The sequence below is a fragment of the Haliotis rubra genome, unplaced genomic scaffold (genome assembly GCF_003918875.1).
Source record: "Haliotis rubra isolate DU_JTF1 unplaced genomic scaffold, ASM391887v1 Scf503, whole genome shotgun sequence".
In the NCBI taxonomy this organism is placed as follows: Eukaryota; Metazoa; Mollusca; class Gastropoda; order Lepetellida; family Haliotidae; genus Haliotis; species Haliotis rubra.
Window position 1 is genome coordinate 557,176 of NW_025767195.1, and position 104,296 is coordinate 661,471.

At 40.1% G+C, this 104,296-nt stretch overlaps 3 protein-coding genes and 1 long non-coding RNA gene across 4 annotated transcripts; 2 read left to right on the top strand and 2 right to left on the bottom strand.

The window, feature by feature from the left end:
* Positions 1-9,280: 9,280 nt before the first annotated feature.
* On the top strand, positions 9,281-25,287 carry LOC124291965 (neurofilament heavy polypeptide-like). The gene is made up of 5 exons (XM_046729049.1): positions 9,281-9,329; positions 10,432-10,522; positions 23,541-23,829; positions 24,528-25,115; positions 25,219-25,287. Exons 1-5 carry the CDS (start codon positions 9,281-9,283, stop codon positions 25,285-25,287), a joined length of 1,086 nt encoding a protein of 361 aa, XP_046585005.1.
* Positions 25,288-25,291: 4 nt separating this feature from the next.
* On the bottom strand, positions 25,292-26,091 carry LOC124291960. Its single transcript, XR_006902330.1, has 3 exons — positions 26,076-26,091; positions 25,610-25,910; positions 25,292-25,538 (listed from the first exon to the last, which is right to left on the bottom strand). It is a non-coding gene; the product is annotated as an uncharacterized LOC124291960 (long non-coding RNA).
* Positions 26,092-26,505: 414 nt separating this feature from the next.
* LOC124291966 (apoptotic chromatin condensation inducer in the nucleus-like) lies at positions 26,506-46,341 on the top strand (the record flags this gene model as incomplete). Its single annotated transcript, XM_046729050.1, has 12 exons — positions 26,506-27,581; positions 29,177-29,225; positions 32,122-32,206; positions 32,784-32,926; positions 33,670-33,792; positions 34,184-34,283; positions 35,603-35,838; positions 36,638-36,745; positions 37,214-37,487; positions 38,035-38,138; positions 44,550-44,663; positions 45,095-46,341. Coding segments are annotated over 12 exons (2,607 nt in total), but the record flags the coding sequence as incomplete, so codon positions are not given.
* Positions 46,342-51,839: 5,498 nt separating this feature from the next.
* LOC124291973 (centrosomal protein of 89 kDa-like) lies at positions 51,840-102,628 on the bottom strand. The gene is given in 24 exon segments (XM_046729054.1): positions 51,840-52,811; positions 54,479-54,556; positions 55,015-55,061; positions 55,724-55,813; positions 58,426-58,467; positions 58,759-58,858; positions 61,838-61,941; positions 62,728-62,791; positions 63,948-64,077; positions 64,080-64,127; positions 64,780-64,895; positions 68,509-68,612; positions 70,318-70,401; positions 72,996-73,046; positions 74,580-74,728; positions 74,912-75,061; positions 84,087-84,281; positions 86,346-86,427; positions 86,783-86,938; positions 90,786-90,877; positions 92,048-92,196; positions 93,800-94,023; positions 101,389-101,400; positions 102,571-102,628. Coding segments are annotated over 24 exon segments (2,541 nt in total). The 5' UTR covers positions 102,622-102,628; the 3' UTR covers positions 51,840-52,588.
* Positions 102,629-104,296: the final 1,668 nt, after the last annotated feature.

The following is a 104,296-nucleotide window of genomic DNA, read 5'->3' on the forward strand; positions in this document are numbered from 1 at the left end:
ACCCATTTATTGATAAATTCTTACAGTATTGATACAAAGTTATGAATATCAATGTTAAATTGATAATTCACTGCAAGAGAAACATTTTAATATGCTGAGATTACTTTGGTTCAGTTAAACAATGCAGGGCTCCAGATAATTTTTCAACATATTTTTTCAATACAGGAGTACGGAAAAAACTTAGAGTACATTTAGAGTACTAAATGGAATTTAATGGAGTATCAGTAATCTTGTGTTTCGTTTCATGTATGCACAACATTGCTAGTCTTGTGTAAACAGGTCAATAAACAATAAATAATACTTTTTCAGATAAATACGTCTGTAAATGATTCTAAGACCGTACACCATTGTCGTGGTGCGTATCTGCTACGCGTTCTAAATTATTTCCTACCGTATCCTGCATATTTTGTATCCGTACATGCGCCGATACGGCCCTTATCTGGAGCCCTGCAATGAGAAGGATCAGCCTAGTTCATATTCTGCATTAAATCGATTAGGTGCAGATCTTCATAGGGTACATTTTAGTTTTATCTACACATATCAAGAATAAATAATTTAAATTATTGATCAATATTGGTATATCATATACTTTGGAGTCGATATATTGATACTAAAGTTTCCAATAAATGACACCTTCCTGCAAGAGTCTTCATTATTGCTTTTACTAGATCTAGTTATTTGAAGAACCTGTACAAGTCTATGGGTTGGCCTGTATGGACATCATGAAATCATAGTGTTTTGATATTACTTTGGTCTTGTGTACAAGAAACATGTTATATTGTAAACTATCATACACTCAGCTACCTCATATTTCTGTTGACTTGCAGGGAAGTGAAACACTTAACGTCACATGTTCAGACTGGACATGGTTGTGACAGTTGATTGACCTAATAACAAGCAGTAAAGTTTTATGATGATTGTTTGTATTTACAAGTGTTTGCACATATTCCATAATATGCTGTTCCCCTGACAGAAGATTTAATGCACATACATGCATATATTGTTAAACAAGTTCTTGACAACTGGTAAGCCTATTCAACCAGGGCAGGAAAGTCTAAGGGTTTTCATCTGATAGGTATGACTGAAAACTGAAGTGAAGTGTATATAAAAAATAAAATAAAAAACTTTTGCCAAAATGTTGCCTGTTTTTACATCTACAGTGTTATCCATGCTGACCACTTTCCTAATGGTCCCATGTCAGAGTTACAGCAGTAAGTTTGTTTATTATTTTGATTTGGTTCCAAGTTGGATGGAAAAAAATATGTGTTCAGTGTATTCCATGTAATGTCTTAAACAGATTAAGCATGGAAAATGGTACAAGAGAAGTGAAAAAAATCATCAGTAGTTTTCCCCTAAAAGCTATCAATGCTATTAACAGAAAAACTAATTTAACAATTTAATTTTTGAAGATCACTTATGGGTGAACGAGATAATTTTGAACATTGTCTTCAGTACGGTATAGAGTAAACTATATCTGTCTATTGATAAATATAAAACATCTGTCTACTTGTCAGGAAAGAATGAATATTGTATTTTGGCTGAACATCTGCTTCTGTCCCAGGTGGTATCCTACTTATCCTCTCACCTTGATTATTGGAGAGGTAAAGTGTTTTCAAATACATCGTTTACACAGATCACCAGTAGTTTGAACAACTGAACAACATCGGTTGATGTGGAAGAGTACAAAAGAAGACTCTCAGTTCCAGTATGTTTGAGTTACTTCACAAAGGATATTTAGGAAACCAGATATACATTACGTTATCTACTGGTCTTGAGGAATACATTGGTTTATTTACAACCCAGAGGTCTCATGAACATGTCACCTGAGGGACCAGAGGACAATGTATTATCTCGCGAAAAACACCTAATTATATTGGCTCATGCATGCTTTGTCTGAATAAGTAAGAATACCACAGATACTGAAAGGCATTTATCTGTCTTTTGTCAACATTATCAAAATCAACAACTAAACAAACCTTCAATGTAAACAGACCTGGATCCACCCAGAAATGCTGAAGGGATGTTTTCTTGAAGAAGATGAGATACAAATAATTCAGACTCTCCAGGAAATAGACGTCTGTTTCGTAGATCACAGTCACACAGCTGTTGGGTAACAATTAAACGCACATGCTGAGTCATAACGGCTGGTAAAATGAACCAAACGATGGAATGACACCAGAGAATGGCTGAGGTGCTGCCTAAAGTAATAACATTCAGACGTGCAGACGTAAAAGTAAGAATTGAAATCACAGTTTAAAAAGGGACCAATGTCACAGATGGAAACAATTTTTTTTACCTCTTTTCAAATTTAGAACAGCACACATGCCAGCATTAGTCGCTAGTGTCAGGGGAATTAGTATTCAGGGGATATATTTCGGATTTTGAACTGAGTGCTCTTGACAATCAAATTGATAAAGGACTATTTTATTGAAACATTTATTTTTTAGAGTTAATATTTTCATCATTTAATAGCTATTTAAACAGTGCATTTAATGTGGTAATCTAAAACTAAGCATTGAAGCCTCTATATCTCCTTATCTCTGAGCAGATGAACTCGAGTGTACGTAACCTTAATGATTATATACAGCAATATCAGCAGAGCTGAGAGGGATGAGCCTTGTCAAATGTTTTACTGATTTCATTTCCGGACATTAAGGAATTGTTTTCAACACATTTTTACAATTTTGTCAGTTTTGTGCCCTGAAAATATTTTGTCAAAATGCCAAACCCCAAAGTACAGTCCATACAATTTTGTCCATTTTGTGACAGACAAACCCCACAGTACTGTCCATAGGATTTCAGTTTCTTTTTCACACTCTTGGAGCCTCCATCAATATTCTCTTAACTTAACAGTCAGTGCCCAAAACATTTGAAAGGAGACTCCAAATTTGGTGATCAGGATCATTTTTAGTAGAATCTTATGTGGACTGTTTATCAGCTGAGAATATTACTAGACTTTGGCTTCAGACTTGTGGCTAAAGTCATCTAAGTGATTAGGAAATCTACATGCTCAGAACACAAATGTTCATTCATGTCTCGACAGTCTGGAAGATTACTCATTACTAGTGTATCATGTTCCTGGAAGTTGCTGTTTAGGAATGGTGATCAGTAGCAAATGAACGGTTCTGTCTAAGCTGCAGTTAAATCCACTGACTGAAGAAAACTGAGTGTCTTGTAAAACACTGGAATCAATAGCATATCAATGGCAGCCAGGCCAGGATAATGTAACACTCTTTATTGTCAAAGGCTTACTGAAAGAATCATCACAAGGGTCTGAACCTTATTTTATTTAAGAAGCGTGGTGAGTTTTTGTCAGCTGCTGGAAGCCTGAATGAAGAAGGAATTTTTACTGCAGTACCATATTTGCCACATGAAGCACCATGCTCCAATGAACAAACTCTGTCCTTGCTGTTAAAACCAGTCTGTAATATATATGAGCACTGCTACAAAGACTGAAAATCTACATATGCAAGTCAATATTTCCATGTTTTTGTTGTTTTTAAAAAATCTATTTTATGGAATACAGTGTGTTTGGGGTGATTGATTACCATGTAACTATTGTTGAATAATTTTTGTTTCAATGTTATTTTATATAAGTCAATTCACTACTGCTTATATAAATATGAGTTTGAAAAGGTGCAGTAATTGAGTGTTTGATTGAAACAATGCACCATGTGAACTTTTATGTTAATGTATTACACACATGCAAAGATTTGTCAGTGAACCCAAATAGCTTTCTAGGTTATTTCACTGGTGCATGAAAAACATGTGCATCATTTAATATTAATTACTTGAATTCATTAATATGTCTGTTATTCTTGGAATGCATTTTTGTGAAATTGGTACATGCATTAGTGCAAAAGGGCTTAATAATAAAGCCTAAGATGGCTCTTGATAGTGCTGCATGTGTGGACCTCAAGCAGAATTTCCATACCTTTCCTATCCAGATCTTAATGTACAAAATGTTTTATATTTTCCTGATTCATGAAATCTATATGCCAATTCTTCGGAATTTCGGTTTAAAACAGTATTATAAAAATTATTCATTCCTTAACGAAACAGGAAGGGTATTGAATTGTGTGAACAGTTGAGAACCTATTGCCACTTCTGTGTAGCCCTAATCTTGAAGAAGTCAGATTTAATTTGATCATATATCACATGTCTTTTGCTTATTCATTATGTGTTGCTTTCAACAGACACTGTCACATATTACACGAATCAAAGAACACTACTTCAGCACATGGTTAGATTGCAGAGCCTCTTTAAACATGAGTATTGAAACCTTAATTCCATGGTCTGTAAAGATCTCCACAAATTGATTTCTTTCCGTCAATTTGAATAAAAAATACATGAACCGGTTCTGTACCTCCTGCAGTGTAAATGTCAGATGTAACACTATCCTGTTTATTTGAGGAGGGAAAAATTATTGATTTTCCTGATTTAGCAGCGTGAGTTTACAGTGTCCCAATGTTCCAAACTCTCTCATGGCTATTCGAATAGCTCCCTAAAGCAATTCTTGTCATAAATAGATGAACTGTAGTATTCCTTAGTGGGTCACATCAACAGTTAACAACACACAGATCATAGCTGTGTATTTGAGATCCTGTTATACTGAGATACGTTAAATGATATCGTGTGACCTCCGTTGGATAACAAGATTAAATGGTTGGATATTCTGTCTAAAGTTAAAAAGGTCCACCATGACACTTCCCTGTGTTAGGTCTTTTGTGTTTTACAGTAGCGATCTTGTTTGGTCATGCTTAAATGATTTGTTTCTTGATCCAAGTAACTTACACAGCTGGAAGTGTTACACCTCATGGGAAAAAATATATATTCCAGAACAATTTTATATTTCATCTGTCAAAACTTAACCGTTTTGGTGACGGAAGAGTGATATATGTGTATAAAAATATGGTAAATCTTAAAAAAAAAATTATGATTGTGAGTGTAAAGAATTGTAAGAACTGTGCAAGCATTTTGTATCATACACACAGCGAGAAACATCAAAACCATACAACAGACCTGAGAATCAAACGATGAATGCCACACATGTAGGTACATGTGACAAAACATTATTTTGTAGACCAATGATCACTCTGATTAACTGACAGATTACAACCTTGAGTAAACACATAAGCTTGTTATACAACACTACAGAGCACCTGCTATGTGATATGGACAATAGTTACTTACCAGGCTTCAAAACTTGCACAGATTGCTGCCAGGAATGAAAGTTTATGATGGAAAGGGTAGCAGCCCGACTGTTGAAAGTGGGATTTGCTTATGGCGAGCCGCCCACCTGTAATACGACACCCCGATCTTTTACACAGCTGCATTGCACATTGATGTCGCTTAAAGGTCAACCCAGCTTGTTCTACAGCCGCATCATTCATGTATTGAAAGCATTACCTGACAACAGAAGGTCCTTGTCTATGTTGGATAAATATTGGATGCATTGTGTTCACGTGTTTTGTGTAGAAACATGATGGGCAGGTTTGTGGAAATAGTCATATCCATTCACAACATAAAATGCCAAGTACATAGTGAATATTTATTTCCATCATTTGTTCCTTTGAAACGGAAGACCACATATGCGATGTAAATGGTTAGGTTTTTGAATACGCTGCTTTTAGATATTAACAGGGATGAGAATTTCTTTTTTTTATAACGTAACCTGGGGGTGGATCGAGTGGTCTACATGATGTTTGCATTTATTGTAATACCTTGTTCCACAAAGGCCACCCTTTGTTACGAAATCTGTTGACATGTGGAAAAATGTCATCTTTGAATTGAGTTAAGTTTTCTTTTAAATTCTAAGGCAGAATAGGGTGCTTAATGTTTGACCTTGATAAATTATGTAGAATTGCTCTTGCTGTCAAACTTCTGGATTGCTTTGCAAGGATTTTACCCGAGGCGGTGGGATAGCCTAGAGGTTAAAGCGTTCGCACGTCACGTCAAGGACCCGGGTTCAATACCTCACATGGGTAAAACGTGTGAAGCCCATTTCTGGTGTCCCCCACCATGATATTGCTGGAATATTGCTAAAGCGGCGTAAAACTAAATTCACTCACTGGATTTTACACATTGCAGGATTCGCTCACTTTTAGAGTAATATCAAATATTTTGCTTTTGTTCAGTGATATGTGCTACAATTGTGCAGGTATTATTGTTTTTATTCATGGCTTATAATTCATAAGTTGGTGAAAAACATTGTCTGGAAACCCTATGATGCCAAAGTAATTTGTGTGAGGTCTGTATGCAATCCTTAAACAATCAGTTTCAGAGTGTGACCATCTTGAAGGCAAGGGATGTTGTGTTAAAGTTTGATTTGGTGTAGGTTTTCAGAGTCTATGCATACAGAATGTCTAAAGTATATCCTGCCAAACAGGATGAACTGTCACATGTAAATGTTGGTGACAAGTTGCTGCAGTAATCTTAATGTAGGGTACTGTTGTCTTAACCTACAAGGAACCATGAAACTGACTCTGTACAATAGGTGCTTTATTTTTGCATAATAATGTTTTGAAGAAATTTGACAGGTTTGTGATATTCCAAGGTAGTACTGGCATTATGACAATTTTGTAAATTCTTCATAGAACATATACTCTGTAATATTACCAATTCAGAAAGGAAATTTTAGACAAGAGTGAATCAGTATTATAATATGAACTGATCTGAACCAATGCTTCATTGTAAGCCTTTTTTTACAGAATCATCAAGGCAATTTGGTGTATTAACACACTGTGGATTCACATACACTATCAGTGTATGCTGTACACCCACATTTTTTCTTGGTTTTAATGTAAATTGTTGTGTATTTATTTGGTTTTGTCTCCTTCCACTTTCTACAATTCGAAATACAATTGTTGTGCTGGACACCCACATATAGGCACTTTTTAGTAAGGATGAAGCATGTGAGAAATTGAGGTGTAAATGTAGGGCCACAAAACAGTGATATAATTTTCTTCCAATTTTCACAGAGGTGAGCTGGAAGGCATTTTATCTTTGGTGTGTAGGAGAGGGTATTGTGTTTGGAGGGTGGGGGTGGGGTGGGGGTTTGTCTACCATATGTTACTGTAGATAAGCTGATCTCATAGATAAGCCGACCCCCTAACTTGACCCTTAAAATCAGTGTCAAAATAAGTGTTCAAGGCATCTGTGAATGTTACTTTGTTGACAGGTGTGATTCACATAAATCTTGTGAGATGAGGGCCGCTATGGTTTGTCAAGTAACGAAAATAAGAGACATGAATAGCAATTTTCTTTGAAGGTGTTTGGGGACAGGTACATTTTCTTCAGTTTCTTTACACAAGACTTTTAGATTCTTAATTGTTTTAGGATTAGGATGTATTGTTCCAGCAACAAACGAAAGTATGGTTAAACAAAAAAAACACCCACACCCCCAGTTTCACGGAACCAAAGTCTTTAATGTAGGTTGGGAAAAGTACTGGAATGAAACCATTTTCATTGCCTTAGTTTTGAATTAATACAGTTCCTGCCTTCCAGTGGAAAGTACTGTCAATAATTGTTTTTGATCTCTGCTGTAGATAATAATCAGCCTTGTTTGACTCCTCACGTTGAGAATTGAGGAAGAGAAAGAGCATTGTCGAGTGGTAATTAGGAGCTTCATACTCAGGCACAGTGAGCACCCAGCCTTACACCACTGCCACAGGCTAATTTGCAGATCCGATGACCAGACCTTTCTCTTGTTTGCAGACATATGCACTGAACCTGGAATCATTGTGGCCTATTTCAAGCTTTTCTGTGCACTAAGTGCATTATTTTTTACATAAATAGATATTTAAATACAACAGCAGTAGTAAATAGCAAACATTCTTGCATCAAAGTGACCATAAAGCTAGCTCTTCAATGACAGCACTGGACCTGTTCAACCCATGTTAAACAAAGGAAAATTATGGAAATAGTTTAGATACATTTATCTTCAGTGAACTGTGTAAGATGACCTGTGACAGAGGTACTAGTTTGACTGCAGGAACTCTGTGTTGGGCGATCAGCTGAGGTGTTATGATGTTCCTATTGTTAGGGACCTGCTAAATATTTACGTTATACCAAAATACTTACTTAGGTCCTCCGCTCCCATGGGAGCATAGGCCATCGAACACGACTCAGGGCACTTGACATTAAGTTTTTAGTGCACAGAAATAAAACATTTATGATAACTGTAAAATCAAATGTGATGAAGTAACTGAGCAATGTGTATATATTTCAATGCTTATCAATTTACATTTTCATATCAGTTAATAGACTTCAATTGCGATAAATTAAATTAAGATGGCTATTGAATGTCAGTCAGTTACTATTAATTCCATTCCTTATTCTTGGAATAATAATTGCAGTTAACAGTAGTTTTGGTACATCAGAACTCATAATGAAAAGCTGGCAGTACTTGTATTCCAGAAATGTAAGTGACTGCTCAAAATTAGTTCTACACTTCTTCTTCGTCCCACTAAGCCCTAAACTGGAATACGTTTACAGGATACTTTAATGAGCTAGCAAATAAAAAAATTATAATATATTGTCATGCAATCTACATTTACATAATGCATATTTTAGTTACGTAAACAGTCCTACAAGCTCAGATCTAGTATGAGACATTGGGCTCGGAAAAGAATCATTTAAAAATATTTTCAGACTTTACATAGTTTCTAAAAAATATTAAAACCAATATCATTAATGTTAACTGAAAACCCGAAACTGACAAAGCAGTACCTATTTCGGTATTTTGACATGCTCTGAGCTCTCTCAGACTCAGTCTCTGACCGGATTGTTTTTCTTTCATCGAACCAGTTCGTGTGCCGTTTGTAGATCATTGGCAAGCTTTGGCAGTGAAAATATCAATCACCAGTTTGTCACTTTTCTACATTTAACTAGTTGTATTTATCGGTGGATGTTTCATTTCAGAAGAAAAGAAACACCGTGAAGAAAGTACGACAGCCGACGAATCTTCAGCAGACGAAACGCATTTGGCAGGTAAACCGGAAGTAGTCCCTCCGGATGTGACGTCGAAAGAGGTCAAGGCCGTTGGGAACGCACCTGCCGCGTCTGAGACAGCCATGGGCAGAAAGCGGGGTATATCAAAATCTTCAGACAAAAGTAAGCATATTACACTTGAAGTACATTTGACTGTCTAGCAACAAGTAGCAATAGCATGTACGTGCTGTATCTTCCTTCTTTGAAGTGGTCGGTTTGTGCCTGTGTTTGACTTGCTTGTGTCACGTGTTTATGTGCTAGACAATAACTGGAGCCCCCTTCGTGCATAATGGCCGATCGCTATTTGCTCGTCAAAGTTGTCAGTCATGACCGTGACAGTAAGCACTCTTCCAGGGACCTATTTATGAAGTTATTAAATTTGAGGACCAAGTACTGGTTGTTCTTAGGTCTATTAAAGTTGATGGTCGGTGTATAATTTTCACATATATGCCTTTGTGAAATAGTGCGAACGTTGCATGTCTGAGAATTTGGAAGAATGTTCGTCATCCATTCCAACATGACAAACCCGTACATTCAAATTTGGCATCTGATATTTAATAGGTGCCTTTGTTGGCAAAACTGAATTACTTTAAATATTACTTTAGTAATAATTTCGCGATTTAGTCGTCGTGACGTGAACTAATGTTCGTCATGTTATCGGCTAGAAATGTGCAACCAATTGGCCATTTTATTTTCTTAACTGAGACCGTTAAAGTGGACATGGAAAATAATTATTGTCTGATCTTGCTCATTTTAAATTAGCTTCAATCTTTTTTCCTCCGGACACTTCATATTGCACAAAATGAAATAAATGAAAATAATAAGCATGCAAATAAATACCCATCTTCTAGTTTGAGATAGTCGTCAGTTTCACATTACTTGAACAGGGAAAGAAAAGTCTTGAAATATTCAAGTCATAATCATTCAGGGATTTATCTGACACATACATTTTTGTATATGTATATAATGTATAGAAGTGATGTAAAAAAAACCCACCCCATTGAGTCCCAAGAGACAGTGATGTTCATTGTACTGAATTCTTGAAAAGAAATATAACATAATTTCTGTCATTCTTACAGTACAGTGCATTACACTATTTCACAGGAATGTTGCTTTTCCTGTAAGGACCCTTGAAGTTTGCAATTTGGGGAAATTGGAAATGGAATTTTTCAAAGTACATATTTAGTCTTGTGATGCTGTACTGTTTTTTTCTAGCCTATTAATGCTTTTTTATACAAGGAGTGAAACAGCAGTACAAACAGTAAAGTTGTTACATATTTAGGTTTTTGTCTTCATGTTCTTGCAACTTTTAATGCCAATCAAAGACTTGAAGTTAATATCTGGAAGTAAGTACTGCCCTCTTAGCAGTAATAGAAGAAATACATATAATTTACTAAATTGGTAGAATGTCAAACAGTAAATTTACAACTTGTTTTGCAGATGAAAAGGCTCTTAAAGTACAGAAAGATGCAGATTCCAATGGGAAGAATGCTGAAGCGAAAAAGGTGCGAAAGTCTCGATCAACATCCAGGTCAGGATCTGAAGAAAGATCCAGATCGCGATCAAGATCATTATCTTCTAGGTAAAATGCTTTGACAACACATTCTCTGGAATCACTTATGTACTGAAAGCATGCTACAAATCATTAAGTAAAGGATTCATCCAATATGTTCACAAAATGTAAAACTTGAGTTCCGACATCTGATTTGCCCTGTATCTAATATGCTTTAGACATTGGTGCCTTTTACTGTATATTTTAACCAGAATTTTTTTTAAAGACATTTTACAATCAACCACTTTTTTTCATTGATAATCACCATGAAAACCTAACTTGTCACCGTCAGGCTAATATGTGCAAGGACCAAAGTTGCTCTTTGGATTTTGAATGTTCAGAGGAAAGAAAGGCCTTGATTTATGATTTGTATCATGCATTTATATGACGGTAAACCTGTCAAAGCCATGGAGATTTTCACTTTGTTAACAACCTGGTGCATTTTATTTTTGTATTTCAAGCTCTGGATAGAATGTGTAGCATAACCATTGGAAAATCCAGTTGGATGGTGTATTTTTTGGGCAGACATTTTCTCTTGTGGATGGGATATGTGGATCTTTGGGTTAACTAGTGAAAAAAAGAAGCTAAATTTATTTCCTGTTTTATTTTAGTGCCTCCACATTCTATAATGATTTGCATCTGTATTGCTGGCAAAAGATGGTCGAGGAATGAATCAAATTAAATTGGATTAAGACTCAGCCTATAGATGCCCTTGACCCTGAGTAAACATAAAACTTTGGTCACATATAACAATTATTTGAAATATTAGTTCAGAAAACAACTTTCAGAAATCTGTTTTCACATAGTGCTTCTGCTTTTAAGTTGGTTATGCTGTCTTCTATTTTGAGCTACAATTAGAGATAGCATAAGTGGCTTATGGGTGCTGAATGGTTTGGATTCAACTTACTGCTCATGACAACAAACAACAGTTTGATATCTAACCCATATAGGTCAGTTTGGTTTCTTCTAAACATGTGCTTAAAGTTAAGTTTACTGTTACTGCTCCATTTACATATTTTGCCAAAAACATTTTGGATTATAACTGGTATAAAGTTGCAATAATTGGTAGCTATTTCACTTGTTTAAACAAGCAGAATGCTTCTTTTGTGTTGTAATTGTGAATTTCAAAGTGAACTGATTTTCATTGCATGTGACATTTTGCATATGCCCTGATTTAAACTGGCTTGAATATTTAATCACACAAAACTGAAGCAATTTTGTAGTTTTCAAGTGACATAAATTGTTTTTACGAGCATCAGGGCTGGCTATCAATATAGCCCATAGGGATGGATAATCGTCAACTAAATATTTATCGATTGTCTGTAAATATTGAAGTAACTTTGAGCAAAAATTCCTCAAAAGTCACTGGTGCAGGGGCTACCGGCAAAGCAGCCCATGATGAAGACCTAACTTTGTATATTTTTCTTTGAAGGGCATTTAGAAGTGGAATGCATAAGAAAAGCAAGATTTATGGATGGTCAACTTCTTTATTATGAATAACAATAAAGAAGTTGACATCTACAAATCATGCTTTTCTTTTGAAAATATTTTACGAAATTAAAACTTTCATCATAATGGTTCATGTAAGATTTTATTGACCACATATTTCATATCAATAAACATTGATAATTCTTCCCAATATTTCTGACTATCAATCTTCTTCGCCAGCCCTAACATGCACATTCATATATATTTTTTGTTGCTTCTATTAAACATGCTTGTGGGAAAAAAATAACTTTCATATTCAAGCATAGACTTCCGTTAATCTTAATGCTACAATTAGTTTCTTGAACATGTCCCGGGGAAAAACGTGTTACAAAAAAAGAAATGCCAAATCCAAGTATATTTTGATTACATTTACTAGATGCTTCCATTTGTGTGTTACCATGTTACCATTTCACTTGTGTTTACTAGTCTGTTATTGATGTTTTTGTCATTTAACGGTTCCAAATGTTCAAGATGCTTTGATGTTTGGTAAGAACTTAGTTTGGTTCTAAGCGTGTTGCACAATCTTATTTGATTATTGTTCTTAGAGGTAGTTCTTACTGCAGTTAAGAAGCATTTGTTGTTTAATAATGATTTAGAAAACAGTTCCCTTGAAAGTGTGCCAATGTCCTATTCCATTGACTTATCTATATATTTTTAGGCCAGTGTTTTCTTTAATCGAGACAGTCCATTTTGTTCCACAGGTCTGTTTAGATCCTTTTTAAATATACATGGAGAAGAACATTGGCTTATGATAATCTGTCGATTTCATTATCTTAGTTGTATTAATCTGACAGGACTCTGTTGTGCATTGCAGTTTTGTTTACATCTTGTGAATATTGTCATTTGGTCAGAAATAGTTGGTTTGACTAATTAGCAGTGTTTCATTGGTTTATGAATGATACAAGAACAAGAGAAAGACTGCCGGGTGTTCCCGACAAGATTCAGTCCTGTATGTGTTTCTCCAATTTTCCATGAATGGCTCATTAGTCACACTGACTATCTTTGACAAACCAAATCATTGATATAAATATTTGATCATGCATTGTGTAAAATATTCATCCTTGAAAACTGGACTCAGTTGCTTGAAATCAGCAGTCATTGTACATGGCCCATTTTGCTTTCTAGCATCACTTGTAGCTGACTTTGTAATCTTCACTTTCACCTGAAGGCATTTCGCTGTTTGTCCTCATGTACTAGATATGTAGTCAGCCATCTTAGTATCATCATTGTCATAAATTTGGAATTCACAGAATAAATTTATTCAATGCTATATTTGGACTGTTTGTTTTCCTTTCATTGTTGGAAGTGAATCCAATCGGCACAACTTTCTCTTGTTCTTGTCGGTGTACTGGTGTTCTTGATAGTTGGTTAAAGTTAAACTTGTCTCATAATGGGGTTAAATTCTGGTTTAACATGTCCCAATCTAAATCATGTGAAAACAAACTGAATGAATCTAGATGTCGCGGGTATTGCCGGTAAGTTGTTTCCTTTTGTTCTGAAAAGCACTACAGTACTATATTTGCTTCTTTTTGGGGATTGTTGCTAACAAGCGTTTTACCCACTGAGAACACTCCATTCACAAACTGAATGATGTTCCCTGAAGATATACTTTGTGATTAGATTTGGCTGAGGCATTTGTCAAGTTTGTTACACCTCCAGTGTAAGTGATGGCATCTCCATGGGTTGGCAGCCAAGCTGACAGAAGTTGTCATCACCCTTGGCACCATGGCATCCAGCCAGAACATTTCCATTGGGTTGAAGAAGTTCCTTTGTGGATATTATCATGCAGACACAACCAGTAATTCTTTGTCCATGGAGCCTCAGAGTGTTGTGCTTGGGACAGTTGTCCCTTGTCTACGCTGCAGAGGTATAAATTTGGACATTTGCTGGACAACAGGGTTCTGTAAAATGACGGATAGATTTGGTTCATAGCATTGGCATACCATCCGCCTTCACCAGAAACACAGCTGAAGCAAATGTACAACACATGACATAATGACCGGTTTACATTTCACGAGTTGACGGGAACAAAGAAGTCATTAGTAATTTATAAAATGGTGATTTCAGCCTGAAAGATTTTTCTCTGTTTTGCTATTTCTATAATCTGTGGACCACATAATAGATAAATATTTATCCTGTTGTGATAGTGAAGATAACCTCCCATTCAGGTCGCGTTGTTCTAGCACAAATCTCTTCTTTGAAACAGGTGGTGATTGGATAAGTATAGTGATACGTCATTAATTCACCCAGTCACTGAAAGGGAAGGAATGACACGCTCCGGCTTGAAACCACTGGAAATGTTTGTCAAACTAACTGCACTGACCAGCCCTTGTATTGTGTACCCCTACCATGCCTTCCCAACTAGTTATACTCATGAAACATACACACACCTCATCAATAGTCAAAATTTGGTAAAAAGATATCCACACCTAGAGAATTAACTTCAGCCTAAACATTGCAGGATATATTTTGTGTTAATCATTATTAAATACTAGCTGGTGTGTGGTCAGTTTGGTTTCAGACACTGGTCTGAAGCCAGAGTCAAGTAAAATTTCACCTGGTCTAGAAGATCAAGTGTACTACATGCACTAACACTATTAAGATCTAGAAGATCAAGTGTACTACATGCACTAACACTATTAAGATCTACTGAAATAATGCCAGAATACAATTTCAGGTAGTAGACTGAACAAGTTTGGCTTACTGTGTGCTTTGTTTCTGGAAGTCCGTGCACATTTGTCTTTTCGAGCAGAACTCTAAAACCGTTCAATAACCAACTGCATACATGGATTGGTTGTTGTTGATTGGAATCACCCTCCTTATTTGGTAGGTTTATGATGGCAGCCAGTCAACAGGCAAGGGATATTGACAACAGCAGCGATCCATCCTGACCAAGTAATCAAGGCACTGGTGCCTTTTTAGTTTGGAATTCTGAATAAAATATTTTTGGCATTTCCATGGCAACAAGTTTGACTGAAATTGGTGATAGTGCTGCTTTCTGGAGCAGAACTTTAAAATCAATACTCTCCTTCCCTTTTCTATATGACTAAATATTTCTATATACACACCTAAATATTTGACCAGACATAATGATGGAGTATTTTGCCATTGCGGGGGATATTGATGACTTTGTCTTCTTGTTATTAATAAACTGGTTTTTGCACAAGTCATGATATAACCACTGTAAGGGACAATAAGTACTTGTTGACTCAAGATCCTAGTTACACTGCCAATAGGGGGATGTAGGGTAGGCGAGTGGTTAACATTCGCTCGTCACGCTGAAGACCCAGGTTCAATTCCCCATATGTGTACAATGAGTGAAGCCCATTTCCGGTGTCCCCTGGCCGTGATATTGCTGGAATATTGCTGGAATATTGCTAAAAGCGGAGTAAAACACTCTCACTCACAATAGCCCTTACAATAGTAGTATGCTCTGGGGTATACTGGTGTGGAGAGAACATATGTCTGTATACCAAATCTCTAGAACACCTCGGATCAGATCTCATGTTAATGCCCACATCACTGAATTGTTGAATATTTCTCTATTTTGACTGCATTGTGCATCTTGTCATCCAAGAAACCAGATTTTCTTCGTCAAGCATATGGACAGATTTTTCAGTGATGATTTATCAACACCATTGTTTGTGATGCACCGAAAAACATGGCACTTGAACGTGTGGATGGCTGTGATCAGCATGGTCACCAAGTCACCTTGGTCTCTAGTCTCTTTAGCCTTTTCCGTCTCTGCCAAACCCAGTCCTTAGTGTGGTCTGAAAAAAAATTATTTTTATTTTTTTCAAGTGTCTGGTGCAGTGGCACAATGCCCATATGGGAATCTGTTTTTTAAAACCATGAAGCCTTGATACCACTGAAAAGAAATAATTTACCTGTGCATCTAACATTGGTTAGGTAACTGATTATTTGTTCTGTTTTTCTTCACAATTTGTTAGTTTCCAATCAGTGCTATCATGAAACAGACAGCATGTAAACAAAGGGGTATAATTTAGAGTTTCCAGTGCATTAACTGGCCCATAGGGGTTGGCCACAAAAAAAATATACCTATGCAAAGTGGTCCAATAAAAAGTGTAGGATATATCATTAATCAATAGTGAATAACTTCACTGGCAGCCATCTTTTGATGACATTTGTCCCCCATTAGTGTAGAGGATAGAAATGCTATTGGATCAGTGTAAATAGCTCTATTTGATCTGTTTAAATCGAGTTTACACACCCTGAAAGTGTTCTTACACAAACAACTTTTTTGTTTAAATGGCTTGACCTATTATCAGAATCGAGGATAAAATCATCTTCTATATGAAAATATATGTTACGTTGTCCTGTATGCATTTTAAGATCCTTAAAAGTGTCAGTTTATTAACATAATGGCGTAGCCTAGTGAAGGAAACGTTCGCTCTTCACGGAATCCCTGTATGTTATTCTCCACAAGACGAGATACAGTAATTATATGAGAGCAGGGCTCCAGATAAGGACCATATCGGCGTAGGTACTGATAAGAAATATGCATGATACAGGAGATACGCACCACAGCAATGGTGTACAGTCTTAGAGTCATTTACAGATGTATTTATATAAAACATATCAATCTGATGTCAAGCAGTGTCCCATATTTAATTTACATGAGCGACACATTGGGGTTTCCCTTGTCATGTTTTGGGAATCCCCGTTGCTAAGGAAACCGTGTACCGCAGCGAATCATCTCGGTTAAATTTGATTGGTCAGTATTGTGCATGTGTATGTAAACATGGTGGCACAGAAACAAATTACAAGTTTCTTTCAGAAAATTTAAACAAGACTGTTCCTCGATGACTTGTAAACGGTCAAGTAACCAAATTGCTGTACGCATAATGAACAAACTGCTTATTATTATTATCACTCATTCGTCTTGTAGTCTCAGTCTATTAAATTCCATTCTGTACTCGAAATGTACTCTTAAGTTTTTCCAGTACTCCTGTATTGAAAAAATAAGGAGTACATACTCCTGATGTTGAAAAATTATCTGGAGCCCTGTGAGTTGTGCCCAAAATGTTAAGTGTGATACAAAGTTTGGTCATCTACCCATGCTCCAGACTGACCATTTTAAATAATGAAAATGATTGCTTTCGATGTGATAGTGAACTGATTTTGGTGAGTTTGTTTGGGTGATATATTGCAATGCAGATAATGATATATAGTGTTTCTGTCTTGACCATCTCGATTATGTACAAACCTCTGCCATATAACTGGAATATTGCTGAGTGCTAAACTAACTCATCCATTGTACTTGTGTGAGACAAACTCATGGTGTCCTGTCGTGATGGAATATTGCTGAAGTGGCAGAGACCATACACACTTCGTAGTTATGTGCTGAGTATTGAGTCCGTATGACGCAACCGCTCTACACTGATCGTTCAACCTAATCATGTACACATTTTTGTCAGTTGAATTATTCATCTGCTTAGGTGTGGGGCTTGCCTATGATATAACACGCATGACTGTGCACAGCCATATTGGCATTCATTAGCTGTTCTCAGTTTCTGAGCCTATGGAGCATTGGATTTACATTAAATTACTAATTTTTGTACCTGTTTTGCAAAATTGCATATCAGCATGTTGGCTGAACCTCTAAACCTTGAATATTTCTTGTTGAAGTTTACTGTACAGATGAGTTTAGTGGTAAATTGGTGCCTTCTGATGATTTAGGTGTTTTACAATACCGAAGAGCTTTAGTTTTGTGGTCACTTACAGGTACAGAATGTCAGTGAACCGAGAGTCAGTTGTAAGTAGTTCTGGCTATTGATATAGAACTGTAATGGTGAACTATATGTCAAACGTTTATTGATAAATATCTGAGAAGTAACTTTAAGCAGAAAGGTCTGAAAGGAATCATCATATTTCACATTTATGCATGGACTAGGAAGAAAACTGTCCAGAACATAATTTAGAAGCAGTCCAGCTTTGTTTATTGTTCGAGTAAATTCACACAATTTTTCATAGTTTATATATAATAATATCGACAATTTCTTTTCGAAAATGGTAGATAATTCTTCCCATGGTCAATATTTTCGATTATCAATCTTTTTAGCCAACCCTACTTATAAGTAGCCAAACTCCAGGAACTTTTAAAACTAGTGAACAGCATATGAATGTTTTGTCTTCACTGAACTGAAGGTATCTAATGGCAATGAGGGGCAGTGGGGTAGCCTAGTGGTTAAAGCATTCGCTCGTCATGCCAAAGACCTGGGTTTGATTCCCCTAATGGTTACAATATGTGAAGCCCATTTCAGGGGTCCCTGTCAGAATATTGCTAAAATCGACATAAAACTTAAGTTCACTCACACACTCACTCACTCACTCACTCACTCAGTGACAATGAGTGAAGAGACAGTTATGAGTCATGGGGGTATGTCATCTTATGATGACATTTGTTCAAGTTGTTAGTTTGTGAACAGATTTGAATTTTGGTGGAATATTGCTAAAAGGGGAGTAAAACTAAACTAACACACTCACTCACTTAGTATTTGTGCCGACTCATGGAAAATATTTTCATAAAACTGCATTGTCACTCTTCGGTCATTTATTCTTCCAGCTTGAATATTTCCAACTTATTGTCTGTTTTAGATACTATCCATTTTTAACACGTGTAACAAGATTAGCAAGATGAAGGTACTTTGTTCGGGTGAATGTATGTGTAGTAATATAAAGTAGGTCCTCAGAGGGCATGGTGTTCATCTCTTTGTAGCCGCTCTCACACTTTACTCAGGCGTGGGCATAAAAACACACATGACCCAGTTATAGACTGGTAAGTTCACTGGCAATGTTAACTGCTGAATGGTGACTGGAGATATTTCCATGCAGTGACTGCTGTTCTATCAGTAAACATGTTCAGCCAGCCGAACATATGTGTGTACACCTGCTGTGAGGGAAACAGGAACAATCTTTTATGTTGAAAGTGAAAGAAATTTACATTTAGTAATGACATCGTTTGTATTCTTGTAATGGATTTGAATTTGGCAGCCCATTGCTTATGATATTAAAAGAACCAAGTTACCAGCTTGAGAGGAAAAATGCTGGAATGGAGTGCACCCTGTTTGCTTGGACTAGTTACGCTGTTCTGTGAGTATGTTCACCAATGAATAGACAAGGGGTGTGCAGAGTATGACATGTATTGTATGTGATTCTGTGTCAAGACACATGTCAGTTTCCTGTTTCAATTCTAAAGTGCAAAACATGCAACCACATGCACACACACCTATGTTAAATAGCGGTAATGTTGATATAATAATATGAGCGGAAACAAAGTTTGATTATTATTTTTTATGCATAACTTGACACAAATACATGCTTATTCCACCAAACACATTCATACAGCTGCACAATGGTAACAGATTTGGTGGTACCCTCCTCTGAGCAATTTATGCTGGAGACATTGCTGTTTTTAATTTCAAAAATTGAATGATGCATCATCCATTTTTTCATGAAATCTGAAACAAAAGTTTAGTTGTTTTTCTTCGCCATGTGAACTGCTACAAATCTGTATTTTCTTTTCTCCTTAAATAAACTAAATCTAAATCACCAATCATGTCTGATACTATTTCCCTTCCCTTCAGATGATTAACATGTAAATAATTTAGTGTATCCTTTTGAGGAACAAGGTTCCAAACACCTGCTGGTATATTAGATCATTATTGAAGTTCTTATTTTCTGGGACTTAAATGAATTTAGTATCATACATGTTTGGGCCGTAAAGATTTGCCAATGTTATTTATTGACCAAATATTGATATGTATAATCATTAGATTACCATTATTATCACGAAATATTTATGACTTTGTATTCAAAGTTATTAGTTGTCAATGTTACTACTCACCTTGAATTAACTCTATAAATATAACTGCTAAAAATGCATTCAAACCCCCATTCTGCATGGCTGTAATTTCTTTCTTTTTTCCCCAAGAAAATGTGTATCCTGTAACATATAAAGACAAAATGTCTTTTAATGTAGAAAATTGCACATCCCTACATTGTTTTAAGGATCATTTAAAGGCCAAGTATTCATAGACCCATTACTTATTTTGCCATCAGTCGTTTCTTATTATCAAAAGATTTGTAAGAAGATGAATACCAGTATGTCAGCAAGCATAGGTAAACACTGTAACTGTTCTATGCATCAGCACAACTTTGTGAATATTTGTTGCCATTGCACACTTTCTCACCCATATTCACAACTAGGAGGTGACACAACACTAAAAATACAAAAGATAGCAAGAAGAACATCCGGCTGGGTAATCCATCTCGGTTTCAAGGTTACCTGATAATACAGAAGAGAAATTCCACCAGCTTTGTTGAATTCTAAACAGAAAAAACCCAACCAGTTTTAACATATCAACCAGGTCCAGTTATACATACCGGTATATAGCTATAGGGGTGATGGGGGTAGCCTAGTGGTTGAAGCGTTCGCTTGTCATGCCGAAGACCCGGGTTTGATTCACCACATGGGTACAATGTGTGAAGCCCATTTCTGGTGCCCCTGCCTTCATATTGCTGTAATGTTGCTAACAGTGGTGTATAACCACACTCACTCACTATATATATAGCTATATCAGTGTATGTCTAGATTTCTGACGGACGGTCTAAATTTACAGCTAGCCAGCCCAATGGTCTGGTAACAATTTTAAATGTTCCATACATCTGAGTAAATTCACCATATTTGGTCTGGTTAAATCCAATTTGTCTGGCTGGATATTTGGCTTCTTTCATACACTGGCTCATTCTCTTCCCACAGAGGTTACTTGTCATATCTTCCTACGAACCTCTGTTCTAATATGGCCCTTTCATGGTGCGAGTGTTCATGATTCGTGATTGGTTGCAATCAGATTTAGTTGTGCAATCAGCGACGTTGTTTCAAAAGTGATCATTCGCAAGGCCTCGGTAATTTCCGTATGTCTCCAGAAAACTAAACCTCTTCCCCAGCGAGATGTGCAAACGTTTCTTCTAGACAGAACTCAGTCATGTTATGGCGGCTCAATGGCGTCTCCATCGCCCTCGTTGACAACGGACATGCTAGCCATTAAACGTCTTGTGTGTAACATCAACACCAGTCCCTGGCAGAGGAGGGATATATGTGGCCCCACATTTGCTTGTGTTAGTCAAGTTGAATCTAAGTCAATGTAACACGTGTTCTGATTGGATAGAAAGAAGGGAGATCATTCGTGTTGCGATCTTTTACCGCTAGGGGATTTTACGAGAACCGGGAAATATGGCCGTATTACAACAGGTTACGTAGGAAGATATGACAAGTAACCTCTGTGGGAAGAGAATGACACTGGCTATATATATATTATATCATTCTGATAAAGAGACAGCTATGAGATATGAATTACTTGTGAATTTGTAAGGAAAAAATATAGATCAACCTGATGGGACTGATAGTTCGTAAATAGTTCTTGCTGATACTATACCTGGCACTTCCAGGTATACATACAATCACATGATCAGAGACTTGTTAAATAAATGATACATGACACTTTAACTAGTTTCATGCATTAGAAATATTTCAAGTTCACAACACAAAAAGAATGCATCAAAGTTTACCTTAGAATCGAATAAAATAACAAATATGCCAACTATATATAAAAGATCATGTAAAGAGCACAAATTTATGTATATCCACTTGATCTTAAACATTTGTTACTTCATTTTTGACACAAAATAGACAAGGGAAGAATAGAACATTTATTTTCACACAAAACACTCCATAAGAAACCAGAGCTGTAGTCCCATAGATCTAGCCTAGATATGTAGCCTGGGTTTCGTGTGTAGCCACCATACAGGCTGAATGAGTCGAGATTCATTCCCATGGTTTTAAGTCTTGTCCCTGAGTTTTCAAAACCGCTGTGATTTTCACTGCTTTGGTAGAAAATACTTGTCACGAACTTGTGAATAACGTTGGTTCAATGCCACTGAACACAATTTCAGTTTTATCACAACCTTTCTGCCTGATTTGGGAGAATAGCTAAAGGTTTCGTGGATTTTAAGAATCCCATGAGCATAGGTATATGGTGTTCACAAACCACAATTATGTTTTACCCTGCCCTACAACAAGGCTACAGATGACACCAAATACTATTTTCATGGCTGGGGTGTAGCTAGCATTATGTTGCATCAGGGACCAAGGTTTTACCTTGCTACAACAAGGCTACAGATGACACCAAATACTATTTTCATGGCTGGGGTGTAGCTAGCATTATGTTTCATCAGGGACCAAGGTTTTACCCTGCCCTACAACAAGGCTACAGATGACACCAAATGCTATTTTCATGGCTGGGGCGTAGCTAGCATTATGTTTCTTCAGGGACCAAGGTTTTACCCTGCCCTACAACAAGGCTACAGATGACACCAAATACTATTTTCATGGCTGGGGCGTAGCTAGCATTATGTTTCTTCAGGGACCAAGGTTTTACCTTGCCCTACAACAAGGCTACAGATGACACCAAATACTATTTTCATGGCTGGGGCGTAGCTAGCATTATGTTTCTTCAGGGACCAAGGTTTTACCTGTCCTATAACAAGGCTACAGATGACACCAAATACTATTTTCATGGCTGGGGCGTAGCTAGCATTATGAAAAAAGCCTGGGCTTACACTTGAATGTTGCTCAAAAAGTTGGACAAGCACTCAATACTATCTAAATATAAGGCTTGGCAACCTGTCTGGCCTACATGAAAAAATTGGCTATCAAAACTTTTATCATTCTTGTCAAGAGTGTGGTGCTGTAAATATGATTTGATAATTTCTTGGGAAACTCTTTGTAATATGTTTGCATCCATTTTGTATGTTAGGGCGCACTGGATGCACATTTCTGCAGCACAATAAAACCCTTATCTTGGACCACTTGATCCGAGAACCATTGTGATATAACCTCTGTAATTGAAATGTTAGAAACAGGCATTAACCCATTTCCACTGTCACAATATCTAACTTGAGTTATTGTGAAAAGTTAGTTTACCTGACATAATTCAGTGTAATGTTACTTTATGGTATCTAGTCATTCCCTTTGATGATGAATGAAGGCCCTTCACTGATGACTGTCAGCTCTGTCAAGTGATCTCTTGTGCAAAGAAGTATGCACTCACTTACCCTGGAATTAATTACTGAAACTCTATTATCTAATTGAAATACCAGTAACTACTGGTAGTAATGGTTTACCATGTTATAAAACTTCATATCCACTGATGCATACTTTTCATTTCAAAGAAATAGTTTGGATAATCTTAGTTTCATTCATTTCTGTGTACCGTATAGTTATGTATATAAATACATCAAGGCAACCTTGACGCAAGTCTGAGACATCAAGGCAATCAAGTCTGAGACATCAAAGCAACCCTGACTCAAGTCTGAGACATCAACCTTGACCCTAGTCTGAGACATCAAAGCAACCCTGACCCAAGTCTGAGACATCAAGGCAACCTTGATGCAAGTCTAAGATTAATGTTGTTGTTGTTTCTTGCAGTCCTCCAAGAAAACGTGGAGGTCGTAAACGTCAAACAAAGAAGGCAGACTCACCACCTTCCAAGTCCCTGACCAGGTCATCCCTGCGTCGCGCTCATAAGAAATCTCCCACCCCATCGCCATCACCATCAGCATCATCAGCTTCAGAAGAGTCCTCACCAGAGGAGACTCCAGTCAGAAGCAGCAGAGGCAAAGGTCGTGGAAGGGGAAGAGGTAAAGGTCGTACAAGCAAGAGAGGAAGGACAAGGACAGTCTCAGGTTCAAGGTCACCATCTCCTTCCCCTTCAAAGGTAATGAGCACCAGTATATCTAAAGTATCAAATGTTATTTTTTAGGTTTTGTCATGTGAAGTGATCCGTTCAGAGACAGATGGAGAAATCAAATTTTGAGCTACAAAGAAATTAAATCAAAACAATTCAGAGTTAATGAATAAGGGGCAGATAATGTTTAATTCCTATATGTAAGTTGGTCAGTGGAAGATCTTCCTTAAAGGTGTTTTCTTTACTGAAGAGCATGAGAATCGCTGCACTTGTACTTAAAGTGTGATAGAATGTTTTTGTTTTATACAGTAAGTAAATGTGTGAGCACTGTCAGCAGGGCAGAACATGCCCAGCCATTTTGTGACCAAATGGTGTCATCTCTAATTCAATTGATCTATTCATATAATTTTCAATGGCTTTTCGCCATACATGCCCCACACACTCTGTTGGTTAATTGAGACTGGGTGATCTCTGTCATTGGCATTCTTTGTTATGCTACATGCTTTGATCTTTGTCGTCAAGATCGCATAAAATGTATGTTAAGAATAAGTAACACCATGTTAAATCAAGACTGATAATGACTTACATGACTTTTCAATGCCAAGGGCCACTACCCCAATGAGAGAAATGAAAAATATACCTGAATCAGAATGAACCAAAAAAAATTAACAAACTGTAATATTTTGACATTCTTGCCAATATTGTCATTGCTAGATTTTTTATTGCAGGAGAAAGCTGAAGTGGTAGCTGAAAAGGAAACGCCCCTTGAGACAGAAACTAAGAGACCTCGTAGAGGCAGTAGTCGCAAGGCTGCTGTGGCAGCAGCAGTAGCTGTTGCTGCGATAGCAGTTGAGGAACCAGCCAGGGAAGAGCCCATACCTCCCCCGGAAAAGTCTGATAAACCAGTCCCCAAAGCAAAAGAAGATCCCCAGGAAAAGACCCCTGACAAGAAAACTGTGAAAGACAAAAAAGATGCAGAAACTGTGGAGTCCAAGAGAGAGAAAAAATCTGATCCAGTGGAAGAAAAGAGACCAATGTCTCGAAAGGACTATATCAAACGCTCCATTGCAGAACCACCTCCTCCTGAGCCAGTAAAAGTGAGTGTCACTGCCGAGTTGAAACCAGAATCTAAACCCGAGCCAAAAGCTGTGCCCCAGGATAAGAAGGAGACCGAAAATAAGGCACCTGCACCATCAGCAAAAACCAAGAAACCTGTAGATGTTGAAGCTACTACTGAAAGTAAAGGAAGTTCCGCAGATCATGAAAGAAAGGAGGAGGAGAAAGAGAAACCAAAAGAGGATGCTGCTGAGAAAGAGGTACCACAAAAGCGGAGTAGGAGATGGGGGAGGTCTTCCCAAGAATCTTCTAAGCCTGAAGTAATAGAATCCCCCAAACCATCAGAGCAAATATCTTCTGCAGAAAAAGAACAGCAGCCTGAAAAAGATGCTAGCTCTAAATCCAATACTGGACATGGTTCAAAAGGAGTAGAACATGAAACTAAAGCTCAAGAAATAAAAAGTGATGAGAAAGAGAAGGCAGGAAGGAAAAGTAGATGGGGGCAACAGAAAGATTCTCAGGCAAAGCCAGATGTAATAGACACTCCAAAGTCTGAAGAGACTCAACTCAAAGCAGAAAGTGATAAAAGGACTGACTCAAGAGGCAAAGATTCTAGTTCCACGTCTGAGAAAGATTCCAATTCAAAATCAGAGAAAGACCCAAGCTCCAAATCAGAGAAAGACCTCAGTTCCAAATCAGAAAGAGACCCTAGCTCCAAATCCGAGAAACCCCTAGCTCCAAATCAGAGAAAGACCAAAGTTCCATATTGAAGAAAGATTCCCGTTCTAAATCAGGGAAAGAGAACATTTCTATATCAGAGAAAGTGCCTAGCATTGAATCACAGGAAGAAACCACTTCTGAATCAGGCAAAGAGCCTAGTTCTACCTCTGAGAAAGAGCCCAGTTCTAAATCTGAGAAAGAACCCAGCTCTAAATCTGAGAAAGAGCCCAGCTCTAAATCTGAGAAAGAGACCAGTTCTAAATCTGAGAAAGAGCCCAGCTCTAAATCTGAGAAAGAGACCAGTTCTAAATCTGAGAAAGAGCCCAGTTCTAAATCTGAGGAGCCCAGCTCTAAATCTGAGAAAGAGACCAGTTCTAAATCTGAGAAAGAGACCAGCTCTAAATCTGAGAAAGAGACCAGCTCTAAATCTGAGAAAGAGCCTAGTTCTACCTCTGAGAAAGAGCCCAGTTCTAAATCTGAGAAAGAGACCAGCTCTAAACCTGAGAAAGAGCCTAGCTCTAAATCTGAGAAAGAAACCAGTTCTAAATCTGAGAAAGAGACCAGCTCTAAATCTGAGAAAGAGACCAGCTCTAAATCTGAGAAAGAACCCCGTTCTAAACCAGGCAATGAGCCAAGTTCTATAGCAGAGAAAGAATCAATTTCAAAAGTTGGAAACGAGCCCAGTTCTAAAACGGAGAAAGAGAGTACTTCAAAACCAGAAACAGAGCCCAATTCTAAATCAGATAAAGACCCAATCTCTAAGTCAAAAGAAGAGCCTGACTCCAAATTGGAGAAAGAATACAGTTCCAAGTCTGAGCAAGATCATACCTCCAAAGAAAAGGCAGAATCTCAAGGCAGTGACAAGCCAGAAAGGAGAAATCGCTGGGGTCGTAAATCTTCCAAAGACACAGATTCTGTGGAAGCTGAGGCTGTCTCAAAACCAGGAACACTGCAGATATCAAGACAGATGAACATGCTAAAGGTGACAAAGAACTTGAAAAGTCTTCAGGCACCACTAAGCCTGGTATTAAGGCACCTGAAGAAGAAGAGGGGAAGGAAGAAGTTGAGAAATCTTCAAAGAGAAATCGTTGGGGAGCCCAAAATCCTACAGGTGACACATCTTCAAAACCTGAACCAGTAGAAAGTGACACATCATCTAAACCTAAAAAATCAGATGTAAAGGACACTATTTCTGGTGCAGAGCCTCAAAAACCAGACTCAGAAAGTACTGAAAAACTTCCAATCCCAGAACCAAGGGACTTGCAAGAAAGCAAGACTGTGAAAAGTGAGGAAGTGTCATTAAGTAGGCGATTTGGTGCCAGGAAGTCATCAGATGATTCCAAATCTCAGGAGAGTAAAACCAGGGATCAAGAAGACACAGAAAGACCCGCAACTAAAACCAGACGATGGGGATCAAAATCCTCTAAAGACTCCAGTTCAAAGTCAGAAGACACAGTTGCTGAAGCCGATTCATCAAAAACTGAAGAGAAAACCCAAGAATCAGAAAAGACTGAACCCAAAGCTGCAGAACTGATACCTGAAGACAAACCAGCCGATTCCACTTCACCAAAGAGAGCCGATTCCCCACCCAGGAGGGGTAGGAGATGGGGTGCCAAGAAAAACGACACACCAAAAGAAAAGGATGCAGATGATTCCAAGAAGGAAAAGGTGGAAGAACCTGAAGCCAGATCAGACAAGCCAGATTCAACAGAAGATTTAGACAGGAGCCAACAGAAAGTTGTTTCTGAGGCTGAAGAAGAGAAAGAAGCAGAGGCAAAGGACAACAAGCAGACGCCAGTTAAGAAGGTCCCTATGTCTGTACAGAGTAGTATCAACAGACGCCTGTCAACATCATCGGAAGAGTCGTCGTCTGAGGATGAAGAGCAGAAGGAGAGGGATGGGGAATCCAGTTCAGCGAAGTCCTCATCCGAGTCATCATCTGAGAGTGAGGAGTCTGATGCTGATGATAATAATGAGGATGATGATGATGATCGTAGTAAAGCCATGTGAGTGTTTACTATTTAGTGGATGTTGTATAGTTTGCTATATCACCAGATGGCACAGATAAATGTAAACAATGCATTATATAATATTTTCAAGTGAACATATTAGGGGTTTTATCTTTAACTGAGTGAAACATTAATTTGGCAATAATTTAAAGGTCACATGCAACGTAAAACACAACTTTGCAGATTCTGATACCTTTCGGTATGGACATACCGAAACAAATCGTCAAAAATGCAAATTCAACTTATAAACTTGAAAAATAACGCGATGAAAAAAACCACGCGAAATCGGAGTTCAAACGTTTCACTAATTTTCCCCAGACTTTTCTGGGAAAAGCGGGTTTCAACAGCTGGGCTGCGCTCATATGCACGCGCGCAAGTAAATAGGTTCAAGCGCAGCTTGGAAGCGGGTTGTCGGGTGAATACTCGGTGAAGGCTTTGGTGTAAGCTATTTTTCTAATGTTTTGTTGATATCACACAGGCGAGCTTTTATATGTTATGACAGTAAATTAACTGTTTATATAATTTCATTTGTCTATTTCACCACACGTTCTTCTTACGAGACACTTTCTCAGTTCGATACTTAAAAGCAATGTCATTATTTAGCGTTGACAGAATTTCTAACTGTGATATAGATATGTCGTTGTCACAGACAAAACTCAATGTCTTGTTTTATTGACACCTGTGTGTCTGCCTGCCTGTCTGCTAATGACAATATTCAATACACAGCTGCTATCACTGACCACATGCAATTTGAACTTAACACCAATCAGGCTATACACCCTAAACAAAATGCATTGATTTATGGCCCGAGTTCGGTCTCTGTCACGTTATGTAATTACACAGACAGGCAGGTGTGATACTTGGTACACATGACATGTTATGATGTCTGTTGATTGTAAAATGTTATACACAAATAATGAGCATGTATTTACAAAACCCAACATCTCTATATATACACACACAATGACCCGTGAAGTCATCTGCAAATGAACCAGCCGTTACACTTGAGTGCACACCCACCCGCTCTGACTGGATTCGGTATCCCGGCTGCTTCGTTTCTTGGGAAGTAAACCGAAGTACACAATATTGCACTTTTGATTTGCGATTGTACGCTTATAATTTTGTTTTTATGTTTTTTCATAACCAGCAATGTTTATTATATGTCATGAATAAGTGATAATTGTGTTTTAATTATGTTTGATTTTTTGGTTGCATGTGACCTTTAAGTAAGTATCTTGTCCTGACCTGACTATTGAGAGAAAGATTCTGTCCCAGCCATTATTTCTTTATATGTATAGGGCAGTGGGGTAGTCTAGTGGTTAAGGCGTTGGCTCGTCACGCCGAAGACCCGGGTTCGAATCCCCACATGGGTACAATGAGTGAAGCCCATTTCTGGTGTCCCCCGCCGTGGTATTGCTGGAATATTGCTAAAAGCGGCGAAAAACCAAACTCAGTCAGTCAGTCAGCTATATATGTATAGTATCCAAACCTAAGCATCAGGATATGTATGATATCCGATCTTGTTATCAAAATATTTGTCACATTGTAACACTGTATAACAACAACTGTATTTTAAACCTGATGTTTTAAAGGGATGCCGAGGAGACTGAAGATTCTGAGAGTAAACGCGAAGCTGACAAGGTAAGAGGAAGGGGTACAAAATGGGGTAAAGAAATGGGAGTAAATCAAGTGGGAGGGAGAGGCAAATCTGCTGTCAGAACTGTCATGGTGTTTTTAGTTGCTCAGACACAATGCCCACTTGTTTGTAAGTTCTCACCTGAAACCTTTCACCTGAACTGCATTATTCTTCATGGCTGTATATCACTGAAATGTTTTTAAGGAAAGGCAATATCTTGAGGTGTTACTCGGATGTGAAATATGAGGATTTCACTCCCAATGCGAGCAACTGCTGTCCATTCTGTATTTGCCAGATGCAGTTGCTGGAAGAAGCTGTTTATAATCTTAAAATGTTTTGGCATGTTTTGAATTCCATCTGTGATTCAGTGCATGCCTAGGAATACTTTGAGTAACTTTTTACCATCTATCTGTATAATTCTAACATTTTCTCTGAAGTTATGTTGCTTGGGCATTGTGTAATGGACTTGAGTTGCTTGTAAGTTGTTATTGTCAAACTTAAAGTTATTAGGCCTCTCCCATGATTTAATGACATACTATTACCTCTGCTGTCTCACGTGTACGTTAGAAAAGGGAGGTAACTACGTCCAACTGGGAGACACGGGGAATGATGCAGCTTGCCAAACATACATTGCGCCCGGATGCCAGACTCCCATATCTCTTTGGCCTCGTCCCTGACCTTTACCGCCTAATAGTTGCCATGGTTACCTGAAGCCGTCACCGGTTGTTGTTATGCTGAACTTTGTGACTGAAATAGCTTGAATGGTCGGTGTTACAAGACCATAGACTGTGGATGTGGTGTGAAAAGTGACAGTCCAGTTCGTCTTCCTGACAAAAGCCCATGATCTTATATTGAAGTTGCAGCTGAGGATTCTGAAATCCTTGTGCTTGAAAGCTGACATTACTTTGCCAAACATGCATACTGAACAATATTTTAAGCTTTTAACTGAAAGACTGTTTGTAGCAGGTCTTGTGAAAAGAAAACTGGAAAACATATACAGTTTTCAAAGATTAATACTGTGTCTTCAAGCGTGCTGAAGGTGTGGTTGTATCTTTGAGCTGATTGAAGGACTGTTGACAGTGGGCAAAGATCATTCATACATGTAGGATTATGGCACTACAAGACAGGACTCTTTCTGAAGTATTCCTTGAGTCTTCAGGCATGTACATCCAAATGTCAGAAGAATTGTCGAGGGTGAAATTCAGTCGTGTCCTCAATTGCCACAAGAATTTTGTGATACACAAGATGAGCAATATTGGAAAAGCCAGTAGCAGACTGTGCCAAGTGACTGAAAACTGTGGAAGAAAAAGATTCACTTTCTAAAGACAGTGATCTAGCAAGATTGTGAAGGTGTTGAACTGGATCTAATGTGTCTTGAAAGAGTTGAAAGTGGTGTCTCTACTGAATCGTTATAGCTGGACCAATCGCCTGAGATATGCAGCTGTTGGAGGACATTGAGTAAAAGACTTTGACAAGCCACACAGTACAGATACTACCATACATACATCTGCAGACCCACAACATATGATGAGAGTGTGAACACACAGCAATTACTGTGAACCGACTACAGATTGCTTGTGATGTCCTTCAGTGTGTGAAAGACTGTTTCTGACCAAGGTGACTGTGTAGACATATGTAGAGGTGGATATTTCACATGGTGTGTGCTTTATAACAGGCCAGAACTAGGGCCTTGGTGTCAAAGAGAACAGCTGATACAATGTGTGACACGTCATTGCCTATCTGTTGTGGACATAAAGCTTAATACTGCTTCACAAGTCTAGGACATAAAGAATAGTGCCTCACCTATCGAAATATTGCTTCATCTGTGAGAGAGGTGGAAAGAATATTCACCTGCGGAGAGTGATGCTTCGTCTCACAGAAAAGTGAAAAGAAAACTGGTTTAATGAAACTGATAAACTGAAACTTTCAAATTGTTCCTGAACATTTCTGTGAAAAAGAAGATCCTGATGTTAAACAATGGACTATATAATACTTGTCATACTTCATGACAATACTTGAACTTTATCGAAAGATTCCATTGTTGAAACCAATATGGCAGAAGAGCTGTTGCAGCTAATTGATGTCTTAACCTACAAGGCGAGAAAAACGTGGCGCAGAAAACGAGTCTGGCAACCAACATTTGCCCCTAACCCCTTGATGTTTTGTGTGTAGCTTGAGATCACTCAGTATATATGTGGGCAAGAACACAGCCATCACAAGTGACCACTGGTATTTGAACGTTCAGATATTACGTACAGTCCAGCTCTTTCAACTGTCATACTTACATGGTGGAAGCATACAACTTTGACCATATTGCTACGCTCAAAATATTTGGCAACAGTTTTGAGTAATGAAAAGCTTTTAATTCACAAAGCTCCCCAAATTTTTTGTAATTTCAGAAACGTAATTTCCTGCCATGTAATATGAAATGTAATCAGAGTTCTTCTTTCAGAGCTGCCGTATGGAAATTCCTTTTTTCAGTCTAATATTGTTTAAAAAGTGATACCTACAGTTGTAAGATGAAGTCAGATAATGATAGAAACAGTTCCCAAAGAAAAGTAGAATGTTACTGGGCATATATGTTCAGAATGAAAGCTGTGAGACCTGATAAGGAATTCAAGCTGCTTCACAGAGATGTTGCAAGGTGTTTTTATGTTTAATAAAAGGAAAAATCCCTTAAAATAATATCTTACATTTAGAATGGCAATCATTTTTCGACAGAGATCTGACAAAAATCACAAGAGACAGAAAGACGTCTTATTAACTAATCATTTGGTAAGTGTAGTACATCAGCGGTTTCTGTCAACTCCTTGCATTGTCTGAAGCGTATAGTGTATAGAACAGACGAAGGTTTGACGCCAGTAACGGGCCAGTGATTCAACATTTGGCTGGATATTACAGGCCGAGGAGGCAAGGAAGGCAGCAGCCGTAGCAGAAGTGGTGGTACCCCCTCGACGAAGAAATCTACTCTCCAGCTCTAATAAAGGTTCTTACTAGCCCCTTAGTGCATCTTCTTACTTTAAATCAGTCATTCACTGTTAGTGTTGAGTGGACCAATTCTCTAAGATGCTGCAACTCATGGTGCCAAGTTCCTTCCCTGAGTCACTGCAGGATGCAATCTAAGATTTGTGCTGATTACAGTTCTTGGTTATCAGCATCTTACAGGACTAGGGTGGTGGGGTAGCCCAGTGGTTAAAGCGTTGGCTCATCACGCCGAAGACCCGGGTTCGATTCCCCACATAGGTACAAAGTGTGAAGCCCATTTCTGGTGTCCTCCGCTGTTATATTGCTAAAAGCGGCGTAAAACTAAACTCACTTACTCACTCCTCACTCTTTCATGAATTATAGGGTTTCATTTTACATATCTGTAAAATATGAATTTATAACAAATTGAATTACAAAATTCCCAATGCATCAAAGTCCATTTTATTTAAATATTTCAATTTGCCTTTCCAGTATTGGTATATAATGACAGGTTTCCCATGATATTGTGGCTGGTTCAGACAGCATGACAATAACGTGGTTGTGCCTGGTGTTGGTGTAATGATGGTGTTCTGTTACAGGCAAGGAGGACGAGTCGGAGGAGAAGGAGAACATGGCAGGGGACAAGAAGGACCGCCCGGTCAAGAAGAGGAAGTGGGGATCATCGAGTGCAAAGTATGCCAAGAAGTCAACCAGTGTTGAGATCTCAACAGATTCACTCAAGGTAACTTGAAGTTTTACTGTTGAAGAATGTTGAGTTTATTTTTGTGAGATGGTGCATGTAGGTGTCCTTTTCAGGGATACTGTTTGTTCATTTTATTAGGAATATTCCTTCTTGTTTTGTGTGCCAGTGTGTACCAGTGATCAAGTAGACTGTGAAGGTGGACCTTAAACTTTAAATCTACTCATCAATAGTGACAATCAGTGTGTGAAAAAGCCACTGGCCTGCTAGCCTGTGGCTAGTAAAACTCCAGTTGGGCCAGTAAATCTCCACAATAACTGGTCAGACTGGCTAATGAATTTTCATGGGGTCATTTTGTAAATATATCACTCTCTCCAACTCGTTAAGTTATAATAGAATTTTAAATCATGCAAGATTATGGCCTCGTAAAAATGTTCATCATATTAGCAGCTTAATGATGAAACCTGGGTCAACATTCAAATTTTGGGCCAGTGAATTGTTTTGTGGGCTAGTAACTTTCAGGCATATCTAGCCTGACCTAGCAAAAATTAGAAACTATTTCACACACTGGTGACAATCCTTAGTTTGAACTATCACATTTGACAGATTTCACAAGTTGGCAAGCATCCATGACCTATTTTTTCCAGTTGGAAATTACGGTTTGAATTGGTCCCCACTAACTGAGGCTGGTCATAGATGGGTATGGATCAAGTGGTCAGCTGATTTGTTTGATCACATCAAAAACATGTTCCACCCTTGATTATTTACCTGTCCTTTTTTTTCAGGGTCTGATTGATGACGTGAAGCCGCTGAATGAGCCGGTGTTGGAGCTGGAAGCAGAGGGGGAGTATGGGTCTGAGCCAGAGGAGGACAAGCGTGACATCAAGATCAGGAGAACAGTTGTACAGGTAGCTCATGCAGCAGGGTTCTTGAATAGACCAATCAATGTTCATTTAGAGCAATGTTAGTTTGTTGTAAGAAGTGACTGAAATGGGGATCTGTTGGTGAAGGTTAGTTTAGAGAATCATTTTGACACAAATGAACAATATTGGAGAAATGCTTTTTCATTTTCACGTTTCACTATTGTACCAAGAGGAAGTTGTGACAAATTGCAATAGTTTGAAGCATTTGATCTGCATTGTCTAATGATTCAATCATATTCTATTGTCAGATCAGACTGAGATATAATAATGACTATTGATGCACATCTGTCTGTGTCAGGAATTCATAGGTCTCTGTTTTTTTAAAGGAAAAGTGTGGTGATATTTTGATTAACTCTGGTTTTGGTTGGTGTTGCAGGTCGTGAAGGATGAGGATGGTAAAGGGGAAGACACACGGCACACCCTCCTGGAGACGGACAACAACAGGACAGAGGAGGAGAAAGAGAAGGTGAAAGCAGGTAAGATGGCGTGCTGCTACCTGCACTCACACATGCCACACCCACAGACTGCCCTAGGGAACTTATTTCACTAAGTCCTGTTAGATAATGTTTTGCCCTTGAAGTAATGTCTGTCAGCGTTCTCTTTTCCTCCTGATTTGTATTTCTAATTTTAAACGGAAGATTTTTACAAGGATATACACCAATTAAACAGAAGTTGTTGTTCTTAACCTTTTATGTATTTTTATTTACGTATTGTAAACATATTTTCTGAGTGTATGATTATATGTTTTCGGACAGCAGTGTTTACTGACGGTATAACAAGGTTGCGTCACGGACATTGTGACCACTCTGCTGATTAAAATAGTTTATAAGTGTGACAAGAACCTGTATCATGAGGATACTATCTTCTAGAATGACAGTCGAAGAGATCATGCTATGTTTGTGAATGTTACAAATATTAATCACGATTATGACTCGCATTAAATTCCATATTTTTCCCCCGCCGTGCGTTTAGCGCGATGCGGGGGATATAGTATTAGGCTCCGTCCATCCATACGTATGAATTAGAATATCTTAAGAACCGTTGGCTAGATTCTTTTCATATTTGGTACCTAGGTTTATCACAGTATAAGAAAGGTCCCAGTCAGATTTAGTGACCTTGACCTTCATTTCAAGGTTTGCAAGGGGACTTAACGTTTTACTCTTGTCAGCGAGATATCTCGAGAACCACTCACTAGATGTTCTTGATATTCAACACCAAGCTTTATCTAGGGAAGGTGCAGGGCCCAGTCGAATTTGGTGACCTTCACTTAATTTTCAAGCTCACAGCGACACTTTGAAGATTTCAGTATGTTAACCTGCATGTTAAGATGGTCATCGAGATATCTCAAGAACCATTCACTGGGCTTTCTTCATATTTGACACCAACCTTTATCTAATGAAGGCGCAGGGCTCAGTCAATTTTGGTGACCTTCACATAAGTTTCAAGGTCACTGAGACACTTTGAAGATTTCAGCATGTTAACCTGAATTCACTGGATTTTCTTCATAGACTTTCAAGACTTTCCTTGAATGTTTTTCAATAAGCAATTTCTGTATTACCATTTTTACATATTTCATACACTATGACATTCATGTCAAGGTCAAAGTCAAAGTCAGTCTTGGAAATATTTGTGTGTTTGAACAACTAAAGAGAAGATATCAAGAGAGGTTGACTGGTCATGTTTTTGTTGAGATTTAACTTCATCTTAAACTTTCATTACTTTTTAAGTTTGATTTGATAATTTGTGGCGGGGGATTATGTCACCTTAGTAACAATGCTTGTTTTGTTTGGTTTAGAGCCGAAGATTATTCGTCGAATAAACCAGGCCTCACTCCAGGAGCCCGACGAACCCCAAGCTGCCCGCCGCTCACCATCCCCAGCAAGGAATCCAGTCTGCAACATCATCCACATCCGCAACCTCGTACGCCCCTTCACACTGGGACAACTGAAAGAACTGCTCAAGAGGACTGGCAGCATCCTGGATGGGAATGGTTTCTGGATTGACAAGATCAAGTCTCATTGTTATGTGACGGTGAGTCAGATAATAAAAGATCCAGTGATAGTTTTAGGATTGTCGTTTATGAGATTGCTTGGAGAGTCTGTTATAGGATGTTGGTGTCTTAAAGTATTTGGTATGGCACCCATCACCTGAATGGTCTATAGATATTTATAGATAAAAGCCCTTGATTTGGATTCATTTGACTTGTTTTGACATAGTATTGACCAAAATTTGAACTCAGTTTTAACTGAGGTTGATAATAGAGAGGCTTGTTTTGACAGATTTCACAGAAAGTATATTTGTCTTTAGTTTTCATCATGATTGGTTGGTTTGTTGTTTAACGTGGCACTCAGCAATGGTCCAGCTATATGGCATTGGTGTGTAAATAATCAAGTCTGGATCCAACAATCCAGTGATCAACATCATGAGCATCGATCTATGCACTTGGGATACGATGACACATGTCAAACAAGTCAGCAAGCCTGACACCTGATCCCATTAGTTGCCTTTTATGGTTGCTGAAGGCCAATTCTAACCCGGATCTTCTCGGGGTCAATCACATAAAAGCACATACATATAAGAACACATCCCTATATAAGCAATAACCTCGAATATTTCCATTAAACCCCATTTACCCCATCAGATTGAATAGTGTGTCGAGTGAGTGAGTGTTTTCATGGGGTCTTGGCAATATTCCAACAATATTACAGCTGTTGACTTAAGAAATGGACATGGTTATGATGAGCAAACACTTCCACCATAAGTCTACTCCATCACCAGATTCCTTGATCTCAGTGATAACACAAATAGTAATACTGTCATGTCCTTCCAGTACGAGGATGACGAACAGGCTGTAGCCACACGCAAAGCACTTCATGGAACTCGATGGCCCGGCTCCAACCCCAAGGTGCTCAGAGTTGAGTACGCCTCACAGGATGAGGTAGGTGTGAACAATAGCTTCAGCTTCAACAAGGCTTGTACATTCATATGCTTATAATGTGACACTACCTTCAGCATTATCTGTGACTTTTATGTTGCAAATGTTTTTGAGGAAGCTGAATTTAATGCATACCTCTATTGTCCCACATCAATAGTTTGTGGATCCACATCGGAATTAATGCAACATATGTGACATAAAACATTGACAATCGTTCTGTCATTTCTAAGAAAACTGTTAGTAAAACCATTTAGTGGCGGGATAAAGGGAAGTAACTCTGTCTCTTTTCATTCTCTTCAAGCAGCTGTCAGGTTGTATTTCTGGCAACCTTCAAGAGATCACTGAGAAAAGTAGATTTTCGCAAATGTATTCTATTTAACCATCTTAATATTTATAACTGAGGGACCCATATTTTGTATTTCTTATTCAAGTTGTCAAATTCGTCAAGCCTTTGATTCACTGCTTCTCCAGATTGAGTTTCACCGAGCCCAGGAGGAGAGCCAGGTCGCGTCTGCCAAGCCCAAAAAAGCTGAGAAAGAGAAGAAGGAGAAGGACAAGAAGGATGGAACGAGGGAAGTGAGGAGGAAGGAAGAACCCAAGCCTGTCCGAGAATGGGACAGGGACAAGGTGAGGGACAGGTCACCACCAGAACGGGAGAGGCGGAAGTCAACTAGGTCCCGATCAAGAGACCGGGAGAGGAGAAGGAAGGAAGAAGAGCGGCCTCGGGAGAGGAAGAAGGGTCCAGGTAAGCCATATATTGGTCCCATCCATCTTGCAGGGCACACAATAAGTAAAACTGGTATTCTGTTTCAGATGATTAGGAATTTCATGACGGGGTTTGCTCAGATTTGAAAGTGCTTGAATTTAACTACGTTCGATGAAAATTACTTGAATTTGAAAATCTACTGCAAAAGTACTTAAAAGTGCTGGATTTTTTTAACGTGTCCTTAAGAAGTGCTTGAAATTTCATTAAAATATTTGTTGTGGTTCCATCGATCTTTTGATTAAATTGCGTCTATTTCATGGTTCCTTACGTCATAAAGAAACAAAGAAATCGGGCGTTTGTGCTGCGTTCTGATAGATCGTTGTTAATGCTGGAAGCAGCAATGTCGAAACCGAAAGTGAAACTTCTGCGATACTTCTGGGAAAAAGAGTGGTGCTTGAAAACACATCATATGTCCATGAAAAGTGCTTGAAAAGCCCTTGAATCTCATGGGCTCATGGCTGTATGAACCCTGCATGAAAGAATGTTTTTCATTATCTTCTATTTGTTTTGTTTTTCTGCTCCACAGAGAAGAAAGTTGAGGAAGAAGCACCAGCTAAATTGTTGGATGATCTGTTCCGCAAAACCAAAGCCACACCTTGTATATACTGGCTGCCCCTTACAGAAGAACAGGTAGGTACCCATGGTACCGCACTGCATAATGAACAATGGGAGGGGAAAACATTCAAATTGAAATATAATCTGAAATGGTTCACGCTTTCCACAATTCCTTAGTTATGACTGTCCTACTGTAAGTTTCTTTGAACTGCTGTATGTAATTGTCAACTCTTAACAAATGTATTCTACATAGTGGAACAAAGAAGTAAAATACCACTCCTTTGTTCCTTAGTTGAGCCAGATGTGGCAGGTGATCTTTACCTTAGGTTTTGAGTCATATAGATTTATGTTACTGTATTTTCGCTGCAGATAGATCACGCAAACAGGGGCAAAACATGGCAGAGAGTCCAGATATTCCTTCCAGTCAGCTGCTAGCGACATCGATCTCTCTCCGTCTGGTGTTCTGCTAGAGACCCCTGCGGCAGAGGAACGTGGGACGCAGTCCGTTACCTCAAGAAACGACCGGCCTCCCCAGACATCCGCCATTGCAGACTAAGTCTAAGAGGGCCTCATCGCCGTCTCAACGCAGATTGAGGATTACCCAGGGCAGCGCAGACTTCCAAAGGGAAATCTACGAAGACAGCAAGAACTTTCTCAGCCGAGATCGTTCCAGCAGCAGAGTTGGGCCTCTACGATGATCAGCCGATAATCATCCCCGACTTACGCAGAAGAAGCCGACCGGTGTCAGCGACTGTGACTTCTGCAGAGATCTCCATGCAGCCTGATGCCTCTACACCATCGCCAGACGCCATTGATGTGAACCCCATCGCAGAAAAAGACGTAATTTTAACTTCGTCACAGATCATCCCAGAAGACATGATGCGCAGGATTATGAACATCATGGAGGACCACTACACAACTGGCGCAAGCAGGGTCCGAAAGTTTCGCCGAAGGCTCCAAACGTAGACAGCACCCCAGAGGCACCCCGTCAACGTAGCAGCTAAGACGATGTCACCTTCGCGAAGGAAGTCCCGCGACCACCTTGACGAAGGACCTAGATGTACAGCCTTCGCGAAAGGCCTTCGCTAAGGCGCTGGAGAGATCATCACCATCTTCGATTTCATCTCTAGATATGGACTCAGACCATCAGACATCAACGGAAGCCTTAGCGAAGGTCATATCATCGATCCCCTCGACCGACGCAAATGAAGCCAAGCGAAGGCATTCGCGAAAAGACATATGATTCCAGATCTTCATCGTCTAGAAGAACATCGAGGGACTGCCGAAGAGCTTAGCGGGCTATCAACATTCACCTCACAAGTCTCCCGAAGATCATCCCATAGGCGATCTCCACTCCGTTCATCACCAGGTCGATCACCCATCAGATCTCCACATAGAAAGCGGCGACAAGTCAACTAGATCGCATACAAACCTCATCAGATATTCAGACAGCTACACGCGCAGTCGAAGAGCATCTACAATTTATTAATGATGATGATTTTGAGGATGATGGAGGAATCATATTTTCTGATGCAGAGATCACGGTATTGGATGGTCAATAACCTAGATCTCACATCACCATCTAAAAGTGGCAATACAGCTCAGGCGTATTTGATGAAGGAAGATGATCCAGATGCAATCACTCTACCCCGATCGACCCGATTGCGGCAGTGCCACAGAATCTAGATGCAGCTTTCCAGAAAGCTACGAAAGTTCAGATACCACATCTACCCAACTTTCAAGCCAAGAAGTTCTCCACATAACATGGACTCCTTCTACAAGGCCCAGGACATCGATGAGAACTATAAGATCATCAGCGATGTAAAGAACAAGATTTACAAGATGGATGATCGCAGTTGGCTCATATAGAAACCATGGCCGAGAGACGGTATGTTCTTTGGGTTAAATAGATCTAGGACGATCAATGAGACTCTTATTACTAGATTCGAGGGATTCCACTGACGGAAGATGATAGAATGATTTATTCTGCCTTACTTATGCAAAAGAAAGATCAGCAGTTTTAGCGGATCATCTTACATCTGTTTCAGCAGCACTGACCTTAGCTCGTCGTCAAGGCCTCCTGCGCCTCCTGTAATTGGGGGAGAACTTTACAGCCCCACTTTATACAGCCCGTGGTCGACAACATCCATCTTTTGACGGAGAAATCGACAAGATTAAGCCAAGGAAGTCTCTAAGGATTCCAGGGAAGTCCTTATGATTAGATCGATGGACACACTAGCCAGCGTCATTCGGCCAGACTTCACAAAGATACTCAGGCAGATCTAAGTTCACGGGCCTACAAAGAGCAAGAGACAGGAAGATAGCCAGCTCTAGAGGTAAAGATTCTTTTAATTAGCCCATATGGCAACTATAGAGGAGGATCAGGAAGAGGCAGGACACCCAGAGGTTCCGCAATTATAGGCAGCTGAAACACAGGTTGGAACGACTGGAGTCTTCCACCCCCAGCCGTTCCAGTACAACCAACTCAAGTGGGTGGGCCTCCAACTACACTGGGAAAACTGGGGAATACTGCAAGATCCTTCACGTCTCCAACATTATTCAACACGCAGTTTATTATCCCTCTACAGGACAAGCCTCCGCTGACAATCAAACCCCCAAGTTCGATTTACAAAGCAACAACTACCAAAGATAAAAGAGGCTGTCTCATCCTCCTATCCAAACAGGCCATAGAAGTAATAGATCAAGCAAGCGTCTTAACCAGGTTTCTACTCCCCAGTTTTCCTAGTTCCCAGAGAAAACTCCACGGAGAAATACAGACTCATCTACAACATGAGCTTTTCAACAAGAACTATCTCGCAAACCACGAGAGTTTCGCATGATACATTTACCTCAGTTCGCCAGAGATGATTAGATCCTATGGACTACATGGGCAGCATAGATCTACAGGATGCCTACTTGCACATCCCCATTCATCCCGATTCCAGGAAATACCTACGATTTACTCTAGAAGGGCTACATTACCAGTGGAAAGTACTCCCATTGAATATCATCAGCCCCCTGGCTATTCCACGAGGATAACTTGAAACCGATTATCAAATTTCTACATCGTCAAGGGCTACGCCAGTGCGTTTTACCTCGACTGACGGGATACAAGTAGATCAAGATCCACTGCGTCTCAAACTACAGTTAAATTACATCATAAAGCTACTAACACAACTAGGTTGGTTAGTAAACTTACATAAGTCGGACCTAGTACCATCGCCAAGACCTACAGTTCCTAGGTATTCGATTCATCACAAATGCATAACCGTATTATGGTACCAAAGACCGTTGGCTCAAGATACAACAGACCATTCCACCAGCTCTACTCTCTCCGTTACCACTCTGCGACAATGGCAGAGCCTACTAGGTCTTCTCACATCAGCCCAAGACATGACTGTCACAGGCAGATTACAGTTCACGTCCCTACAGGTCCTCATCAGCGCACATCTCAGCGATGTACAACCATTCAGTCTACCGAAACATCTCAGACCACATCTACTATGGTGGACCAAGAATCGAATGTCTGCGAAGGGATTTGTTTAGCAGAGCAGGAATACAAAACCCATCTGTATGTAGACGCGTCACTCCAAGGTTGGGGAGCTCATCTCACCAACCACACGATATCAGGGTTATGGAATCAGCAAGAATGCAAACTCCATATAAACAGTCTAGAAATGAAAGCTGTAATCAGCGCCATTCTACATTTGGAGCACATTTCTACAAAATGCGGCGCCTAATGATCCATACAGACAATTCGACAGTGGCGTTCTACATAAACAAGCAAGGCTCAGCGAGATCGATGAACCTTTTGAACCTAAGCTTTCAACTGTTCGGGATTTAATACAAGATCTAAATCTACATGTCAAAGCAGTGCACATTCCGGAGCCAGAAATATACTAGCAGGCGCTCTCTCGGCCTCATCTACCATCACCGACAGAGTGGATGATCAACCGAGAGGGAAATTTTTGCACAGATAATCAAGCAAATTAGGGCCGCTAATAGACCTATTCGCCCGCGATTCAACAATCAGCTACCGACATTCGTGTGTCACCAGTCCCAGACCCCCCAAGCGCGGGCAGCGGGCTCTCTAAGTCTATCATGGGAAGGCCTCAATGCGTCGCTGCGTTTCCGCCGCCAGCAATAATACCTCAAGTATTACAGAAAATCAGACAAACACAGAGCCTACAACTCACTTTGGTGGCCCTACTGGCGGCCAGAGCGTGGTTTCCCATACTAATTCAAGAAATCGGGTCAACCAACACTGGAGCTACCCAAAGCTGGCGCCAAACCTGTTAATTCATCCTCACACCAGAACAAGTGCACGGAAACCCAGCAATGTTCCAACTACTGCGTATGGACTGTATACAAATGTGTTTAAACAAGAGAGGATATTCTGCCAGGGCGGCAAAAGCAGTCACGCTTTGCCTTTACGTTACTCAACTTCGTGGCAATGCGGCGACAAGTGGCACAGTTTGAAAATTATGCAACAAAGAAAGGGTTTACAGCAAGAGAGGCTTCACAACCCTCAAGTGGCAGACTATTTGTGTTACCTCGCCAAAACAAACATTTAAAAGGTTCAACGATATCAGCATATCTTGCGGCGCTTAGCTCTGTAATCACCATGAGAACGGGTGTCAAATTGACAAGATCTCCAGAGTTACTGGCCTTACTACGAGCTTTCGATTGGAGGACCAAAAGCGGAAGTTCCACGCCCCAGCTTGGGATCTGAATGTAGTGTTACAACACCTCCGCAGTGAGGTCTATGAACCCTTGAATCGACAAACTTTGAATTTCTCTCACAGAAAACATTGTTTCTGCTATCAGCTAGCCACAGCAGCAAGAATGTCTGAAATTCACGCTCTGGATTACTTAGAGGATACAGTTTGATGACAATCATAACACAGGCGCACCTCGGATTAAGATGGGATTTCATTGCAAAGAATCAACTGCCAGGTCAACCAGACAGATTATTCCACATCCCGGCTATCCTCTATTCTCGGATCACAAGATACACAAGACCTATCACTGTGTCGGTAAGAAGCTCAAAGTTTATTTTCACGACGATCAAAACAAGGAGAAGATTTCTCAAGCGTTTATTCATCCCATTATAAGCCTACGAATCAAACAGAAGTGTCACGGACCACAATATCTATTTGGATAAGGACTGTCATTCTCTCCGTGCCTACAAGGCAGCAGGCTTGGACCCACCAACAGCATCAAATCCACATGAGATCAGGGCACTGGCCTCTACCCTGCCGCCCTACACGGTAACTGTTCCTTGAACACGATTATGGAAGGATGCTATTGGAAATCTAACATGGTATTTGCTAATCACTACCTAAGAGACATCACTACAGAAGATGTCTCTGGCATTCACCATTGGGACCACTGGTCCCGCTCAGCAACTGACAGTCCCCTCGTAGGCGTTAAAATATTAGCCTCACAAGATTAATATGTATTTTTATACATACTCATCTAGCTTATAACTCTAACGGAGTTTTAGGGCTATGTATATATGTTCAGCTTAAGTATTCTACCTTAAGCATATACTTGGATATAGTCAATTTCAGTGCCTCTATCAGAGTCACCTATATATATATATATATAATTTATATGTATTGTTCAATATATTCATAATGTAATTCCCCTTTAATGGCTTTATATAACCTATGGTTTTCTTTATACAGGAAACATCCTAAATCTAAGACTTCATGAAGTTCCGTAGGGGATATTACAGTATATCTATACAAAATCACTAATTATAAATCCAAAGTATTCTGTTACCCACCTCCGTTCCAGTAGGATGCTACAAACAAAAGAGCATGAGTCAGGATAAGGGAAAATATGTAATTTTTAGAGTAAAATTGATATTTTATAATATCAATTTTACTCTAAAAAATTTTTTATAATTCTCAAAGGAAATACCAACATGCTGACTTTATTATGTATATGTTCCTGAGTAATTCTGTGCTATGTTCAGTGCTTACTTAAAAAAGACAAGAGAATTTTCTGCAGATCTGCATATTTCCGGGATTTTTGTTTCATTTTGAATGTTTTTGAGATTAATGTAAATCTGCATTAAAAGACCCCCAATACCCCCGGTTAAATTTTCAGTGTTTTTTTTGTGCTTTGCCGTTCTCATGTCTGTTAAAGCAGTGCCAGAGATGTATAAGAGATGCATCATCTCTAGTGCATTTTAAATTTCAAGGGGTCATTGCCTTTTGTTTAATTGACATATCTTTGAACTTATGTTATACTTTGATAATATTTTGTACCCGTGAAGATGCGGGTAAGAATTGATCTTCAGTAACCCAGCTTGTTGTAAGAGACGACTGAGTGGATTTTTGGGTCCAGACTTGATTAGTTACAGACTGCTGCCATATAGCTGGAATATTGCTGAGTGAAGAGTAAAACTACACTCATTTACTGATAATGTTTTGTTACACAGTATGAATTTATGCATATAACACGTTTGTTCGTCAGATTGAACTGCGTCAGCGTGAGAAGAAACAGCGACTGGATGACAGACTGAAACGCCGGAAGGAGGAAGAAGAACAGGGACACAGAGCAGGCCGAGAGGCAGATATTAAACGGAAGGTAGCCACTTACTTAATGTACCATCTGTAGTCACCTGTGTTATCAAGATGTGATCAGGGGTTTTGTCAGCATTCTGTTCCCTGAACTTTTAACATCTACACAACATGCTTTCTTATACAAACTGCCAGTCCTAGTCTTTTTTACTCCGGGAGGATATTCTACTCATATGAACATAAAGAACATGCACACACTTTTTATGTGTCATGTTTGCAGTAGACCTTTCTGTGCAAGTAAAATTTGTTACTCTTTCACATTCATTGTACAACTTTCGCTCATTTCCATAAAAAGAGACATTCCAAAAACACTGACAAAACATGTTGCAATCAAACATTCTGTATTTTTACTTCTGGAATAAGAGTTATCTCCCTTCTGTCATTCCACCCTTCTTGTTTATTCCACGTTTTCACAAAATGTTGCACATTTTCTCTCAGGAACCTATGGAAGTTGTTGGAAGAGATCGAGATATGAACAGGGATAGAGACAGAAATAGGGACCGTGACCGGGAACGTATGAGGCAACGAGAGCGCCAACCACCCCCGCGGCGCAGTGACAGTCGCAGCAGATCTCGTCCAGTCAGGGGCAGGAGTAGAAGCACCAGTGTCGGCAGGAATAGAAGGCGGCGATGAGTTATGTGTTTTAGTATAATGTACATTTTGTATGGTCATCCCTACAAGAAGCATTGTTTTAGTTGGGTATGCAACTGTTCACACACCACAATCATGTTTTATAGTTTTATTATTTAAGTCATGTAATTATGTACAGTCAATCTTCAGTTTTAAAACCCATGTGAATAGAGATGTTTTGCATTCATTATGTGCAGCTATTTGTGAAAATTGATGCAACGGATTCTTTGTAAATTGCCCGGGAAATTCACCTTGCCATCTTGAGATGTACAATATTCGATGGTTCTAGTCGCTGTTGGAACACCTGTTGAACAACTCCTCCATACTTGTTTAACACCTCATTCCTGAGGGTTCGTCCCATCATTATCATTATCATGGCACCATTGTTTTAAAAACTTGTGACTGGCATATCATTAAAAACATAAGTAGAATCAACTATTTTAATTAGTTTATAACCTCACGAGTCATTTTGAAATATGTTTTCAGACAGGTGTAACTGCATTCATTTAAACTGTTCAAGTTTATTCAGTCGTGATCATAATATTCCCAGAAATTTCAGATAATTTGTGCTCATGGATCCTTTCCTTCGCAGTAATTTATTTGGTTTCTGTCCTTAATCAGTGGTGAGTGTTTCATGTGATCTGACACAGCATCCACAGCATTTGTTGATTTTCTCATATTTTAATACATGAAGCATAAGACTCTCACTGTTGTCCTAAGGACGGACAACCGGTGCAGAGATCGTAGCATGGCAGCATGGAGAAACAGCTTATTCTTTCATCTTTGTGTTTTCTGTGTGCCTGAACGCTTGCTTCTGTAATCTAGAAAATAATGCCACACGAGCTGTGATGTTGATTTTGGCTGTATCAGGAGAACTAAATTGATTATCTGTGAAAGATTTTGTTTTTCGACTTACTCCACTGTGTGTGTGTGCGTGCGTGTGTGATGTTCCCATGTCTTTTATACACATGCTCTGTATTTCATAGGCTTTCTCTATGCTGTCATATTGTTGTATAGTTTTATGCAAAGCTCTGAAATAAAAAATTTCATTAACACAGGATTTCTGTTTTATTCTGTAGTTTTGGGGGTGAGGTCATGTCAGTGTCAGCTGTTTAAAAAACAAAGATAAGATCAGTTGACTTAAGTTTCTGCTTGGCAAATTATTATCAAGGCAGCCATGTGATGATATGCACCTGATCTGCACCAAACTGACCACTGTTGTCTAAAGTGTCCAGAAGTACAGATGAACTGCGTATCTGCATAAATTACGCAAATATTTATGTCAAAATCTCACTTCCTATTAAGCCTATTGCATACAAGTACGCCTAAATGTTTGTAAATACTCAATACATTTTATCTTACATGCGTATATACATAGAACTAAGGTATATTGAGAGGTCCTATTTCAGCACATGAACTTGGCAACTTGCAGTCATTTCTCATATTACAGATCAAATATAAATAACAAACATATAAACAAAAGTTTATACTATATTATATTTGACAATTAATGGAAAATGGCAAAATACCCAATAGAGTTTTTAGTGAGGTGGGTACAATTTATTTGGTTACTCAAAGGAAAATTAGGATACCCAATTGAGATGAATACCAGCAAGTACATAACTCCATGACCCATAAAGTTATCTGTAGCTCTGAGTGTTAATTTGTGTTCCATCCCTTGGGTGTGCCAGAAACACCCATCTGTGAATATCTGAATATGCATTACTTCAGGCTTTCCGAATACAAGTTGACACTCTGGAATTTCTATAAACGCTGCTCAACACAGGGTCAAACCAAACCAGGACATCAGAAGTCTCTACAGTGCCTGCCCTTAGAGATGTTCCTGTTGCCTTGACAACACACAGGATGTCGTGACATGGAATACTGCAGCAGTTGTCAGTGAACCAGAGGATTGTGCTCACTGGAAAATCCTTTATTTTTCCACCAAATTAAGGTGTTAATCTATTTAACATAACAATACACCATGATAAAATAAACTCTCTGGCAAGAATCTTTCCAATCCTTAAAACACAAACGACTAAGTCATGTTACATAGAATCTTTATTTCAAATTGATTTAAAAAATATAACAAACATATAATAACATAAAGTTTCAACTTGAATATCACAGTACACATAGACTTTAGATGACACACAACTTCATAAATATGGTCCTAATGTCATGAGAAATACTATTTTAGGAAGAACAGCTGGTTGTAGATACTTCTTGTTTAACACCATTCTTTACAAGAATCCTAATAATTTTCTGAAAGATATTGCTCCTGAATTATCACAATCGAAATATTCCTGATTTTGTGAAACAAGAAAACAACTTACAGATACAACAAGCAACTATATACATGTTTGTTTTCTGATAATTGTTTCCAAAACATGCACGACAAGTAGATATGAACCACAGGTTGAGATCATCAGTATATCTACATCAGCACCTAAGGAGGAGAGTTTGGCAGTAGGAGGATGTCTACTCTGCTGAAGTCATGAATGAACTAGGTCAAGCCAAATTACAAGAGTCCTATCCCATTATATCCTAAAACATGATTACAGGAAGTGCTGTAGATGATGACATTAGATGATATCATTTTCTGTCATATATCTTTTGAAATATATTTGAAACATGCAGTAGAAGGGTTTTTGTTGCTGTCCCTGAGGTAAACACAGTACAGGACAGTTCCTGAACCTTCCTATTACTAAACGAAGTCATGAACTTGGAGAAGTATGATATGTATATACAGCTGCTTCTAATCTTCATTTTGTTTGATGTTAAAATAAAAATGATAACATTTCTTGTAAGACCACGACAAACTACACATCGTGAGCTGCTGACCAGAGTCAACACAGGTGGCACACAGCCGTGCACAACCTTTTTGGACTAACTATTCTATGTGTTGTGGGGAGTCACACCCTATTGTCTTGACTCGTATAGCCTTACAGTTTCTGTTGTAGTGAGTGAGTGAGTTTAACGCCACACTCAGCAATATTCCAGCTATATGGCGGTGGTCTGTAAATAATCGAGCCTGGACCAGACAATCTAGGAATCAACAGCATGAGCATCGATCTACGCAATTGGGATACAATGACATGTGACCACACGATCCCATTAGTTGCCTCTTATGACAAGCATGGGTTACTGAAGACCAATTCTAACCCGGATCTTCATGTGTATTTAGTGTATTATTCATTCTAATTAAAAACAACAGCTCAAGGCAACCTGTCATCACACTGTTCTATGTAGACATTTCCAACCCTGTACGAACAAGCATCTGTTGACGGTTCCCTATGCAGTTACATTCTGTCTCCAGATGATGAATTGCAACAAAAATTGTAAAAGTCAATACAGTACACAGCAATGAAGACCCTGTACCCAACAATCTGCTGTTTGTTTATAAGACGAGCATATGGATGGCAACTTCTTGTTTATTGTATAACACAACGTGACTGCTTATATTGCATTAATGAATCGCAAAAAGGCCATTCAAAGCGAGGCGGTGGAATCAGCTGATCGTTTTCAGGTCATTTTGTCATTTTGTTGACGTTTTGCAATCGGTAATTCAAATCTGGCACTAGATGTCTGAATATCACACTTTTAAGCCTGCAGTGTATTTTTGCATTTGTACTGATGGTGCGTGTACTTTAATATTACATTACACATGCATGACTTTATTCATCTGTTAAATTTGTAAAATAAATAAATAATGCATACACATATCTACATGGAATTTATGTCATCAAAAACATATTTGATTTTAAACACATTTTCTATGTTAATTCCTAACAAACAGACATAACACTAAAGTTTTCTTCAGAACCGTTGAATGTAAATCAGAATATAAAGCTATAGCTAGATAGTGTATGGTCTGTCACGTGAAATGTTTTGTCAACATAATGTTACTAAAACAAGATACGTATGTCATTCTATACACACATAATTCTATCATACACATCCTCTTGGGTCATTTTCTGTCAACAGCTTGAAAAGAAAATGGCAAACTGCTTCTTTTTTTTTTTTGGGGGGGGGCTTTTTTTTCGCCCGCCCGCCCCTCATCAGCACCAGTTTGGAGATGAGAAACATAAAAAATGTGGATGGCCTTCGTTATACCTGTCACTGGAAACAGTTCTTAAGAAACTATCATGTAGTTATTTGTACAAGTTGACATCTTTAACAGAGGGGGCACAGCAGTAGGAGGAACAGCACATGCTACATAGTATACATCATTGTTGACAGACTTAGTGAAGTACAGGTGAAGCAGGACAACACAAGTTGTGTCAGTATGTGGTGAAGGCAGTACATGGTTCATGGACAGGGATGCAGTGAGAACCAGACTCATGTTTTCAAGACTTTTCCCATATTTCTCCATCATGTCAATATGTCATCAGTCGACTCTACTTCTAAATACACACCTGGACTGAGTCAGATATAATCATAAAAAAAACAATACAATTTTACTAATATAGCGGCAATAAGGCGACATGATATGGACAATTGTATTCACGGACGGAATTTACACCTCAGGATATATTCAGCAAATATAGTTCAGTAATGTATAAGCATAAATATGTAATATCACAAGCATATATTGCAATGTAGTCTTCACAAGACCTCTAATATCTCCATATGGAACTGCTGCCCCTGCTATAAACAGATAAAATCTAACTACAGTAGCTATGGTAACAACAGACTCACAGATCACTGTTTGTAGTTTATAACATGCTTTTTGACAAGCACATACAGCAAGCAATCAGGACCAGTTAATTACATGGAACTCAACCTAACAAAAGTACCAGGATCTGTACTTTATTGAGAAAGTGTCATCCCAAATATAACATATACTACCCATCAAAAGTTTAGACTCACTTAAAGCACTCACTATATGTTATGTATATGTATGTGGTTACATCGAAGATGAATTTCTCCACCAACTTGGGGGAACCAACTGAAAACCTTATGCAGATGAATTGCACAAGGATGATGCTTCAAATTGCGAAAGGCATGAGCAAATGTCGTGCATGTGAACAGATTCGTTTTGGTGTAAAGTTTTGTTAAGAATTAGCCAATTTTCACAGATTTTAATCATTTACTGAACTCATGACAATAATCTTTTCAATGTTACGAATATGTTTTACAATACACCAGTTCATAACTAAACAGTACCTTTAAACAGTATGGAATATTTTGCAAAAAGCTAGTTTAGAACAGTGGACAAGTAAGTGGCTACATTTACACTAGTGAGTCTAAATTGTTGATGGGTAGTATATGTTACATCTGACGACTTTCTAAATGGTATTGTGTATTCTTAGTCAGGACCAGTTCATCAATTTGTTATAACCGTGTTTGTTATATATATAGTTTACTGTATTTCATTCACTCTATGAGATGCCAGGCCTCAAATATACATTGGATTATACAGGTCATTATTTCCAGTAACTAGAAGCCAAGATCCATTTAACTACAATCATCGTGACTCCTATACCATAATATAGACTCACGACCATCGTAGAGTTATGATCCCTTTGTAATGAGTCCCTGGCCAGTATTAGACGCTCATTCCCTGATACTGGGACATGTTAGTGATTTACAATAACCAAGTCCTGCAACTGTTCCTTGTTTACCACTGTAGAATGTGGGACTCCTCAAGGTAGTGAGTTTTCACAATGTCCACAATAAACAGAACAGACACAATACTTTTAATAGACCAGGGCCCTTTCACAAAGCTCACAAAGCTCTCGTAACTTTTCTCGTAGCACTAATACCTCATATGTTACAGTATAGGAGGCACGAATGCTACGAGAAAAGTTACGAGATCTTAGGCTTATGAGAGCTTTGTGAAACGGGGCCCTGGCTTTCTAATAAATGAAATACTATCATAATTCTTGTACACACATTCTATGCATAGTCTAATTCTAATAACAATAAGTGAGTGAGTTAATATTTAACATCACATCGGCAATATCGCAGCCATGTCGTGACATAGTAACAATAAGCTAAAATGAGATGATAACAGTTCCTTAAGCATGTAAACAGAAATATGCAGCATAAATAGAAAATTTGAAGCACCTTTTCCTAAATTGTGCTTTTCTCCAGTCTGTACTTTTGACAAGCTCCTTGGCCTTTAAATCAACATTAAACTCTGCCAATAACATAATCAAACATCCAGCTTCGTAATGCTGTCATGGAGTGGTTCAGGAAATCTTGTTACTATAGAAGGTGTGATTCTCCAGACAGCATGTGAAATAGTAACTCTGACATTCTTATATTTGTGACCGCCTCCGTGGTGTAGTGGTTAGAGCATCCGCCCAGAGACGGAAGGTCGTGGGTTTGATCCCTGACCATGTCATACCAAAAGACGTTAAAATATGGTACTTGTTGGTCCCTGCCTGGCGCGCCTCATTAATGGGTACAACAAGGACTGGTCGGCTCGGAGTCAGTATAATGTGTCTGAGTGGGGTATTCATGCTTCACTGCGGCATGATATCTCAGTGGGCTAGCACTATAAAACCAGCTTCAGTCTGGGCTAGTACAAGCAGCCGCACATACACATACACACGCATGCACGTCGTCATATGAGCGAAATATTCTCAAGTAAGACGTAAAACCCAATTTCACCTCACCTCACCTCTTATATTGGTTTGTTGTGTACTGTCACACAGGGCAATATTCTACCTACATGTCAGAGGTCTGAAAATGATTGAATCTGGACCAGACAATCCAGTGATTGAAATCATGATCATTAATCTATACAATTGGTATATATGATATGCATAAATCAAGTCAGTGAGTCTGACCATCCTGTTGGTCACCTCTTACAACAAGCATGGATTGGTCAAGTCCAATTCCAACAGGATCTTCAAAATTCCAATTGGATCTTCAAAGTGACATAATACAGACACTGTCAACAATGGATAACAGAAGATTCTCAATATTTGACATATTCATAAATACCTACTAAAACATTTAATCATGAAACTTAATCTGAAACGCGAGTCTTGTTTCAAACAATGAACAAACTACTACTCATCCTAAAATGCCATTTGAAAAAACACATAAAATAACATAAAGCCACTTTTTCCTAAAATGTATAAAAATGTATGTGAATATTTGAATATTATCTTTAACAAATCTAATCGTGTTTCAATAATTTCCGAGATTTATGGGGTTGTTTCTCATAGCAAGGGCTTCAGGAACAAAGAGTCATGGCTGAAAGAATCACACGTCTGCTTCTTGTGAGTTGGTAGAAACTGGCCTCCCTGAAGTTCGGGGCAGACTGGCAAGGTACTGGTAAGGCACTCAGTGGTCCTCATCACTGGACAAGTTTAACAGTTCCTGATTATCTACATCTTCTACAACATCTCTCAGACCAGAATGTTCTCGGAGCTTGCGGAAACTTTTCTTCATGGTATCCTTCATGCGTAGGTTTTCTGAGTTGGCAGCCTGCCACACATGCTCAAGGTCCCTCTCCACTTCTCTGTAACAGGAGCAGAGATTCATGAAATCATGGTGGAAGGAAGGACTCTAATTCAACAGTCTCCTGATTCACTATAGCCAAGTTTCTTCCTCCAGTGGCCAGATAAAGCTGGACATTATGAAACCTGGTTATGCAGCAACCTCCCCCACCAACCTTTAGATCACACACCTGGTTGTACAGCAACCTACACTGCCCATCTCTTCTCATAAACCTGGATAATGTTGGCCATCAACCTACGCTACCCACCTCTTGTCATACACCAGGTTGTGCAGCACCCTATTTTACCCACCTCTTGTCATACACCAGGTTGTGCAGCACCCTATTTTAGCCACCTCTTGTCATCCACCAGGTTGTGCAGCACCCTATATTACCCACCTCTTGTCATTACACCAGGTTGTGCAGCACCCTATATTACCCACCTCTTGTCATGCACCAGGTTGTGCAGCACCCTATATTACCCACCTCTTGTCATGCACCAGGTTGTGCAGCACCCTATATTACCCACCTCTTGTCATACACCAGGTTGTGCAGCACCTATATTACCCCCTCTAGTCATCAGGTTGTGCAGCACCCTATATGCACCAGGCACCCTATATTACCCATCTCTTGTCATACACCAGGTTGTGCAGCACCCTATATTACCCACCTCTTGTCATGCACCAGGTTGTGCAGCACACCTATATTACCCACCTCTGCAGTCATGTACCAGGTTGTGCAGCACCCTATATTACCCACCTCTTGTCATGCACCAGGTTGTGCAGCAGGTTGTGCAGCCCTATATTACCCACCTCTTGTCATACTCCACCAGGTTGTGCAGGTTGTGCAGCACCCTATATTACCCACCTCTTGTCATAGGTTGTGCAGCACCCTATATTACCCACCTCTTGTCATGCACCAGGTTGTGCAGCACCCTATATTACCCACCTCTAGTCATGCACCAGGTTGTGCAGCACCCTATATTACCCACCTCTAGTCATGCACCAGGTTGTGCAGCACCCTATATTACCCACCTCTAGTCATGCACCAGGTTGTGCAGCACACCTATATTTTACCCACCTCTTGTCATGCACCAGGTTGTGCAGCACCCTATATTACCCACCTCTTGTCATGCACCAGGTTGTGCAGCACCCTATATTACCCACCTCTTGTCATACACCAGGTTGTGCAGCACCCTATATTACCCACCTCTTGTCATGCACCAGGTTGTGCAGCACCCTATATTACCCACTCTAGTCATCTTGTCAGTCATGCACCAGGTTGTGCAGCACCCTATATTACCCACCTCTAGTCATACACCAGGTTGTGCAGCACCCTATATTACCCACCTCTAGTCATACACCAGGTTGTGCAGCACCCTATATTACCCACCTCTTGTCATGCACCAGGTTGTGCAGCACCCTATATTACCCACCTCTTGTCATACCCACCACCAGGTTGTGCAGCACCCTATATTACCCACCTCTTGTCAGGTTGTGCAGCACCCTATGCACCAGGTTGTGCAGCACCCTATATTACCCACCTCTTGTCATGCACCCTATATTACCCACCTCTTGTCATGCACCAGGTTGTCCTATATTACCCACCTCTTGTCATGCACCAGGTTGTGCAGCACCCTATATTACCCACCTCTTGTCATGCACCAGGTTGTGCAGCACCCTATATTACCCACCTCTTGTCATGAACCAGGTTGTGCAGCACCCCATCCTTGTCGCAGAACAAGACGCAGGTGCTTGATCTCGAGCTCATACTCTTGTTTCTGGCTGTTGAAGGATTCATCTTGTTCCTTCAACCTGCAATACAGAGCAGAAATACAAACATCAGCTAAACGTGAGAGAAAAGTACAGAGTGATGCAAGTCTATGGAAATAACTGAAACAATTTGAGGGAACAGGAATTCTGATCGTACTTTTCAGGAGTGACTCAACTCTGCATAAAAAACTGCAGCACCTTAGGTGATGGGACTGCCCATACCTTCCAGCGTCAGAAGATACAAGTATAATAATATATCTGAATTCAACAGAAGGCTGATGTCACTGACCGTGATACTTAAGTTATGTATGTAGGTCATGATCAAATGCACAATGTCTGACAAATTAAGTATCATAACACTTCACAGCAAATGTGTGGTGCCTTTATCAAATGGACACTAATGAAAGTTTCATACAAGCAGGATGTGGGTTGAGTCTAACAGATTACAGAAGTTTGTTTGTCTGGTGAATCACCAACCAGTGCTGGAGTCTAGAACCCACCTGTCAGCTGCAGTAGAGAGCTTAGCTGCTGCTTTCATCTTGTGCAGCTGAAAAAAATGGAGTGGAAAATAATTTATCACTTATAAATCATTTATTTCTCAAATGCAGTTACAGCAACCTATGCTGTTTCAAATGGACAGGAAAGATCTTGAGGGATACCCACTGCAACAGACATCTATTTGACAAGAGAACCACTGAAAGCATTAAATACTGCTCTGTGCTTCAACTCAAATCTGCAAAACGGGCTTTAATCCAGCTGAACTTCAAACTTGTAAACATCACTATAGACAAACTGTGTGGATAACAACTTCTTTATTTCTCTATATTGTACTTCCCAACTTTTAAAATGCCACCCAAAGAAGTTATCAACATCATGCTTTTGCATAAATTAAAGTGATTTGTTATAGTACCTCAGATCAGCTGAACCCTGAATTCATGTGACTGCTCAGTGCAGGCACAGTCGGTTTTCAGTCAATCAAATGTCAGTCTTCTAGACTAACACAACACAATCACACTGGAGGTCTAAGACAGTAGAAACCTCCATTTTGATTGGATGATTAAAACAATGACCTGATCTGATCTAACACCCCATACAGATATATAGGAGAGAAGTGAATCATGAGAAATAGATACAATCACAGTGAGAGTGTTCACACACATGTGAAGCCAGTAGACAGAGACAAAATGGGGACATATTCCTGAGTGGTACCTTCAGCTTCTCCTCCAGCTTGCCGACTGTGACAGTCCTGGACAATACCTTGTTCATGGCTCGCTTACTCTCACTCTGTTGCTCCTTAGCCTGGGGACATAAACATCCTCTCTCTAATAAGTTGTCACTAAAGTACTTTCGGAAATGCTAGAAAAATGCTTTTTAGCCTTGATATCTTTAGAATGGTGATAAATGTACTATGTTGTCAATATATCAACTCACCTATAGTGTACCTAATTTTTATTTCAATTGATTTAACATTCCCATGCATTTGAAGGGCAGTTTACAGGAGAAAATTTGAGTTCAACAACAGAAATCTGAAATAGTCTTTACACTTATGCTAATAATACAGGTGGTGTAAAAATATGAATTAACATTTTTCTTAAACAAATAAATGTTGAATGTTTGTGTTACTTTACTTAATTATCGTTTCTTTATTGAAGAAATATTATTTATAAATGTTAAGGCTTGATAAATAAGTTTCCCGTCATGCATGCACATCTTTATCACAGCGTCCACTATGGCCAACTATTTGCAGTAGATTTTTGCAAATGTTTATCAGTTATTGTGTGCTTGAAAAGACAGAGGTAAACCTTTCATTAGTTTAGAAAGGGTTTATTACAGAACTTGTAGAGCTGTTGGTATGTCTTACCAACAAGTTTACAATACTGTAAACAAATCAGACAAGACAGGGACCGTCTCAAAAGCAAAACCGGGACGTAAAACCATTCTTGACAACTTTGACAAGGGAGTACTTAGACACCAGTGACTTCGTTAAATCTTTGGCCAATGTTCACAACTAGATTAAACTGACCGAATTACATCCATATTTTTGCAATGAAATATACTGTTGACATGCAAAACATTTATTAAAACGTTGCACATTTCTACAATCAATGGATAAGATAACACAAGTGACAGGATTCTTTCAAAATGTTCATCAATTCGTATGTTTATTTCAAAACAAACACACATACACAAATGATCCCTTACATAACCAATACATATACAATACGTACACATATTCAACATTTTGAAGAAAACATCTATTGAGATAACCCCTCGCCCGAGCGTGTGTGCTCAGGTGTCAATTTTACCTGTCGATACCGTGCATGCTGATGACGTAACACAGGCAGTTAATGTTTGTATCAAATAACGTCCCCCTACCCCTTTAGTTTTCTAAGTTTTTGGTATTTTCATCAGTAAAAACACATTTTAGGGCATGTCTCAAAATTTATTTCCTCGGTCTACATTAGGTAGATGTTTCTTAAAGTGATATTTGTTATTTAAGTAACTGTAGTACCTCTGAATTTTAAATATAAGTCAAAACATTTTTCTAGCATTTCCGACAGTACTTTAACTGGTGTCATCATAACTCACTAAGTGGGACATTCAAGAGCTCCGTTTAGAGTCATGAATTAATTGTTAGTCGACAGGATATAATAACAATAAGATCAGAACAATCTGCTGACAAAGAATGTAACAATTAAAACAAGTGTTTGTCACCGATATGGCAATGTCCCCCGCCGCTAAAGAATGGAATATTTGTAACACATTTACTACTTTTTATTGTTTGGTCACATACAAGATGCCTGAAATGACTGGTGTCTGCATAATCACCCAATGTAGGCTGTCGACATAATTTGAAGACATTGGGTACAACAGTTCATGAGACATCGCATTAACAAGAGTTCCAAATGTGGTCAAAGTGTCGTGGCGACCTTGAAAATAAGGTCAAGGTCACCAAAATCGTCTGGTGTCTGGGTAATCCCCCAATGTAGGCTTGTCACCAAATATGGAGACATTGGGTACAACAGTTCGTGAGATATCGTGTTAACAAGAATCAGGACGTACGGATGCCGCTGAATACATAGTCCCCTGTTCTGCGTTGTGGTGGGGGACAAAAAAAAAAGAAATATTACAGCCTCTTCTGTTTTTGTGGGACCTTGCCTTGACTCACAAAAATATGTTGTGTCTAACACAACTCATTGGAAATATGTTTAGAAATATTATTGATGAAATTAGCATCAAATAGGCAGGGTTCCTGTGTCTTAATAATGTACAATACACTCAAGAACATTTGAGTTTTAAGACAAACACAAAGTTTCTGTAAGTTTGAATTCCATCATCAAAGCAGGTCTTCAGCAGCCTTCACACGACAAACTAAAGTTTGACAACACATTTTATAAGCTGTCAAACTTGCATTTTCACACATCAAACACATGTTGTCAAACTTTGGTGTCATTTGAGCACCATGTCTCTATCGGACCGGTCACGTGACAATTTCATTGACTGCGATTGGTTGTTTATGAACAACATGAGTTTGACAACACTTCACACGTCAAACTCAAGTTTGACAACACCGAAAGTTTGATGGAAAATATATATAGAGGCTGATGCTATTTCTCGACCACAGTTTAACAACTCTGAAATTGGTGTTGGTGGTGAGATGTTGGAGTGTTCACACTCTCAAACTTGTGTCATCAAACTTTAGTTTGCCGTGTGAAGGCCGTTTTAAACATTCCTAATGCCATACATGACATATCTAGCTGTTTCATATTTCAAATTAGATATTGCATAAGATTAAAATACTCTAGGGCCCTTGGTAAGTGCAGGGTCAAGCTGAATTACATATTGTTACAACCTGGTTTTGACGTAGGTACTATGAAAATACTTATGAAAATACTGATAAAAATACTTACAACTTTTGCGTAGGTATCCCGTTCTGCTGCAGTTTTTTCAGCCTGCAAAGCAATATAATCCATGAATTAGTGATCCTCATACACACATTTTCATGAATGATACAACCCTCTGTACATCTAGTTTGTTGTGTAACTAGACATCAATGATCAAGTCAGAGCCAGTGGTTGATAAGAGCATTCCATACCATAGAGATACAATCGTAAGTATAATATTTAGTAGAACTTCTGCAAACAGTTCTACATAGCAGTCAGAACTTTGATTAGACTTGGCATGTGTGTACCACAGAATCTGTAGATGTTATTAGTTTGAAGAAGATGTAAACCAACACTGACCAGCTTGATGACAGTTGCAAGGTATTCCTGGGTGGACTGCTCCTTGTCCTCGGACTGTTCTATGGCAGACTGGAACACCATCAGCTTCTGTTGCGCCCGCCTGGAATACATACAGTACACTCACAACTCTACACAACCGCAGTAACACCATCAGGTTCTGATCTGCCCATCTGGAATACATACAGTACACTCACAGCCCTACACAACCGTAACACCATCACCTTCTGCTGTGTCTGACTGGAACACATACAGTGTTTTCATAACACTACACAACCATAAAAACACCATCAACTTCTGTTGAGCCCGCCTGGAATACATACAGTACACTCACAGCCCTACACAACCGGTAACACCATCACCTTCTGCTGCGTCTGATTGGAACACATACAGTGTTTTCATAACACTACACAACCATAAAAACACCATCAACTTCTGTTGCGCACGCCTGGAATACATACAGTACACTCACAGCCCTACACAACCGTAACAACACCATCAACTTCTGTTGCATCCGCCTGGAATACATACAGTACACTCACAGCCCTACACAACCGTAACAACACCATCAACTTCTGTTGCACCCGCCTGGAAAACATACAGTACACTCACAGCCCTACACAACCGTAACAACACCATCAGTTTCTGTTGCACCCGCCTGGAATACATACAGTACACTCACAGCCCTACACAACCGTAACAACACCATCAGTTTCTGTTGCACCCGCCTGGAATACATACAGTACACTCACAGCCCTACACAACCGTAACAACACCATCAGTTTCTGTTGCACCCGCCTGGAATACATACAGTACACTCACAGCCCTACACAACCGTAACAACACCATCAGTTTCTGTTGCACCCGCCTGGAATACATACAGGTACACTCACAGCCCTACACAACCGTAACAACACCATCAGTTTCTGTTGCACCCCATACGCCTGGAATACATACAGTACACTCACAGCCCTACATACAACACCAACCCTACACAACCGTAACAACACCATCAGCTTCTGTTGCACCCACCTGGAATACATACAGTACACTCACAGCCCTACACAACCGTAACAACACCATCAGCTTCTGTTGCACCCACCTGGAATACATACAGTACACTCACAGCCCTACACAACCGTAACAACACCATCAACTTCTGTTGCACCCGCCTGGAATACATACAGTACACTCACAACCCTACACAACCGTAACAACACCATCAACTTCTGCTGCCCCTGCCTGGAATACATACAGTACACTCACAGCCCTACACAACCATAAACAACACCATCAGTTTCTGTTGCACCCGCCTGGAATACATACAGTACACTCACAGCCCTACACAGCCGTAACAACACCATCAGTTTCTGTTGCACTCCCTGGAATACATACAGTACACTCACAGCCCTACACAACCGTAACAACACCATCAGTTTCTGTTGCAACCCCTGGAATACATACAGTACACTCACAGCCCTACACAACCGTAATAACACCATCAGCTTCTGTTGCACCCACCTGGAATACATACAGTACACTCACAGCCCTACACCGTAACAACCATCAGTTTCTGTTGCTGCCCACCTGGAATACATACAGTACACTCACGGCCCTACACAACCCACAACAACACCATCAGCTTCTGTTGCAGCCCGCCTGGAATACATACAGTACACTCACAGCCCTACACAACCATAACAACACCATCAGTTTCTGTTGCGCCCGCCTGGAATACATACAGTACACTCACAGCCCTACACAACCATAACAACACCATCAGTTTCTGTTGCACCCGCCTGGAATACATACAGTACACTCACAGCCCTACACAACCGTAACAACACCATCAGCTTCTGTTGCACCCGCCTGGAATACATACAGTACACTCACAGCCCTACACAACCGTAACAACACCATCAGTTTCTGTTGCACCCACCTGGAATACATACAGTACACTCACAGCCCTACACAACCGTAATAACACCATCAGCTTCTGTTGCACCTGCCTGGAATACATACAGTACACTCACAGCCCTACACAACCGTAACAACACCATCAGCTTCTGTTGCACCCGCCTGGAATACATACAGTACACTCACAGCCCTACACAGCCGGAACAACACCATCAGGCTTCTGTTTGCCGCCTGGAATACATACAGTACACTCACAGCCCTACACAACCGTCAACTTCTGTTGCACACCATCAGCTTCTGTTGCGCCACCTGGAATACATATACAGTACACTCACAGCCCTACACAACCGTAACAACACCATCAGTTTCTGTTCTGCCGCCTGGAATACATACAGTACACTCACAGCCCTACACAACCGTAACAACACCATCAGCTTCTGTTGCACCCGCCTGGAATACATACAGTACACTCACAGCCCTACACAACCATAACAACACCATCAGCTTTGCTGTTGCGCCCACCTGGAATACATACAGTACACTCACAGCCCTACACACCATAACAACACCATCAGCTTCTGTTGCACCCGCCTGGAATACATACAGTACACTCACAGCCCTACACAACCGTAACAACACCATCAGCTTCTGTTGCATCCGCCTGGAATACATACAGTACACTCACAGCCCTACACAACCGTAACAACACCATCAGCTTCTGTTGCACCCGCCTGGAATACATACAGTACACTCACAGCCCTACACAACCACAGAATAATACCATCAGCTTCTGTTGCATCCGCCTGGAATACATACAGTACATTCACAGCCCTACACAACCCGTCACACCATCTGCTTCTGCTGCGGCCCACCTACACATACAGGTGTTTTCATAACACTACACAACCGTAACAACACCATCAGTTTCTGTTGCACCTGCCTGGAATACATACAGTACACTCACAGCCCTACACACAACGTAGTAACAACACCATCAGCTTCTGTTTGATCCATCTGGAATATATACAGTCCTTCCACAACACTACACAACCTGACACAACACCGTCAGCTTCTGCCGGACCAGGAACACACAATACATAACCCCACAGAGCGCAGTTGTAATACTCCCAATGATTACCCAACTCTCCTCCTCTCCTATGTTTACCTGACTGCCTTGTGAAGGGACTTGATCTCTGCGTGGAGTCTCTTGTTCTCGGCCAAGAAATCAGTGTTCTTCACGGCCAGGTTTCTTCTCTCCTCCTCCAAGGCCTGACAACATCACACGTACAGTATTTCAGACAGTTAAATAACATCTAACGTGTTACAGTGACTTACAACTCTCCGAAATGTTTTTGCTATATGACAGCAGTCTGTAAATAATCCAGTTGGGGAATGGCAATGCCTTACAAACTAGTGTACTGAAATCCTACAAAGTTTCATAATTCATACATATAATCCCTGTATTACTACATCTACAATACACAATTTGTTCAACAAAACAAGAACAATGTTCCTAACTCCAATAAATCTCTAAATCTCCAATACCATGTAAGCTATCTATGAGGTGCTAGAAAGTTAACAGTCACATTACAATCTCACACTACCGGTACCCATTTATTGCTGGGTTAACATAGGTTGGTTGTTGTTTGGTTGGTTGTTTAACACCGCACTCAGCAATATTCCAGCTATATGGCACGGGTCTGTAAATAATCAAGTCTGGACCAGACAATCTAGTGATCAAGGTTAACATAGGTATTATGAAATTAAGTCACTTGCCTAAAAAGACAACACACATGTACAGTTACTTCACCATGTCCTTACATCACTCAAGGTACAATTGTCTTAGGCATATCAATGTGCAGTGAAGGGCACTGATTTTACCCCATTTGGATATCTGACATGTCAGCACTATACCCGAGTTTGCCGAAGTGAGATTAGTCTTCTACCTGCTTCACCTTGGGGCTCATCTCCCATTCAGTACTCTACATCTTCCAGGATACACACAGGAGGCAAGGGCTGTCGTATATAAAGTCCTCCCTGGTATAAAGTATTTACCTTTATCCTATTGCGGAAGGTCTCTGTCTCTTGCAAATGCTGTTCTTTCTCCTCCGTCAATGACCTGTGTTATGTCAAATATGTAAAGGTTACTGGTGATTAAGTCACTACTGACATACAATATTGTAAAGGTACTACTTGACTGACAACAAATAGTTGTAAATGCCGTCTCTACTGTTAAATCACGTTCCGACACACAATATTGTAAAGGTACTACTTGACTGACAACAAATAGTTGTAAATGCCGTCTCTACTGTTACATCATATTTGTACGGTCCGACACAATATACTGTAAAGGTACTACTTGACTGACAACAAATAGTTGTAAATGTCTCTACTGTTAAATGCCGTCTCTTACTGTTACACTGTTAAATCCGTTCCGCCATATTCATCACAACAATATTGTAAAGGTACTACTTGACTGACAACAAATAGTTGTAAATGCCGTCTCTACTGTTACATCATGTTCCGACACACAATATTGTAAAGGTACTACTTGACTGACAACAAATAGTTGTAAATGTCCGTCTCTACTGTTACATCATGCTCTGACACACAATATTGTAAAGGTACTACTTGACTGACAACAAAATAGTTGTAAATGCCACAATATTGTAAAGGCCTCTACTGTTACATCATGTTAAATCACGTTCCGACACACAATATTGTAAAGGTACTACTTGACTGACAACAAATAGTTGTAAATGCCGTCTCTACTGTTACATCATGTTCGACACACAATATTGTAAAGGTACTACTTGACTGACAACAAATAGTTGTAAATGCTGTCTCTACTGTTACATCATGTAAAGGTACTACTTGACTGACAACAAATAGTTGTAAATTCCATCTCTACTGTTACATCATGCGCCGACACACAATACTGTAAAGGTACTACTTGACTGACAACAAATAGTTGTAAATTCCATCTCTACTGTTACATCACGTTCCTTAGACATGAACCCATCCTACCAAACGTGGCAGTGAAGAGACAATTTGAGACCTTTTCACAAACAGTTGTACTGATAAAAAGAAATGGGTCAGTAATCCACAAGGAACTGTGTCCAGATCCACATCGTAATGTTTGACCTGTCGTAACTGTTTATCACAGGCTTACGAATGTCGTGGCGCTACGAACGTTTTGTGGATCAGGAGCCAAAACATTAAATCTGCTGCTCCTTTGGAAAGGTGTTACCCCTGTTGAGTGGGATAGTACTGACCTCTTGATGTCGGCGATGGTGTTGATGTGGTCCTGCACAGTCACCTGGCCTCCAGTGGTGAGGAGAAGAGCGTCATGTTTGTGTCGTAGCTCCGAGAACTTCAGTCTAGTAGCCTCCAGGTCTCGTTCAACTCCAACTTTTCCGACTCAGATGCACTCAGCTTCTTTGTCAGCCTGGACACTAGTGATGCAAAATCAGTCAAATTGTTAACCACTTGCTCCACCCACATGTGGGTCAGATCAATTATTATGGGATGGGGGTCAGGGTCAGGGACGGTGTGATTGGTCTTAGGACTGTATCACATTTATGCAACATTTTTTCATGCCTCATTTCCATAAACCGAAATGTCACCCACCCCTACCAAACCCTTCCCAATCATATTTTTCATATATGAAACTAAACTTCAAAAGCATTTTGTTACAATATAAGTTTGTCTGCAGGAAACAAAACTTGAAAGTGTCCTCATTACACCAGTACAGGATCAGGTGATCAGGGTTGCTGACTTGGTTGACACATGTCACCGCATCCTAATTGCGTAGATTGATGCTCATGCTGTTGATCACTGGACTGTCTGGTCCAGACTCGATTATTTACAGACCGCCGCCACATAGCTGGAGTATTGCTGAGTGCGGCATAAAACTAAACTCACTCACTCACTCATTTCAACAGAAAGTCCATTTCTAAACACCAGACAGCCCTTGACCCAATTTGATTTTGAACTGCTGATGAAAGTTTCATTTTGGGTTGTTTCTCTAACAAAACCAGCTTCTTATGTGTGTTTTAGGCAAGAATTTAATTCTATTTCTAGACAACTTTGAGAGCAATGTCCTACCTTCCTGCAAGTGGGCGTTGAACATCTCCTTGGACTTGAGTTGATTGACCTCGATCTGTTCCATAAGAACCTGATTCTCCTCCAGGACAAGCTTGGCCTGCTCCTGCAGCTGCCGCCTGTAACAGACCCAGACGATGGAGTCTAGTGCAGCTTGGAACAGTATTTCCATTTATTACCCATATGGTGAAACATATGGTGAAACCAGTGTCATATATACATGTATAGTATATACATATATGTATCACATGTGCACATGTGCACAAATCACATTTGCCTATTGTTTCTGTATTAAACAATTCAACGTGACGTCAAAATTAAGCTGGTCGTCACACTTGCTTACAGTGTTTTACTGCACAAATGTACATGAATAAAATAGATAATAAAGAAATTATTAAAAGAAATATTAGCAAGTGTGTCATGACTTACATGAAACTCGTGTGAAATTATGCATTGCCCTCGCTCTCGTTTCGTATAAGTCGTATGACACACCTGCTCATGTAATAATCTCTATATATTACCACATACTGGACAATACATGAGAAGTGAACAGAAAAGACTTTGACATTCTCTGGTGTGTTTCAAATCATCAGTTGGTTGTACTCTTCTAACTGCTACTTAGACGATCCACACAAACTTAGCATGAATCACATAGTTTCAAATCTAACTGCAAAATTATATTTCACACCACCTGTCGCTGAAACAATTTTTATTTGATCTCACCAATTATGAAACAGTCCTGAAATTACTAATCTGTTGGCTACATCTGATCAACAACATCAGTTTTCAATTGTCACATCATAAAGAATTATTGCCCCTCTTACAAACTGGCAGTGTTTCTATTATTGACTAAATATTATAACTTAAGTATACTGAATGCAGTCATGGCTTTTCTGTGAAGAAGCTTAAGGTTTCAACAGTTAGTAAATAATTCAATGCTTCACTAAAGGATTCGTCACGATATGGCTGAGATATTGCCGATGTGACGTTAAATATTAACTCACTCACTCACTCACTCACTAAAGGAGAGGACATTTTGAGAAATGAATGTGAAGTCTTATGTCCTATCAGCTTCCATCGCTCATGTTTCATACACATGAATATTATAGACAACATTTCATACTCAACATTGCATTGTGGTGCAAGATGTAAATTTAGTCCTACTGCTGTGGTTTGAACCCAGTTGTCCAACTTCCATTTTTGTGGAACCCACGGTGGCTGAGCGGTCTAGGCATCTGACTTTGTGTGCTGGCGTTTAGGTGCCTGACTCTGAGGGTGTGGGTTCGAATCCCGGATGGGACTCAACCCAACAAAAGTACTAGAATCTGTACTTTACAAAGAAAGTGTAATCCCAAATATAACATATGTTACAATTGACCACTTTCTAAATGGCATTGTGTATTTCATTGAAACAAGCAGTTGAACATCTGGGTAATAGTATCAAGATGATTTCCCTGTAGCATGAAGCCCTTGACGGAGCAGCCATGCTGCTGCAGGGTAACGACAGACACACGTACCACTGACTTTCACGAGCTTCACTTGCATAACTTAAAATATTGACATACCTCGTAGATCAGCAATAACAGTGTGGCCTGTCTACACATCAACAAATCTACATCCACTCTTCAATGCTCATCATCTATATTGACATTCTCGTGATCAATTTGAACCAGCACCTTTTCTAAAACACACAACACTGCTATAAATCCAAAACAGTAATTTGAAAGATGATCTAATTAATCCAACTTGTTACACTGCTGCAGAAATCTTACCTCTTTCTTGTTAAAACGGACAACACAAAACCAGGGAATGTCTAGACAATGAGGACAGGTTGTGATCAAGCTAGCTTTTCTTCAGCACAGAGCCTTGCAATTAATTATTCACAACTCCAATTGCAACAACATCAACCTATCTTACCAAACTGATAAAATATTAACGAGTTACAATATTAATTTCCCTTCCAAGACTAATTAAATATTCCTGGGAAAAATCACTGACAGGTGCAGGGTAATCAGTGATGGATGCTGCCGCTCCCCCCATGCTCAGGGTCTCGCTATCAACTGTTAGATTCGGGTTGGCCATGCCGAACATCCTCCATGGACTCAAAGCTATTTTTACTGCCCACCACTACTCTGTCAGACCGAGTTATCTCCTGGCATGCTATGACCATCTAATTGTTCATGGCTGGTATCATCAATAATAGATGGAAAAATCATCTAAAGCAAATTTGTATTCCTCCACACTCTACAATCATTCTCCATGCTACACCATCTCTATTGTAATCTGGTGGGTGCACCTACCACTCTGTCATGCCGAGCCCTCCTCCATGCTACACTATCTCTATTGTAATCTGGTGGGTGCACCTACCACTCTGTCATGCCGAGAGCCCCCCTCCTCCATGTTACACCATCTCTATTGTAATATGGTGGGTGCACCTACCACTCTGTCATGCCGAGAGCCCCTCCTCCATGCTACACCATCTCTATTGTAATATGGTGGCTGCACCTACCACTCTGTCATGCCGAGAGCCCCTCCTCCATGCTACACCATCTCTATTGTAATATAGTGGGTGCACCTACCACTCTGTCATGCCGAGAGCCCCTCCTCCATGCTACACCATCTCTATTGTAATCTGGTGGGTGCACCTACCACTCTGTCATGCCGAGAGCCCCTCCTCCATGCTACACCATCTCTATTGTAATATGGTGGGTGCACCTACCACTCTGTCATGCCGAGAGCCCCTCCTCCATGCTACACCATCTCTATTGTAATATGGTGGGTGCACCTACCACTCTGTCATGCCGAGAGCCCCTCCTCCATGTTACACCATCTCTATTGTAATATGGTGGGTGCACCTACCACTCTGTCATGCCGAGAGCCCCTCCTCCATGCTACACCATCTCTATTGTAATATGGTGGCTGCACCTACCACTCTGTCATGCCGAGCCCCTCCTCCATGCTACACCATCTCTATTGTAATATGGTGGCTGCACCTACCACTCTGTCATGCCGAGAGCCCCTCCTCCATGCTACACCATCTCTATTGTAATATAGTGGGTGCTACCTCTGTCATGCCGAGGCCCTCCTCCATGCTACACCTCTCTGTCATGCCGAGCCCCTCCTCCATGCTACACCATCTCTATTGTAATATGGTGGCTGCACCTACCACTCTGTCATGCCGAGAGCCCCACCTCCATGTTACCCCATCTCTATTGTAATATGTTGGGTGCACCTACCACTCTGTCATGCCGAGAGCCCCTCCTCCATGCTACACTATCTCTATTGTAACCTGGTGGCTGCACCTACCACTCTGTCATGCCGAGAGCCCCTCCTCCATGCTACACCATCTCTATTGTAATATGGTGGCTGCACCTACCACTCTGTCATGCCGAGAGCCCCACCTCCATGCTACACCATCTCTATTGTAATATGGTGGGTGCACCTACCACTCTGTCATGCCGAGAGCCCCTCCTCCATGCTACACCATCTCTATTGTAATCTGGTGGTGGGTGCACCTACTACTCTGTCATTGCCGAGAGCCCCACCTCCATGCTCCACACCATCTCTATTGTAATATGGTGGGTGCACCTACCACTCTGTCATGCCGACAGCCCCTCCTCCATGCTACACCATCTCTATTGTAATATGGTGGCTGCACCTACCACTCCGTCATGCCGACAGCCCCTCCTCCATGCTACACCATCTCTATTGTAATATGGTGGCTGCACCTACCACTCTGTCATGCCGAGAGCCCCTCCTCCAGACTGCCCCATGTGTAGTTTCTGGTTCTCCTTCACGATGTCCTCAGCACGACGCTTCAGACTCTGCAGCTCCTCCTATACCATGAGTGAGTGAGTAGTTTAGTTTTACGGCACTCTTAGCAATCTATACAATATGACAGTCAGTAAGTGATTATGTTGATAAATATGTTGATATGCTGATCATGTTGGTCAAATACTGGTTTCATGGTTCACTCTTGGGACAAAGGGCTCCAGATATTTTTTCATGGACAGGAGTACGTACTACTTCTTTATTCAATATAGGTGAGGTGAAGTGAAAGTGGGTTTAACGTCGTGCTTGAGAATATTTCGCTCATATGACGACGTGCATGCGCGTGTATGTGTATGTGCTGCTGCTTGTACTAGTCCAGACTTAAGCTAGTTTTATAGTGCTAGCCCACTGAGATACCATGCCGCAGTGAAACATGAATACCCCACTCAGACACATTATACTGACTCCGAGCCGACCAGTCCTTGTTGTACCCATTAATGCCAAGCGCCAGGCAGGGACCAACAAGTACCATATTTTAACGTCTTTTGGTATGACGCGGTCGGGGATCTAACCCGCAAACTTCCGCTCTCCAGGCGGACGCTCTAACCACTACACCACGGAGGCGGTTATATTCAATATCGGAGTACTGGAAAACCATAGGAGTATAGTAAGAGTACTGAATGGAATTTAATGGACCATCAGTAATCTTGTGTTTCGTTTCATATATGCACCACCACATTGCTACTCTTATGTAAACAGGCCAATAAACAATAAAACAATACTTTCGGATAAATACGTCTGTAAATGATTCTAAGACCGTACATCATTGCTGTGGTGCGTATCTGCTACCTTTTCTAAATTATTTCCTACCATATCGTGCTTATTTTATATCCATACATACAGCCCTTACCTGGAGCCCTGAGACATATGGTAATTTTTGGGGACAAAAGCAATATTTCCGGATCTGACAGAATAGGCATGTTTAAGTACATATGTGTGTTCTTTTTTAGGAGATAATTAGTACTTTTCAGAATTACCTAACATGTTTCCTTGATCCTGATATTTGATATGGTAAGTATTGTTGGGAGACATGTAAATATAAAACTTTATACCTGTAGAGGTAGGCATTCCTTAGAAACAGACACTGATATGACAAGGATTTACTACAACTCAAAACTTGTAACTGGCAACATTTTTGTGCTATTTTTTTTATCTTGTGACCTTGACCTTCTTCATACAAGGTAAACATCTAAGACTTAATGGTGTCAAATCTAAACCCCAAACTCACTAAATATACTAGTTTTGTCAAACAAAAAGCATGAGTTATGTTTCAGATTTAGGGACCATTCATAATTTATGGCTAGGGAGGTGATGGTGATTTTAAGGGGGGTCACCCATTTTGTTCTGGGAGGTAGGGGTCATTAATTTTGTACACATGTTTCAGGGGTGGGGTGGGGTGAAATCAATTTTGTACATAAAAATATTTAAAAATTATGCTTAAAAATATTGGAAGGGGGGTCATTGATCTTGTGCATAACATGCAGGGGGGTCACTTACTTTGTACATAAATGTTAGGGGGGGTCATTCACATTGTACATGCTTCTCATCACCCCCCGGCCATAAATCATGAATGGTCCCTTATAACAGTAGCCTGAAGGATGACCTAATCTGGAGCATCCAAACCAGTGGTTGACAGTCTGAGCACTGAACATGATCCATGTATAGTTCCCCACAAACCATGATACATGACAGATGGGCCTGAAGCATTACCTGATACTGAATGATGACATCATCCTTGTCTTTCAGTCTGGCATCATAGGCAATGAACAGGGGGGCAAGGTACTTCTTGTTGATCTGAAACAACACACCATTATCAGACATCTTGGAAGAAACTGATAAAATCCACTGACTACTAAATGGTAATTGTTTTGACTGCTTGTGTTGGTGATAGGATGTAAGTTTCACATTTGAGCCTGCTGTCAACTTTTAGATATATACTTATCGTTCAATGGATGGTCACAATTTTGGTCCAGTAAAGTACAATTATATGCTGTTAAGTACTGTAAAGTATAAGCTAACAAGAAGACAAAGTCATCAATATCCCCCGCAATGGCAAAATACTCTTCATGATTATGTCTACGAGTTATGATTATGTCAAATATTTAGGTGTGTATATAGAAAAGTGGAAGGAGAGTATTGAAAGATTTTTAAAGTTCTGCTCCAGAAAATAGCACTATCACCAATTTCAGTCAAAGTGAAACTTGTTGCCATGAAATGCAAAAAATATATTATTCAGAAATACAAAACTACCAAAAGGCACCAGTACACCACCAGATCTATCTATGTGCCAAGGTTGGTGAAGAAATAGTGAACGGTTTTAGGGTTCTGCTCCGGAAAAGAGCACTACCACCAATTTCAGTCTAAGTGAACCTTGTAGCCATGGAAACGCCAAAATATTTTATTCAGAATTCCAAAACTACCAAAAGGCACCAGTACACCACCAGATATATGTATGTGCCAAGTTTGGTAAAGAAACATTGAATGGTTTTAGAGTTCTGCTCCGGAAAAGAGCACTACCACTAATTTCAGTTTTAGTCAAGCTTGTTGCCATGAAATGCAAAAAATATATTATTCAGAAATACAAAACTACCAAAAGGCACCAGTACACCACCAGATCTATCTATGTGCCAAGGTTGGTGAAGAAATAGTGAACGGTTTTAGAGTTCTGCTCCGGAAAAGACAAAAGTGCACGAACGGACGGAGTCCATTTTAATACCCCCGCAAAACGCGTTGCGGGGGATAATAAAGGTGTGAAACTCAGCATGATAGGACTTAACTAACGCTTGACTGCATGTCCCGTAAAGATTTTAAAAATCATGCAATCTTCTTCGAATGTAATGGTGGAGCATGTGTGATCTGAATGGTTAGTGGAACTATACTCTGCCTGTGCTGTAAGATGTATAGACAAGTGGTGCATGTACAATATCAGTATATAAAACTAAAGGCACTTCTGCTCTACCTATCACAGATAATTTCATAGAGACTGTCTGACTGACTGAGTTTGGTTTTACGCCGCTTTTAGCAATATTCCAGCAACATCACGGCGGGGGACACCAGAAATGGGCTTCACACATTGTACCCATGTGGGGATTCGAACCCGGGTCTTCGGCGTGACGAGCCAACGCTTTAACCATTAGGCTACCCCACTGCCCCCAATTTCATAGAGAAATAGAGAAAGGTGTATTTCTTTATTAAAAGCAACACACCATACTGTCACAATTGCTAATTAAATGAAGGAACAGGCTTCATGGATATGCAACTTCAAAGTTCCGCAACAAAACTCCACATGGTATATCAGCCATACAGTCCTGGTCCATCTTAAGGGAGATAATTCATGATAATTAACCATGAGATGTCTGGAGCAAACCTTCAGAGCGAAGTCCTCGCCTGTTGAGGACGTGAACATGTAGAACATACAAACAGCAAGGACACTCTACTGTCTCAAGGCATGTATTGCTTAAGGAGGAATGTCTTACCACTGGAGGAATGACAGGGTCCGACTCATCTTCCCACACATCCATTGCCAAAATGGTTTCTCGCTCACAAGAGATCACAAATTTCTAACGTCCAAAAACAAGACTATTCAACACTGCAGCAATTAAAGTCACAAAAAACACAGTCTTGACGAAACTTGGGAACTTATGTTTCACAAAGTAATGAAATTACTTTCAGTATCCAGATGAACACAAAATGAAATCTGTTGAGTGTATCACAGAGACAACATTGACAGCTGAACACAACTGCTGATATACAGAACACTCTCTGATGTTTAAAACTACATCACAAGGACACAGGCCTGGACACTAACACCACCATCCACAGCCCTCCGTGCATGGGGAAGTATATACTGGTGCTAGGTGAAGGGAGACCAGACAACACAAGCTGTCACTGAAACTGTATTGAACATGCAGCCAGCACTGCAGACAGCAGGTCCAAACAGAGATTTCTTAATACACTTAACAAAGTACAGACATACAAGATAAGGGAACATGGTAACGCACGGATCTATCATGATTGACTTCAGGCAGGTAAAGCCAGTGCACTTCAGTGTGATAAATGGTAACATAGGTTATGGCAGGTTGACCTACATTCATGGCACCTTTGACCTAGACTGATAAGGTTAAGACATTTGTACTTCTTGCTGACATAATACAAGTAAGGGCAATCTGCTTGCTATTACATTTTTCAAGTTGATGAATAATTAGAAAGGTTTGATACTTTATGGATAACAACTTCTTTATTACAAGCAAGAGTGAAAACGGTATAAGAATCTATGCCGAAATATGCATCATAATATCATAAAGAAGCTGTTATCCATAAAGTATCGTACCTTTAGTGAGGGCAAGTGGGTACGAACTGCAGCTATGTATCTGGTAGACAATACTCACCAGCCAAGATGGAATGGGGCCTTTGTCAGGAAGTCCACTGAAGTCTCTGGACTGCAAAGAAAATGAATGTGTTACTTTCTACATCAATCTCAGTCATAATCATGCAAACAATTCAATCAAGTCAACACAATTATCCTCATGTTTTGCTTTTTCAGACATTTGAGAACATCCGTATTAGCAGTAGTAAGCACTCTGGTCAAGGAGAACACAATAAGTTAACCTTGTTTTCAATGACAGAGCACAAGTGAACAATAGTGTTGAGATGGGTACTTAGTTCAAAAGGGTCCTGTGCTGGACCTGGTTACACAGGAATACCTGGGCTCTGGTTAGTCCATGCACATATTATTATATTACAAAACAAGGGACAATAAAACTCCATGGTTACATTATAAGTCATCTTTCTGACAATAAAGGCTTTCCTTCTGTCTTTTATGTTTGAATTAGGATAAAAGTTTAGTCGACTTCACAACATACATAATTTTTATACATGTACTAAATATTATATTCCTGCACTGATGTTGTGTGTGGAAAAGTCTGTGGTATAAGCAAGAAAAGATGGACTGTCATGTTAACTTTCAGTCTCAGTAGTGGTGATTCATACCCTTTACCTGCATTCTCAGTGTGACAAATACAGTATTAGTTAGGGTTCAAATTTGGGATCTTCTTAACAGTCCTTACTTTAGTGCAATGATATAAAACAAAACATTGAAGATTCTACTTGTTTATTGTCATTTGTTTAATGTCAGCACTCCACAAGCAATAGGAGATTAAGTTGAAGGAGCTTGGTAGGTTCATGACAGATGAAAGCCCAAAGAGTCAAGTCTCTCAGAAGAGCATTATACCTGTGAAGATCCGGGTTAGAATTGGTCTTCAGCAGCCCATGCTTGTCTAGAAGCAACTAATGGATCAGGTGGTCAGACTCGCTGACTTAATTGACACATGTCATCGCATCCCAATTGCAAAAGATTATGCTCATGCTATTGATCAATGGATTGTCTGGTCCAGACATGATTATTTACAGACCGCTGCCTAAAACCACCAACCCAAAATCACTAAAAGAACACAAACAGTTTTATTGTCACGTTACAATTGGTCTTCAGCAACCCATGCTTGTCGTAAGAGAGATCGGATGGTCAGGTTGAGTGAGTAGTGAGTGAGTGAGTGAGTATGGTTTTACGCCGCTTTTAGCAATATTCCAGCAATATCACGGCGAGGTACACCAGAAATGGGCTTCACACACTGTACCCATGTGGGGAATCGAACCCAGGTCTTCAGCGTGATGAGCGGACACTTTAACCACTAGGCTACCACACCGCCCCAGTCAGGTTGACACATGTATCGTATCCCAATGGCATAGATTGATGCTCATGCTGTTAATTACTGCATTGTGTGATCCACACATGATTATTAACAGACCACCTTATAGCTGGAATATTGCTGAGAGCAGTGTTAAACAACAGGAATATTTGTCTCAGGTAACCCACAACACACTTGTTACATGGATAATGTGTTCCACTTGTGAGGGAAAAAGAATCTGCATCTTGGTAAATAAAATGAAGCCATCATTTTAAAGATATTCCTCACCTGAGATGCAAGTTTTGAAGCATCGGTCACAGCCTGTTTCTGGCTCAACTCAATGTTGAGTTTGTGCACGGACTGTTTGAGGACCTCATTCTCCTCCTTCATCTCCTCAATCTGCCTCCGAAACAACAGCGAGGCCGCACTCTCCGTGTCTGATACAGAAAACAAATTAAAGTATAACAAAAACATTGTCAACTTAACTGATACTTGTCCTTCCAAAAATCCCACTTAATCTATCAGAGCGGTTATAAAAACATCATGACCCCTAAAAGACTTGAGTCTGAGAGTGGAGTGCTACAATAGGCTGAAATGAGCATGAGTTTAAGCAGAGTTACCTCCCTCCTTGACAGCCGATGCCACCTGGCGGAGAGACCGGAGTTCCGTCTCCTGTTCCTGAATTGTGTCTCTCAGTTGATGGTTTTCCATCTCGATTCCAACAATTCGTTCCTTCACAGTCACGCGCGCTGACTGGGTCGATGAGAATACTAAAAGTCGTATTAAAGGTCAGCATAAGAATGATTTCACAGATTAAATACAGATAAAATGGACTTTCAAAATTGCAAAGTTGATAAATTAGATTGAATATAGGAAATTCCATGGAATAGTCCATAAGACTGATCCACACAATCTGTATACTTATTTTAAATGCTATCAATATCACACTCAATATACAAGAGAGTGAGGAGGGATTGACACCACTTTTAGCAATATTCCAGCAATGTCATGGCAGATGACATCAGAAATGGGCTTCGCGCACATTGTACCCATGTAGGCAGTTAAACCCAGCTCTTCACAGCTACCCTACAACCCCTATTGAATATATAAACTTTTAACACCATTACAGAGATTCTTCTTTCCTACACTTCCGTCCACAGTGCAGAAAGTGTAAGATACTCTCCTCCAGAAGAATGAGTGAGTATGGCTTAAACAATATTTGAGCAATACCACAGCAGAGAACACCAGAAGTAGGCTTCACACGTTGTATCCATGGTGGAAATCAGCCCAAGTGTTCAGCCTGACACATGAATGTTTTAACTGAGATGCTACCACCTGCCTCTACTGAAAGAACATTACCTACCATGACACTGTACAACATCATACAACAGACATGGATGAGGGTACTGAACAAAACAAACTCCTATATCACACATCTACCATCAATAAGAGAACAACAATCTCAAGTAAACAAGGAGGGTAGTTCTAAGGGTATGCAACTTCTTAATTACAATATATGCAGTACAATGGTATTTCATTTCAGATTCAATACCTCATACACCCTTCAAGAATGAAAATATTTTTACACCTACAATGTGTTAAACTTAAATCATGGAGCCCTAATAATGTGGAACTTACATAATGTGAAGACTTTGTTAAACAAGTGATCTGCTAGACTACACTCCGACCACTAGTCTGCCGTTAGGTAAATTTGATAGACTTCAAGAATGACCATGCTATTTCCCACTTTTGAGGAATGTAATAGTCTTCAAAATTCACACAAATTTCCTAGCCAGAGGCTACTAGACTAAAGTACGAACAAGTAATAATCCTACGATGGTAGTCCTCTTTGACAAGTAGTGTTTGAGTGTAATAATTCTGAACCAGTTCTCAGTGCTTCCATTTTGATACCAGCTGGAACTGAATAAGACCGAAATTAGTGTTTGTCTTGTTCAAGCAGGACTAGTTCCAAACTCTGAAATAAAGTTTCCACTGGTGTCTGGGCTCGTCTTTAAGAAGATGAATTTCTATGGCTGCCATTGTGATTGGATATGGTCAAGACTACAGCTTCATACTCAGGGAAAATCTGGCTCGTTCTGTCCTTTTAGTCATTAGACACTGGCAGCTGTATAGAGCAGCTCTCAGCATCAAGCTTCGGTGTCATCAGACACTGGCAGCTGTATAGAGCAGCTCTCAGCATCAAGCTTCGGTGTCATCAGACACTGGCAACTGTATAGAGCAACTCTCAGCATCAAGCTTTTAGTCATCAGACACTGGCAGCTGTATAGAGCAGCTCTCAGCATCAAGCTTCGGTGTCATCAGACACTGGCAGCTGTAGAGAGCAGCTCTCAGCATCAAGCTTCGGTATCATCAGACACTGGCAACTGTATAGAGCAGCTCTCAGCATCAAGCTTCGGTGTCATCAGACACTGGCAGCTGTATAGAGAAACTCTCAGCATCAAGCTTCGGTATCATCAGACACTGGCAACTGTATAGAGCAACTCTCAGCATCAAGCTTTGGTGTCATCAGACACTGGCAACTGTATAGAGCAGCTCTCAGCATCAAGCTTCGGTGTCATCAGACACTGGCAGCTGTATAGAGAAACTCTCAGCATCAAGCTTCGGTGTCATCAGACACTGGCAGCTGTATAGAGAAACTCTCAGCATCAAGCTTCGGTGTCATGGGACACTGGCAACTGTATAGAGCAACTCTCAGCATCAAGCTTCGGTGTCATCAGACACTGGCAGCTGTATAGAGAAACTCTCAGCATCAAGCTTCGGTGTCATGGGACACTGGCAACTGTATAGAGCAACTCTCAGCATCAAGCTTCGGTGTCATCAGACACTGGCTACTGTGTAGAGAAACTCTCAGCATCAAGCTTCGGTGTCATCAGACACTGGCAACTGTATAGAGCAACTCTCAGCATCAAGCTTCGGTGTCATGGGACACTGGCAACTGTATAGAGCAACTCTCAGCATCAAGCTTCGGTGTCATGGGACACTGGCAACTGTATAGAGCAACTCTCAGCATCAAGCTTCGTGTCATCAGACACTGGCAGCTGTATAGAGAAACTCTCAGCATCAAGCTTCGGTGTCATCAGACACTGGCAACTGTATAGAGAAACTCTCAGCATCAAGCTTCGGTGTCATCAGACACTGGCAACTGTATAGAGCAACTCTCAGCATCAAGCTTCGGTGTCATCAGACACTGGCAGCTGTATAGAGCAACTCTCAGCATCAAGCTTCGGTGTCATCAGACACTGGCAGCTGTAGAGAGCAGCTCTCAGCATCAAGCTTCGGTATCATCAGACACTGGCAACTGTATAGAGCAACTCTCAGCATCAAGCTTCGTGTCATCAGACACTGGCAGCTGTATAGAGAAACTCTCAGCATCAAGCTTCGTGTCATCAGACACTGGCAACTGTATAGAGCAACTCTCAGCATCAAGCTTCTCGTGTCATCAGACACTGGCAAGCTGTATAGAGAAACTCTCAGCATCGCTTCGTGTCATCAGACACTGGCAACTGTATAGAGAAACTCTCAGCATCAAGCCGGTGTCATCAGACACTGGCAGCTGTAGAGAGCAGCTCTCAGCATCAAGCCGGTGTCATCAGACACTGGCAGCTGTATAGAGCAGCTCTCAGCATCAAGCTTCCCGTGTCATCAGACACTGGCAGCTGTAGAGAGCAGCTCTCAGCATCAAGAAAGCGGTATCATCAGACACTGGCAACTGTATAGAGCAACTCTCAGCATCAAGCTTCGTGTCATCAGACACTGGCAGCTGTATAGAGAAACTCTCAGCATCAAGCTTCGGTGTCATCAGACACTGGCAACTGTATAGAGAAACTCTCAGCATCAAGCTTCGGTGTCATCAGACACTGGCAGCTGTAGAGAGCAGCTCTCAGCATCAAGCTTCGGTGTCATCAGACACTGGCAGCTGTATAGAGCAGCTCTCAGCATCAAGCTTCGGTGTCATCAGACACTGGCAGCTGTAGAGAGCAGCTCTCAGCATCAAGCTTCGGTATCATCAGACACTGGCAACTGTATAGAGCAGCTCTCAGCATCAAGCTTCGGTGTCATCAGACACTGGCAGCTGTATAGAGCAGCTCTCAGCATCAAGCTTCGGTGTCATCAGACACTGGCAGCTGTAGAGAGCAGCTCTCAGCATCAAGCTTCGGTATCATCAGACACTGGCAACTGTATAGAGCAGCTCTCAGCATCAAGCTTCGGTGTCATCAGACACTGGCAGCTGTATAGAGAAACTCTCAGCATCAAGCTTCGGTGTCATCAGACACTGGCAACTGTATAGAGCAACTCTCAGCATCAAGCTTCGGTGTCATCAGACACTGGCAACTGTATAGAGAAACTCTCAGCATCAAGCTTTGTTGTCATGGGACACTGGCAACTGTATAGAGCAACTCTCAGCATCAAGCTTTGTTGTCATGGGACACTGGCTACTGTGTAGAGCATCTCTCAGCATCAAGCTTCGGTGTCATCAGACACAGGCAACTGTATAGAGCAACTCTCAGCATCAAGCTTCGGTGTCATCAGACACTGGCTGCTGTATAGAGAAACTCAGCATCAAGCATCAGACACTGGCAGCTGTAGAGAGCAGCTCTCAGCATCAAGCTTCGGTGTCATCAGACACTGGCAACTGTATAGAGCAACTCTCAGCATCAAGCTTCGGTGTCATCAGACACTGGCAACTGTATAGAGCAACTCTCAGCATCAAGCTTCGGTGTCATGGGACACTGGCAACTGTATAGAGAAACTCTCAGCATCAAGCAAGCCGTGTCATGGGACACTGGCAACTGTATAGAGCAACTCTCAGCATCAAGCTTCGTGTCATCAGACACTGGCAACTGTATAGAGCAACTCTCAGCATCAAGCCGGTGTCATGGGACACTGGCAACTGTATAGAGAAACTCTCAGCATCAAGCTTCGTGTCATCAGACACTGGCAACTGTATAGAGAAACTCTCAGCATCAAGCCGGTGTCATGGGACACTGGCAACTGCATAGAGCAACTCTCAGCATCAAGCTTCCGTGTCATCAGACACTGGCAGCTGTATAGAGCAACTCTCAGCATCAAGCTTCGGTGTCATCAGACACTGGCTACTGTATAGAGCATCTCTCAGCATCAAGCTTCGGTGTCATCAGACACTGGCAGCTGTATAGAGCAACTCTCAGCATCAAGCTTCGGTGTCATCAGACACTGGCTACTGTATAGAGCATCTCTCAGCATCAAGCTTCGGTGTCATCAGACACTGGCAACTGCATAGAGCAACTCTCAGCATCAAGCTTCCGTGTCATCAGACACTGGCAGCTGTATAGAGAAACTCTCAGCATCAAGCTTCGGTATCATCAGACACTGGCAACTGTATAAAACAACTCTCAGCATCAAGCTTTGGTGTCATGGGACACTGGCAACTGTATAGAGCAACTCTCAGCATCAAGCTTCGGTGTCATGGGACACTGGCAACTGTATAGAGCAACTCTCAGCATCAAGCTTCGGTGTCATCAGACACTGGCAGCTGTATAGAGCAACTCTCAGCATCAAGCTTCGGTGTCATCAGACACAGGCAGCTGTATAGAGCAACTCTCAGCATCAAGCTTCGGTGTCATCAGACACTGGCAGCTGTATAGAGCAACTCTCAGCATCAAGCTTCAGTGTCATCAGACACAGGCAGCTGTATAGAGCAACTCTCAGCATCAAGCTTCGGTGTCATCAGACACTGGCAACTGTATAGAGCAACTCTCAGCATCAAGCTTCGGTGTCATGGGACACTGGCAACTGTATAGAGCAACTCTCAGCATCAAGCTCGTGTCATCAGACACTGGCAACTGCATAGAGCAACTCTCAGCATCAAGCTTCCTCGTGTCATCAGACACTGGCAGCTGTATAGAGCAACTCTCAGCATCAAGCTTCGGTGTCATCATCAGACACTGGCAACTGTATAGAGCAACTCTCAGCATCAAGCTCGTGTCATCAGACACAGGCAACTGTATAGAGCAACTCTCAGCATCAAGCTTCGGTGTCATCAGACACTGGCTGCTGTATAGAGAAACTCTCAGCATCAAGCTTTCGGTGTCATCAGACACTGGCAACTGTATAGAGCAACTCTCAGCATCGCTTCGGTGTCATCAGACACTGGCAACTGTATAGAGCAACTCTCAGCATCGCTTCCGGTGTCATGGGACACTGGCAACTGTATAGAGCAACTCTCAGCATCAAGCTTCGTGTGTCATGGGACACTGGCAACTGTATAGAGAAACTCTCAGCATCAAGCTTCGGTGTCATCAGACACTGGCAGCTGTAGAGAGCAACTCTCAGCATCAAGCCGTGTCATGGGACACTGGCAACTGCATAGAGCAACTCTCAGCATCAAGCTTCGGTGTCATCAGACACTGGCAACTGTATAGAGCAACTCTCAGCATCAAGCTTCGTGTCATCAGACACTGGCAACTGTATAGAGCAACTCTCAGCATCAAGCTTCTTGGTGTCATCAGACACTGGCAACTGCATAGAGCAACTCTCAGCATCAAGCCGGTGTCATCAGACACTGGCAGCTGTATAGAGAAACTCTCAGCATCAAGCTTTCGGTGTCATCAGACACTGGCAACTGTATAGAGCAACTCTCAGCATCAAGCTTTGGTGTCATGGGACACTGGCAACTGTATAGAGCAACTCTCAGCATCAAGCTTCGTGTCATGGGACACTGGCAACTGTATAGAGCAACTCTCAGCATCAAGCTTCGGTGTCATCAGACACTGGCAGCTGTATAGAGCAACTCTCAGCATCAAGCTTCGGTGTCATCAGACACTGGCAGCTGTATAGAGCAACTCTCAGCATCAAGCTTCGGTGTCATCAGACACTGGCAACTGTATAGAGCAACTCTCAGCATCGCTTTGGTGTCATCAGACACTGGCAACTGTATAGAGCAACTCTCAGCATCAAGCTTCGTGTCATCAGACACTGGCAACTGTATAGAGCAACTCTCAGCATCAAGCTTTCGTGTCATGGGACACTGGCAACTGTATAGAGCAACTCTCAGCATCAAGCTTTGGTGTCATCAGACACTGGCAACTGCATAGAGCAACTCTCAGCATCAAGCTTCGGTGTCATCAGACACTGGCAGCTGTATAGAGAAACTCTCAGCATCAAGCTTCGGTGTCATGGGACACTGGCAACTGTATAGAGCAACTCTCAGCATCAAGCTTCGGTGTCATCAGACACTGGCAACTGTATAGAGCAACTCTCAGCATCAAGCTTCGGTGTCATCAGACACTGGCAACTGCATAGAGCAGCTCTCAGCATCAAGCTTCGGTGTCATCAGACACTGGCAGCTGTATAGAGAAACTCTCAGCATCAAGCTTCGGTGTCATGGGACACTGGCAACTGTATAGAGCAACTCTCAGCATCAAGCTTCGGTGTCATCAGACACTGGCAACTGTATAGAGCAACTCTCAGCATCAAGCTTCGGTGTCATCAGACACTGGCAACTGTATAGAGCAACTCTCAGCATCAAGCTTCGGTGTCATCAGACACTGGCAGCTGTATAGAGAAACTCTCAGCATCAAAGCCGGTGTCATCAGACACTGGCAACTGTATAGAGAAACTCTCAGCATCAAGCTTCGGTGTCATCAGACACTGGCAACTGTATAGAGCAACTCTCAGCATCAAGCTTCGGTGTCATCAGACACTGGCAACTGTATAGAGAAACTCTCAGCATCAAGCTTCGGTGTCATGGGACACTGGCAACTGTATAGAGCAACTCTCAGCATCAAGCTTCGGTGTCATCAGACACTGGCAACTGTATAGAGCAACTCTCAGCATCAAGCTTCGGTGTCATCAGACACTGGCAACTGCATAGAGCAACTCTCAGCATCAAGCTTCGGTGTCATCAGACACTGGCAACTGTATAGAGCAACTCTCAGCATCAAGCTTTGGTGTCATCAGACACTGGCAGCTGCATAGAGCAACTCTCAGCATCAAGCTTCGGTGTCATCAGACACTGGCAGCTGTATAGAGAAACTCTCAGCATCAAGCTTTGGTGTCATGGGACACTGGCAACTGTATAGAGCAACTCTCAGCATCAAGCTTCGGTGTCATGGGACACTGGCAACTGTATAGAGAAACTCTCAGCATCAAGCTTCGGTGTCATGGGACACTGGCAACTGTATAGAGGAACTCTCAGCATCAGCTTTCGGTGTCATCAGACACTGGCAACTGTATAGAGAAACTCTCAGCATCAATCAAGCTTTCCGTGTCATGGGACACTGGCAGCTGTATAGAGAAACTCTCAGCATCAAGCTTCGTGTCATGGGACACTGGCAACTGTATAGAGCAACTCTCAGCATCAAGCTTCGGTGTCATCAGACACTGGCAGCTGTATAGAGCAACTCTCAGCATCAAGCTTCGGTGTCATGGGACACTGGCAGCTGTATAGAGAAACTCTCAGCATCAAGCTTCGGTGTCATCAGACACTGGCAGCTGTATAGAGAAACTCTCAGCATCAAGCTTCGGTGTCATCAGACACTGGCAGCTGTATAGAGCAACTCTCAGCATCAAGCTTCGGTGTCATCAGACACTGGCTACTGTATAGAGCAACTCTCAGCATCAAGCTTCGGTGTCATCAGACACTGGCAACTGCATAGAGCAACTCTCAGCATCAAGCTTCGGTGTCATCAGACACTGGCAGCTGTATAGAGCAACTCTCAGCATCAAGCTTCGGTGTCATCAGACACTGGCAGCTGTATAGAGCAGCTCTCAGCATCAAGCTTCGGTGTCATCAGACACTGGCAACTGCATAGAGCAACTCTCAGCATCAAGCTTTGGTGTCATGGGACACTGGCAGCTGTATAGAGCAACTCTCAGCATCAAGCTTCGGTGTCATCAGACACTGGCTGCTGTATAGAGCAACTCTCAGCATCAAGCTTCGGTGTCATCAGACACTGGCAGCTGTATAGAGCAACTCTCAGCATCAAGCTTCGGTGTCATCAGACACTGGCAGCTGTATAGAGCAACTGTCAGCATCAAGCTTCGGTGTCATCAGACACTGGCAGCTGTATAGAGCAACTCTCAGCATCAAGCTTTGGTGTCATCAGACACTGGCAGCTGTATAGAGCAACTCTCAGCATCAAGCTTTGGTGTCATGGGACACTGGCAGCTGTATAGAGCAACTCTCAGCATCAAGCTTCGGTGTCATCAGACACTGGCAACTGTATAGAGCAACTCTCAGCATCAAGCTTCGGTGTCATCATTTTGTTGGACAGACAGCTTCGCTCAAGGTTTTTTTTGAAGAATAACAGATTCTTTTAGGAGTAAAACATCAGCAAATGTTCACTTAGCTAATTGTCCTGAACGCGTTGAAAATCATGTTGTAAGTAAAGCACAGTTCGCAGTGGTTAGTCTTATTATTTTCCTAGTGTGTGCCAATCATGTTTTTAGCTACCAGCTTGAATATATGCTGTAGAATAGTTTTCAGTGGATGTTACCTTTTATCCGATCTGATATAACACTACTGTCAGACTGACGAAACCAGGGTTTCAGACTATGTCAGCTGCAGACTACATGTGAGTGTCACCACAAATATACTCCTGCAAGTGATAATCTGGATTCAAGATACTATTCCTATTCTATTCCTCTTATGACAAGCATGGGATCAATTCTAACCTGGATCTTCTCTTCTCAATTCACCATGATTCACCATGATCAAACCAAGTTCAATCCTGAAGGGTGTACAATGCATTGGACTGCTCTACTCTAAGAAGCTCATTCTAATGAGGACCAAACCTGTTTCGTTATTTGTTAGGCTCTGAGTGTTGGCCTGAAACACTTCTTCATTTACAGTTTGGTTGTGTCGTGGAGACTGGTTTGAAGTGGAGGTACCCGCTACAACATTTTTCTCCAGCCATTCCTGCACTGGCTGCGTCTGCTTGTCTGGCTTAGCTACCTCTTGGTCATCACCCAAATTATTCATGTTATTGTCTGTAGCAATAAAGTTGGTTATCAACACAGTGAAAGCTCAGTCTGCCCAGTATAAGCTACCTAACTCCTTGTGTGTGTTTTGTGGACAGTCATACAAACACTGATATGCAAATGATTTTTTACAAGATTTCAGCATTGCAATCTGTTTGCTCATTCTTAATATGAGAATGCATCCCTTGGAAGATTCCATTTCTAATCTTATTTTCAAAAATAATTGTGATCCAAATTTTGAACGTGTTTCAAAAGATAGGACCATTACATTGTTGGAAACATCTACATGTATGGTATCAGGACCAGGGATTTGGGAAAGGCAGGGGCCATGGGCCATTTTGCACATTAGAATAAAAAATGGCCCATTAAAATTTTGAAGTTTACTATTGATACAAGGGCAGTGGCCCATTCTAATTTCAGAATGTGGCTAATAATCCTGAAAATGGCCCATTGTCAAAGTTCTCTATCCCAATCCCTTTCAAATTTGTAAGTTTCAGCCTTGACTGCCAGGATAACATATTTTACAGAAATTTGAATTTTTATTTCAGTGCTACCCCTTTCTCTTAGCTTGAGAACCCTGCCATAATACTGAACTTCCACTTTGTTGATGAAAGAGAGAGTATAGAGAAACACAACACAATGGTTAAAGCACATCAATCAGCAACACCAACAGTATTTCATCTTTCACATGAAACTTTCACGAACTGTATTTGTCATTTACGTCAGACCAACATCAGTGTTGACTATTATCCTCCCTGGTGTGGAGGATATATTCCAATTTGCATTTCTCGCTTTTGATAAATATCAACCAAAAGTTCAGGTAAAAACATTCTTGTTTGACAAATTCTTTAATTTTCAATTCTAGTGATCATGAATAATGAATTAAATTCCTGAACATGTACAAAAAAGTAAGCAAATCGTAACAGCCCTAATGGCACCATATTATTCAACATTGGTCTGATCTAAATTAACAAAGACAAAATAATGGTTTGCACTCGTTTACATTTCAAATGCTATGGCAACAGTCAGAGCTACAGATAACTTTTTGGGTCATTGAGTTATGTACCCGCTTGTCTTCATCTCAATTGGGTATCCTAATTTTCCTTTGAGTAACCAAACAAATTGTACTCACCTCACTCAAAATCAATTGGGTATTTTGCCTTTTTCCATTAAATGTTAAAATATAATAAAGTTTAAATGTTAGTGTTTGTTATTTATATTTGATCTGTAATATGAGAAATGATATGAAAGACTGCTAGTTGAGTGTTCATGTGCCGAAATAGAACTTCTAAATATACCTCAGTTGCTTTATCTATCCACTGGTACGTAAGCTAAGATTTGATAGTTTTCTGTGTACGCCTGTACAATCAAACTTATTGAGTATTTACAAAAATACAAGCGTACTTGTACGCAACAGACGTAATAGGAATTGAGTTTTCACATAAATATTTGCGTAATTTACGCAGATACGCAGCTTATCTGTACCTCTGAACAGTGTATCCCAAATATGTCTCACCAACTCATTTCCAATACCATGACGGAGTACAAATGAAGAGTGATACAGCCAAAGTCATTTACACAAGTATTCATGTGAAAGAAAAATACTGTCTGATAACAATAATTAACAGTGACACATGTGCGATTCTAGTGGATAAAGGTCTTGAAATAAGTGAGGATACACAAGACATTAGGGGAAAATGTAAATCAAGTTCAGGAATTCTTGTGCTTGAGATTTAGAAACCTGGATTAAACAGTTGTAACAGTTGTAACCTCTTCACAAATTAGTTGTGACCTTTGAGAGAATACGACTATCAGTTTTTTGCAAATGAACTTGCCAATTTTAAGAAGTTGAGTTGAAAATAGTGTCCAGCTTTTAGAACTGAGAAAGTTTGGAATACACGTAAATGGGTAATATATACTGAAAAGTCTGAATTAGAGCAAAATCCTACAATAAAATGTTTGTTACATCTGATTTGATCAAGGGAGATAACCACGTAAAAAGACTTTCGAAGAGTAGTTTTTTTATACAATTCATGCTAGAAGAAAGGCTCTACCACACTGCTTCTACCTTACCTTGTCGTGTGGAGCCTCTCCCTCTGCTACGCAGCATGATGGGGCTGCCATGGCGATGACCTCCTGGCCCTCTCCTCATTGTCTGATATGGCAGAATATATCAATGGCATCAGAATATCTCCGAATAGTAAACACTTTAGAGATGTCAACACAACTGTTCCGTTTGTATCCTGGACATACCGTACATGATGGAGTACAAAACAACCAACAAGTACCATGACATCTAAAATTTAAGTCGAAATGCAAAAACTGCATGTCAAAAGTACTCTTGACTTAATTGCCACACACATTCATCTATGAACACACTGAATACCTCGTAACAATATTTTGCTCAGTACCTAACTAATGTCTGTGTTAAGTGTAATTTGTCAAAGGATGTTTGGTACAACAACAACCCAGAGCTTGAATATACAGATAAACATATTGGAATAACCTACCTCATCCATGTCAATCCCAGGCAAATCATGAACAGCTCGCATGGCGTCCTGGACATCACGTGTTGTCCCCATGGAGCCTTGCAGCTCACCACCGTGTGACTTGACGAAGGTCTCATCCACCATCCCTCCTCCTGCTCCAATGTCCTTTGCTGTCTTCTACATAGGAGATATAACACAGGACATACAACCATCTATACTGTAACCATGGGAAACATACACCTATTGCCACTGTAGCCATGGGACACACAGTCATCACTTGTAAAACCATGGAAAACATACAACCATCTCTACTGTAACCATGGGAAACATACAACCATCACTACTGTAGCCATGGGGAACACACAACCATCACTACTGTAGCCATGGGGAACATACAACCATCTCTACTGTAACCATGGGAAACATACAACCATCACTACTGTAACCATGGGGAACATACAACCATCTCTACTGTAACCATGGGGAACATACAACCATCTCTACTGTAACCATGGGGAACACACAACCAACACTACTGTAACCATGGGGAACACACAACCATCACTACTGTAACCATGGGAAACATACAACCATCACTACTGTAACCATGGGGAACACACAACCATCACTACTGTAACCATGGAAAACATACAACCATCACTACTGTAGCCATGGGGAACATACAACCATCTCTACTGTAACCATGGGAAACATATACAACCATCACTACTGTAACCATGGGGAACATACAACCATCTCTACTGTAACCATGGGGAACATACAACCATCTCTACTGTAACCATGGGGAACACACAACCATCACTACTGTAACCATGGGGAACACACAACCATCACTACTGTAACCATGGGGAACACACAACCATCACTACTGTAACCATGGGGAACACACAACCATCTCTACTGTAACCATGGAAAACATACAACCATCTCTACTGTAACCATGGGGAACACACAACCATCTCTACTGTAACCATGGGGACACATACCATCACCGTCTCTACTGTAACCATGGGGAACACACAACCATCACTACTACTGTAACCATGGGGGAACACACAACCATCTCTACTGTAACCATGGGGAACATACAACCATGCTCTACTGTAACCATGGGAAACACACAACCATCTCTACTGTAACCATGGGAAACACACAACCATCACTACTGTAACCATGGGGAACACACAACCATCTGTACTGTAACCATGGGAAACATACAACCATCACTACTGTAACCATGGGGAACACACAACCATCACTACTGTAACCATGGGGAACACACAACCATCTCTACTGTAACCATGGAGAACACATAACCATCACTACTGTAACCATGGGAAACATACAACCATCACTACTGTAACCATGGGGAACACAACCATCACTACTGTAACCATGGGGAACACACAACAATCTCTACTGTAACCATGGGGAACACACAACCATCTCTACTGTAACCATGGGGAACATACAACCATCACTACTGTAACCATGGGAAACATACAACCATCTCTACTGTAGCCATGGGGAACATAGTAATCACTTGTGTAACCATGGAAAACATACAACCATCTCTACTGTAACCATGGGAAACACACAACCATCACAACTGTAGCCATGGGGAACATACAACCATCACTACTGTAACCATGGGGAACACACAACCATCTCTACTGTAACCATGGGAAACATATACAACCATCCCTACTGTAACCATGGGGAACATACAACCATCTCTACTGTAACCATGGGGAACATACAACCATATCTACTGTAACCATGGGGAACACACAACCAACACTACTGTAACCATTGGGAACACACAACCATCTCTACTGTAACCATGGGGAACATACAACCATCACTACTGTAACCATGGGGAACACACAACCATCACTACTGTAACCATGGGGAACACACAACCATCACTACTGTAACCATGGGGAACACACAACCATCTCTACTGTAACCATGGGGAACACACAACCATCACTACTGTAACCATGGGAAACATACAACCATCACTACTGTAACCATGGGGAACACACAACCATCACTACTGTAACCATGGGGAACACACAACCATCTCTACTGTAACCATGGGGAACACACAACCATCACTACTGTAACCATGGGAACACACAACCATCACTACTGTAACCATGGGAAACATACAACCATCTCTACTGTAACCATGGGGAACATACAACCATCACTACTGTAACCATGGGAAACATACAACCATCTCTACTGTAACCATGGGAAACATACAACCATCACTACTGTAACCATGGGGAACATACAACCATCACTACTGTAACCATGGGGAACACACAACCATCTCTACTGTAACCATGGGGAACACACAACCATCTCTACTGTAACCATGGGGAACACACAACCATCACTACTGTAACCATGGGAAACATACAACCATCTCTACTGTAGCCATGGGGAACATAGTAATCACTTGTGTAACCATGGAAAACATACAACCATCTCTACAACCATGGGAACATACAACCACTACTGTAACCATGGGGAACATACAACCATCACTACTGTAACCATGGGGAACACACAACCATCACTACTACCTGGTAAACCATGGGGAACACACAACCATCACACAACCATGGAAAACATACAACCATCTCTACTGTAACCATGGGGAACACACAACCATCTCTACTGTAACCATGGGGAACATACAACCATCTCTACTGTAACCATGGGGAACACACAACCATCACTACTGTAACCATGGGGAACACACAACCATCTCTACTGTAACCATGGGGACTGTAACCATGGGGGAACATACAACCAGCTCTACTGTAACCATGGGAAACACACAACCACCTCTACTGTAACCATGGGAAACACACAACCATCACTACTGTAACCATGGAGAACACACAACCATCTCTACTGCAACCATGGGGAAATACATCCATCTATACTGTAACCATGGGGAACATACAACCAACACTACTGTAACCATGGAAACATACAACAACTACTAGTGTAACCATGGGGAACACACAATCATCTCTACTGTAACCATGGGAAACACACAACCATCTCTACTGTAACCATGGGGAAATACATCCATCTATACTGTTACCATGGGGAACACACAACCAACACTACTGTAACCATGGAAACATACAACAACTACTAGTGTAACCATGGGGAACACACAATCATCTTTACTGTAACCATGGGAAACATACAACCAACACTACTTTTACCATGGAAACATACAACAACTACTAGTGTAACCATGGGGAACACACAATCATCTATACTGTAACCATCGGAAACACACAACCATCTCTACTGTAACCATGGGAAACATACAACCATCTATACTGTAACCATGGGAAACATACAACCATCTATACTGTAACCATGGGAAACACACAACCATCTATACTGTAACCATGGGGAACTTACAACTAACTCCACTGTCACCATGGGAAACATACAACCATCTCTACTGTAACCATGGGAAACATACAACCATCACTACTGTAACCATGGGGAACACACAACCATCTATACTGTTACCATGGGAAACATACAACCACTACTACTGTAACCATGGGGAACACACAACCACTACTACTGTAACCATGGGAAACATACAACCACTACTACTGTAACCATGGGAAAACATACAACCACTACTACTGTAACCATGGGAAACATACAACCACTACTACTGTAACCATGGGAAACATACAACCTAATCTCCTAATCTTGTCATCTTTTTCAATACTGAATACTGAGTTTAAGAGTATGCTCTAGAAACTACCCCTACCCAATCGTTAGAAATCAGGAAATGTAAAAAATATGAACTGTTCTGCACACAAAGTTTTGTGAGGAGATATTGAAAGTACTGAAACATACTGGAAGGATGGACATGATGGGGAGTTTCTATGTTCCCTGCCCGACTTGGCGAGGAAAAACTATCCACTGAAAGCAAAATCCTGCTTACCCCCTTAAACTTGGGTTTGTTGGGCACAGCATACAGATCGACGTCATTCTGGTTGATGTCTGTCCTCTCCAGCTCATGGTAGAAGATACCTCCTGGACACAGATATAAACCATCACAGCATCCGCTGTGTACATACTAAAAACTCAGTGGGTGAATGAGTTTAATTTAACGTTAAATTAGCAATCTTTTTCGCCATTCCATGACAAACTAAATCATAGGTTATTTATTCAGAATTATCAGTAATTATGACTGATATCAGAATCAGACCGACTGACATTTAATCTGTTACAAAATGAAAGGTATGGAGTTATGTCCATTTAAATCTATACAGATGTTTCTTCATTGTTTTCATACGTGGCTTCCAATCAATCCTATCATGTATATCCAATCCTAAACACTGTATAAACATTTTGCACGTCCTTTGTATAAACATCACTTTGAACTCTGTACATCTCATCTAAACACATCACTTAATCTCTGAACATCTCAATCTGTAATACTATCTCAATGGCTTCCTGTACATACTATATATCCTGCTTGTATCATATTCTGTCATTCACCTGATGATGGGGCAAGAAGTAGCCAAGAAACGTCGTGTTGTAATATTAAAGAAGTTGTAAATCCATACCATACGTTGTTGTGAGATGTTTCTAGGCTTATGTTAGTAATTGGCTTCAAGTCAGGATTTTATGAATAGCACTGAAAAGATTTATCCAGGATTCCTATCTTGGTGCCAATGGGCCAGCAATCTGATAAAAACTTGTTATTCAGTTCAATTTGGTCAGCGAAATACAAATCACCTGCACAAAGGTATTACATTAGTTACATCTGTATAACATGATTGGCAAGTTTAGAATTCAATTTGGGAATATTTACTGGCCAATGCTGATATTTGCTGCTGAACTCCTCTTGTTGGAACAGACTCGCAGCAGACCCAGATAAATCCATTCTGAATACATGACACGTTTTATGGAAAACAACTTCTCTTTAGTCTTTATCACAACATTTCAGAGCTAATTCTTGTTCCTTCATCAGGTGAATGAAGGTGTTATCCATAAAACCTGTCATGTATTCATGTTCGTCCAACTCCTAAATGCCTTCCAAGAACTTAAATCCATTCTGGGTCTAAATCTACTGGGTTTCTCAGTACATTTCTCAGGTTGTACTACTAAGCATGTATACTCCTATGAAACATAATGAGATATTTCTAAAATCACCATCTGTGACATAATAATTTTACATTTTACTCTAGATATACTTACCAGGTTCTTGTCCTTCACCCCTGAAATCATCCACATCATTCTCCCGGCCCCTCCTCAAACTCCCCGTGGACGGAATGCGTGCTGGTGCCCTGTTTGATATGGTACTCCGTTTGCCATGAGGCCATGTTCCAAAATCAACACTAGAATACCTGCAACAATCCAGGGAAATATATATCTGTATAGTCTGGAGGTGCAAAGATACAATGCAGTCAATCCATATCAAGATACTATGGATGCAATACAATAGACAATATGCAATGTATATCCTGATTCATAAAGCGCTCATAGCCCTAAAACATTCGTAAACCTATAATAAACTATAGAGTTACGACAGGTCGTAATGTTACAAACACTTTGTGGATCAGGGATCAGGATCGCAGAAACATACAGTTAAGAGGGCTCAGAGAATGTTATGCTATTTATAGTCAAACAGGAAAATACTCAAAACTAGCTGTAAGCTGGCAGTTCAATAGTCTCTGTAATGTTTATATTTTATGATACAACCTGTGATATAATGTATCTTAGGTATAGCGATACAGGGTATAAAATTATTTCACAAATATTAAATTTGTAGTTTGAAACACACATAAAAGGATCAGTCAAACAGTTTTTTCTCCTTGAATTGTCTCCATTGAAGTCATTTCCAAAATGAATGTATAGTTATATGAAATAAAACAAGCTGAAGTAGTTTCAGTCTCTTTTAATAACTGACAAGAAATTTGAAACCCAGGTCTCGTTTGTTTGAGAGGTAACAGGGGCAGATAACTCTAATCAAATTGAATGAATCTGGTACTTCCTGTATTTTGCGCTGTGCATTTATAAACGGAAGTCAATTACTCAACTATCGATAGTCACACATACTATCGATGCATCAATTGTTTTTCAATTCTACCATCAATTAATTGTTATCGGAGACTCAATTGCAATCCATTGCTAGTTCGATGTATCTTTACAGCCCTAGTTATTACAATCATACAAACTGACACTGTATGGATTTCTACACACAGCTCCATTAACATCATCTGAACACACTGGACAGCAAGGCCTTAGATGTATTTTTAAGTTAATTTACTAGACAGACTGACCAAAAGCCCTAAATAAGAATTAAGAAACATAAAATCACTTTTTGCAATTTTTTACAGTTATGAGAAATGAAAAACAAATAATGAAGATTCTAACACTGCTTTTTATAAGATTAAGAATGTGAATAATGGATCTTAGAATGAAATATTCTTAACATTATAATAAACCCAATAAAGTATCTTCAAAGATCATTTCATAACCATACCTCCATAGTGACTGACAGTTTGATCTATGACTTCATTTGTACAAGTACTTACCATGCCAATGTGGAAGCTGATATTTTACATATTTTTATCCCTGACCACCTACATGGAATTTTTAAACAAAAAGTTTTGTACCAAAAAACTACCTGGTATGAAATGAAAGGCCTTAATCATAATTAGACAGAACAATTTCAGCTTTTTGTAATATGTCTACCTGCTGTGCTAAAGAGTTATTGAATTTTTAAAGAAAAATTTTAACATGAGACTCAAGTTTTTCTGTTTCAAATATAGGATATAAAAATAAAACAAAATAAAACCAAAAAAATTCATCCCCATTGTCAGACATTCACCCTCCAAAGATTAGAGATACAATTACATTGTATCATATTTTTCAAATGTCTTGTTGCCAAGGGAAGGCAATAGCTGCACCAACCAAATTACAGAGAAATACTGCTGTGGTGCTTACCCAGGTTCCTCCATCTGCTGGTAGTCATAGAGACTGCTCTCAGGGTCACTGAAGGGTTCATCATCAGGATGAGGCTGTGGCTGGGCTACCATGCGACCGACCAAGCTGGAGTTTAAGACAGTCGAGGACAGACCCACCCCTGTCCCTGGGGGTGTCTGTGGGGGTGGGGTGCGAGGCACGGCCAGGAAGGCAGCTGTAGGTAACAGAGCTGCACCTATGTGGGCCTAAAGATATAAAAGACACTAGATGATGATATAAAAATTTAAAAAATTCCACTTAGCATCACAGTATTGGGGCACCAATCACAAGACTTCCAACATACTTACAGTGGCATTCCTTTTGAAAAATATTCCTTTAGGAGATTTAAACCCTGAACATGAATGGGGAGTCAGCTGCTGGCCTATTCCAGCACCACAGAAGCTAACAGTAGATACAATTTAGTTCTAGTTCCACAGGCTGTGAATACACTACTTCAAGGGGAACAATCTAAGCACACCTGGATCTGGAGCAAGGAAACTGAAGTGTGAGTGGCTACACCAGGGCCCCGTTTCACAAAGCTATCGTAGAGCTACGACTGTCGTAAGTCTGTGCTACAGTATAAGAGGTATGATTACTACGAGAAAAGTTACGAGATCTTAGACTTACAAGAGCTTTGTGAAACGGGGACCAGGTTTACATCACTGCAGCAATAAATATGTTGACATCAAGGAGTCTTGTCATGTTATCATTAAGGTTTCAGGCTGGTTTGTTATCTAGATCATTATTCATTGTTTATTAAAATGTCCCAAACATGCTGAAGATGTGATACTGATATGGAATAATGTCCTGTGAGACATTTGGTAAAATTAATGAAAATGTCCTTATAACTAAATATAAGATTGCCTCAGGCAAATGCTCTGGGATCACTCCCTTGAAGTACAATCCAAATCACAGCCATTGTGGACATCAAATCAACATTCGTAGTGACACAAAACCTATCAATTCATCTCTACATCATTGTTAATATTTTCCATATAATTTATCAAAACAAAAACAACAAATTTGTATTTGAAATATTCACTCAACACAAAAATCAATCAAATGGTGCGGACATTATGATGGTGAAGGTGACACACAACAGATAAATGTGATGTGCAGGTAACAAAACTAAAAGAAAGGATCACAACACCATACAGAGACATCCTGGAAATATACAACACTCATACCAAGGTCATGGCCACCTGATTCTTTTAAGTTAACATACTCAATCTTCCATGTCCTGACAAATGCACTACACTAGTGTCACTAGTATGAAAAAAATTGGGTGGTCCTTAACTTCATTTGAGTGGTATATGTGTTACAGCATGTAACAGTTACGGCACGACCAACATCTTTCATCAACTCCATCTTAATCATAGTTAATGATATAATATTCAGTCGCCATTATCATCGTGATAGGCGACCAGGTTCAGGCAAATTGGGGTCTCAGCAACTTTGATGTAGGTGATTCAAAGTTGGTGGACGCAGGAGCTTACCTTAAACTAGGGTCCAGACGACAACAGTTACTAATTTTAAGGGTCCTTACAAGTGAGTGAAGTGAGTGAGTATGATTTTAAGCCGCTTTTAGCAATATTCCAGCAATATCATGGCGAGGGACAGCAGAAATGGGCTTCACACTTTGTACCCATGTGGGGAATTGAACCTGGGACTTTGGCGTGACGAGCTAACGCTATAACCACTAGGCTACCCCACCGCTCCGGTCCTTACAAAGAAATGTGGGGGTCCTATAAAGTAATGAATGGTACTGTAAACTGAACTGTAAAATTTAGTAGCTATTTTAACTACAGAAATCTTATGTTTCCTGCAAAGAATTAAGTACAAAGAATATTATTGTGCATCCTATTTTTCTGCATCCATTGTTTGTTCTTGCGTATTGGACGCAACATTCTGTGTTGCGTAAAACCATGGGGAAGCTAAACAATATCTGGTGGCAACATGTGGCGACTCCAGCTTCTAGACAGGCTGGGAACACCACTCGCCCATATTTCTTTTGTCTTTGGGACAAAACAAGTAAATGTTTCAGTCAACTAGTGGATACTATTGGCTACGTCTATCTGTGCAGTTCTATTGCACCAGGACTGGGTATGATAGATGCCATGACAATTACTCATGACATTTCTACAATACTGTGTCTAACAGAGACGACCTTGCAGCCTGACCTTGACTCTAGAGGGTGGGTGAGGTTAGTGAGTTTAGTTTTACGCCACACTCAGCAATATTCAAGCTATATGGCGGCAGTCTGTAAATAATCAAGTCTGGACCAGACAATCCAGTGATCAACAGCATGAGCATCGATCTTCGCAACTGGGAACCAATGACATGTGTCAAACAAGTCAGCGAGCCTGACCACCCGATCCCGTTAGTCGCCTCTTACGATAAGCATAGTCGCCTTTTGTGGCAAGCATGGGTTGCTGAAGACCTATTATACCCCGGATCTTCACGGGTCCTTGACACTAGAGGGTGCTGCTGTTTCAGAACACACTTGGTGTGATGACAATGCTTTGTGATCAAGGCAACAATTGTGAAATGAAAATTAACTTAGAAATTAACTTCCTTAAAGGGCAAGTGTACACGAATAAATCACATTTATTCTTCTGTGAATCAAAGTGAACTGTTTTAATTAGTTAAGACCAATGTTTGAAAATATACACTCATTTTTCTTACAATGTAAGTATAACCCTCAAAATAAGTGCTGAAATGTTATGCCAATATGAGGTATTTGTTTGCCGAGCTAAACAGGCCAGAGTGACCGCCCTTTCATTATGACGTAATTGGTGCCACTTGATTTTAAACTGGTCTCCTGTCTAGTCCCAAATCAAAAGATAATAATATACTTATATTAATCACGTGAAAAAAAGTTTGTGAAAATACGAAAGAAGCATAAGAACAGAAAATGTAAGCAGCAGGACGGATTGATCGTTTGTATTTTCATTCATAACCTCGCCTCAATGAAAATACCAAATATGTATAACAATGTTGACGTCCGTATGACATCACTATCGGGAAGCGAATTTTTCAAAATGGCGGTTCACTGACAGAGTACGCAGGGGAGTTTTCAAGGATATTTTGTTGTTTCAAGCAACGATATGCATAAAATTAATGTGACATGTAAGTAGTCCCAAAATTCTGTCAGTCTGCTGGTTGTTATTTTCTTTGTTTTCATTGTGACCAAGGGAAATAGTCAGAAATTAAGAGAAGTACCGTCATCAAGCAGCGGAGTTTTTCGCCAGTTATGGCGCCATGCTTTCAAAAACTATAATATGTTGTGATGAATCTAGAAAATCATTGGAATACACCTGTTTTATTTAACTATCGCTTGCTACGTTACCTTTCCCATGCATGTTCCAAAACTAATGAGCAATTGTATGCAACAAGTAGGCGAACGGATTCACAGTGTAAAATCTGAGATTGGCTTTGTATACATTTAACAAGTATTCTTTCACAGCACGGCATCTCATACCCTAGATATATTTCGTTAGATTTCACTGAAACACTTCGTATTGGTGACAAAGTCCATTTGTCAGTTTATTTTGAACTGTATGAGGAATTCAGGGATTCATGTAAGGAAGATGGTGTTGAATTATACAATTGATTTTATGGACGAAACATAACCGACATACATGTGATGTGATTTTACAAACACTATGTAATATGGCTGAAAATTCGCTTTGACGTTTGCGTATTTTCCAAAACATTCTCAGTGATTCTCGGTTCATCGATAATGTTTCAGAACGAGCATTGGTGATTCGATCATACAACAACAAAACTACCGCTGATCACAATGATCACGTCTTTTTCTTTTAAGTAAAATTTGACATTTGAATTAAGACATACCATAAATTACGCAAAACGCAGTGAATGGTGAGTTAGTAATGTGTCAAAACTGGCGAGATTTACGATGCATAAATTTTATCTACAATGAGCGGATGATATCATAGAAAAACAAATTTCAAACAAAGTTCAAAATTGCAAATTGCATTTATCTGCTTGATGTATTTGGATATGTACTATCGATATCAAAGTGAAGGTGGAAAAGGAGGGACATATCGTACGATTCATGTAAGAACTTTAGTAACAAACGTAGAATGCCGGCACATTCACCGATGGCAAGCAAGATGTAGTGCATATACGTTTTAGGTTCCATGAAAAAATTAAAGATACTGTTGGAAAGGTGACCGATCGACTCAGGTTGAATATGTTATACAATTTGGTTACGTGGTAACACCTTTAGTACAATGTATAAGTGTTTTCAAACTGCAACGTCATTACAGTGTAGAACTGACAACATAGTCAGCTGACGGCTAGGCAACAGGTGGATTAAAACAGTAGCCTGGCGATCGAGACAAGAACCACACCTATACCTGCACCATTGAAATGGGTCTAATAAGGTCTGACAGATCGTTTAAGCACCAATATTGTCATTTCCAAGGGACATAAGCCATTTCATTGTGGACATAGAACTCTTGGTAAATGTTGAAAATATGAATTGATATAACGCAAAAAATAAATTAGTTACTTCTGATATATGTACGGGTTTGGATATAAAACTACTTGACAAACAATTTTCATGATGAAAAAGTGCAAGACAAAAGGTTTATTTTCGTGTATACTTGCCCTTTAACATCACTTCCCTGATAATCATGATTATGATATAAAGAAAACCCTCGCTAATCAAATGTAAGTTCACAGGCAGAGGTTTATCTTGACCCATCTTGATCTGAGGCCGGTATTTGGTCTCAAGTCTGCAGCAAATGACAATAACAAATTCCTGAATTTTTGAAAATATTACCTAAGGTGCAATATCATGGCAGGGATAGAGACTTTAATGGGACAACATATTGTCATAATGAAATCAGGGCTTAACACACATTGTACCCATGTGGGGAATCGAACCCTGGTCTTCGGTGTTACGAGTGATCACTTTAACCTCTAGGCTACCCCACCGCCCCGTTTAAAATAAAAGACAATGTCATCTGTTACAGATACTCAAAGTATACTTTTTTCGCAGAGTGTGTCTGTCCCAACAACATACAATGACGATAGACTGACTGAGTTTGGTTTTACGCAGCTTTTAGCAATATTCCAGCAACATCACGGCAGGGGACACCAGAAATGGGCTTCACACGTTGTACCCATGTGGGGATTCGAACCCGGGTCTTCGGCGTGACGAGCCAACGCTTTAACCACTAGACTACCCCACCGACCCCAATGATGATATAGAAAATGAGTAAGTGAATATTGTTTGTATACTTCATCCAGGAATATTTCAGAGCCATCATCAACATTTAGTTTTCACCGCATTACTCTTGATATAAACACCATGATAACAGAACTGGAGCCAGTGATCAATCTAGCTAGCCATGACTTACAAACAGAAGCTATTGAACTAAAACAGCTCATATCAAACTGAATACGCTGCATGTGTACAAGAACATAAGATTTTCAAAAACTGGTGCAACTAGCATAACAGAAAGATAGACCTCATGTAAATTGCTGAGGTAAAATGTCATTAGAAAAATGAACAGCATACACGTTGACCCTGTTCATCTCAGTGAGTGAGTTGCTTTTTAAGCTGCTTTCAGCAATATTCCAGCAATACTATGGTGAGGGACACCAGAAATGGGCTTCACACATTGTACCCACATGGGGAATTGAACCCAGGTTTTGACTTGTGAACTCTTTAACCACTGGGCTACCCAACTGATTCTTGTTCATCTCAGAGCTTCAGTAATACTACCGAACCAGTCATGCTTGTTGGGATTGTGCTTTTCCGTTGCTTATGGTGTGCTTGTGACAAGGATTAACTGTACTTCATACTATGCTGCAACAACCACATCATCCTAACCATTAGAGTTAGAATCTAAGAAAAATATACCACTCCAATATAATGGTTCATCACCTTTAGTGGTGTTCCGATCAATTGAAATAATCGAAGATTGGTTGAGGTGACCAAATGACCAAGCAATTGATCACATTTTCTCATAGTCGAACACAAATGATTTTGGAACTACTGTTTTAGTCTTTAGAACACTTGAAGATGGAACATATCTTCGAAGTTGTCAGGGCCTGAAAACTTGTTTTTTTCTTTCACTAACTGAAGAGTCATCATGGTCATGACTGAATATTTCTTGAAAACTCCAGGAAGTTTATGTTCATGATATATTTATTATTAGTCATCACTTTAAAGTAGCAAGTTGCATCATGTTATACATATCTACAATAACAGCCTGGATAGAAAATCTGAAAAATGACGCTAACCTTTTCTTTTTTTCGATGATTGTTCGTTGGTAATGAAGCAATCCTCAACTGTGAGATTTCAGCCAATTCCCAACACTAATCACCATACAAACAAACATCTTAAGACACTAAATATATACAGTATCTTATGTATTTTCACCTTTGTAAGTTTTGTAGCAATATGAAAATGTATCCATACTGGTATATGTTGTATCATTATTGGTCTCTAATTTTTTTGTCCACTGACACAACATAAATGATCAGTTGAAAACCATGTCAGTATTTTCAGTATCAACCTGTGAAGAGGTGACTAATGGGATCAGGTCGTCTGGCTCACTGGCTTGGTTGACACATGTCATCTTATTCCAATTGCGTAGATCAATGCTCATGATGTTGATCACTGGATTGTCTGGTCCAGACTCGATTAATTACAGACCGCCACCATATAGCTGGAATATTGCAGGGTGTGGCGTTTATCAATCAATCAAATTTCAGTATCATCAGGATCTGATAAGTGAATGCTACAGATCATGTATACTCAGATACAAGGTTGTAATGTTTGGTGCAGTGTAGGCGGAGGACAAAAATTAATGGGGTCCCATAATTTTGATATTATATTCATTTAGGAGGTCCTTTGTCAGATCGGTGTAAGCTTGGGCTGTTACAATTCACTACCATGCTTGGTGAATCAAACCATATCCCTTCATGAATTCAGTTTGTTATTTGTTAGCACTAGAACTTAATATGCAATCTTTTTACAAATAGAGTGTTTTTACTTGATTTTGAGAGATTGATCAAAGCGATATTCAAAATGGAATATTCAAGCCAGGATAATAGTCAACACTTTTATTGAATTAATTGAGAGTAATGTGGTCCCTAGTCATTATCGTGATCAATTTACACAGTCAACATTGTCAAAACATGCAAAAGAATTTATTCTGTTATTGTGTCACTGAAAATAAATTATAATGCCTGATATTGATACATCTACTGCTGACTTGATATTGTATTTGTTGCCCAATATTTGTAATCAATAGCTAATACACGTGATAAGTATCATTTTTGCCTCATAGTGGATTGTTAGAGCCCTAATGCAAACCTCAAACACTAAAGGACCTCCTCGCTTTACTTAGTTATGAACACTGGTTGATATGAATTACTTCTCCTCTGCAGATATGTTAGACGTGGTGCATCATTTAACTGATTACAGAGGGGTTTTATATCCTGAAAGTAAGACAGAGGTCAGAGGTTTTAGTTTGACACTAACAACATATTAGGCTACAATCTTCACTATTCTGTCTGTGAAACATTACCTCTTCCGCTACCTGAAAAAACAATCATTATATGTCAGTGATAAATAATATTTCAATAAAGAAATGTTTTTAAGACACTAATAAATAAATATATGACTATCTTCAACATAGTTCTCAGGTATTGATGATTCTAGGGATAGTTGCACAGTTGGTTTTGTTTGAAACTGAACCTCAGACTAAACAGATATTCAAAGAGGATAAATCTGTGGATGTACTCCTTCTGTGTTACAATATATGCAACGTTTTCAGGTAGATGCTAACACTGTTATCAAGCAAGTATCATCCTTATTCATCATGCCAACTTCCATATAGGTTCTAAGGGACCGTTCATAATTTATGGCTGGGGGTGTAATGATGATTTTAAAGGAGGTCACCCATTCTGTTCTGTGGAGCTAGGGCCGGGGGGCAGGGACTGGGGAGTCAGCAATTTTGTACAGACGAACTGGGGGTGGGGTGTTGTTGTTTGTTTCAACAATTTTGTACATAAAAATATGTTTAAAATTACGCTTACAAATTATGGGAAGGGGGGGTCATTGATTTTGTACATGACATGGGGGTCACTTATTTTGAACATAAATTTTAGGGGGGTCATTCACATTGTACACCCATAAATTATGAACCGCCCCCAAATGTCATCAAAGAAGTTAAACTAATATTTTTCATTTATTTGTGTAGGCCTATCCATGCCTATATTGAAAGGTGATGGCAGGCATAAACAGAATGCACAAAATCTGTGTACATATATACGCGCCCGTGAGCATAATTCAAGTGTCACAACATAACTGCACAACGTTCATTCTAATATCCTACCAGAAAGTGACATTTTACGACTCGCTCATATTTAGAGTTACCTCCCTTGACCCATAGCACTTCACATCTGAACTAAAGTTGATCAACAATCCTAAAACAGCTTTCCACATCAATGTTCTATGAAGAAATAACGCTTTCAAATTATGTAATTGACATAGAAGCCTCTCTTACATCCATTTGAATATTACGAGAGTTATACACCAACCCGGCCATTCACAAACATGCACTGGCACGAAAATCGGAAGTTGTCAACCTGTCAAACAACCTATGTTGCACACCTAAATGACAATACCTGAGGTTAAATTTTAATCATGCAAACCCTACAGCGGTTAATATTTGGAATATATACAGTACATGCAAACTGGAGCTCACCATATCTGATGATTTTGATCTCCCACGTTTCCCCTTACGCTTCCCAGCCATTTTCGAATCGCACGCGAGCGGAATTTGTAAACAGAAAGTTGCGCGTGCGCAGACCGGCTGTCAATCTGCAATCTACTCTTCGGCTGGCAGTGAAAGAATTAACATATATACCAATGTTTCTGCATCACCTTTTGTCGTGTTGTATATAATGTGTTTTGCGAATGTGCAAGATGACTAAATTAATGGTTCAAGTCTTCCTTATGGTATTGAAAGAAGAAATGAACGTGAGAAAGTGAGAAGCGCCCGTAAACTCCTAAAGACGGAATGAGCTCTGTGAATGATAACTGATTACATAAAGCTGATAGGTGCCCCGCCAATGAAGCTAATTTTACAGAACGGGTATTTTAATGTATCAATCTATATTATGAGACTAAATGTTAATTGAATTTAACAAAAATAACGATTTATGCCCTAATGTATATAATATTACAGAGAACAAACAGATATCCCTCTGTTCATGTTTTCCATGTGTTTATGTCAGATGACAACTTGGTCCTTGTTTTAACCTCATGTTACACCCACAGCAGTAAATAAAGTGAGCGTTATGTTTTAAGGCGGACGGTTCCCTCTACATAGACTGACATGGTTATATCCCAAAACTTCCACATCCCAATACTACCACACACTGTTAAAACAACAACTCCTCATCACCCCGTTTTAGTTAATAGGATAGCCCAGGAAGTGCACTGAACTGAAACAACGGATAATGACACATCACCTGACTTAGCAGAGTGGAGATTTTAGTTGAGAAGACAGCAGTTAGTTAATAAATCTGAAATATATATAACATAAATTCGTGCATATTTCATGTAGGCAATTGTAAATTTTGTTTTCTTGTTTTACCTTGAAATGTTGTTGATTACGTTCAGAGTATTCTGAATATACAACACATAAATTATGCAAGCTTAACGTACATTTAATGTACATGTATATTAAAATATACAGTTTTACAATATAACATGGCTAATGAGTTTTGAAATCTTATGTTCATTGCTTAAAAGGGTCCAACAGGCCAAACAATTCCTTTCAATTCTGATTTGCAAATACATGTGTATAAAGTAATATGTAGCAAAAAATTCAAAATGAGAATATGAATTGTAATATGCTTACTTGAAGTTCAGGGGCGGATACAGCTTTTTGAGAAAGGGGGGGTGCACACTATCGAGAAAAGGAGGGGTGCGCACTTCATTTTTACCCGAGTTTCCATGGTCATTTAACAAACTTTCAGCACAAAAGGGGAGGGGTGCGCACCCCTGCACCCCCCCTCTGGATCCGCCTATGAAGTTCTATTACCAAACATACTTGCACTACCAAATCCAGGCATAAACACATAAATCAATTTTAATTAAATAAGGAAATTGATAATGTTATGGTATGGACATTGGCATTAATATTATGGTAGTGACACAATAACGGTAGTGACATTTTCAATAATAGCCAGTTTTATATGTTTACTTTAAGATATAATTTAATGAAATTTGTCAGTCAGATATTTCAGAATCTTTAAAGAATATGTAATAGGCAAAAGATTTAATTAAGGATGTCCCTGTCATGTAAAAAACCAGGTAAAGACTGCAGTGACACTATGACGGTACATGTCACCACCATAACGGCCCTATCACAGCTGTGTTCTTCTACGCCAGACTCTTCTCTGTATTCATTTCTGATTAATGGA

What these genes read in the sequence shown, in the direction of transcription:
- LOC124291965 (XM_046729049.1), top strand. Translation starts at nt 9,281, where the DNA reads ATGGCCGATCGCTATTTGCTCGTCAAAGTTGTCAGTCATGACCGTGAC. An exon ending in TGTCAGTCATGACCGTGACA is followed by an intron (nt 9,330 to 10,431) that starts GTAAGCACTCTT and finishes CTTGTTTTGCAG; the next exon opens with ATGAAAAGGCTCTTAAAGTA. An exon ending in AGGATGCTGCTGAGAAAGAG is followed by an intron (nt 25,116 to 25,218) that starts GTACCACAAAAG and finishes TATCTTCTGCAG; the next exon opens with AAAAAGAACAGCAGCCTGAA.